We start from the raw sequence: 144179 nt of genomic DNA, 5'->3' as shown, positions 1-144179 counted from the left end.
CTAATCACCACTTTCATATCTAAATTACTTTTAGCACTTTTACAGATTTTTTTCTTCTCTCAAATTAGTTCTCTTAACTAATTTCTTTTCTTTCAATTCTCATGAAAAGGTCTGCTAGATAAATAAATCAGACATTATCCCCACCTTAAAGATAAGGAAATCAGGAGAGGGAAGACGGCAGCTGAGTAGGAGGACCCTGGGCTCATCTCATACCACAAAAACAACTAGGTAAATATCAATCACCCTAAATAACACATAAATTTACCTGAAGACTGACAGAACAAACTCCACAAGTAAAGGGAAAGAAGAGGCAACATCAAAGAAGGAAGAAAGAGCGGAGATGTGGTATAGGGAGAAAGAGATCACAGGTGCTGTGGAGGTGGGGAAGCCCTAGTTGCAGAAAAGGGTGAAAGAAAGAGGAGCACACAGGAGAATGCACAGGAGTTTTCCCCAAAGCCACTGGCTTGGAAAATGAGAAAGGTTCAATTTCATGAATTCTTACAACCAACAGGACTTAAAGCCTGAAGTTATAAAGGTCAGCAGGCTTGGCTGGGATAAAGCCTGAAGGACACTGCCCCGCTCATGGAGAGAAGACAGGCAAACAACCCAGGGACAGACAACATGGACACAGACATCTGAAAAATGCCTGGGGCACACAGAGGGGAGATTATTTGCTCTTCTCAGAGCACACTTTGACAGGCATAATTCATGGAAACACCTCTTGGGGAACAAAGGAGCTGGTTGGTGCCATTTTCCTCCCCTGGCCCTCAATATAAGCACAGAGGAACCTGCAGGAAGCAGCAGATTGCTGACCCTGGCTGTCTACCCTGATTACACCAACCCCCACCCCCACCCCCACCCACCCCATGCCCTTCTCAGTCAAATTTGCCTCTGTCCCAGCATGTCAGGCCCCTCCTTTGGAAGACCAACACAAACCCCTGCCCACACAGTGTCTTCCAACCAGAGAGTTCTGCAGGGAAGTGACGTCAAGTCTCATTTCACAAGCAGACCAGAGCACACCCAGTTAAAACTTGCCACTCAGGCCAGGGACCAAACACTGCCCACTGCAGGCAAGGAGAGCCTCTACAGAACTGGCCTGAAGGATAGGGCAGCCAAAACACAACACCAGAGGGCATGCAGTACCCAATGGAGACAATCCCTGAAGTGCCATGTCTTGGGCATGGCATGACCTCTTCTTTCCTATCAGGAGTAGGAGACATAAGTGGTTTTTCTGACACCCACAAAAAAGTAGAGACTCAAACAAAATGCCAAGATGGAGGAATTTATCCCAATTGAAAGAACAAGATAAGGGCACAGCCAGAGATCTAAGGCAAAAAGATGTAACTAATATGCCTAATGGAGTATTTAAAGCAACAATCATAAGGATACTCACTGGGCTTGAGAAAAGCATGGAAGACGTTGGTGAGATGCTTACTATACAGATAAAAGAGCTAAAAAAGAATGAATGAGAGATGAAGAATGCAATAAACAAGATGGGAAACAGCCTTGAAGCAATGAGGAGTAGACAGGAAGAAGCAGAAGATTAATTAGTGACATAGAAGACAAAATAATGGAAGGCAATGAAGTTAAACAAAAGGGAGAAAGAAGAATTATACAACACAAGAACAGACTTAAGGGACTCACTGATCCATCAAAAGTAATAACATTCTTATTATAGGAGTCCCTGAAGAAGAAGAGAGAGAAAGGGGACAGAGAATTTATTTGAGGAAATCATAGCTGAAAATTTCCCTAATCTGGGGAAGGAAATAGACATCCAGATCCAGGAGATACTGAGAACTCACATCAAAATCAACAAAATCAGGGGTGGAGGGTGCTGGATAGCTCTGTTGGTTAAACAGCTGCCTCTTGATTTTGACTCAGGTCATGATATCAGGGTTGTGAGATCAAGCCCCACATCAAGCTCATGCACTGGGTACACGGCCTGCTTGAGATTCTCTCTCTCTCTCTCTCCCTTTTAAAATAATAGTAATAAAAATAATTAACAAAACCAGGCCAATATAAAGACACATTGTAATTAAATTTGAAAAATATAGTGATAAGAAAAAATATTAAAGTCAGCAAGACCAAAGAAGTCCTTAACTTAGGACAAGACTCATCTCAACAAAAATTTGGCAAGCTAGAAGAGAGTGGCATGATATATTCAACATGCTGAATGGGAAAAATCTACAGCCAAGAATACTCTCTCCAGCAAGGTATCATACAGAAAATAAAAACTAAAGGAGTTCATGACCACTAAAACAGCCCTGCAAGAAATATCAAAGGGGACTCTATGAGTGCAAAGGACAGACCAAAAGTGACAAAGAAAAGAAAAAAAAAGAGTAAAAATCTCCAGAAACAACAACAACAAAAACAAGTAATAAAACGGCACTACATAGATATCAATAATTACATTGAATGTAAATGGACTAAATGCTCCAGTCAAAAGACATAGGGTATAGGAATGGATAAAAATCAAGACCCATCTGTATGCTGCTTACAAGAAAGTGATATTAAACCTAAAGACAACTATAGAGTTAAAGTGAGGGGATGGAGTAATATTTCTCATACAAATGGATGTCAAAAGAAAGGCAGAGTATGAATACTTACATAGGACAATTGAGCCTTTAAAACAAAGACCAAAAAGAGACAAAGAAAGGACCATAAAGGAGGCACTCCAACAAGAAGATATTATAATAATTGTAAACATGTATGCACCAAACATGGGAACACACAAATATATAAAATAATAACAAACATAAAGGAACTAATTGATAATAATCCAATAATAGGAGAGGTCTTTAATACCCTATCAATGGATTAACAATCCATTAACATATATCAATGGATAGATTATTAGGAAAAATTTTTGTAAGATGACAAATACATGAACGTTAAGGAACATCTTACTAAAGAATGAATGGGTTAACCAGGAAATTAAAGAAGAAATTTAAAAAATATATGGAAGCAAATGAAAATGAAAACATGACAGTCCAAAACCTTTCAGATGCAGCAAAGATGATCCTGAGAGGGAAGTATATTGCAATCCAGGCCTATTCCAAGAAGCAAGAAAAGTCTCAAATATACAACGTAACCTTATACCCAAAGGAGATAGAAAAGGAACATCAAATGAAGTCTAAAGCCAGCCAGGGAATTAATAAAGATTAGAGCAGAAATAAACGATATGGAAACAAACAAACGAACAACAACAACAACAACAAAAACCAGTAGAACAGATCAGCAAAACTAAGAGCTGGTTCTTTTAAGGAATTAATAAAATTGATAATCCCCTAGCCACACTTCTCAAAAAGAAGAGAAAGGACCCAAATAAATAAAATCATGAATGAGAGAGGAGAGATCACAACCAGCACTACAGAAAGGCAAAACCCTATAAGAAACTATTATGGAAAATTATATGCCAACAAATTGGACAAAGTAAAAAAAATGGAGAAATTACTAGAAACATATAAACTGTTAAAAAACCAAAACAGGAAGAAATAGAAAAATTTGAGCATACTGATAACCAGCAAAGAAGTTTAATCAGTAATCAAAAATATCTCAACAAATGAAAGTGCAGAGCCAAATGGCTACCCAGAATTATACCAAACATTTAAAGAAGAGTTAATACCAGACGCATGGAAAGATGCTCAACATCACTCATCATCAGGGAAATACAAATCAAAATCACGATGACGTACCAACGCACACCGTTCATAATGGCTAAAATTAACAACACAGGAAACAACAACTGTTGGCAAGGATGCAGAGAATGGGGAACCCCCTTACGCTGTTGGTGGGAATGCAAACTGGTGCAACCACTCTGGAAAACACTACGGAGGTTCTTCAAAAAGTAAAAATACAACTACCCTATGTCCCAGCAATTGCACTACTAGGTATTTACAATAAGGATACAAAAAATACAATAAGAATTCCAAGGGGCACGTGCACCCTGATGTTTACAGCAGCATTATCAACAATAGCCAAATTATGGGGAAAGCCCAAACATCCACCAACTGATGAATAGATAAAGAAGTTGTAGTATATATTTACAATGGACTATTACTCAGCCATCAAAAATAATGAAATCTTGCCCTTTGCAATGACATGAATGGAGCTAGAGTGTATTATGCTAAGCGAAATAAGTCAGTCAGAGAAAGACAAATACCATATGATTTCACTCATGTGGAATTTAAGAAACAAAACAGATGAACATAAGGGAAGGGAGAAAAAAGAGAGGGATGCAAAACATAAGAGTCTCAACTATACAGAACAAACTGAGGGTTGCTAGAAGGGAAGTGTTTGGGGGATGAGCTAAATGGGTGATAGGTATTAAGGAGGGCACTTGTGATGAGCACTGGATGTTATATATAAGTGATAAATCACTAAATTCTACTCCTTAAACCAATATTACACTACATGTTAAGTAACTAGAATTTAAATTAAGACTTCAAAAAATAAAAATAATGAAGAGTTAATACCAATTCTTCTCAAACTATTCCAAACAACAGAAATAGAAGGAAAAAACTTCCAAACTCATTCTATGAAGCTCACATTACCTGGATTCCAAAACCCGACAAAGACCCCACTAAAAAGGAGAATTACAGGCCAATATCCCTGATGAATATGGATGCAAAAAGTCTCAACAAAATACTAGCAATTTGAATCCAACATATGTTAAAAGAATCATTCACCATGATGAAGTGGGATTTATTCCTGGGCTGCAAGGGTAGTTCAATATTCACAAATCAATCAATGTGACACACCACGTTAATAAAAGAAAGGATAAGAACCATATGTCCTCTCAAAAAGAAAAGAGAAAGGACCCAAATAAATAAAATCATGAATGAAAGAGGAGAGATCACAACCAACACCAAAGAAATACAAACAATTATAAGAACATGTTATGAACAACTATATGCCAACAAATTAGGCAATATGGAAGAAATGAATGCATTCCTGGAGATGTATAAACTACCGAAACTGAAACAGAAAGAAATATAAAACCTGAACAGACCCAAGAGGAATAGCAAGATGGCAGAAGAGTAGGGGACCTCCTTTCATCCAGTCCCTTGAATTTAGCTGGATATCTATCAAACCATTCCGAACACCCATGAATTCAGCCTGAGATGTAAGAAAATATATCTGGAACTCTGTAAGTAAGAAAGCGATTGCTTTTTGCAAGGTGAGTGCAGAGTTGTGAATTTGCAGGGAGATAGTGGAAGATGAATGGAGAGGGGGAGGGAGCCTCCATAAGCTGGCCACTGGAAAGTAATATAACACCAGAGCACAAAATCAGAACCCTTAGAAAACTGCTCCAGTGAGAGACATCCCTTTTTGAAAGAGGCTCAGGGGATGAAAAGGGCAGAATTCTAGGTGAGTCATTGGGTCTCAGGATCCCAGGAGACACAGAAAGAATGATACACCTGAACTGATACAGTGCCCAAGCAGTGGAGAGGTGAAACTGGTTATGGTCATTGAGCCCAGGGGGATGCTCAGCTTGGGCTGCCATAAACCAAGAGCCAGGCCAGTTAGGTGTCCACTCTTTGCCTGAGCACCCTGAAAAGGACTGGAAAACGCAGGCCGTTTACCATCCTCTGAGAGGGGTGAAACGGCTGTGCCCACAACAAGACAACAGCTCTCGGGGTGGCAGCAGCCCCAGAAAGGACAGTACGGGGGCATCCATCCATGGCCTACGAGCAGCAGAGCAGGGTGCACACAGGAGCCTGCAATCACTCACAGTCCCAGGATGCACAAAGGGCAATGACACTGGCGATTCTCTGGGACTTCCCCCAGGAGAACTGCATTGGGTGCGCACTGCAGGAGTTGGTGGAGTTTGGCACACACAAAAGTGAAAATGGTTTGTCCCAGAGGGTTTATTGAAGAGGGGGAACCATGATCTCTCAGCTCTTAGCTGGAGATCTGGGCTCAGTCATTTTTGCTCTGATCTTCTGAGGAGGTGCAGAAAGCCTCCAGGGAACAAAAGCCACACAGAGGTCCAACTTCCACTGAGCCCATCTCCCTAACAAGTGTTGGGGCAACTCTGCCCAGGCAAAGACACCTGAGAAGCAGCACAGCAGACCTCTCCCCCAGAAGACAGACTGGAAGAACATGGTTTAGAACTTTATGGATCCCATAAGACTGTAAAACTCCAGCACCAGGAGAAAATAGTATATTGAGCTACAGATGTTTTCTCACAACTCATTTATCTTTCAGTCTAAAATATTCCATTTCTTTTTTTTTTTACCTTTTTCCCATTTCAACTAGATTCTTATTTTACTAAATCATGTTTCTAAGACGCTTTTTAACTTATTTTTTACATCTACATTTTATAGATGTAGGCTTCATTCTAGTCCTTTTTTCACTCTATTCAATAAGCAAATAAGTTTTGCTTTCTTTACAATTTGGGGATGTAGTGTCTTCTAACACAGAGACCAAAATTCAATCAGGAACAAGTGGATCACCCTGCTTTGTGAGATTAAAGTCTCTCTCCCCCCCACCTTTTTTATTGTTTTGTTTCATTTTGGTTTTGTTTGCTTTTCTGTTGGGGCTTCTGACCACTTCAGGTTTTTCTAGGGTGTATTTTGCTTGGGTCATGGATGATATTTTGGACTCTGCTCATTCACTCACCCATCTTTCTCTGGGCAAAATGATTAGAAAGAGGAATTCACAACAAAAGAAAGAACCAGAGGCAATGTTCTCTGCCACAGAGCTAATCAATATGGATATAAGTAAGATGTCAGAGATGGAATTCAGGATAACAATTATAAAGTTAATAGATAGGCTGGAAAAAAGCATAAGTGACAGTACACAATCTCTAAGGGTGGAAATGAGATCTAACCAGGTCGAACTTAAAAATGCTTTGAATGAGATGTGGTCTAATTTGGATGCTCTAACAGCTAGGGTCAATGGGGCAGAAGAGAATAAGTGATCTAGAGGACAGTACAGGCTGATGGAAAGGAAGGGAGTTGAGGAAAAGAGAGAAAGACAACCAATAGCCCAAGAAGAAAGGCTTCAAGAATTTAATGATGTCTTCAAGCAAACCAATGTCAGAATTTCGGGATCCCCGAGGGGGTGGAGAAAGAGAGAAAGGGCTGGAAGGTATATTTGAGCAAATTATAGCTGAGCATTTTCCTAATCTGGGGAAGGAAATAAGCGTTCATTTCAAAAAGGCAGAGAAAACCCCTCCCAAAATCAATAAAAATAGATCAGCACCCCGACTTATAATAGTGAAGCTTGCAAATCTTAGAGAAAAAGAAGCTATCCTGAGAACATCTAGGGAGAGGAGGTTCCTTATGTACAGAGGGAGGAACATCAGAATAACATGAGACCTAGCCACAGAAACCTTGCAGTCCAGAGAGCAGTGACAAGATATATTCAGGGTACTAAATGAGAAAAACATGCAGCCAAGAATACTTTATCCAGCAAGGCTGTCATTCAGAATGGAAGCAGAGATTAAGAGTTTCCAGGACAGACAGAAACTGAAAGAATATGTGACCACCAAGCCAGGCCTGAAAAAAATATTAAGGGGGATACTGTAAGCAATGAGAGACCCCAAGAGTAACATAGACCAGGAAGTAACAGAGTCAATGTACAAAAACAGGGACTTCACAGGCAATACAATAGCACTAAATTCATATCTTCCAATAGTTACTCTCAATGTAAATGAGCTAAATGCTCCAACCAAAAGACACAGGGTATCAGATTGGATTAAAAAAAAAAAAGCAAGAGCCATCCATATGCTGTCTACAAGAGACTCATTTGAGACCTAAAGATACCTCCAGACTGAAAGTGAGGGGGTGGAGAACCACTTACCATGTTAACGGACCTCAAAATAAAGCTGGGGTAGCTATCCTCGTATTAGACAAATTAGATTTTAAACCAAAGAATGTAGTAAGAGATGTAGAAGGACACTATATCATACTTAAAGGGTCTATCCAACAAAATCTAACAATTGTAAAAATTTATGCACCCAACGTGGGAGCAGCCAATTATATAAACTAATTAATAAACAAAGTAGAGAAACATATTGATAAAAATACATTAATAGTAGGGGACTTCAACACTGCACTCACAGCAATGGACAGATCATCTAAGCAGAAGATCAACCAAAAAAACAAGGGCTTTGAATGACACGCTGGACCAGATGGACTTCACAGATATATACAGAACATTCCATCCCAAAATAACAGAATACCCATTCTTCTCAAGTGCACATGGAACTTTCTCCAGATAGATCACATACTGGGTCACAATTCAGGTCTCAACCAATAACAAAAGATTGAGATTATTCCCTGCATATTTTCAGACCACAATTCTTTGAAACTGGAACTCAATCACAAAAGGAAATTCAGAAGGAACTCAATACTTGGAGGTTAAAAAGCATTCTCCTAAAGAATGAGTGGTCAACCAGGAAATTAAAGAAGAGCTTAAAAAATTCATGGAAACCAGGACACCTGCATGGCTCAATTGGTTAAGAGTCTGCCTTCAACTCAGGTCATGATCCCAGGTCCTGGGATCAAGTCCCACATCAGTCTCCTTGCTCAGAAGGGAGCCTGCTTCTCCCTCTGCTTACCACTCGCCCTGCTTGTGCTCAGCCAATCTCTCTCCCCCCCCATAAAATCTTTTTTTAAATTCATGGAAACTATTGAGAATGAAAACACATTGGTTCAAAACCTCTGGGATACAGCAAAGGTGGTCCTAATAGGGAAGTAGATAACAATACAAGCCTCTCTCAAAAAATTAGAAAAATCCTAAATACACGATCTAACCATACACCTAAAGGACCTGGGGAAACAACAGCAAATAAAGCCTAAACCAAGCAGAAGAAGAGAAATAATAAAGATTAGAGCAGAGATCAATGAATTAGAAATGAGAAATACAGTAGAGCAGATCAATGAAACTAGAAGCTGGTTCTTTGAAAGAATTAAAAAGATCGATAAGCCTCTGGCCAGACTTATCCAAAAGAAAAGAGAAAGGACCCAAATTAATAAAATCATGAATGGAAGGGGAGAGATAATAATCAACACCAAGGAAATACAGATAATTTTAAGAACATATTATGCCAACAAATAAGGCAATCTGGAAGAAATGGATGCATTCTTGGAAACTTATAAACTACCAAAACTAAAATAGAAGAAGATAGAAAAGAAGAGATAGAAAATCTGAACAGACCTATAACCAGTAAGGAAATTGAAGCAGTAACAAAAAATTGCCCAAAAAACAAGAGTCCCGGGCCAGATGGCTTCCCAGGGATATTCTACGAAACATTTAAAGACGAAATAATACCTATTCCACTGAGGTTGTTTTAAAAAATAGAAATGGAAGGAAAACTTCCAAACTCATTGTATGAGGCTAGCATTACCCTGATCCCAAAACCAGAGAAAGACCCCATCAAAAAGGAGAATTACAGACCAATATCCTTGATGAACATGGATGCCAAAGTACTCACCAAGTTACCAGCCATTAGAATCCAACAGTACATTAAAAGGATTACTCACCACGACCAGGTGGGACTTATTCCTGGGATGCAAGGGTGGTTTGACAATCGCAAATCAATCAACATGATAGATCACATTAACAAAAGAAAAGACAAGAACCGTATGATCCTCTCAATTGATGCAGAAAAAGCATTTGACAAAGTACAGCATCCTTTCTTGATTAAAACTCTTCACATTGTAGGGATAGAGGGAACATACCTCAATATCATAAAAGCCATCTATGAAAAGCCCACAGTGAACATCATTCTCAATGGGGAAAAATTGAGAGCTTCTCCCCTAAGGTCAGGAACATGGCAGGGTTGTCCACTCTCACCACTCTTGTTCAACATAGTACTAGAAGTCCTAGCCTCAGCAATCAGACAACAAAAAGAAATAATATGCATTCCAATTGGCAAAGAAGAAGTCAAGCACTCTCTCTTCACAGATGACATGATACTGTATGTGGAAAATCCAAAAGACTCTACTGCAAAATTGCTAGAACTCATACAGCGATTCAGCAACGTGGCAGGATACAAAATCAATGCACAGAAATCAGTTGCATATCTATACAATGTGGCTGAAGAAAGAAATTAGGAGTTGATTCCATTTACAATTGCACCAAATGCCATAAGAAACCTAGGAATAAACCTAACCAAAGAGGTAAAGGATCTGTACTCTGAAAACTATAGAGCACTTATGAAAGAAATTGAGGAAGACACAAAGAAATGGAAAAATATTCCATGCTCATGGATTGGAAGAACAAATATTGATATTCTCAATTGATGCAGAAAAAGCATTTGACAAAGTACACTATGCATTATTGACGAAAAGCCCTCAACAAAGTAGAAATAGAGGGAACATACCTCAACATCATAAAGGCCATATAGAAAGACCCACAGCTAATAATCATCCTCAATGGGGAAAACCTGAGAGCTTTTCCTTTACGATCACGAACAAGGTAGGGATGTCCATTCTCATCATTATTATTTAACATACTACTAGAAGTCCTACTCTCAGCAATCAGACCAAAAAAAGTCATCCAAATCAGCCAGGAAGAAGTCAAACTTTCACTATTCACACATGACATGATACTCCATGTAGAAACCCAAAAGACTCCACCAAAGTATGGTTAGAACTAACACACAAATCCAGTAAAGTTGCATGGTACAAAACCAATGTACAGAAATCTTTGGCATTTCTACAAACAATTAATGAAGCAGCAGAAAGAGAAATCAAAGAATCAATCCCATTAACAATTACACCAAAAACCATAAGATACATAGGAATAAACCTAGCCAAGGAGGTAAAAGATTGGTACTCTGAAAATTATAGAACACTTATGAAATAAATTGAAGATCACACAAAGTAATGGAAAAACTTTCCATCTTTGACCATTCAGGATCTTTTGAGGTTCCACATAAATTTCAGAATTGTTTGTTCTAGCTCTGTGAAAAATGCTGGTGGTTTTTTGATAGAGATTGCATTGAATGTGTAGATTGCTTTGGGTTGTATAGACATTTTAACAGTATTTGTTCTTCTAATCCATAGCATGGAATGTTCATCATGGATTGGCAGAATAAATATTGTTAAATTGTCTATAATACCCAAAGCAATCTACACTGTAATGCAATCCCTATCAAAATACCACCAGCATTTATCACAGAACTAGAACAAACAATTCTAAAATTTGTATAGAATGACAAAAGAACCCAAATAGCCAAAGCAATATGGAAGAAGAAAAGGAAAGCTGGAAGCATCACAATTCTGGACTTGAGGCTATGTTACAAAGCTGTAGTCATCAAAGCAGTATGATACTGGCACAAAAACAGACACATAGACCAATGGACAGAATAAAAACCTGAGAAATGGACCCACAACAATATGATCACCTAATCGTCAACAAAGCAGAAAGAATATCTACTTCTTTCTTCAACAGTCTCTTCAACAAATGTTGTTGGGAAAACTGGACAGCAATATACAGAAGAATGAAACCGGACTGCTTTCTTACATCATACACAAAAATAAATTCAAAATGAATGAAAGACCTAAATGTGAGACAGGAAACCATCAAAGTTCTAGAGAGGAGAATGCAGGTAGCAAACTCTTTGACATGGGCTGTAGCAACTTCATCAACACATCTCCTGAGGAAAGAGAAACAAAAGCAAAAATAAACTGTTGGGACTTCATCTAGATAAAACCTACACAGAAAAGGAAACAATCAACAGAACAGCCTACAGAATGGGAGAAGATATTTGCAAATGACATATCTGAGAAAGGGTTAATGTCCAAAATCAATAAAGAATTCATTAAACTCAACACACACACACACACACACACACACACACACACACACACACACACAAATAATCCAGTTAAGAATTGGAAAGAAGACATGAGTAGATATTTCTCCAAAGAAGACATCCAGATGGCCAATAGACACATGAAAAGATGTTCAACATTACTCATCATCAGGGAAATATAAATCAAAACCACAATGACACACCACCTCACCACCTGTCAGAATGGCTAAAATTAACAACACCGAAAACAAGAGGTGTTGGCGAGGATGCAGAGAAAGGGAGCCCTCTTACACTCTTGGTGGGAATGCAAACTGGTGCAGCCACACTGGGATACAGTATGGAGGTTTCTCAAAAAAATAAAAATACAACTACCCTATGACCCAGCAATTGCACTACTAGGTATTTACAATAAGGATACAAAATACCAATCCAAAGGGGCACATGCACCCCAGTGTTTATTGCAGCATTATCAACAATAACCAAATTATGGGAAGAGCCCAAACATCCATCAACTGATGAATGGGTAAAAAAGATGTGGTGTAGGGGCGCCTGGGTGGCTCAGTCATAAAGCGTCTGCCTTTGGCTCAGTCATGATCCCGGCATTCTGGGATCAAGTCCCACATTGGGCTCCCTGCTCAGCAGGAAGCCTGCTTCTCCCTCTCCCACTCCCCCTGCTTGTGTTCCCTCTCTCGCTACCTCTCTCTCTGTCAAATAAATAAATAAAATCTTTTTTTAAAAAAAGATGTGTGTGTGTGTGTGTGTGTGTGTGTGTAATGGAATATTACTCAGCCACCAAAAAGAATGAAATATTGCCATTTGCAATGACATAGCTGGAGCTAGAGTGTCTTATGTTAAGTGAAATAAGTCAGTCAGAGAAAGACAAATACCATATGATTTCACACATATGTATAATTTAAGAAACAAAGAATATGAACATACTGGAAAGAAGGGTAAAAAGGGAGGGAGGCAAACCATGAAAGAGACTCTTAACTATAGAGAACAAACTGAGGGTTGCTGGAGGGAAGGTGGGCAGGGCTATGAGCTAAATGGGTGATGCGTATTAAGGAGGGGACTTGTGGTGAGTACTGGGTGTTATATGTAAGTGATAAATCACTAAATTCTACTCCTGAATCTACTATTACACTATATGTTAACTAACTAGAATTTAAGTAAAAACTTGAAATATAAAAAATATTCTTATGTAGGAAATTTTAAAAAAGAAAGAAAGAAAGAAAAAGTGTTTGCCAAAGTATAACATCCATTCTTAATGAAAAATCTTCAACAAAGTAGGTTTAGAGGGAACATACCTCAACATAATAAAGGCCATATATGGGAAAACCCACAGCTAATATCCTCCTCAATGGGGAAAAGCTCAGAGCTTTTCCTCTATGGTCAAGAACAAGACAAGGATGTCCACATTCACCACTGTTACTTAACATAGTATTGGATGTCCTAGTCACAGCAATTAGACAACCAAAAGAAATAAAAGGAATCCAAGTAGACAAGGAAGACATCAAATTTTCACTATTTGCAGAGGATATAACCCTTTATGTAGAAAACCTGAAAGATTCCACCAAAAAAAAGCTTCCTAGAAATAATAAATAAATTCATTAAGTCATAGAATACACAATCAACTTACAGAAATCTGTTTCATATCTATACACCAATAATGAAGTAGCAGAGAGAAATTAAGAGATCAATCCCATTGACAATTGCAGCAAAAACAATAATATACCTAGGAGTAAACCTAACCAAAGAGGTGAAACAACTGTATTCTGAAAACTGTAAAACACTGATGAAAGAAATTGAAGATAATACAAAGAAATGGAAAGATATTTCATGTTCATGGATTGGAAGAACAAATATTGTTAAGATGTCTATACTACCCAAAGCAGTGTACACATTTAATGCAATCCCTATCAAAACACCAGCAGCATTTTCCACAGAGCTAGAACAAACAATCCTGAATAGCCAAAGCAACCTTGGAAAAGGAAAGAAAAGCTGGAAGCATCACAATTCTGGACGTCAAGTTATATTAAAAAGCTGTATGGTACTGGCACCAAAATAGGCACATAAGTCAAGAGAACAGAACAGAAAATGAAGAAATAAACCCACAACTAGAGGCACTTGGGTGACTCATTCAGTTGAGTGGCCGATTCTTGATTCGGCTCAGATCATGATCTGAGGTTGTGGGATACAGGCTCACACGGGGCTCCATGCTGGGTGTGGAGGCTGCTTGAGAATCCCTCTCTCCCCCTCTCCCTCTCATACTCCCTCCCCCTCTCCCTCATCTCAGTCTCCCTCTCAAAATAAAATAAAATAAAAACACCCACAACTATATGGTGAAATATATATGGTCTCCTTGACAAAGGAGAAAGAATATCCAGTGGGAAAGGGACAGTGTTTTCAACAAGAGGTGTTGAAATAACTGGACTGCAACGTGGAAAAGAATGGAACTGGACTTTCTTACACCACACACCAAAATAAATTCAAAATAGATGAAAGACCTAAATGTGAGACCTGGAACTACAAAAATCCTGGAGGAGAACAAGTCAGTAAGTAACCTCTTTGACTTTGGCCATAACAACTTCTTTCTAGATATGTGCCCTGAAGCAAGGGAAACAAAAGCAGAAATAAACTATTGGGACTTCATCAAAATGAAAGGCTTCTGCACAGTGAGGGAAACAATCAACAAAACTAAAAGATAACCTATGGAATGCGAGAAGATAATTACAAATACCGTATCTGATAAAGGGTTAATATTCAAAATATATAAATAATTTATAAAACTCAACATCCAAAAAAGGAATAATCCAATTAAAAATGGGCAGAAGACATGAATAAACATTTTTCCAAAGAAGACATTCAGATGGCTAACAGACACATGAAAAGATGCTCAGCATCACTCATCATCAGGCAGATACAAATACAAACTACAATGAGCTATCATCTCACACCTCTCAGAACAGCTAAAACCAATAGCACAGGAAATAACGGGTATTGGCGAACACACAGAGAAAGGGGAACCCTCTTGCACTGTTGGTGGGAATGCAAACTAGTGCAGCCACTGTGGAAAACAGCATGGAGGTTCCTCAAAAAGTTAAAATTAGAACTACCCTAATACCTAGCATTTACACTACAAGGTACTTACCCAAGGAATACAAAAATACTAATTCAAAGGGACACATGCACCCCAATGTTTATAGCAGCATTTCTACAATATCCAAATCATGCAAACAGCCCATTGTCCATTGACTGACTAATGGATAAAGAAAATGTGTGTGTGTGTGTGTATACACACACATATATATACATATATAGATATATAATATATATTAATCATAAAAAAGAACAAAACCTTGACATTTGCAATAAGATAGATAGAGCTAGAGAGTATTTTGCTAAATGCAATAAATCAGAGAAAGACAAATAGCATAAGATTTCAATCATATGTGGAATTTAAGAAACTAAACAAATGAGCAAAGCAAAAAAAAAAAATAAAGTGACAAAGAAACAGACATTTGTAGTGCCTGGGTGGCAGTTGGTTAAGTCTCTGGCTCTTGATTTCAGCTCAAGTTTTGATCTCCGGGTCTTGAGTTCAAGCCCTTCATTGGGCTCCACACTGGGCATGGAGCCTATGAGAGGAAGGAAGGAAGGAAGGAAGGAAGGAAGGAAGGAAGGAAGGAAGGAAGAAAGAAAGAAAGAAAGAAAGAAAGAAAGAAAGAAAGAAAGAAAGAAAGAAAGAAAGAAAGAAAGAACTCTTGGGTCAGAGTTAAGATGGCAGAGGAGTAAGGGACCCCTTTTTCAGCCGGACCCCTGAGTTGAGTTGGATAAGTACCAGACCAGCCTGCACATCCACAGAATCAGCCTGAGACACAGGAAGATACATCTGGATCTCTACAAAAGAACATCTCTACCGCTGAGTATTGAGGTACGAAGCAGGGAGCCGTGAAACCGTGCACAGGTATCGGAAGATAAATGGAAGGGGAAGGGAGCCGCTGCGTTTGGGCGCCGGGAAGCGGTACCCACCTGCACTGGGGAGCGGGGTGGACTCGCAGACCGGCACCCACAAGAGAGCAGACTGAGACCGTGAACTGGGGGTCGTGCGCCACCAGACTGAAACGGAGCTCCAGAGCTCCGGTGTGCTCACTGGAACCAGACTGAGACCGGGAGCTCAGGAGCACGCGGGGGCGGCTGGCGGCTGGTGGTGTTAGAAACACAAAGGACAGAGACGCACCGGCCCTGGAAGTGAGGGCTGGGACGCTGGGTGTGGGGCGCACATCCCGGGATGCTACAGGGTTGAGCAGCACCAACAGAAACAGAGTTAAAGTGGCCAGAACATCAGTGGAGAACAGTCCACGATCCCTCTGCTCTGAGACAGAGGCTGAGATTCAGACACTGCTGCTCTGACTCTCAGAAGAGGCACAGCAAACCGCCAGGGAAAACCGCCAGAGAACAAAAGCCTGGAAATACCGGCTCACAGTGTGCCTATCCCCATCCCTCCTCGCAGGGGACATGGAGACTCTACCCAAACAGGGTTGCCTGAGTATCAGTGCGGCAGGCCCCTCCCCCCAGAAGGCAGGCTGAAAAATCAAGAAGCCCACATCCCTAAGGTCCCTATAAAACAAGTGCACACTGCCTGGGTCCTGGTCAATAATTTGGGCTCTGGGCAACCCTGCAACCTCTCCTCATCAGAATGACGAGAAGGAGAAATCCCCCCCAGAAAAGAAAAGACAATGAGTTTGTGGCTTCTGCCACAGAACTCATAGATATGGATATAACTAAATTATCAGAAATGGAATTCAGAGTAATGGTCAAGATGATATGTAGACTTGAAAAAAGTATTAACGAAAATGTTAATGAGAATATAGAATCTCTAAGGGTGGAAATGAGAGTGAATCTGGCAGAAATTAAAAACTCTATGAGCCAAATGCAGTCAAAACTAGAGGCTCTGACGTCCTGGGTGAATGAGGCAGAAGAACGTATCAGCGAATTGGAGGATGGGTTAGTAGAAGAGAACGCTAAAATAGACTCTGGACTCAAAAAAAAATCCATGCTCAAGAATGTAGGTTACAGGAGACTGCCTCAATGAAACGTTCCAATGTCAGACTCATCGGCATCCCCGAGGGGGTAGAGAAAAACAGAGGTCTAGAAGAGATATTTGAACAAATTGTAGCTGAAAACTTCCCTAATCTAGCAAGGGAAACAAACATTCGTGTCCAAGAGGCAGAGAGGACCCCCTCCCAAGCTCAACTACAACAAACCTACGCCACGTCACGTCATAGTGCATTTCACAAATATTAGATCCAAGGATACAGTATTAAAAGTGGCCAGGGCAAAGAAATTTCTCACGTACCAAGGCAAAGTTATCAGAATTACATCAGACCTGTCTACACAGACCTGGAATGAAAGGAAGTGTTGGGGGGGGGGCATTCGTAATGCTCTTTCAGAGAAAAACATGCAGCCAAGGATCCTTTATCCAGCAAGGCTGTCATTCAGAATTGATGGAGAAATAGAGACCTTCCAGAATTTCCAGTCATTGACCAATTTTGTAATCATGAAACCAGCCCTACAGGAGATATTAAGGGGGGTTCTAAAAAAGTAAAAAGGTCCCAAGAGTGATACAGAACAGAAAGTCACAATCTATAGAAACAAAGACTTTACTGGCAACATGGCATCATTAAAATCATATCTCTCTATAATCAGTCTCAATGTAAATGGCCTAAATGCTCCCATAAAACACCACAGGGTTGCAGATTGGATAAAAAGAAATGACCCATCCATTTGCTGTCTACAAGAGACTCATTTTAAACCTAAAGATACATTCAGACTGAGAGTAAGGGGATGGAGTACCATCTTTCATGCCAATGGACCTCAAAAGAAAGCTGGGGTAGCAATTCTCATATCAGAGAGATTGGATTTTAAACTAAAGACTATAGTTAGGGATACAGAGGGCACTGTATTATTCTTAAAGGATGTATCCAACAAGAGGATATGACAATTATAAATATCTATGACCCCAACAGGGGAGCAGCAAGATACACAAGCCAACTCTTAACCAGAATAAAGAGACATAAAGATAAAAATACACTAATAGTATGGGACCTCAACACTTCACTATCAGCAATAGACAGATCACATAAGCAAGAAATTAGCAAAGAAACAAGAGCTTTGAATGCCAACTCGACGAGTTGGACCTCATAGATATATATAGAACACTACACCCCAGAACCAAAGAATACTCATTCTATTCTAATGCCCATGGAACATTCTCAAGAATAGACCATGTTCTGGGTCACAAAACAGGTTTCAACTGATACCAAAAGACTGAAATTATTCCCTGCATATTCTCAGACCACAACACTCTGAAATTGGAACTCAACCACAAGGAAAAATTTGGAAGAAACTTGGAGACTAAGAACCATCCTGCTCAGGAATGATTCGATAAACCAGAAAATCAAACCTCAATTTAAACAATTTATGGAGACCAATGAGAATGAAAACACAATGGTCCAAAACCTATAGGACACTGCAAAGGCAGTCCTAAGGGGAAAATACATAGACATCCAAGCCTCACTCAAAAGAATAGAAAAATCTAAAATGCAGTTCTTATATTCTCACCTCAAGAAGCTGGAACAGCAACAGAGGGACAGGCCTAATCCACGCACGAGAAAACAGTAGACCAAGATTAGAGCAGAAATCAATGAATTAGAAACGAGGAGTACAGTAGCACTGATCAACAGAACTAGAAGCTGGTTCTTTGAGAGAATTAATAAAATTGACAGGCCTCTGGCAAGACTTATTCAAAAGAATAGAGAAAGGACCCAAATTAATAAAATTATGAATGAAAAAGGAGAGGTCACAACCAACACCAATGAAATAGGAAGGATTATTAGAAATTTTATCAACAGCTTTATGCCAATAAATTAAGCAATCTGGAAGATATGGAAGCCTTCCTGGAAACCTATAAACTACCAAGACTGAAACAGGAAGAAATTGATTTTTAAAACAGGCCAATTAAGTATGAAGAGATTGAGTCAGTGATAAACAACCTTCCAAAAAACACTACTCCAGGCCCAGATGGTTTTCCTGGGGGATTCTACCAAACATTCAAAGAAGAAATAATACCTATTCTCCTAAAGCTATTTCAAAAAATAGAAACAGAAGGAAAGCTACCGAACTCATTCTATGATGCCAATATTACCTTGATCCCCAAACCAGGCAAAGACCCCATCAAAAAGGAGAGTTACAGACCATTTCCCTAATGAATATGGACGCCAAAATCCTCAACAAGATCCTGGCTAATAGAATCCAACAGTACATTAAAAGGATTATCCATCATGACCAAGTGGGATTCATCCCTGGGATGCAAGGGTGGTTCAACATTTGCAAATCTATCAGTGTCTTAGATTTTATCCAGAAAGAAAAATTCAAAAATCATATGATTCTCTCAATAGATGCAGAAAAAGCATTTGACAAAATACAGCATCCTTTCCTGATTAAAACCCTTCAGAGTGTAGGGATAGAGGGTACATTCCTCAATCTCATAAAAACCATCTATGAAAAGCCTGCAGCGAATATCATTCTCAATGGGGAAAAGCTGGAAGCCTTTCCCTTAAGATCAGGAACACAACAAGGATGCCCACTCTCACCACTATTATTCAACATAGTACTAGAAGTCCTTGCAACAGCAGTCAGACAACAAAAAGGGATAAAACGTATCCAAATCAGCAAAGAAGAAGTCAAATGGTCTCTCTTCACAGATGACATGATACCCTATACGGAAAACCCAAAAGAATCCACTCCCAAACTATTAGAAGTTATAAAGCAATTCAGTAATGTGGCGGGATACAAAATCAATGCTCAGAAATCAGTTGTATTTCTATACACGAATAATGTGACTGAAGAAAGAGAAATTAGGGAATCCATCCCATTTACAATAGCACCAAAAATCATACATTATCTTGGAATTAACTTAACCAGAGACATAAAGGAACTATATTCTAGAAACTATAAATCACTCTTGAAGGACATTGAGGAAGACACAAAAAGTTGGGAAAATATTCCATGCTCATGGATTGGAAGAATTAACATAGTTAAAATGTTTATGCTACCCAGAGCAATCTACACTTTCAATGCCATCCCAATCAAAATACCAATGACATTTTTCAAAGAACTGGAACAAACAGCCCTTAAATTTATGTGGAACCAGAAAAGGCCCCGAATCGCCAAGGAACTGTTGAAAAGGAAAAACAAAGCTGGGGGCATCACAACGCTGGATTTCGAGCTGTACCACAAAGCTGTGATCACAAAGACAGCATGGTACTGGCACAAAAACAGACACATAGACCAATGGAACAGAATAGAGAACCCAGAAATGGACCCTCGGCTCTTTGGGCAACTAATCTTTGACAAAGCAGGAAAAAACATCCAGTGGAAAAAAGACAGTCTCTTCAATAAATGGTGCTGGGAAAATTGGACAGCTACATGCAAAAGAATGAAACTTGACCACTCTCTCACACCATACACAAAGGTAAACTCCAAATGGATGACAGACCTCGATGTGAGACAGGAATCCATCAAAATCCTAGAGGAGAGCATAGGCAGCAACCTCCAAGACATCGGCCACAGCAACCTTTTTCATGACACATCTCCAAAGGCAAGAGAAACAAAAGCAAAAATGAACTTGTGGGACTTCATCAAGATAAAAACCTTCTGCACAGCCAAGGAAACTGTCAAAAAAACTAAGTGGCAGCCCAAGGAATGGGAGAAGATATTTGCAAATGACACTACAGATAAAAGACTGGTATCCAAGATCTACAAAGAACTTCTCAAACTCAATATGCGAGAAACAAATAAACAAATCATAAAACGGGCAGAAGATATGAACAGACACTTTTCCAATGAAGACATACAAATGGCTAACAGACACATGAAAAAATGTTCAAAATCATTAGCCATCAGGGAAATTCAAATCAAAACCACACTAAGATACCACCTACGCCAGTTAGAATGGCAAAAATTGACAAGGCAAGAAAAAAACAATTGCTGGAGAGGATGTGGAGAAAGGGGATCCCTCCTACATTGTTGGTGGGAATGCAAGTTGGTACAGCCACTCTGGGAAACAGTGTGGAGGTCCCTTAAAAAGTTAAAAATTGAGCTACCCTATGACCCAGCCATTGCACTACTGGGTATTTACCCCAAAGATACAGACGTAGTGAAGAGAAGGGCCATATGCACGCATTGTCCACAATAGCTAAATCATGGAAGGAACCGAGATGCTCTTCAACAGATGACTGGATTAAGAAGATGTGGTCCATATATACAATGGAATATTACGCAGGCATCAGAAAGAATGAGTTCTCAACATTTGCTGCAACATGGACGGCACTGGAGGAGATAATACTAAGTGAAATAAGTCAAGCAGAGAAAGACAATTATCATATGGTTTCTCTCATCTATGGAACATAAGAACTAGGAAGATCAGTAGGGGAAGAAAGGGATAAAGAAAGGGGGGGTAATCAGAAAGGGGAATGAAGCATGAGAGACCATGGACTCTGAGAAACAAACTGAGGGCTTCAGAGGGGAGGGGGTGGGGGAATGGGATAGACTGGTGATGGGTAGTAAGGAGGACACGTATTGCATGGTGCACTGGGTGTTATGCTCAACTAATGAATCATCAAACTTTACATAAAAAACCAGGTGTGTACTGTGTGGTGACTAACATAATATAATAAAAAAACATTAAAATTAAAAAAAAGAATGGAAGGAAGGAAGGAAGAAAGAAAGAAAAAGAAAGAGACTTGTTAACTGTAAAGAATAAACCAATGGTTACCAGAAAGGAGGTGGTGGGGAGGATGGGTTAAATAGGTGATGGGGATTAAGGAGTGCACTTGTGATGAGTGCCAGGCCTTATATGGAAGTGTTGGATCACTATATTGTACACCTGAATCCAATATTACACTTATTTTACCTAACTGGAATTTAAATGAAAACTTAAAAAAAAATAATCAAGATGAGGAAATCAGTCCTGAAGGGAAAAGTGATGTACCCAAGGTCACACACCACAATCATGATCTTCCTAATAATGTTGACCTCACCTTGGTGTACATGTTCTGAATTTCCCGCTCTCAATCCTTGCTTCCTTCCCTATTCTGAAGCTCTGGTTTTTACAAGGCAGAAATATCCTGGTTATCTTTATGACGGAAATTAGAGTTTTATAGCAAGGAGGAACCTTAGAGATCCTCTAGTCCCACTCTCTCATTCTACAAGCAAAAAACCTAAAGATTAGAATGGTGAGGCCACTTTCCCAGGGTCAAAAAGTTATGCAACCCTGGGGCGCCTAGGTGGCTCAGTCAGTTGAACATCCATCTCATGGTTTTGGCTCGGGTCATGATCTATGGGCCGTGATATCAAGCGTCATGTAAGGCTTTGCATTCAGTGCAGAGTCTGCTTGGGATTCTCTCTCTCCCTCTACCCCCCTCCCCCTGCTCACTCTCTCTCTCTCTCTCAAATAAATATATAAATAAAATCTTTAAAAAAAAGGCATCCTTGGATGGCTCAGTTAGTTGAGGGTCCAACTCTTGGTTTTGGCTCAGGTCATTATCTCAGGGTTGTGAGATCAAGCCCTGTGTCAGGCTCCACACTCAGCTCCGAGTCTGCTGGAGATTCTTTCCCCCTTCCTGTCTCTCCTCCTCTGCTCCTTCCCCTGCTTGCCCTCTCTTTTTCTCTCTAAAATAAATAAAAAAGATCTTTTTAAAATTATGCAACCTCTAATTGGTTAGTCAGCTTCTTTGCTCTCCCTTACTTATCTCTATTCACCTAACATCTTTGCAAGCAAATTTCAGAATTGTTTCAGCCTCCTTGGGCTCTAAAATTGACAGATCAGATAGAGGTAAGGCTCATGTTAGTGTTAATTTACCTTTTTTATTTTTAAATTTTTATCTAAATTCTCATTAGTTAACATATAGTGCAATATTGGTTTCAGGAGTAGAATTCAGTGATTCATCACTTATATACAACACCCAGTGCTCATCATTACAAGTGCCCTCCTTAATACCCACCTAGCCCATCCTCCACCCACCACCATCCACCAACCTTTAGTTAGTTCTCTATAGTTAAGAGTTACTTGGGGCACCTGGGTGGCTCAGTATGTTGAGTGTCCAACTCTTGGTTTCAGCTCAGGGCATGATCTCAAGGTCGTGATATGGAGCCCTAAGATGGGCTTCATGCTCAGCGTGAAGCCTGCTTGAGATTCTTTCTCTCCCTCTTCCTCTTCCCCTTCCCCCCTCCCTTCCTCTCAAATAAATAGTCTTAAAAAAAGTTTCTTTTATGGTTTGTCTCCCTCTCCTTTTTTTCCATTCTTTCCCCTATGTTCATCTCTTTTGTTTCTTAAATTACACATGACTGAAATCATATGGTATTTGTCTTTCTCTGACTGACTTATTTCGCTTAGCATAATACACTCTAGCTCCAACCATGTCATTGCAAATGGCAAGATTTCATTCTTTTTGGTGGCTGAGTAATATTCCATTGTATATATACACACCTTCTTTATCCATCAGTTGATGGACGTTTGGCCTCTTTACATAGTTTGGCTATTGTGGATAATTCTGCAATAACCATTGGGGAGCATGTGCCCTTTTGAATCAGCATTTTTGTATCCTTTGGGTAAATACTTAGTAGTGCAGTTGCTGGATTGTAGGGTAGTTATATTTTTAATTTTTTGAGGAATCTCCATACTGTATTCCAGAGTGGCTGCACCAGTTTGCATTCCCACCAATGGTGCAAGAGGGCTCCCTTTCTCTGCATCCTTATATTGTTAATTTTAGCCATTTTGACAAGTGTGAGGTGGTATGTCATCATAGTTTTGATTTGTTCTTCTCTGATGATGAATAGTGTTCAGCATCTTTCCATGTGTCTGTTAGCCATCTGAATGTCTTTGGAAAAATGTGTATTCATGTCTTCTGCCCATTTCTTAACTGGATTATTTGGGTTTTTTGTGTATTGAGTTTGATAAGTCCCTTATAGATTTTGGATGCTAACCCTTTATCAGATATGTCATTTAAAATATCTTCTCCCATTCCACAGGTTGCCTTTTAGTTTTTCTGATTGTTTCCTTCGCTGTGAAGAAGCTTTTTATCTTGAAAAAGTTCCAACAGTTCATTTTTTTTTTTGTTTCCCTTGTCTCCAGCATTCTGATTTGTTTGTTTATCCTGGGCCAGTACACAGCAGAAGCAAGTGAACCTAAAGGGGGAAAAAAGAAAACTGGGAAATTTCTGTGCATTTTCACAGTGTGTACATACTCATAAAATGATATGTCAATTCATACCTATTACTTTATATTACACAGAGATTTTGGATCTTTTTCACACTCTGGCATAGAATCTGGAAACAGAGAGATTATAATGGATTTTCAGAAAGGCTGACTGAGACTGGAAATGCTGAGCCATAAGTGGCAATATTCTGCAGGCCGTTGAGAGGTGAGCTGACTGCTCCCCTACTTTATCTCTGGAGTCTGCTCTGTTCCTAACTTTCAAGTTTTAGAGATCTACAATTTTGCCAACACGGAAAGCAGAGCTACAGAGTTTAGATAATGGAATATTGCATACCAGGTGAGTTGAAGATTTTAATGAAGGTGAGGAAAGTTGAGTGACACATACTGAATAATAGGAAAGGAAGATGGAGCACCACTGAAATAATACACACATTGTTTTCACTCTATCCTCTGCCCTACGATCTGTTCCTAGTGTTTCTTTTAGAAATACTTTTGAACATATTTCGTTTATCTTTATAACTTCTTTTTTTGAGAAAGAGTAAACTCAGAATAACATATAGTGCAATGGTTCTCAACCTCACCTTTTTAGATTTACTTGGTAAATATAATAAACATCAATGCTTAAGGCCACCCCCCCAAAATCAGAATCTTTTGAAAGTAGTGATCAGGCATTTGTATTGTTTCACCTATATTTTAAAAGGAGGTGATTCTGATTCAGAGAAGGTTGATAACCACTGATCTTGTCCAATTTCCTCATTTTGCAGGTAAGAAAACAAGCCCCGAGAGGGTCAGATTTCAAGCCCAAGGTGATGACATTAGTTAATGAAAGAAGTAGTAATAGAGTCCAGGTTTCCTAACATCTAGTCTAGTGGTCTTTCCATGAGACCATGCTAAAGGAAGCAAGGTATTTGAGATCAAGTGACTTAACTACAAGTCCATGAGGCATCCCAAGATATGTTAAACAGTTTGCATCATTTTTTTATTCTTCATGTGCCTCCAGACTTAAAGAGAGAGTAAGGCTGGTAAGGTTGAAGAATGATATCACTTTAGCTACTCTAAAGATCCTTTTCTTTTACCTCATAAGTTCTGGTCCTGAATGTAAAAATTCACATAGTATGATTTGAGAACCATTACAAGGTAGCATTATCCCATATCCCTCTTTCTGATCTGTCACAGTGCCTGAAGTTTATACTACTAACCATTCTTCTAGTTTAAGGTACTTTTGCCAGAAGACCAATTATAATAAATACGGGGATAGAGGGAGGGTGCACTATTAACACACCTTCTGCCACCTGGAAAAGCAACAAATAGAGCCCTGAAAAGCTGATCCTATGGTAAAGACATATTAATGAATGATGAGAGGAAAGGGAAACCTCAGAATATATGGTAAGCTCCCAGTGGAAGCCCCTAGGTAAAGCAGTGCCAAAACCCGGATTTTCCTTTTTCAAAACGGAAGCCAGATACTTGTCATGTATGTATATATAAATATACATGTATATATAAATATAAGCAATATAATGAAAAGCACACTGGGTTAGGAGACAGAAGACCTTCTTTCCCTTCTTTTTCTCATAAGTCAAATGTGCAAATTAAATAAGATGGTATCAAAGATCTTAAGTAGTTCTAAATCTTTGATTCTCATAGTGAATCATTCAATTACCTTGATGTCTAGTGGAGATATGACATAAGCTAATGTTTTTATTCCTCCCTTTTACCACTGTGGCTAGTGGTGAAACATCCAAGAACTTTTTGGCCAAGTAAGAAACCAAGCAGTTGGAGCTGTCATTCTTTAAAGAGAGACACAAAGAAGTCACCTAGGATTAAAGAAAGTCCATCAGAGTAATTTAAAGGTAAGGATCTGGGAGTGACATCAGGAAGATGGCTGAATAAGATGTCCCTCTTTTGTATACCCCCCTCAAAAACAGCAATTTGGCATCCATTTGAGGACAAAAGTACCTTTGTAAGATGTTTGGGATCCAGCACCATATGCCAGATGGCTCAGGAAGAGTTGTGCCCACCCATATGTCAGGTAATAGGCATACAGACCTCAGTCCCAGCTTTGGACCCTAAAATGCACTGTGAACTGGCACAGGCCCTCTAGGCCATGGTTTGCAAACCTCTGGAGAACAGAGTTGTACAATCATCCACAGATGAGAGAGACTTTGTGGAAGTCCAGGAGTCCAGCAGAGAAGTTCTAGCACACTGTTGGAGAAAAAAGAAAAACAGAGATTGGATGCATTGAAGAGGATAAGAGGAATACCTTGACTTTACCTGCATTGACATAGGCAGGCCAGTTCTGAGGACCAAGATGGGGTCTCACAGGACCATTCAAGAGGATCCTTGGATTTGTGCATGACAGAAATCAAACACAAGCCAGGAGGAAAGTGAGAGCAATTTATTGACTAGCATAAGTGATTGAGTATAGCAGACAGAGTGTCTGGGAGACCCAGAAAAGGAAATGTGAGTTTCCCCATCACTTGAGGTTAGGGATTTATATTGGAAAGGGGTCCAGGATATGTGTTCTGTCAGGAATCCAGGGTAAGGTCCAATCAAAGGTGAGTGTCAGGTAAACAATAGGTGTTATTCCATGAATCACCAAAAGTAGTGGGTGTTGATACCAGTTTTGACTATGGTTTGTTCAAAGCTAATGTCCTGGAACATGTTTGGGATCTGGTCCTTCTTAGATATTATCAGGTGTTTGGGGCCCTAGCACAAAATATGGAGAACAATTAATTTTCTTGTCTTCTTTTGGAGTGGTAACACAGATTCTTTGGTTTACTCAGATGCAAAATATAGGACATGAATAAATGAGACATAGCAGAGAAACAGCAGAAATAGAGCCTTTCTAACATGGAGTCCCTTCAGTTTCCCTATCAGCATCATTCTTCACCCAAGGTGGCCCAATTCAATGCCAAGAGTGCCCTCCTTGGCCCATGATTTCTCCTGTAGGTTAAAGTAAGTGTTGGTGAGTGAGTGTCCAGCTTTCACCACTTTGCAGGACACTGCCAAAGAAGCTCATTTCTCTCTCACTCCATCTAGAGTACTGAATTGTGAGCTGGAAAATTGGAGGGTGGTGAGTGGCTAGGAGGACAGCAACCAGGGCTTGGAAAGTATCAAAGGGACAAAGATCCTATTAACCACATCAAGGATTCCATCAGGATGCCCATCAATGTGCCCTTTGTGACTTCCAGTGAGCAGATCCCTTCATGAGCACCCCAGCATTCTATGTGCCACACTCACACAACCCACACTTTGCGGCTGGCACCATTTGGATACTCCAAATGGTAGCAAGAGTGAGTTTTGGCAGATGGCTAGTAAGCAGAAAGCTGACCCAAATCTGCAGGCAGGGGAGAGACCACAAATTTGGGCATTTAGCACCACCCAAAGCAAAAGGGAAGCAACCAGAATTTAGAATGGTGCATTGCAAAATTGAAAGAAGGCATACAAGTTTAAGAATCCTGCCACAAGAGGGAGCAAAAAGGGTGGATGAGGTATATCCATAGAAAGTCTCAGTATCTCTAGCAAGACTGACAGAAGGTATTTCTCTCCAGAAGTCAGTCAATAAAAAATGAAGGAGGTGACCACTACTTCAAATGCAAGGCTAGCAATGTAAGACTTCAAAGAACATGTAAAATCAAAGAAACATAACATCAATAAAGGATCACAATAATCATCCAGTAATTGACCACAATGACATGGAGATCTTCAATTTACCTGAAAAGAATTCAAAATTACTGTTTTAAGGAAACTCAAAGAGCTACAAGAAAATACAGACAGACAATGCAAGAAAATCCAGTAAACAACACATGAACAAAATGAGAATTTAACAAAGAGATAGAAATCACAAAAAATGAACACCAAACAGAAATTCTGAAACTGAAAAATACAGTGAATGAAATGAAAAATGCAATAGAGATGATCAACACTAGAATGGATCAAGTGGAGAAAAAAACTGTAAAGTAGAAGACCATGACTCTGTAGAAGGCCCTTTAGATAACCCAGTCACAGCACAAAGAATAAAACAATGAATAAAATGAAGAGAGCCTACATAAGCAATGGGCTATAATCAAATGAAGCAATGAGCAAATAATTGGAATCCCAGAATGAGAAGAGAGATAGAAAGAGATAGAAAATGTATTTAAAGAAATAATGCCTGAGAACATTTCAAATCTGGGAAGAGGACTGGACATCCAAGTTCATGAAATTCATAAGTCCCCACACAAATACCAGTCAAAAAGATCTTCAGTGTTGTATGAAAGGAGAGGTTAGCACTCCCCTTGACAAGGATGGAAGAGGCCCTACAACACACATATAATTAAGGCATTGCCACCTACTTCATGGCATCTAACTATCGTTTTTTCACCACACTCTGGCTAAGGTCCACACAGTGCCCATTGCAGGCAAGGAGAGCCTCTGCAGACAACTGGCCTGAATGGTTTGGGGAGCCATAACACAGCAGCAGAGTGCATGCAGCACACACCAGAAGCACATCCTGAAGAGCCAGGCCCTAGACACAATATGACCTCTTTCATAAAACTATTACTCTCAGGAGCAGAAAACATAGCAGTCTATTCTAACACAGAGAAGACAGTGATTTAGACAAAATGCCAAGACAAAGGAATTCATCCCAAAAGAAAACACAAGAAAAGGTCATGGCCAGAGATTTAATCAAAACAGATATAAGTAATATGCCTGATGGAGAATTTAAAGCAACAATCATAAGGATATACACTGGGCTTGAGAAAAGCATAGAAGACACCAGGGAGACCCTTACCACAGAGAAAAAATAATTAAAAAACAATCATTCAGAAATTAAAAATACAGTAACTGAGATTCAAAACAGGCTGGACGTAATGACCACAAGCATAGAAGAAGCAGAGGAAAAAATAAGTGATATAAAAGAATAATGGAAGGGTGCCTGGGTGGCTCAGTCCATTAAGCATTTGCCTTCAGTTCAGGTCATGACCCCAGGGTCCTGGAATCGAGTCCTGCATCAGGCTCTCTGCTCAGCAGGGAGCCTGCTTCTCCCTCTCCCTCTGCCTGCCAGTCTGCTCACTTGTGCTCTCTCTTTTTATGTCAAATAAAGAAATAAAATCTTTTTCTAAAAAAAGGACAGAAATAATGAAGCTGAACAAAAGAAGAATTATGGATCATGAGACTAGACTTACAGAAGTCAGTGACTACATCAAATGTAATGACATTCATATCACAGGAGTCCCAAAAGAAGGGAGAGAAAAGGGGGGCAGAAACTTTATGTGAGGAAATAATAGCTGAAAACTTCCCTAATCTAGGGAAGTTTACAGACATCCAAATCAAGGAAGCACAGAGAAATCCCATCAAAATCAACAAAAGCAGGCCAACAAAAAGACATATTGTAGTTAAATTTGCAAAATATAGTGATAAAGACAAAGTCCTAAAAGCAGCAAGACAAAAGAAGTCCCTACCTTACAAGGGAAGACCCATAAGGTTAGCTGCAGATCTCTCCACAGAAACTTGGCAAGTCAGAATAGAGTGACATGATATATTCACATGCTAAATGGGAAAAATCTACAGCCAAGAATACTCTATCCACAAGGCTATCATTCAAAATAGGAGAAATAGAGTTTCCCAGACATAAAAAACAAAGTAAAGGAGTTCATGAATACTAAGCCAGTCCTGCAAGAAATATGAAAGGGGACTCTTTGAGTGGAAAAGAAAGACTAAAAGTGACAAAGACTAGAAAGGAACAGAGAAAATCTCCAAAAACAACAAGAAAACAAGTAATAAAATGGCATTGAATACTTTCTGCATCTATTGAGAGGACTGTGTGGTTCTTATCCTTTCTTTTTTTTTTTTAATGTGGTATATCACACTGAGTGATTTGTAAATATTGAACCATCCCTGCAGCCCAGGAATAAATCCCACTTGATCGTGGTGAATAATTCTTTTAATGTACCATTGTATTCTATATGCTAGTATCTTGTTGAGAATTTTTGCATCCATGTTCATCAGGGATATTGGCCTTTGACTCTCCTTTTTAATGGGGTCTTTGTCCGGTTTTGAAAATAAGGTCATGGTGGCCCCATAGAATGAGTTGGGAAGAGATACGTTCCTTAGATTACTCCTTTCTGCCCGTGGATGCTGCTGAATAAACATTGTTAAAGTCTCCCCTCCCACCACTGTCATGTCTAAGTCAGAGTCTCCCAGAGAACCTGAACAGCTGCAGAAGCTCTTCATCAGAGGTTTGAGCTTTGAAACAACCAATGAGAGCCTGGGGGGCGCCTGGGTGGTGCAGTCGTTAGCCTTTGGCTCAGGGCGTGATCCTGGCATTATGGGATCGAGCCCCACATCAAGTTCCTCCGCTGTGAGCCTACTTCTTCCTCTCCCACTCCCCCTGCTTGTGTTCCCTCTCTCGCTGGCTGCCTCTATCTCTGTCAAATAAATAAATAAAATCTTTTTAAAAAATGAGAGTCTGGGGAGCCATTTTGAGCAATGGGGAATGCTTACAGACTGTGTGGTAATGAGGGATCCAAACACCAAGCGCTCCAGAGGCTTTGGGTTTGTCACATATACCACTGTGGAGGAGGTGGATGAAGCCATGAATGTAAGGCCACACAAGGTGGACGGAAGAGCTGTGGAACCAAAGAGAGCTGTCTCAAGAGAAGATTCTCAAAGACCTGGTGCCCACTTAAGTGAAAGATTTTTGTTGGTGCCATTAAATAAGACACTGAAGAATATCATCTAAGAGATTGTTTTGAACAGTATGGGAAAATTGAAGTGATTGAGATCATGACTGACTGAGGCAGTGGCAAAAAGAGAGGTTTTGCTTTTGTAACATTTGATGACCATGCCTCTGTAGACAAGACTGTCATTCAAAAATACCATCTGTGAATGGTCGTAACTGTGAAGTAAGGAAAGCCCTATCTAAGAGAGAAATGGTTAGTACTTTATCCAACCAAAGAGGTCAAAGTGGTTCTGGAAACTTTGGTGGTGATCGTGGAGGTGGTTTTGCTGGGAATTGATGAGGTTGTGGAATATATGTGAGGTTCAGTGGGGTGGAGTCCGGATCCGACGACCAAGAAAGAATTCTTGAGGCATCTTTGGTGCAAAATTGGTTGTTTATTAAAGCTCGGGGACAGGACCCATGGGCAGAAAGAGCTGCTGTCCCAGATTGTGAGAGGTGGCTGATTATATACCATGGGGTTGGGGGAGGTGAGGAAAAAGGGGGGTTTCAAGAGAGTACTTTCATATGTTAAAGACGCACAGGTACCAGAGGCATTGCCATTGTCAAGTTAAGGTTGTTTTTCCCTCTAGCAAGGCATTAACATTAAGATGGTTGGGAACTTCCTGAAGGCTGCAGATTATAAGGGCGTTTAATTGTATCTACATTTCCTTCTGGAAGCTAGGTTATTGATAGAAATGCTTTGTTCTTGTAAACTGCTAAGACATTTGCAAACTGAGGGAGACTTAAGTCTTGCAAGATTGTGGTATCTATAGGTTAACTGTTTCTTTGTTCTTTAGGGCAGCCAGGAGTGCCTGAGGAATGCTGCATACATCCAGGGGGAGGGGTTGCGGGGTGTCAGTTTCTGCTTTGTCCTCAACTTGCCTTCTGTTCCCTCATCAGGAATGACAACTTTGGTCATGGAGGGAACTTCAGTGGGTGAGGTGGCTTTGGTGGCAGTCGAGGTGTGTGGTGGATATGGTGGCAGTGGAGATGGCTATAACAGATTTGGTAATGATGGAAGCAAATTTGGAGGTGGCAGAAGCTATAATGATTTTGGCAATTACAACAATCAATCCTCAAATTTTGGACCCATGAAAGGAGGAAATTTTGGAGGCAGAAGCTCTGACCCCTATGGTGGTAGAGGCCAATACTCTGCCAAACCACGAAACCAAGGTGGCTATGATGGTTCCAGCAGCAGCAGTAGCTAGGGCAGTGGCAGAAAGTTTTAATTACTGCCAGGAAACAAAGCTTAGCAGGGGAGAAGAGCCAGAGAAGTGACAGGGAAGCTACAGGTTACAACAGATTTGTAAACTCAGCCAAGCACAGTAGTGGCAGGGCCTAGCTGCTACAAAGAAACTGTGTTTTAGACAATACTCATGTGTATAGGCAAAAAACTGGAGGACTATATCTGTGACTAATTGTATAACAGGTTATTTTAGTTTCTGTTCTGTGGAAAGTGTAAAGCATTCCAACAAACGGTTTTAATGTAATTTTTTTGCACCCATGCTGATGATTACTAAATGTAATAGTCTAATCATGACGCTAATAAAGGTGTCTTAAAAAAAAAAAGAATGAGTTGGGAGTGTTCCTTCCATTTCTACTTTTTGGGACAGTTTGAGAATAGGTATTAATTCTTCTTTAAATTCCTGGTAGAATTCCCCTGGGAATCATCTGGCCCTGGACTTTGGTTTGTTGGGAGATTGTTGATTATTGATGCAATTTCTTTGCTGGTAATTGTTCTGTTCAAATTTTCTATTTCTTCCTGTTTCAGATTTGGTAGTTTGTATATTTCTAGGAATTTATCCATTTCTTCCAGATTGCCCAGTTTGTTGGCATATAATTTTTCATAATATTCTCTTATTAAAATAATTGCTTATATTTCAAATAATCCAATTTAGAAATGGGCAGAAGACATGAACAGACATTTCTCCAAAAGAAGACATACAGATGGCCAATAGACACATGAAAAGGTGCTCAACATCACTTATCATCAGGGAAATGCAAATCAAAACCAAAAAGAGATATCACCACACACCTGTCAGAATGGCTATAATCAAAAACACAAGAAACTAGTGCTGGTGAGGATGTGGAGAAAAATGAACCCTCATGCACTGTTGGTGGGAATGCAAACTGATACAGTCACTGTGGAAGCCAGGTTCCTCTAAAAATTAAAATGAGGGACGCCTATGTGGCTCAGTTGGTTAAACATCTGCCTTTGGCTCAGGTCACGATCCCAGGGTCCTGGGATTGAGTCCCTCATCAGGTTCCTTGCTCAGAAGGGAGCCTGCTTCCCCCTCTGCCTGCTGCTCCCCCTGCTTGTGCTCTCTCTCTCTCTGACAAATAAATAAATAAAAGTTTTTAAAAATTAAAATTAAAATGAGAACTACCATGTGATCCAATAATCACACTACTGGGTATTTACCCAAAGAATACAAGAACAATAGTTTGAAAAGATATATGTACCCCTATACTTATTGAAGCATCATATACAATAGCCAATTTATGGAAAGAGCCCAAATGTCCACTGATACATGAATAGATAAAGAAGATGCAGTGAATATGCATACCATGGAATATTACTCAGCCGTAAAAAAGGATGAAATCTTGCCATTTTCAACAACATGGATGGAGCTAGAGAGTACAATCCTAAGCAAATAAGTCAGTCAGATAAAGACAAATGCCATATGATTTTACTCATATGTGGAATTTAAGAAACAAAACAAACAAAGGGAAGAAAAAGAGACAAACCAAAAAAACTATTGAGAATAAACATGGTTACAAGAGGGGAAGTGGGTGGGGGGATTGGTGAAATAGGTGAAAGGGATTAAGAGTACACTTACCTTGTTGAGCACTGAGTAATATGTATGGAATTGCTGAATCATTATATCATACACTTGAAACTAATATGACACTGTATGTTAACTACACTGGAATTAAAATTTTAATCATTAAAAAAAAGAAGAGCTACAAAAGGCCTTTAAGTCTATGAAACAATGCTTGCCATTATTAGTTATTCATTAGGAAAATGAAAATTAAATGGGAAAAAATGGCATACCATTTCATACCCACTAGGATGACTATAAATAAAAAGACATATAATAACAAGAGTTGGTGACTTGTAAAGAAATTGAAACTATTTTATCCCACTGGTTGGAATACAAAATGTGGTACAGCCACTGAGGAAAGTAGTTCAGCAATTTTTCAAAAAGATGGGCATTAAGTAGGGCATGTGATGTGATGAGCACTGGGTGTTATACACAATTGATGAATCATTGAAGACTACATCTGAAACATAATGATATGTTGGCTAATTGAATTTAAATTAAAAAAAGATAAACATAAAGTTACCATAATAGACTCAGTAATACTACTTCTGGGTATATACCCTAGAGAACTGAAAACAAATGTTCATACAAAAAGCAGCACACTAATGCTCATAACAGCATTAATAATAGCTACAAAGTAGAAAAGCCCAATGTCTATCCATTAAACACAAAAGGTGGTATATCAATGCAGAGAAATGGAATGTTATTTGGCAATATAGGAAATGAAGTACTGCAACAGAAATGAACCTCATAAACGTTATGCTAAATGAAAGAAGACAGTCACAAAAGACCACGTATTATATTATTCCATTTATATGGAATAGGCAAATCCATAAAGACAGAAAGTAGATTCATGGTTGGTTAGGGATTGGGAAATTGGGACAAAATGGGGAGTCACCACTAATGGGTATGCGGTTTCTTTTTAGAGTTATGAAACTCTTCTAAAATTGATTGCAGTGATGCTCCTGTCAAACTGAAAACAAGAAACCAGTTCAAGAAACAAAGCATTTGTTTGGGATCAAAGAATTACAATTTGAGTTAAACAGATGTACGTAAGGAGCCGAGATGCCCTTCAACAGACGAATGGATAAAGAAGATGTGGTCCATGTATACAATGGAATATTAGTCATCAGAAAGAACAACTACCCAACATTTGCAGCAATATGGATAGGACTGGAGGAGATTATGCTAAGTGAAATAAGTCAAGCAGAGAAAGACAATTATCATATGGTTTCACTCATTTATGGAGCAAATGGAATAGCAGGAAGATCGGTAGGAGAAGGAAGGGAAGAATGAAGGGGGGGTAAATAGAAGGGGGAATGAATCACGAGAGACTGGACTTTGGGAAACAAACTGAGGGTTTCAGAAGGGAGGAGGGTGGGGGATTGGGATAGGCCAGTGATGGGTATTAAGGAGGGCACGTATTGCATGGAGCACTGGGTGTTATATGCAAACAATGAATCATGGAACACTACATCAAAAACTAATGATGTACTGTATGGTGACTAACATAACATAATAAAAAATTTTTTAAAAAATCCAAACAGTACCCCAATTACAGGAAGTGGACTCAGTTTTTATGGGGGGAAAAGTAAGACTGGATAAGTTTGTTTTTTCAAGTTTTTATTTAAATTATGATTAGTTAACTTTATGTTACAATACATCAGAGAGGTGTTGAACTGCACAGTTATTAAGTGTGGATTTGTGTATATCTCCTCCTATTTCTGCCTTTTTTTTTTTTTTTGCACCATACAGCTCTGTTGTTTGGTACATACATATTTAACATTGTGATGGATTCTTGGTGGATTGGCTTGCTTATCCTTATGTATTGGCCCTGTCTGGCAATTTTCTTTGCTCTGAAGTCTACCTTATATGATTTTAACATAGCCACTCCTTTCTTTTGATTACTATTTCCATGGTATGACTTTTCAATTCTTTAACTTTCAACCCACGTATAATGTTATATTTGAAGTGAGTTTCTTGTAGAGAGCATATAATTAGGTCACACTTTTACCCATTCTGCCCATCTCTATATTTATAAATGATATATTAAAATCAGTTATGTTTAAATTAATTATTGATGTGCTTGGATTTAAGTCTACCATTTCATTAATTTTTTATTCCTGTTCTGTTATTCATTTCTGATTTCTTTTTTTCCTACCTTTCTGTAGATTGTTTGAATATTCTTAGGAATCTCATTTTGATTTAAGTGTAGTTGTTTGAGTTCTTCTATATATTTTTTTCCTGGATGCTTCAGGTTTTACAGTGTACAAGATTAACTTATTAAAGTCTAGACATGTGCACATTTTTTCAATTTAATGTGATTGAAGTGTAGAAACCTTACACTCCTATGAATCCTTCTAAATTCTTTGTTTTCAATTACATTAAATATTTCTTCTACATGAATTTAGGACCGCATTGACAGTGGTACAATTTTTGCATCAGCTGTCAAACATGACCTAGGAAACTCAAGCGGACATAGAAAGTCAATTGCATTTTCCCTTTTTATCTTCCTTTATGTTTCAAGATTCATTCTCTTTATTTCAAGAATCCCGTTTCCATTGCTGCAATGCTTTTTTCTGGCCCTAAAGAATTTTGAAGAGACATCCACTGTCATTCAAATTGTTTTTCTCCTGTAACTGTCTTGCATGTTGCATTTTTTTCTTTTCTTTCCTTTTCTTATCTTTTTGTAGTTAGTTTTCAGAAGTTTGACTATGATGTATTTCAGCTGGATTTTTTTTTTCAGTTTATCCTGTTTGGGCTTTACCTGGCTTTTTGAATCTCTACTTTGATGTCTTTTGCTAAATTAAAAAAAATTAACCAGTATTTCCTCAAATACTTATTTAGCTGTACATACATTCCCTTTTTTATTTTATTCCTCCTGGCTTTATTTTTTTAATTTTTTTAATAAAATATTTTTTATTATATTATGTTAGTCACCATAGTGTACATCCCTGGTTTTTGATGTAAAGTTCGATGATTCATTAGTTGTGTATAACACCCAGTGCATCATGCAATACATGCCCTCTTTACTACCCATCACCAGCCTATCCCATTCCCCTACCCCCCTCCCCTCTGAGGACCTCAGTTTGTTTCTCAGAGACCATAGTCTCTCAGGCTTCATTCCCCCTTCTGATTACCCCCCTTTCTTTATCCCTTTCTTCTCCTACCGATCTTCCTAGTTCTTATGTTCCATAAATGAGTGAAGCCATATGATAATTGTCTTTCTCTGCTTGACTTATTTCACTTAGCATAATCTCCTGTCCTGTCCATGTTGCTGCAAAGGTTATGCAATTGTTCTTTCTGATGGCTGAGTAATATTCCACTGTACATATGTATAACATCTTCTTAATCCAGCCATCTGTTGAAGGGCAGCTCGGCTCCTTCCACAATTCAGCTATTGTGGACAATGCTGCTAAGAACACTGGGGTGCATATGGCCCTTCTCTTCACTACATGTGTATCTTTGGGGTAAATACCCAGTAGTTCAATTCCTGGGTCATAGGGTAGCTCAATTTTTAACTTTTTAAGGGACCTCCACACTGTTTTCCAGAGTGGCTGTACCAACTTGACTTCCCACCAACAATGTAGGAGGGATCCCCTTGCTCCACATCCTCTCCAACATTTGTTGTTTCCTGCCTTGTCAATTTTTGCCATTCTAACTGGTGTAAGGTGGTTTCTCAAGGTGGTTTTGATTTGAATTTCCCTGATGGCTAATGATTTTGAACATTTTTTCATGTGTCTATTAGCCATTTGTATGTCTTCATTGCAAAAATGTGTCTGTTCATATCTTCTGCCTATTTTTTGATTTGATTATTTGTTTCCTGTGTATTGAGTTTGAGAAGTTCTTTGTAGATCTTGGATACCAGTCTTTTATCTGTAGTGTCATTTGCAAATATCTTCTCCCATTCCGCGGGCTGCCTCTTAGTTTTTTTGACCGTTTCCTTGGCTGTGCAGAAGCTTTTTATCTTGATGAAGTCCCAGAAGTTCATTTTTTCTTTTGTATCTCTTGCCTTTGGAGATGTGTCATGAAAAAATTTGCTGTGGACGATGTCAAAGAGGCTGCTGCCTATGTTCTCCTCTAGGATTTGATGGATTGTCTCACATCAATGTCTTTCAACCATTTGGAATTTATCTTTGTGTATAGTGTGAGAGAGTGGTCAAACTTCATTCTTTTGCATGTAGCTGTCCAATTTTCCCAGCACCATTTATTAAAGAGACTGTCTTTTTTCCACTGGATATTTTATCCTGCTTTGTCAAAGATTAGGTGCCCAAAGAGCCAAGGGTCCATTTCTGGGTTCTCTATTCTCTTCCATTGGTCTATGTGTCTGTTTTTGTGCCAGTACCATGCCGTATTTTTTATCAGAGCTTTGTAGTATAGCTTAAAATCCAGCAATGTGATGCCCCCAGCTTTGATTTTCCTTTTCAACAATTCCTTGGCAATTTGGGGCCTTTTCTGGTTCCACATAAATTTAAAGGCTGTTCCAGTTCTTTGAAAAATGTCATTGGTATTTTGATTGGGATGGCATTGAAAGTATAGATTGCTCTGGAGAGCATAAACATTTTAGCTATGTTTATACTTCCAATCCATGAGCATGGAATGTTTTTCCATCTTTTTGTGTCTTCTTCAATGTCTTTCAAGAGTGATTTGTAGTTTCTAGAATATAGTTCCTTTACGTCTCTGGTTAAGTTAATTCCAAGATAATGTATGATTTTTGGTGCTTTGTAAATGGACTGGATTCCCTAATTTCTCTTTCTTCACTCTCATTGTTCGTGTATAGAAATGCAACTGATTTCTGAGCACTGATTTTGTATCTGCCAAATTACTAAATTGCTCTATAAGTTCTAGTAGTTTGGCGGTGCAGTCTTGGGTTTTCCATGTAGAGTATCATGTCATCTGCAAAGAGAGACAGTTTGACTTCTTTTTTGCCAATTTGAATACCTTTTATCCCTTTTTGTTCTCTGATTGCTGTTTCAAGGACTTCTAGTACTATGTTGAATAATAATGGCGAGAGTTGGCACCCTTGTTGTGTTCCTGATCTTAAGGGAAAGGCTTCCAGCTTTTCCCCATTGAGAATTATCTTTGCTGCAGGCTTTTCAAAGGTGGTATTTATGAAATTGAGGAATGTACCCTCTATTCATACACTCTGAAGGGTTTTAATCAGGAAAGGATGCTGTATTTTGTCAAATGCTATTTCTGCATCGATTTTGAGGATCACATGGTTCTTGACTCTTTTCTTGTTGATATGATCTATCTGATCAATTTGCAAATGTTGAACCACCCTTGCATCCCAGTGTTGAATCCCACTTGGTCATGATGGATAATCCTTTTAATGTACTGTTGGATTCTATTAGCTAGAATCTTGTTGAGAATTTTGGTGTCCACATTCATCAGGGAAATCAGTCTGTAATTATCCTTTTTGATGGGGTCTTTGCCTGGTTTGGGGATCAAGGTAATACTGGCCTCATAGAATGAGTTTGGTAGTTTTCCTTCTGTTTCTATTTTTTGAAACAGCTTCAGGAGAATAGGTATTATTTCTTCTTTGAATGGTTGGAAGAATTCCCTGGGGAATCTCTCAGGCCCTGGACTCTTGTTGTGGGGGAGGTTTTTTATCACTGCTTCAATCTCTTCATAATTAACTGGTCTGTTTAAATAATCAGCTTCTTCCTGTTTCAGTCTTGGTAGCTTATAGCTTTCCAGGAAGGCATTTATTTCTTCCAGGTTGTTTAATTGATTAGCATAAAGCTGTTGATAAAAGTTTCTAATGATCCTTCCTATTTCATTGGTGTTGGTTGTGATCTCTCCCCTTTCATTCATAATTTTATTAAGTTGGGTCCTTTCTCTATTCTTTTGAATAAGTCTGGCCAGTGGCTTATCGATCTTATTTATTCTTTCAACGAACTAGCTTCTAGTTCTGTTGATCTGCTCTACTGTGCTCCTGGTTTCTAATTCATTGATCTCTGCTCTAATCTTGATTAACTGCCTTCTCGTGCATGGGTTAAGCCGGTTCTTCTGTTCCAGCTCCAGCATCTTAAGGTGAGAATATAAAAACTGCATTTTAGATTTTTCTATTCTTTTGAGTGAGGCTTGGATGGCTTCGTATTTTCCCCTTAGGACCACCTTTGCAGTGTCCCATAAGTTTTGGACCAATATGTTTTCATTCTCATTGGCCTCCAGAAATTGTTTAAATTGATTTTTAATTTCCTGGCTTTCCCAATCATTCTTGAGCAGGATGGTTCCAGTTTCCAAGTGTTTGAGTTTCTTCCAAATTTTTCCTTGTGATTGAGTTCCAATTTCAAAGCATTGTGGTCTGAGAATATGCAGGGAATAATTTCAGTCTTTTGGTATCGGTTGAGACCTGTTTTGTGACCCAGTATATGGTCTATTCTGGAGAAAGTTCCATGTGCATTTGAAAAGAAAGAGTATTCTGTTGTTCTCGGGTGTCGTGTTCTGTATATATCTATGAGGTCCCTCTGGTCCAGTATGTCATTCCAAGCTCTTGTTTCTTTGTTGATTTTCTGCTTAGGTGATCTGTCTATTGCTGATAGTGGAGTGTTGAGGTCCCCTACTATTAACGTATTATTATCTATATGTCTCTTTATTCTGGTTAAGAGTTGCTTTCTGTATCTAGCTGCTCCCCTGTTGGAGGAGTAGATATTAATAATTGTCATATCCACTTGCTGGATATACCCTTTAAGAATAATATAGTGTTCTTCTGTATCTCTAACTACAGTCTTTCATTTAAAATCTTATCTGTCTGATATGAGAATTGCTAGCCCAGCTTTCTTTTGAGGTCCGTCGGCATGAAAAATGGTTCTCCATCCCTTCACTTTCAGTCTGGATGTATCTTGAGGTTCAAAATGAGCCTCTTGTAGACAGCAAATGGATGGGTCATGTCTTTTTATCCAATCTGCAACCCTGTGGTGTTTTATGGGAACATTTAGGCCATTCGCATTGAGAGTGATTATTGGAGATATGATTTTAATGCTGTCATGTTGCCTGTGAAGTCTTTGTTTCTATAGATTTTAAGTTTCTGTTCTGTATCACTCTTGGGACCTTTTTACTTTTATAGAACCCCCTTAATATCTCTTGTAGGGTTGGCGTGGTGGTCACAAATTCCTTCAGTTTCTGCTGGTCTTGAAAGGTCCTTATCTCTCCATCAATTCTGAATGACAGCCTTGCTGGATAAAGGATCCTTGGCTGCATGTTCTTCTCAGATAGAGCTTTGAAAATACACTACCAACCCTTCCTCTCTTGCCAAGTCTCTGTAGAGAGGCCTACATTATTCTGACATTTTTCCCTCTGTACGTTAGGATTTTCTTCCCCCGGCTGCTTTCAATACTGTATCCTTGGATCTAATATTTGCGAAATGCACTATGACGTGACGTGGTGTAGGTCTGTTCTCATTGACCTTGGGAGGGGTCTTCTCTGCTTCTTGGACACGAATGCTTGTTTCCTTTGTCAGATTAGGGAAGTTTTCAGCTACATTTTTGTTCAAATATCTCTTCTAGACCTCTGTTTTTCTCCACCCCCTCGGGGATGATGATGATTCTGTCATTGCAATGTTTCATTGAGTCAGTAATCTCCCGTAATCTACATTCTTGAGATTGGATTTTTTTGAGCCAAGTTTCTGTTTTAACTTTCTCTTCTACCATCCCATCTTCCAATTCACTAATTCGTTCTTCTGCCTCATTTACCCTGGCCATCAGAGCATCTAGTTTAGACCATTTGATTCATAACATGTTTAATTTCTGCCAGATTCACTCTCATTTCTGCCCTTAGAGAATCTATATTCTCGTTAATATTTTCATTAATATTTTTTGAAGTCTACACATCATCTTGACCATTGTTACTCTGAACTCCATCTCTGACAATTTGGTTATATCTATATCCATCAGTTCTGTGGCAGAGGCCACAGACTCATTATCTTTTCTTGCTGGGAGGAATTTCTCCTCGTCATTCTGATGAGGAGAGGTTGTGGGGATGCACAGAGCCCAAATTATTGACCAGGACCCAGGCAGTGTGCACTTGTTTTATAGGGACCTTAGGGATGTTGGCTCCTTGATTTTTCAGCCTGCCTTCTGGGGGAGGGGCCTGCCATGCCGATATTCAGGCAACTCTGTTTGGGTAGAGTTGCCCTGTCCCCTGCAAGGGGGATGGGGATGGGCACAATGTGAGCCGGTATTTCCGGGCTTTTGTTCTCTGGCGGCTTTCCCTGGCGGTTTTCTGTGACTCTCCTGAGAATCAGAGCAGCAGTGGCCGTATCCCAGCCTCTGTCTCAGAACAGAGAGATCACAGTCTGCTCTCCACTGAGCTCTCCTGGCCACTTAAACTCTGTTTCTGTTGGTGCTGCCAAAAACCCTGCAGCGTCCTGGGATGTGCTCCCCACAGCCGGTGTCCCAGCCCTCACTTCCAGGGCTGGCATATCTCTGTCCTTTGTGCTTCTAACACTGCCAGCTGCCCACGGTTTCCGTGCGTGCTCCCAAGCTCCCTGTTTCAGTGTGGTTCACGTGTGCTCCCGAGGTCTGGTTTTCAGTCAGGTCATGCATGTGCTCCCGAGCTCTCAGTTTCAGTCTAGTTCAAGTGTGTGCTCTGGAGCTCCAGTGTTCAGTCTGGTCATGTGCATTCCCAGGCTCATAGTCTCAGTCTGCTGTCTCGTGTGTGCTGGTCCACGAGTACGGCCCGCTCCCCAGTTCAGGTGGCCACTGCTTCCTGGCACCCGAGTGCAGCTCTTCCCTCCCCTTTCCGTTTATCTTCTGATATCTGTGTGCGGTTTCATGGTTCCCCACTTCATACCTCAAAACTCAATGCTGGAGATGTTCATTTGTAGAGTTCCAGATGTATCTTCCTGCATCTCAGGCTGATTCCGTGGGTATTCAGGATGGTCTGGTAGATATCCAGCTTTACTCAGGGGACCAGCTGAGAAGGGGGTCCCCTAATCCTCTGCCATCTTTTCTCCTCCTTGCAGAAAGTGGTCGCTTTTCTGTTCATAGAGTTTCTGCTACTTTTTTCTTCATTCTCCAGTTGCGTTCATAGGTATTCAGAATGGTTTGGTAGCTCTCTAGCTGAATTCCTAGGACCAGACGAACTTTAGGTCTCCTGCTCCTCTGCCATCTTCACATTTCAATCATTTTAACGTCAACAAATTAGTGGTTTTTAGAACATTCAAGTTGTTGTAGAATTATCACCACACTCCCCAAATGTAATTTAAGATCATTTTCACCACACTCCCCAAAAATCCTCATACCTCTAAACAGTCACTCCCTATTTCCCCTTCCCCCCAGCCCCTGACAACCACTAATGTGTTTTCTGTGTTTATTGATTTGAAGTATTCTGAACATTCAGTGTATAAATGGAATCATATATGGCCTTTGGTGTCTGTATTCATTCACTTACCATAAAGTATTTGAGGTTCATCCTTCTTGTACCATATATCAATAGTTTATTCTTTTCATGGTTAAAAAACATTCCATTGTATGGATTTACATTCTGTTTACCCATTCATCAGTGGATGGACATATGGATTGTTTTCATTTTTTTGCTGATGTGAAGAGAGCTACTATGAACTTCCATGTATAACTATTTCTTTGAACATCAGTTTTCAATTCTGGTTATATATGTAGGAGTGGAATCACTGGGTCATATGTTTATGTTTAACTTTTTGAGGAAGAGTTGAAAGACTTTCCACAGTGTTTACAGCATTTTACATACCCACCAACAATATATTGGGGTATCAATTACTCCATATTTATGCCAAAACTTCTTTTCTTCTGTCTCCTTAATTATATAGCCATCCAAATGTGTGTGAAGTGGTATCTCATTGTGGTTTTGATTTGCATTTCCCTAATGTCTAATGATGTTTAGCATGTTTTCATGTGCTTATTGGCGATTTGTATACCTTCTTTAGAGAAATGTGTATTCAATTTCTTTGCACATTTTTAATTGGGTTGTCTTTTATTTTTTGAGTTGTAAGACTATTATATATACTAAATACTAAACCTTTGTCAAACCCAGGATTTGCAAATATTTTTACCCATTATTTGGCTTTTGTTTTCTTCACAGTGTCCTTTAATGGACAAATGTTCTTAATTTTATTGAATTTCAGTTTATCTATTTTTTTCCTTTGTTGCTTGTCTTTTTGGTGTCATGTCTAAAAATTCATTGCCAAATCCAAGCTCATTAGGATTTACACAGAAGTCTTCTAAATTTTTTATACTTTTAGCTCTTATATTTAGGTCTTTGATCCATTTTAAGCTAATTTTGAAATGGGTGTGAGATAAGAGTCCAATTTTATTATTTTCAAGGGTATATCCAATTATCTCAGCACCATTTCTTGGTTATTTAATGGTCTTGCCACCTTGCCAAAAATGGGTTTGATTCTGTATTCTCAGTTCTATTCCATTAATCTATACATCTATTCTTATGTCTATATTACAAAAATTTGATTACTGTAGCTTTGTAGTAAGTTTTAAAATCAAGAATTATGGGTCTTCTAATTATGAGCATTGCTTTGGCTCTTTGAGGTCACTAATAATTTCATACAAATTTTAGAATCAGCTAGTCCATTTTGTAAAAATGGTAGTAGAGATTTTGATACAGATCGCACTGAATCTGTAGATCAGTTTGGGAGTATTGCCATTTAACAACATTCATTTTTACAATACATAATCATTGAATATCCTTCCATTCACTTAGATTTTACTTAATTTCTTTTGATGTTCTGTAGTATTCAATGTACAAGTCTTGCATCTTCTTGGTTAACATTAATCCTAAGTATTTTCCTTTTTTTTAAGATTTATTTATTTATTCTACAGAGAGAGAGAGAGCACAAAGGGGAGGGGCAGTAGGAGATGGAGAGAGAGTCTCAAGCAGACTCTGTACTGAGTGTGGAGCCCAATGGCGGACTCAGTCTCACAATCCCAAGATCACAACATGAGCCAAAACCAAGAGTCAGTCACCCAACCAACTATGCCACCCAGGTGCCACAGTATTTTATTTCTTCTTAATGCTATTATTAATGAAGCACATTCCATAATTCATTTTCGGATGATTCATTTCTAGCATACAGAAATACAACTGATTGGGGGGCTTGGATGCTCAGTCAGTTAAGTGTCTACCTTTGGCTCAGGTCATGATCCCGGGGTCCTAGGATTGAGCCCCACATCTGGCTCCCTAATCAGCAGGGAGCCTGCTTCTCCCTCCCCCTCTGTTGATCCCCCTGCTTTTGCTCTCTCTCTCTCTGTCAAATAAATAAATAAAATATTTTTTAAAAAAGAATTACAACTGATTTTTGTGTATAGATCTTGTATCCTGCAACATTGATGAATATGTTTATAATCTGAATATGTTTTGGATTTTTTGTAGTCATCTATGTATAAGAACATGGCATCTGTGAACTAAAATAGTTTAACTTTTTCCTTTCAAATTTCAAAGCCTTTTCTTTCTTTCTTTGGCTAATTTCTCCAGCTATATCTTATTAGTACAGTGTTGAATAGAGGTGGTAAGAGTAAACATCCTCATCTCATTTCTGATCTTAGCGAATTAAGCTATTAGTTTTTTACCATTGAGTATGTTAGCTGTGGGTTTTTCAGAGATGCGTTTTATCAGGTTTTGCAAGTTCCTTTCTGTTATGAGCTGAATTGTGTACCCCCCAAATTCATATGCTGAAGTACTAACTTCCAGTACATCCGAATATAACTGTAATTGGTGACAAGGTCTTTAAAAGAGGGTGTTAAATTAAAATTAGGCCATTAGGGTGAGCTCTAATCCAATCTGACTGGTGTCTTTACAAGAAGAGGAAATTTGGACACAAAGACATAGCAGCAGTGTACACCCACAAGACCATGTGTGGACAGAGTGAGAAGGCAACCATCTGAAAAGCAAGGAAAGAACTCAGAAAAAAAGAAACCTCCTGAGCTCTTGAATTTGGACTTCTAGACTCCAAAACTGAGAATATAAATTTCTGTTCTTTAAGCCATTCTGTCTGTGACATTTTGTTGTGACAACCCTGGTTAACTTTAGCACACTTCTATTCCTTGCTTATCAAGTGACTTTTATCATGAAATGCTGTTTCTGCATCAATAAAAATGACCATGTGAATTTTTTTCTTCATTCTGTTAATGTGCACTTATTGATTTTTCTATATTTGAACTACTCTTGCATTCCTAGGATAAAAGTCCTACTTGGTCATGATGGACGATCCTTTTAATATACTGTGGGATTCTGTTTGCTAGAATTTCATTGAGGATTTTTTCATCTATAATCATAAAGGATATGGGTCTATAGTTTTCTTTTCTTGTGATGTCATTGTCCAGCTTTGGTATCAGGTAAATACAATCTTCAGAAAATGTGTTAGAGAGTGTTCCAATTACTTCTGTTTTTTAAAGTGTTTGAGAAAGATTGAAATTTCTTTATTAAACAATTAATAAGCTACTACTGGGGTGCCTGGGTGGCCTAGTCGGTTAAGCCTCTGCCTTTGGCTCAGGTCATGATCCCAGAGTCCTGGGATCGAGCCCTATGCTGGGCTCCCTGCTCAGCGGGGAGCCTGCTTCTCCTCTCCCTCTGCCTGCTGCTCTGCCTGCTTGAGCTCTCTCTCTGTCAAATAAATAAATAAAATCTTTTTTTAAAAATAAGCCAATATCGATTTCCATCTTCTTTGATTTCTTACATCCAAGTTTTATAGTTTTTTTCACACAAATATTTCACATATTTTCTTAGATTTATACCTAAGTTCTTCATTTGGTTTTTGCTAATATAAATGACATTGTATTTATATTTTAAAATCTCAGTTGTTCATAACTGGTCTATAAGAAAGCAGTTGACATTTGTATATTAACTTTGTACCAGGAGATATTTTGCTGATTCTTTGAGGTTTTCTATATAGACAATCATAGAATGTGAAAAAAATATATTGCTTCTTTCCCAAATATGTATGTATATTTCTTTTTCTTGTATTATTGCATTAACTAGGAATTCCAGTATAATGTTAAATAGGAGTGGTAAAAGCAGACATCCTTACAGCTCTAAGATTTATCATCTTTTATTCTGTTTATATTGGAATTACTTTGCTCTTCTTTTTCCAGTTTCCTGAAATGGAAGCTTAGGTTGTTTTTAGATCATTTTTCTTTTCTGACATATGCATTTAATGCTATAATTTTTCTTCTAACCACTAGTTTTGCTGCATCATACAAAGTTTGATGACTTGTATTTTTTTCATTTAGTTCAAAATGTTTATTGTGGTGAGAACACTTAAGAAGAGATCTAAAGTCTTACATGTTTAAGTACACATTATCATTAATGATAAGCACAATCTAGAGATACCAAATCTCTAGAAATTTTTCATCTTGCATGACTGAATTTGTTATACTCTTTGGTTTTTTCCTTTTTTTAAATTTAAAATTCGATTAGCCAACATATATTACACCTTTACTTTCAGATGTAGAGTTCAATAATTCATCAGTTGCACACAATACCCAGTGTTCATCACATCACGTGCCCTCTTTAAAGCTCATCACCCAATTACCCCATCTCCCCACCCACATCCCCCCAACAACCCTCAATTTGTTCCCTGTAGTTAAGAGTCTCCCATGGTTTGTCTCCCTGTCTGATTTCTTTCCATTCAGTTTTCCCGACCTTCTCCTATGATCCTCTGCACCGTTTCTTATATTCCACATACAAGTGAAACCATATGATAATTGTCTTTCTCTAATTGACTTATTTCGCTCAACATAATACCCTCCAGTTCCATTCACGTCAATGTAAATGGTAAATATTCATCCTTTCTGATGGCTGAGTAATATTCCACTGTGTATATATACCGCATCTTCATATATATATATATCACATAATATACCACATATTCTTTATCCATTCATCTGTTGAAGGGCATCTTGGCTCCTTCCATAGTTTGGCTACCATGGACATTGCTGCTATGAACATTGGGGTGCATATGCCCCTTCTTTTCAGTACATCTGCATCTTTGTGGTAAATACCTAGTAGTGCAATTGCTGGGTCATAGGGTAGCTCTATTTTTAACTACTTGAGGAATCTACATACTGTTTTCGAGAGTGGCTGTACCAGCTTGCATTCCCACCAACAGTGTAAGAAGGTTCCCCTTTCTCCGCATCCTCACACCAATCAGAATGGCTAAAATTAACAAGTCAGAAAACAACAAATGAAGTTTTATACCCCTTTAATAGCAACTCCCTATTTTCTCTTCCCCTTAGCTTCTAATGTTTCTGCTTGTGACTGTCTTAGATACCTCATTGCAATGGAATCATGCAGTATTTATCCTTCTGTGACTGGTGCATTTCACTTAAAAGATCCTCCAGGTTCATCCATGTCAAATATGGCAGTATTTCTTTCAATTTTAGGGCTAAATAATGTGCTGTTGTGATTTATATATCATGTTTTCTTTATCCATTTGTCTGTTGATAGACATTTAGGTTGTTTCCATATCTAGGCATTGTGACTAATGCTGTAATAAACGTGGAAATGCAATGTATCTCTTGGAGATCCTTCTTTACATTTTCTTGGATATATACCCAGAAGTGGAATTGCTGGATCATACAGTAATATTTTTTTATTATTCGATGAAAGCTTACACTGTTTTCCATAGAAACTGTACCATTTTATATTCTCGCCAACTGTGTACAGCAGTTCCAACTTCTCCACATCGTCACAAACTCATATTGTCTTTTGCTTTTTCATAAGTATTATTATAGCCATCCTCAGGGGTGTAAGGTTGTATTTCGTTGTGTCTTTGATTTGCATTGCCTGGGTGATTACTGATATTGAGTATCTTTTCATCCACCTGTTGGCAATTTGCATGTTTTCTTTGGAGAAATGTGTATTTACATCCTTTATCCATTTTTTAATCAGGTAAGTTGTTTTTTTGATATTGAGTTGCAAGAGTTCTTACATATTTTGAATACTAATCCCCTTTCAGACAAATTGTTTCCAAATATTTTCTCCATTCCATAAGTTGCCTCTCATGCTCTTAAATGTTTCCTTTCCTGTGCAGAAGCTTTTGAGTTTGATGTATTTCCACTGGTCTATTTTTGCTTTTGCTTCTTGTGCTTTTGGTGCCAGAGCCAAGAAATCATTGCCAAGCTCAATATCATGAAATTTTTCTCATATGTTTTCTTCTAGGAATTTTAGTTTCAGGCCTTATGGTAAAATGTTAACCCATTTTGAGTTGATTTGTGTTTGTAGGGTAATACATGGGCCCAGTTTCATAGTTTTGATCTGGCTGTCCAGTTTTCCCAGCACCATTTGTTGAGGAGACTGTCCTTTCCCCATTGTATATTCTTGACACTCTTCTAGAATATGCAGCCTTGACATATATGCATTTTTCTGGGCCCTCTATTCTATTCCTTTGATCTGTATGTCTGTTTTTATGCTAGTATACTATTTAAATTACTATAACTTTGTAATAATTTTGAAATCGGGAAGTGTGGTGTCTCCAGCTTTAATGCCGGCCTCATGAAATGAGTTTTGAAGTGTTTCTTTCTCTGCAATTATTTGGAAAAGTTTCAAAAGGATTGATGTTAATCTTTAAGTGTTTGCTATAGTTCCCTAGTAAAGGCCTTTATTTATTAGGAGTCTTTTTATTACTGGTTCAATCCTGGACTTTTAACAGGGGGAGGTGGGCAGGGGTGACTGACTACTATTTCAATTTCCTCCCTAGTTAGATGTTTATTCAGATTTTCTATTTTTCATGATTCAGTCTTGATAGGTTATATGTTTATGAATTTATCCACTTTGTCTAGATTACCAATTTTTTAGTGTATAATTGTTCACTCTAGTCACTTTTGACACTATATATTACTTTGGCATAAGTTGTAATGTTTCCTCTTTCAGAACTTTCCGATTTTATTTCAAAATTTTAAAATCTCCCTTGAAACTTCTGTGATCAATGTGTTATTTAGAAGCATGTAATCTAGTTTCCAAGTATTTAGGGTATTCCAGGTGTCTTTCACTTAGTGCTATTTAATTCAATTCCATTGTGGTTTCAGAGCATACTTTTTTATTTTAAAAATACTTTTGTTATCATTTAAGTATAGTGGACATACAGTATTATGCTAGTTGCAGGTGCACAACATAGTGACTAAACACTTGCATACATTATGCAGTGCTCACCACAATAACTGTAGTTATCACCTGTCACCATACAAAGTTATTAAAATATTATTGACTATATTCTCTATGTTATATTTATCATACCCAATACTGATGTATTTTATATTTTTATTTCATTTTTATTCCTCTCCCTCTCATTCTTTTTTTTTTTAATTCCAGACAGTTAACATAGAGTGTTGTATTAGTTTCAGGCATATAATTTAGTGATTCAAAAATTCCACACATCATACGGGGCTCATCACAAGGGCACTCTTTAATCACCATTTTGTTTAGCATTATACTCTTCAGCTCCATCCATGTCATTACAAATACCAAGATTTCATTCCTTTCTATGGCTGAGTAATATTCCATTGTATGTATATACCACATCTTTATCCATTCTATAGGTTTCCTTTTAGCCTTGTTGATTGTTTTCTTCACTTGGCAGAAGCTTTTTATTTTGATGAAATCCCAATAGCTTATTTTTCCTTTCGTTTCCCTTGCCTCAGGGTACGTATCTAGAAAAATGTTGCTACAGCTAATGTCAGCTAATATCCTGCCTGTGCTCCCTCCTAGGATTTTTATGGTTTCTGGTCTCAATTTGGTCTTTCATCCATTTTTAATTTATTTTTGTGTGTGGTATAAGAAAGTGATCCAGTTTCATTATTTTGCATGTTGCTTTCCAGTTTTCCCAACACCATTTGTTGAAGAGACTGTCTTTTTCCCATTGGATATTTCTTTCCTGCTTTGTCAAAGATTAACTGACCATATAGCTGTGGGTTCATTTTTGGATTTTTCTATTCTGTTCTATTAATCTATGTGTCTATTTTTATGTCAGTACCATACTGTCTTTTCACTAAAGCTTTGTAATACAACTTGAAGTCTAGAATTGTGATACCTCCAATTTTGTTCTTCTTTCTCAAGATTGCTTTGGCTATTTGGGATCTTTTGTGGTTCCATACAAACTTTAGGATTGTTTGTTCTAAGGCTATGAAAAATGCTGTTGGAATTTTGATAAGGATTGCATTAAATATGTAGATTGCTTTGGGTAGTATAGACATTTTAACAATATTTGTTCTTCCAATCCATGAACATAGAATATCTTTCCATTCGTTGGTGTCATCTCCAATTTCTTCCATCCATGTTTTATAATTTTCAGAGCACAGTTCTTTCACCTCGTTGGTTAGGTTTCTTCGTAAGTATCTGATTATTTTCTGTGAAATTGTAAATGGGATTGTTTTTTTAATTTCTCTTTCTGTTGTTTCATTATTGGTGTATAGAAATGCAGTAGATTTCTATATATTTATTTTCTATCCTGTTCTATCCTGCAACTTTACTGAATTCATTTACCAGTTCTACTAATTTTAGGGGGAGTCTTTCAGGTGTTCTATATAAAGTGTCATGTCTTCTGCAAATAGTAAAAATTTTACTTCTTCCTTAACAATTTGCCTGTGTTTTATTTTTATTATCTGATTGCTGTGGCTAGTACTTCCAGTACTATGCTAAATAAAAGTGGTGACACTTTTCAGTGTCCACTATTCAGTGGACATCTTGTCTTGTTCCTGACCTTAGGGAAAAAGCTGTTTTCCCCATTCAGGATGATATTCAGTGTGGGTTTTTCATATATGGCCTTTATTATGTTGAGGTAGGTTTCCTCTAAAACTACTTTGTTGAGGGTTTTTATCATGAATGGATATTGTACTTTGTCAAATACTTTTTCTGCATCTATTGAAGTGAACCATTTCTTCATTGTTGATTTTGCTTAGATAATTTGTCCATTGATATAAGTGAGGTACTAAAGTCTCCTACTAGTGTTGTATTATTATTAATTAGTTCCTTTATGTCTGTTATTAACTGTTTTATGCATTTGGGTGTTCCCATGTTGGGTGCATAATTTTAATTGTTATATCTTTTTGTTTGATTGTCCCCTTTATGATTATATAGTGCCCTTCCTTGTCTCTTATTAGTCTTTTTTTTTTTTTAAGTCTAGTTTGTCTGATTTAAGTATTGCTACTCTGGTTTTCTTTTGACATCCATTTGTATGATATCTGCTTCTCCACCCCCTCACTTTCAATCTGTAGGTTTCTTTAGGTCTGAAATGAGTCTTTTATAGGTAGCATATAGATTGGTCTTGTTTTTTATGCATTGTCACCATATATATTTTGATTATAGTGATTAGTCCATTTAAATTCAAAGCAATTATTGATAGATATATATTTGTTGCCAGTTTGTTACTTTTTTGTAGTTGTTTCTGAAGATTTTCTCTGATCTCTTCTTGTCTTTCCCTCTTTCCTGGTTTGCTGGAACCTTAGTGATTAATTTGAATTTACTTTGCTTTATACTTTGCATATTTATTAGTGGTTTTTGATTTGTGGTTATCATTAGGTTTGTATATAACATCATCTGCATATAGCAGTCTGTATTATGTTGATAATCGTTTAAATTTCAACCCATTATCTACTCTTCTCCCTATGTTTTAGGCATATGGTATCATATTTTACATCCTTTTATTTTGTGAGTTCCTTCACCGATTTTTTTAACAGAAATATTCAATATTTTTTTACTGTTTCTGTGTTTTTACCTTGATATTGTCTTTGGTCTTTCCTTTCCACTCAATGAGTCCCCATTAATATTTCTTGCAGGGTTGGTTTTGTGGTCACATACTCCTTTAGTTTTTATTTGTCTCTGAAACTTTATCTTTCTGTACTGAGTGATAGCCTTGCTGCATACAGTATTCTTGGTGGCAGGTGTTTCCCTTTCAGCATTTTGAATATATCATGCCACTTTTTTCTGGCCTGGAATGTTTCTGCTGAAAAATCCACTGATAGCCCTCTGTGGCTTCCGTTGTATGTAACTGTCTTCGTTGGTCTTGCTGCTTTTAATATTTTTTCTTTATCACTACATTTTGCCATTTTATTTTTTTAACTTTTTTTAATTTAAATTCAATTAATTAACATGTAGTGTATTATTAGTTTCAGAGATAAAAGTCAGTGATTCATCAGTCCATTTTACCATTTTAATTACAGTATGTTTTGGTGTGCTCTGGAGTGCAAGCGCTGTTAGTCTTTGAAGCCAGAGGTTTTTAAGGCTCCTCTCTCAGCCCATTCTAGACAACTGGGAAGCAAAGTTCTTTTGAGGTACCCGTGTGTTGAAAAGATATCAGGATGCTCGCTCTGTTTGTCTGGTATTTTATGGCACACTCAAACAGTGTTTTCCAAAAATAATGAATCCATAGGTGCAAGGATGAACTGGGAAGATATTTGGGTGAAGAAATAAGACACTACATGGCTCTGCTTTTTAGTGCATGGATCAGAGACACATCTATGAACAACTGCTTACACAAGTTGATTACTGGGCAATATAATTTCTCAGTTTTTCTGAGTAAATGAGTGCTTCTTGCCATGGACCTAGCTTGTGCATCAATTTAGGGTCTCGCTAATCAGGAGGAAAAAGAAGGCGGAGGAGTAGGGGACCCCTTTTTCAGCTGGTCCCCTGAGTCGAGCTGGATATGTACTAGACTATCCTGAAACCCACGGAATCAGCCTGAGACTCAGGAAGATACATCTGGATCTCTACAAAAGAACATCTCCAGCGCTGAGTACTGAGATATGAAGCAGGGAGCCGTGAAACCGCACACAGATAATGGAAGATAAACGAAAGGGGGAGGGAGCTGCTGTGCTCTGGCACCGGGAAGCAGTAGCCACCTGCACTGGGGAGTGGGCCAGACTCGAGGAATGGCACCCATGAGAGAGCAGACTGAGACCGTGAGCCTGGAACGCACGCGACCAGAATGAAAGCTGGAGTTCTGGAGGACTCACTGGAACTGGTCTAAAACCAGGAGCTTGAGAGTGGGCAAGCATCCAGACTAACAACCAGAGCTCCGGAGCGCACAGTCGAACTATACTGAAACCGAGAGCTTGGAAGCGCATGCAAGCAGACTGAAAACCGGCGCTCCAGAGTGTGCCCGAACCACACTGAAACAGGGAGCTCAGGAGTGATTGCGGGAATTGGGGGCAGTTGGCGGAGTTAGAAGCACAAAGGACACAGACCTGCTGGCCCTGGAAGTGAGGGCTGGGACACCGGCTGTAGGCCACACAACCCGGGATGCTACAGGGATTTTGGCAGCACCAACAGAAACAGAGCTAAAGTGGCCAAGAGAGCTCAGTGGAGAGTGGACTGCAATCGCTGTTCTGAGACAGAGACTAAGATACAGCCACTGCTGCTCTGACTCTCAGAAGAGTCATAAAAAAACACCAGGGAAAGCCGCCAGAGAACAAAAGCCTGGAAATACCAGTTCACATTGTGCCCATCCCCATCCCCTCTCACAGGGGACAGGGCGACTCTACCCAAACAGGGTTGCCTGAATATCAGTGCGGCAGGCCCCTCCCCCAAAAAGCAGGCTGAAAAATCAGGAAGCCCAAATCCCTAAGGTCCCTATGAAACAAGTGCACACAGCCTGGGTCCTGGTCAATAATTTGGACTCTGGGCAACCCCGCAACCTCTTCTCATCAGAATGACGAGGAGGAGAAATCCCACCCAGCAAAAAAAAAAAAAAAAGATAATGAATGTGGCCTCTGCCACAGAACTGATGGATATGGATATAACCAAATTGTCAGAGATGGAGTTCAGAGTAACAATGGTCAACATGATGTGTAGACTTGAAAAAAATATTAACGAAAATATTAATGAGAATATAGAATCTCTAAGGGCAGAAATGAGAGTGAATCTGGCAGAAATTAAAAAGACTATGAATCAAATGCAGTCAAAACTAGACAATTTGATGGCCAGGGTAATTGAGGCAGAAGAACGAATTAGTGAATTGGAGGATGGGATGGTAGAAGAGAACGTTAAAACAGAAACTTGGCTCAAAAAAAAAAATCCAATCTCAAGAATGTAGATTATGGGAGATTATTGACTCAATAAAACATTCCAATGTCAGAATCATCGTCATCCCCACGGGGGTGGAGAAAGAGAGAGGTCTAGAAGAGATAGTTGAACAAATTGTAGCTGAAAACTTCCCTAATCTGACAAAGGAAGCAAGGATTCATGTCCAAGAGGCAGAGAGGACCCCTCCCAAGGTCAAACAAGGCAAACCTACACCACGTCACGTCATAGTGCATTTTGCAAATATTAGATCCAAGGATACAGTATTGAAAGCGGCCAGGGCAAAAAGATTTCTCATGTACAGAGGTAAAAATATCAGAATAACGTCAGACCTGTTTACAAAGACTTGGCAAGAGAGGAAGGGTTGGCAGGGTATTATTAAAGCTCTATCCGAGAAGAACATGCAGCAAAGGATCCCTTATCCAGCAAAGCTGTCATTCAGACTGGATGGAGAGATAGGACCTTCCAGGATTGGCAGAAACTGAAGGAATTCGTAACCACCAAACCAGCCCTACAGGAGATATTAAGGGGGGTTCTATAAAAGTACAAAGGCCCCAAGAGTGATACAGAACAGAAATTTACAATCTATAGAAACAAAGACTTCACAGGAAACATGACATCATTAAAATCATATCTCTCAATAATCACTCTCAATGTGAATGGCCTAAATGCTCCCATAAAACACCACAGGGTTGCAGATTGGATAAAAAGACATGACCCATCCATTTGCTGTCTACAAGAGACTCATCTTGAACCTAACGATACATCCAGACTGAAAGTTAGGGGATGGAAAACCATTTTTCATGCCGACGGACCTCAAAAGAAAGCTGGGGTAGCAATTCTCATATCAGACAGATAAGATTTTAAATGAAAGACTGTAGTTAGAGGTACAGAAGGACACTATATTATTCTCAAAGGTTGTATCCAACTAGTCAATATGACAATTATAAATATCTACTCCTCCAACAGGGGAGCAGCTAGATACAGAAAGCAACTCTTAACCAGAATAAAGAGACATATAGATAATAATACGTTAATAGTAGGGGACCTCAACACTCCACTATCAGCAATAGACAGATCACCTAAGCAGAAAATCAACAAAGAAACAAGAGCTTGGAATGACATACTGGACCAGAGGGACCTCATAGATATATACAGAACACGACACCCGAGAACAACAGAATACTCTTTCTTTTCAAATGCACATGGAACTTTCTCCAGAACAGACCATATACTGGGTCACAAAACAGGTCTCAACCGATACCAAAAAACTGAAATTATTCCCTGCATATTCTCAGACCACAGTGCTTTGAAATTGGAACTCAATCACAAGGAAAAATTTGGAAGAAACTCAAACACTTGGAAACTGGAACCATCCTGCTCAAGAATGATTGGGAAAGCCAGGAAATTAAAAATCAATTTAAACAATTTCTGGAGGCCAATGAGAATGAAAACATATCGGTCCAAAACTTATGGGACACTGCAAAGGCGGTCCTAAGGGGAAAATACGAAGCCATCCAAGCCTCACTCAAAAGAATAGAAAAATCTAAAATGCAGTTTTTATATTCTCACCTTAAGATGCTGGAGCTGGAACAGAAGAACCGGCTTAACCCATGCACGAGAAGGCAGTTAATCAAGATTAGAGCAGAGATCAATGAATTAGAAACCAGGAGCACAGTAGAGCAGATCAACAGAACTAGAAGCTGGTTCGTTGAAAGAATAAATAAGATCGATAAGCCACTGGCCAGACTTATTCAAAAGAATAGAGAAAGGACCCAACTTAATAAAATTATGAATGAAAGGGGAGAGATCACAACCAACACCAATGAAATAGGAAGGATCATTAGAAACTTTTATCAACAGCTTTATGCTAATCAATTAAACAACCTGGAAGAAATAAATGCCTTCCTGGAAAGCTATAAGCTACCAAGACTGAAACAGGAAGAAGCTGATTATTTAAACAGACCGATTAATTATGAAGAGATTGAAGCAGTGATCAAAAACCTCCCCAAAAACGAGAGTCCAGGGCCTGATGGATTCCCCGGGGAATTCTACCAACCATTCAAAGAAGAAATAATACCTATTCTCCTGAAGCTGTTTCAAAAAATAGAAACAGAAGGAAAACCACCAAACTCATCCTATGAGGCCAATATTACCTTGATACCCAAACCAGGCAAAGACCCCATCAAAAAGAATTACAGACCAATATCCGTGATGAATATGGATGCCAAAATTCTCAACAAGATCCTAGCTAATAGGATCCAACAGTACATTAAAAGGATTATCCATCCTGACCAAGTGGGATTCATCCCTGGGATGCAAGGGTGGTTCAACATTTGCAAATTGATCAGTGTGATAGATCATATCAACAAGAAAAGAGTCAAGAACCATATGATCCTCTGAATTGATGCAGAAAAAGCATTTTACAAAATACAGCATCCTTTCCTGATTAAAACACTTCAGAGTGCAGTGATACAGGGTACATTCCTCAATTTCATAAAAACCGTCTATGAGAAGCCTACAGCGAATATCATTCTCAATGGGGAAAAGCTGGAAGACTTTCCCTTAATATCAGGAACATGAGGAGGATGCCCACTCTCACCATTATTATTCAACAGAGTACTAGAAGTCCTTGAAACAGCAATCAGAGAACAAAAAGGATAAAAGGTATTCAAATTGGCAAAGAAGAAGTCAAACTGTCTCTCTTCACAGATGACATGATACCCTATATGGAAAACCCTAAAGACCCCACCCCCAAGCTACTAGAAGTTATAGTGCAATTCAGTAATGTGGTGGGATACAAAATCAATGCTCAGAAATCAGTTACATTTCTATACACGAACAATGAGAGTGAAGAAAGAGAAATTAGGGAATCCATTCCAATTACAATAGCACCAAAAATCATACGTTATCTCGGAATTAACTTAACCAGAGATGTGAAGGATCTATATTCTAGAAACTACAAATCTCTCTTGAAAGACATTGAAGAAGACACAAAAAGATGGAAAAATATTCCATGCTCATGGATCGGACGAATAAACATAATTAAAATGTCTATGCTACCCAAAGCAGTGTATACTTTCAATGGCATCCTGATCAAAATACCAATGACATTTTTCAAAGAACTGGAACAAACAGCCCTTAAATTTGTGTGGAACCAGAAATGGCCCCAAATCGCCAAGGAATTGTTGAATAGGAAACACAGAGCTGGGGGCATCACGTTGCTGGATTTCAAGCTATACTACAAGGCTGTGATCACAAAGACGGCATGGTACTGGCACAAAAACAGACACATAGACCAATGGAACAGAATAGAGAACCCAGAAATGGACCCTCGGCTCTTTGGGCAACTAATCTTTGATAAAGCAGGAAAAAACATCCGGTGGAAAAAAGACAGTCTCTTCAATAAATGGTGCTGGGATAATTGGACAGCTACATGCAAAAGAATGAAACTTGACCACTCTCTCACACCATACACAAAGGTAAACTCCAAATGGATGACAGACCTCGATGTGAGACAGGAATCCATCAAAATCCTAGAGGAGAGCATAGGCAGCAACCTCCAAGACATTGGCCACAGCAACCTTTTTCATGACACATCTCCAAAGGCAAGAGAAAAAAAAAAAAGCAAAAATGAACTTGTGGGACTTCATCAAGATAAAAACCTTCTGCACAGCCAAGGAAACTGTCAAAAAAACTAAGTGGCAGCCCACGGAATGGGAGAAGATATTTGCAAATGACACTACAGGTAAAAGACTGGTATCCAAGATCTACAAAGAACTTCTCAAACTCAATACGCGAGAAACAAATAAACAAATCATGAAACGGGCAGAAGATATGAACAGACACTTTTCCAATGAAGCCATACAAATGGCTAACAGACACATGAAAAAATGTTCAAAATCATTAGCCATCAGGGGAATTCAAGTCAAAACCACCTTGAGATACCACCTTATGCAAAAATTGACAAGGCAGAAAACAACAAATGTTGGAGAGGATGTGGAGAACTGTTGGTGGGAATGCAAGTGGTACAGCCACTTTGGAAAACAGTGTGGAGGTCCCTTCAAAAGTTAAAAATTGAGCTACCCTATGATCCAGCAATTGCACTACTAGATATTACCCCAATGATACAGACGTATGGAAGAGAAGGGCCATATGCACCCCAATGTTCATAGCAACATTGTCCACAATAGCTACATCGTGGAAGGAGCTGAGATGCCCTTCAACAGATGACTGGATTAAGAAGATGTGGTCCATATATACAATGGAATATTACTCAGCCATCAAAAGGAATGATTTCACAACATTTGCAGCAACTTGAACGGGACTGGAGGAGGTTATGCTAAGAGAAATAAGTCAAGCAGAGAAAGACAATTATCATATGGTTTCACTCATTTTTGGAACATAAGAAGTAGGAAGATCAGTAGGAGAAGAAAGGGAAGCAGGAAGGGGTGGTAAACAGAAGGGGGAATGAACCATGAGAGACTATGGACTCTGGGAAACAAACTGAGGGCAGTGGGGGAATGGGATAGGCCGGTGATGGGTATTAAGGAGGGCACGTATTGCATGGTGCACTGGGTGTTATACACAAGTAATGAATCATGGAACTTTACATCAAGAACTTGGGATGTACTGTATGGTCACTAACATAACATAATAAAAAATTATTTTAAAAAAATAGGGTCTCATTAAAAATTCGCAGTACCATTAGCACAATAAAAGTAATGGTGTTTCTTTAATACATCAAATAGTTTTAAAATTCTTCCTGTTTAATAAAGTTTTGTAACTCTTTGGAAAAAAAATAATTACAGTATGTCTCGGTGTGGATCTGTTTTGCTGATTTTTGGGGGGGTTCTCTGTGCCTCCTGGCTCTGGATATCTGTTTCCTTCCCCAGATTAGGGAAATTTTCAGCTATTATTTCTTCAAATAAATTCTCTGTACACTTATCTCTTTTCTTCCGGGACTCCTGTAATCAAATGTTATTACATTTGATGGAGTCACTGAGTTCCCAAAATCTATTCAGGTTCTGCATAATTCTTTTTTCTCTCTTTTGTTCAGCTTGATAACTTTCCATTACTCTGTCTTCTAGGTCATTAATTTGTTGCTCTGCTTCTTCTAGCCTGCTTATTCCATCAAGTGTCTTTCTTATTTTGTCTATTTGAGCTCTTTATCTCTGCTATATTATCCTTTATTTCTGTGTTAAGAGTCTCACTGATGCCTTCCACTCTTCTCAAGTCCAATGAGTATCCTTATGAACATTGCTTTGAATTCTTCAGCAGGTGTATTACTTATATTGTTTTCACTTAGATCTCTGACTGTGGCCTTGTGCTGTTCTTTTGGGGAAAATTTCTCCTTCTCATTTTGTCTAACTTCTGTGCCTATTTCTATGTGTAAGGAAAGTCAGCTACTTCCGTTCTTCAGGGTAATAGCTTTATGAAGAAGAGGTCCTATAGTGCCCTGCAGTGTAGTGTCCCCTGTTCCCCAGGGCCTGGTGTTGCTGGGAGTATCTCCAATGTATGTTGTGTGTGCTCTGCTATTGTGTCCTGGCCACTTTGTCCTTTAGGCCAGTCTTCTACAGAGGCTCTCTTTGCCTGTCATGGGCAGTTTTTGGTCCCTTGCCTGAATATGGCGAGTTTTATCTAGGTGTGCTCTGGTCTTCTTGTGAAATAAGACCTGTCACCACTGCTACTTGAATTGAGGCTCTGCAACACTCCTGGCTCAGGAGACTTGGTATTGGCAGTGGTTTGGGTTGGTCTTCTTGGGGGAGGATGCCCACCATGCTGGAACTGAGGCAAGCATGACTAGGAAGGACAGTTCTCCCGGAGCACAGTGGGAGACATGACTTGGTGTAAGTAAGTTAGGTAGCAAGTGTTGGCACTGCACTGGTTTCTGCAGGTGGCTTCTGTGTTTATGCTGAGGGGTGGGGAGGAAAATGGCACCTACTAGTTCCTTTGTTCCTGGAGGGGTCTCTCTGAATGTTGCCTCTCTGGGACATGCTCCGAGATGAGCAACTAACCTCCCCACTGTGTGCCCCAGGTGCTCTTCAGATAGCTGTTTCCATGGTGTATGTCTCAAGCTGTTTGCCCTGCCTTTTCTCTAAGAGCAGTCCCAATGTCCTCCAGCTCTCTAAGAGACGAGCATGCTGACCTTTGAAACTCCAAGCTTTAAGCCCTGGTGGTTGCCAGAGCTCATGAAATTTACCCTCTCTCACTTTTCAAGCCCACTGCTATGGGGATTCATTTTCCCTATGCACTCTCATTGTGTGATAATCTGTCTCTTGCCCTTCTCTGCAACCATGACTCCCTCCCCACCACAGTGGCAACAATCCATTTCTCTCCCAAGCTATAGTCTCCACATTTCCTACCTTCTTCTCTACCTTTAGTTGTGGAATTTGTTCTGCTACTCTTCAGATTGAGTTCTGGGATATCTTGGATGATTTGATAGTTATTTAGCTGTATTCTTGGGATGAGGCAAATCTAGTGTTCTCCTTCCACCACCATCTTCCCCTCTGTATCTTCCTTTCTTGAAGGTGGCTATTTGATGATTCTGACCTTTTCCAAAATTTTTTTAAAGATTTTATTTATTTATTTATTTGACACAGAGAGAGAGAGAGCACAAGCAGGGGGAGTGGCAGGCAGAGGGAGAGGGAGAAGCAGGCTCCCCGCTGAATAAGGAGCCCAATGTGAGGCTCAATCCCAGGACCCTGGGATCATGACCGGAGCCGAAGGCAGACACCCAACTTTCTGAACCACCCAGGTGCCCCCTTTTCCAATTTTCTATATCCTATGTGGAGCTAGAAATTCTTACGTTTCTATCTTATTTGTTTAGGGTTTTTTTTCCTAGTTATAGTGGGATTAGTGGTCTTTTACTATTTCTACACCACGATTTAAAATCAAATGTCAGAATGATCTTACTAAAATATAAATTGGATCATGACATTCCTTTGCTTCTTATGTTTCAGTGGTTTCCCATTGTACAGCAAATTTTTAAAAATAGTAAAATACAAACTAATTTTCTGTCTGTCTCTCTCTCTCCTTTTTTCTCTCTCTCTCTAAGGTCCTGCATGATTTTATCCTGTCCTACCTTTTCAACTTCATCACATGACATTATTCTTACTTTCTAGCCCAATGATTGGCAAACATTTTTTTGTAAAACACCAGATAGTAATTATTTTAAACTTTTGGGTCATATGATTTCTGTTACAACTATCCAACTATGCTGTTATAACATCAAGCAGCTATGTACAATAAATAAATTAGCTTGGCTGTACTCCAAAACAAGCATATATGGACACTGATACTTGGATTTCATATAGTTTATGTATGACATGAAATATTTTTTTTCTTCAGGATTTTTTTCCTTCTAATGATAAAAAATATACAAACCACTCTCTGGATGCCAGCCATACAAAAAAAGATGCAGCAGGTCAGCCCATGAGCTATAGTTTGTTGACTTCTATCTAGCCAGAATAATTTACCTACACTGCATAGCAAGTACAACCCATTCCCTTTGTGGCTGATTTCTTTCTCCTTAGGTTTGGCTTTAAATGTGATCTTTTCACAGATTCCTTCTTCAGCCACCCTTTCTAAAGTAACTATGTCCCTCTCCCTTCTTTTACATTACATCCAATTTCCTTTTCCCTTTATTATTCTTATCACAATGTATAATTATATGCTTATGTTTTCTTTTTTTTAAGATTTTATTTATTTATTCGACAGAGATAGAGACAGACAGCAAGAGAGGGAACACAAGCAGGGGGAGCGGGAGAGGAAGAAGCAGGCTCATAGTGGAGGAGCCTGATGTGGGGCTCGATCCCATAACGCCGGGGTCACGCCCTGAGCCGAAGGCAGACGCTTAACCGCTGTGCCACCCAGGCGCCCCTATGCTTATGTTTTCTTGGTATTGTCTGTCTCTTCTAACAGATTTTAAGTTATATTTGATCAGGGACAATGTCTGTTGAGATTTTATTCACCAGTGCTTAACACTTACTATTATTTAGTAAGTATTCAATAAATATTTGCTAAATGTACTAGTCAGGCTCTTTCTGCCCTTTTGGGCTTTGATTGCTTACTTGAAGGGGTTGATGCAACTGTTTTAATTGTGGGTTTACTGAAGACACCCGGAAAGCGTATTGTGCTAAGCAGTGCCAAGTCGATGGCTCCATGAACCTAGTCCATCCTCTCCCCCTGTCACACTGTGGACAATTTGATGTCTCTGAGTTGTAAAACAGTTAGTGTTTTCTTGTAACTGAAATTCTTGATCTACAAAGCGCAGACTTCTCCCTTGCAGACACTGGCTTTGGCATGCCTAAAACAGTAAGATAGCCTTTTTTACTTCACTCTACAGATATTTAGTATATGTTAGTTAGTACAATATAAATAAGGCCATCTATTGAAATCTAGATGTAATTATACTCTACAAAAGGTCTATTTAAAAAAAAATACCAGCTTCTATTTGACTGCTAAAAAAGACAATTTCACATATATGTCCACTACATACTAAAATAGTACTTAAAGCAAATAGTAAAAATACTAATGATTGGTATTCAAAGCAAATAGTAAAAATGTCCTCATTTTGTACAGTTCTAGAATGCATAGATTCCAGTTACCATGCTTTAGTTAAATAATACCAGTACCCCAACAACACACAGTTCAAATTTCATTTACCATGGTACACTGTCAGTAATTGAATAAAGTACAAACTTTACTGTTAGCTCTTCAGCGCCTAAATTACTATGCACATAACAGATGTACATGGTGGTTAATGACCAATCACATCATTTTTTTTTCAGTCTTTTGCTCATGGTCACTGAGCATGTATTTAGATGTATGCAGTGAACAAAGCATGTGTTTATGTTGCCTCTTCATTTCTCACTGATAAACCCACATGACATTTAACAAAAATGTATAATGAAAGAGTGAATTATCCAATAAAGATGAAAGTTCAAAAAAGAAACTAAAAGTGATTTTTAAAAAATAATGTATATATTTTTAACTCAATAATAATTTACATAATGTTATACTAGTTTCATGTATACAATATAATGTGAAATAAGTCAGTCAGAGTAAGACAAATACCATATGATTTCACCCATAAGTGGAATTTAAAAACAAATGAACGAGCAAAGAAAAAGACAGACTGAGAAAAGAAAGAACCAGACTCTTAAGTACAGAGAACAAACTGGTGGTTGCCAGAGGGAGGTGAGGGGATGGGTGAAATAGATAAAAGAGATTAACAGTACACTTACCTTGATGAGCACTGAGTAATGTATAGAATTATTGAATCATTATATTGTACACCCAAAATTAACAATGCTGTATGTTAATTATACTTCAATTTAAAAAAAAGAAAAAGAAAGAGAGAGAGAAAGAAAAGGGAACAGCTGCTGAGAAGAGACACTGCTGGCAAAGACAAACCTGCCAAAGAAATGCATGAAACTGTTGCAGAGTTTACCAAGAGGACCATCTTGAAAAATCACAATGACTGGGGAGGAGTTAAGATGGCAGAGCAGTAGGAGGACCCTATATGCTTGTCTCGTCCTTTGAACCCAACTACATAAATATCAAATCATTCTGAACACCCAAGAAATCGATCTAAATGCTGAGAGACCAAACTGCAGAGCTAAAGGGAGACAAGAAGCCACATCATGGAAGGTAGGAGGTGGGGAGACACGATTTGGGGTAGAAAAGAATCGTGGATGCTGCAGAGGGGAGGGAGCCTTGATCTTGGAGAGAGAGGAAAGAGAGAGAGAGAGAAACAGAAAAAGCAGCACACAGGGAATTGCACAAGAGAAACACATCCCCAAAAACATTAGCTGGAAAAACTAGAGCCGTTGATTATCGCGTTGTTACAAGCAGCGGAGCTCTAAGTCTGAGGTTTTAGACGTCCGTGCCACCGCTGAGTGAAGACTGACTGGCATAGCGGTACTCCTGTGGGGAAGAAGGGCAGACACCGGGGAGTGGGCAGCATGGTTTGAGGATTCCCCTGGGTTGCAATGGGAGAGAAAGTTCACCTTCTTGGAGTGCACTTGGGAGAGGTGGCAAAGACCCTCTGGGGACAAAAGAGCTGGTGAGCACCGAAGTGCTGACCTGGTCATTAGTATAGGAACAGAGACACCTGCTTGGTGCTAGCTTTTTGCTGTGTTTTACCATAAACTCCAAGCCCAAGCATGGTAGTGCGACTGCTTTTCTGAGACTAACTGGTACCAGCTACAGCATGAGAAGACCCTCCCCCAGAGAATCAGCGCAGGTCCACGCACCACAGGATCCCTAAAATTTGGAGTTTTGAAACTGCTGTGTGCCTGAGATAAAACACAGAAGTACTGTGCCACCTGGCAGGCAGTCAGCTAGGACACAGCCAGGGTAAAGGCAGGGATCTGACAGAATCCAGGAACACAAAAAAGGAGATTGTTCATTCTTCTGTGAGGGTTTCCTGAAGAGTGGTAGGTGTGAATTCCCCACTCCGGGGACATGAGAGGGGGACGTTGCCATTTCCCCCATGCCCAATAGCACTGACAGACTTCAGTGAGAAACACAGCACCCTCAATGGAAGATGGAGCCACTTACACCAAGCCCCACCCAGCTGCAGCCTGCAAGTGAATCTTTACTAGGGCAAGTTGGCCTAAGAACCAGGGCAGCAGTCCCTTCCCAGAAGACCATATGATTTCACTCATAATGTGGAAATTAAGAACAAAAATAGATGAACATGGCAGAAGGGGGGAAAAAGAGAGGGAAGCAAACCATAAGAGACTCTTAACTATGGGGAACAAACTGAGGGTTGATGGAGGGAGGTGGTCAGGGGTAGGCGAAATGGGTGATAGGTGTTAAGAAGGGCACTTATGATGAGCACCGAGTATTATATGTAAGTGATGAATCACTAAATTCTACACCTGAAACCAATTTTACCATATATGTTAACTAACTAGAATTAAATAAAAACTTGAAATCAAATAAATAAATAAGAAAATCCCAATGACTGAAATGATAATCTTCAAAAGCCTGAGATTTAGAGAAAGGAATCTTTTGTTCAGGACTCGGTTCTGCTTTGGGAGAAGTGTGAGAGTCTCAAAGACGCAGCCCTTTCAGACATCATTTATACTTAATTTCATCAGCACCAGAAAGTTTGGGATATTTTTCAGATGAGTAAAGGACCAGGTGAAGACACTGACCTTTTTGATATGGAAAAATTCAAAAGTTCATTTAAAAAAATTCTTCAGAGAACATTTAAAAATGTGAGTCAGGGGCGCCTGGGTGGCTCAGTCCTTAGGCATCTGCCTTTGGCTCAGGGCGTGATCCCAGTGTTTTGGGATCGAGCCTTGCATCAGGCTCCCTGCTCTGCTGGGAGCCTGCTACTTCCTCTCCCACTCCCCCTGCTTGTGTTCCCTCTCTCGCTGGCTGTCTCTCCCTCTGTCAAATAAATAAATAAAATCTTAAAAAAAAAATGTGAGTCAGCCTCAGAGACGCTAAGGAAATGCAGTATGGATTCAAGTTGGGGTACAGTATAGAAAGCCAAACCAGTACAAACCTGCTTATGTGGTGTATTATTCCCAGACTCCTTATGCCTTCACTTCTTCTTGCCAGCTGAAGAGCAATGTACCCCTTCTGGGTCAGGCACTGATAGTTGCTAGCAATCACAGTAAAATTGTGAATATGGACCTCAGTAGCCAGCACCTGGGTTCTCTTAAGTCTATTGTTTTTAAAAAGTATAATCAGACCATTGAAACTCACAGCTCTACTAGACTTCTACAAGAAAGAACACTTGAGCTGGATATACACATGGATTCAATGATCATTCATGAAAAGAGAATAGAGAAAGAGAGAGTCCAGAGAGTGCCTCAAGAAACTTTTAGAGACAATCCTCAACCAAGACTAGAATTTTCACAAAATAAGCTTGAAACAAAATTCAAAAATGACTTAAATGGAGACATCTTGGCTGAGAGAAAAGAACCCCTCTAGTGCCTAAAAATGTTCTCTAGCTCACATCTTCTGGAAGTGTTGAAATGCTAAGCACCAGCTGGTATTGCAAATGCACCACTTCCTCCATTGCTAACTTGCATATCCAATAAGGGAATGTATTATTTTAAAATTAGATATTTCTAATAAGAGGTGTGTGGTTTTGTAAGCACAGTATTCCCTTGACTAGACTGCACATGCATTTCAGTTAACAGCTGGCTGGATGGCTTCTGTTTATAAACTTGTGTTTTAGAAATTAACTCTTGATATTGACAAGTTTAGAAATGTTCACATGATTGTTGGGACTAATTCTTTCTTCCTCCACTGTAAACTCCTCTCCCCCATACCCCGCAAAGCATAGCAATTGTGGACCTTTAAAAAGTGACAAGATGCCCTTTTTCTCACTCCTATCTCTCCTCGATCCTGGAGACATCATGTTATAATTGCTTGTTTCCAAGGATTTTATCTTAAGCCTTGAATCATGGAAAGCAGCAGCAAGAAACTATACTCAACTCAAAACTTTCTAGGAAAAATCATAAAACTGGTCCATTCAGAGGGTAGAGTTATGTCCATTAAGTTATTGTTGGAGGTAGTGTATCAGATGATTCAATTATATGAAATAATAGTTTCATTGTGAATATGATACTTTTCGTAATCTGTTTTACAATACATATGACATTCAAAAGCAATAATACTATACTGATTTGTGAATAAAGATCTTTAGGGGCGCCTGGGTAGTGCAGTCGTTGGGCGTCTGCCTTCGGCTCAGGGCGTGATCCCGGCGATCTGGGATCAAGCCCCACATCAGGCTCCTCCGCTGGGAGCCTGCTTCTTCCTCTCCCACTCCCCCTGCTTGTGTTCCCTCTCTCGCTGGCTGGCTGTCTGTCACATAAATAAATAAAATCTTTAAAAAAAAAAAAGATCTTTAGAAACTAGTAAAAAAAATTGAAAGGAAAAAAGTAAAAGGTAAGTGGGGTCATAGAAGAAATAGTCGACCTTGGACCTGGTGACACTGCCACTGGTTGGAGAGGTTTGATGTATGAAGACAGCACATAAATTAGGAATCTGGTAGTGATGACCAACCACTGTTTAAGGTTGATGGCTTGCATCTACATTAGGGACTGTCAGCAATCCAGAATAGTGAGTGTTAAAACTGTTTAAATTATAACACATCCCCATGTTGACTTTTAGTTTCTGAGGTTATCGGTGACTGTGATTACTGCTTTTAGTACTAAATATCACCGCAAATAGTGAAACGATCTGTGGATATAAAGTATAAAATTTACATTCATCTTTATCCACATTTCCCAGTGGAGCCCCTGGCCCTGAGAATGTTTAACATTTCCTACTTTCCATTTTCATGGATACAAAGTACATGGTGATGTGGCTTCAACTGTTTCCTAGCTAAATTCTACAACAGAACAAAGTGATCCTCAAATTATTGTCACCCTGGATAATATCCTCTCTGGAGTACTGTGAAAACTAAACACAGAGGTACTAAACAAAACAAACAGTATACTCCACTCATTTTAAGCCCATTATCTTGTTTCCATGAGGTTTCCCCATAGGTTATGTATATCTGGTACTGCAGTGCATGAACTAATGCCAATTATTATTTTCCAATGTTGTTTAAAAATTAACATGGCAGAATATTAGAACTCACTTTGACTTTCTTGCGAGACACATCTATTCTTTCTTTCTGAGCTGGGGCTACATGATACTTCTGGGTTTTTGGTTTGTTTCGTTTATTTCATTTGCTATGTTCTTTCTCCTTAGCATTGCCATCAAAGTGGTCTATTTCAAGTAAGACATTCTCTTTTCCCCCTGACCACTTGGCTAAAACTGAAGGCCTTGTTTGTCAGAGCACATCTTTCCAACTTATACTGTGAACCAGAGAAGGCCTAAGAGGTTTTAAAGGTAAGGTTGGTATTGTTCCAGTTTCTCCTAATCCCTTTTCCTGTCCTCTCAGAGACAAAAGGCCTTCTGTTCTCCAGCTTCTCCACCATCTTCTTTCAAAATATGATCTGCTCTTAAAATTTTATCCTTTAGTGTTAGGATGGTAAATAAATTTTATCTTGCATGCCAACTTTAAATTATTAATAGTAGCTACCTGAAATGCTATGTAAAGGATTATGGGGCTGCATCCAGTTGTTTTGAGTTATGGGAAGAAGAGCGGGCTATTGTAAGGATGAAAAGCAACAATTTAATGGCTTAAACAAATATTATCTTTCCTACATGACACTCCCAATGTAGAAAATTCAGGTTAGAGGGGCAACTCTATTTTTTAGTCACTCAGGGACTTGCTTTCTCACCAAGTAATAGTACTTCCATCTCACAGGGAATGATTGTCATCTGTATGCTTGAAGGTAGGTATCTATTATGTCTATGTTGCAGGTGGTGGGAAGAAGTGAGAGAGTGGAGAGGTAATAATACACTAAGTCTTAAGATCCAGGCCCAGAAATGGCACACATTACTTCCACTCACATTTCAGGGGTTGTAACAATCATCTGCATACATGTAAGCGCAAAGGAGGCTGGGAAATGTAGTCTAGCTAGGCAGCCACATTTCAAGCAAGAAGGGACGATTGTATATTTGTGGGCAGTCTCTAGGGACTAAGCTTAGCAGGAATAAGTGCCAAAATTGTTTAATACTATCTTTATGGGTTGGGAGAAAGAAACTGTGATGTATTTATTATACACTGAGCTTGCCTTATGTATGAAAATGTTTTCTCTCCTAGTGTATTCTGAAGTTTAGGTCAAATTCAACAGATATTTGTTGAGCATCACCTATGCACAAGACACTGTTGTTAGATTGTATGCAGGTACAAAAACAAAATAAACATAGTCCTTGTTTTGTCACATATTAAAGAATCAAAGACTCATCTGTAAATAATGGGATTTCAGACATCAGCTACCAAGAAGGGGAAATATAGGCTTGAGAAATGAGGCCTTCTTGTACCTTGAAGTCACACCACATAGGCACTATATATCTCTATCTGTACGCAAGGCTAGCTCTATAAAAGTGAGATTATGGTGTTCCAGAGATATTAGGAAATGAACAGGCAGAACTTGGCAAGGTAAATCTGTAAATACTAAGGTGAGAAAGGATCAGAATATAAGCAAGGGTTATAGAGGCAACTAAATGGCATTGGTATCTGGTTAATCAGCCTATCAGATAACTGTGCACTCTCCTCCCCCACCAAATTAAAATGTTTTGGGCTTCTAGAATATGGGAGTCCTTGCTTGATAACAGGGTCCTTCTGTGGCTTGCTATCCTAAAGCCTGCTGTCACTTCTGTAACTCCCTTTACAGGCTTATTTCCTCTAACACTGGCCATTCCTCCAGCATGCCTTATTCCAAAGATGGGAAGGTAAAGACAAAAAACAAAAACGATCAATCAAAAAGTAACCTGATGGAGGAAAAAATACTCAGGGATTGGCATTCAAAAGAAGGAACTGAGCACTGTTTTTCTGGCTCAATTAAGAATGGCATAAAATGGGACAAGTGCCTGACTTAGCATGATCATGATATTGACTGGAAACATAATCATGATATTGGCTATTCTATTTCTTATTTCCACATGGTGTATTTATTCACTGCTTAATCTAGGGTCTATTTATAGATCATCCAGACTTTCTTCTGGCCATTATCCTCTCCTTGGCAATGCAGGGAAAGGACAAGAAATAGAAGGGAAGAAATAAAGGGACCTCTGATTCCAGATTAGATATGGAAGGGAAATCATGGTTAGAACTTTGCTTTGACTTCTTCTTAGTCTTTTCAGAATAGCTAATGTTATGACTATTGTACCTTTGGATGCTGGTAATCAATCGAGTGCCTAATGGGGTTGTTGTTACTAGAGCTATTTTCTGTCAACATTGTAGAATTCCAGCACACTCTCTTTTGCTAAAAATGGCAGGATTTACTATTTATCCTGAGTTTTCTCCAAAGCCAACTTGCCATCTATCATAATCAGTGGTAATTTCTATTTGGCAATAGTTCAATTAAGTCCCTTATCTCATGTCTTGTTTCTCAACCCTTAGGTGCCCATGGCCAGAGCCCTTGTCCTTATGGGTGTTTTGGGTTCTAACTCAAAAATAATGTCAGTTGCTGTATCAAGAAATAGGTAGTACCTTTTAAAGAAGGTCTCCTCCATCATAGTGTGGTTCAGGCAATATTAGTCAGTGGCAGCTATATTCTTTATTCTCTTCCCTTTGAAGGCAATAGCTTAGTTTAGTTTAGACAAGATAGCTAAAACCACTTCTATACCTTTCACCACATCTTGGAGTTCCAGAATAACTTAATTCTCAAACTTAACCAGAGAGGTAAAGGATCTATACTCTAGAAACTACAGAGCACTGATGAAAGACATTGAAGAAGACACAAAAAGATGGAAAAACATTCCATGCCCAAGGATTGGAAGAATAAAAATAGTTAAAATGTCTATGCTACCCAGAGCAATCTACACTTTCAACGCCATCCCAATCAAAATACCAATGACATTTTTCAAAGAGCTGAAACAAACAATCCTAAAATTTGTGTGGAACCAGAAAAGACCCTGACTCACCAAGGAATTGTTGAAAAAGAAAAACAAAGCTGGGGGCATCACGTTGCCGGATTTCAAGCTACATTACAAAGCTGTGATCACCAGGATAGCATGGTACTGGCACAAAAACAGACACATAGACCAATGGAACAGAATACAGACTCCAGAAATGGACCCTCGACTCTATGGTCAACTAATCTTTGACAAAGCAGGAAAACACATCCAGTGGAAAAAAAGACAGTCTTTTCAATAAAGGGTGTGGGAAAATTGGACAGCTACATGCAAAAGAATGAAACTTGACCACTCTCTCACATCATACACAAAGATAAACTCCAAATGGATGAAAGACCTCAATGTGAGACAGGAATCCATCAAAATCATAGAGGAGAACATAGGCTGCAACCTCTTTGACATCGGCCACAGCAACTCTTTTCATGACACATCTCCAAAGGCAAGAGAAAAAAAAAAGCAAAAATGAACTTGTGGGACTTCATCAAGATAAAAAGTTTCTGCTCAGCCAAGGAAACAGTCAGAAAAACTAAGAGGCAGCCCACGGAATGGAAGAATATATTTGCAAATGACACTACAGATAAAGGACTGGTATCCAAGATCTACAAAGAACTTCTCAAACGCAATACACGAGAAACAAATAAACAAATCATAAAATGGGCAGAAGATATGAACAGACACTTTTCCAATGAAGCCATACAAATGGCTAACAGACACATGAAAAAATGTTCAAAATCATTAGCCATCAGGGAAATTCAAGTCAAAACCACCTTGAGATACCACCTTATGCAAAAATTGACAAGGCAGGAAACAACAAATGTTGGAGAGGATGTGGAGAAAGGGGATCCCTCTTACACTGTTGGTGGGAATACAAGTTGGTACAGCCACTTTGGAAAACAGCGTGGAGGTCCCTTCAAAAGTTAAAAATTGAGTTTCAAATCCTGTCCTTTACAGAAACACATTTCTCACAATTCTCTTAGTATCTGTCCCCTTGGAACAATGTTTTTACACACAGTAAAAAATGGCAAGCTCTTCCTCACAGGTCCAAGATGACCATGTGCATAAAAATAGCTAAGATCATGGGCAAACTGTGGTTTCTTGAAGGCTTTTTGGCCCATTCTTTGGAAAATCCTCGGCATGTCTTTCAACCCCCAATCCCAATAAGAATTCACTTATAATGAATCCTTGTGAATTATCAAAAAGTGGTCATACCCACTTCAACCATTTAGTTAAATTATTATTATACTTAGCATTTGTTTGCTTACTATGTGACAAACACTGCTGTACTTACATGCATTTTCGAATTTAAAACTGACTACATTCTATGAGATAGGTACTGTCATCATCTCAATCTTATTGAGGAAACAAAAGCAGAGATTTAATGATATCATAGTACGCGGCAACAGCAAAATATAAACTCAGGCAATGATTCCCAAGAATGATGTACAATTACTATAATCCTGCCTTTAGGTAGTGTGTAAGACTTTCTCCATGAACATAATGACATGAAGTACTCTGCTGAAGGTTAGTTATAATTAGGGAGAGCTATTCCCAACTATTCACAATCCAAACTCTTCTCATAAAAAATGTTTCCCTTCTCATAAAAGAGGCTATAGGGAATATAGGTGAGAAAAGGACTAATTTAGACATCAAGTGATCTTAGATCTGGGTTGGTTCACATCAGCTATGTTTATGACATTGAGCAAGTCATGTTCTCTGGGCTTCAGGTGCCTCATCTTTATTATGTGCATTTATATACACAATGCTGATTACTCTGAGAATTACATGGCTAACACCCTCCTGCACAAAATCCAAAGGAATTTAATTGGAGTGAGGGAATAAAACCACCACACTATGAAAATGATTCTAACTGCAGTCATAAAACAGCAGTTTCTTAACCTCCAGCATTATTGCCAAATGTCCCATGGGAATGGGAGGGCACAATAGCTCACCATCATAAATGGATTCCACATCTCTTCCTCTATTCTCAAAACGTGGATGGCATCCCCAGGGATATTTTCTGAATCACTGACTGTTTAAAGACTCTAAAAGGAAAAGGGGATGGGATTTATTCCAGGTCTGGGGAGATAGATCCAATTGTTTCTTGTATAATTAAAAAGTGAGGCCCTCAAAATCCATCCTACCTTTAACATTCCTCTTCCATTTATTTTTCTTCCAGAGAAATAAGGTTTTTTCATTCTATCTGCAAATTTGCTTCCTCATCACTGAGTTCCCCACAGAAATTACAGGTTCTAATTAAGTAATTAGCTATCTGCAAGTCTGCCTAAATTCAACTTCTTCCTACCCTATTCTATATTCCCCTATTCCTTTGATCTTTCCTTGTGCATTCAAGTGATGAAAACTTTCATCACTCTGGCACTCTAGAGAAGTTATGATTTTGATCTAGAGTACAAGTGGAAAAGAAATCAGAGTGGGTAAATGGAACATCACCATTAGGAATGCTGGTACTGGGAGAAAAACTGTAGCAAACCCAAGAACTGGTGGCAATAAAACCCCTTAAAAATTATCTTTATTATTAAAAGGCAACCTACAGAATAGGAGAAGATACTTACAAATGTCTTATCAGATAAATGGCTAGTATCCAAAACCTTAAAGAACTTACCAAGCTCAACACCCCAAAAAACAAAAGAAACAAACAACAACAAACAGTCAAGTAATGGGCAGAAGACTTTCATGTCTCCAAAGACATACAAATAGCCAACAGACACATTAAAAAAATGCTGAACATCACTCATCAGCAGAGAAATACAAATCAAATCCACGGTAAGATAACACCTCAGCATGGCTAACATTAAAAACCCAGGAAACAACAGATGTTGGCTAGGGTGTGGAGAAAGGGGAATCCTCTTACACTATTGGTGGGAATGCAAACAGGTGCAGCCACTCTGGAAAACAGTATGGAAGTTCCTCAAAAAGTTAAAAATAGAACTACTCTATGACCCAGCAATTGTACTACTAGGTATTTATCCAAAGGACACAGTGATTCAAAGGGGCACATTCACCCCAATGTTTATAGCAGCAATGTCCACAATAGCCAAAATATGGAAAGAGCCCAGATGTCCATCGATAGATGGATTATACACACACACACACACACACACACACACACACAATGAAGTTTTAGTCAGCCATCAAAAACAATGAAATCTTGCCATTTGCAACGATGTGGATGGAACTGGAGGGTATTATGCTGAGTGAAGTAAGTCAATCAGAGAAAGACAATTATCATATGGTTTCATTCATATGTGTAATTTAACAAACAAAACAGATGAACATAGGGGAAGGGAAGGAAAATTAAGATGAAAACAGAGGGGAGGGATATCACAAGACAATAGGAAACAAACTGAGGGTTGCTGGAGGGGAGGTGGTGGGTGGGGTAATGGGGCAATTGGGTGATGGGCATTAAGGAGGGCACATGAAGTAATGAGCACTGGGTGTTGTATGCAACTGATGAATCACTAAATTCTACCTCTGAAACTAGTAATACAGTGTATGCTAATTAAATTGAATTTAAATAAAATTTTTAAAATTACCTTTATCCAAGATATGGAAGCAACCCAAGTACCCATCAATAGACAAATGGGTAAGGAAGATGTGGCATACGTATACAATGGAATATTGAGCAGCAATAAAAATGATGAGATCTTGCTATTTGTGACAACACGGATGGACCTAGAGGGTATTATCCAAGTGAATTAAGTCAAGCAGAGAAAGACAAATACCATATGGATTCAGTCATGTGGAATCTAAAAAAACAAAACAAAACAAAACACAAATGAATAAACAAAAAGCAGGACCAGACCTACAGAGAACAAAGTGATGGTGGCCATAGGGTGGGGGGTAGGAGGTTGGGCAAAACAGGTTAAAGGAAGTGGGAGATACAGGGTTCATTATGGAAGTAGATCAGAGGAGTAAGGAAGTTAATAGTATTGTTAATGACATTGTATGGTGTTAGATGGTAGTTACACTTGTGATGATCATAACATAATGTATAGAGAAGTTGAATCACTATGTTGTACACCAGGAACTAATGTAACATTGTGGGTCAACTATACTCGTATTATTTTTTTAACATTTTATTTACTTATTTGAGACAGAGATAGGGCACAAACAGTAAGGAGGGGGAGAAGCAGACTCCCTGCTGAGGAGGGAGCCCGATGCGGGGCTTGATCCCAGGACTGTGCGATCACAACCTGAGCCAAAGGCAGACGCCCAACTGAGCTGCCCAGGCACCCCACTCATATTATTCTTTTAAAAAGAGATCACCTTTATCAAGTCAAGGGAAGCAATATAGTTAAGAGATTAAAGATATGGGACCTGGGGCGCCCGGGTGGTGCAGTCGTTGAGCATCTGCCTTCGGCTCAAGGCGTGACCCCAGCGTTATGGGATCGAGCCCCACATCGGGCTTCTCCTCTGGGAGCCTGCTTCTTCCTCTCCCACTCCCTCTGCTTGTGTTCCCTCTCTCGCTGGCTGTCTCTGTCACATAAATAAATAAAAATCTTTTTAAAAAAATAAAAATAAAAAATAAAGATATGGGACCTGTTCATAGGTTTCCCCATTTACCATATAACTGTCATGATGCTCCATCATTTGGCATAATCCCTAGGAATGGTCTCAAGATCCTTCAGTTGCTATTCCTGGCCCCCCTTCATGTTTTTTTTTTTATAAAAGTTGCACCTATTAACTAGCAATTGTTATGCCTAATCATTGTGAACAGAACGGCTGGCTCAATTTTAGACCCAACTTAAATTATAAAATTCTCTATTTGAAATGGTAGGTTACCGATGCCTACTAGTCCCAGTAACATTACCTTTTCCAAAGAAATGACTGAAGAAAACTTCTCATAACCAAGGGTAAGAGTAACCGGACAGGAGGCACAAATTAATCTGTGGTGTGGCTTTGGCCTAGAACAAAACGTGACGAGGAGCACACAGTGACCACCTCATCCTTATTCCATAGAATATACAAAAGCTGGAAAATACTACAATATGTTTTCATATTTTCTAAATATTCCTGCTGCCCCTTTAAAACTGCCATATCCAACCCTTCCTCATTAAAGCAGAGGACATGGTGCTTTTCACTTCCTCTCCATCAGAGGACTGTAACTGAGAATTTTGAGCACCAGTGATACCACAAACCCAGGAGTAAGCAGAACAAAATGACAAGGAGACTGGTAAATCAGCCCATGAGGGAATCAGAGCTGCCAACGGAGACAGAGCCTCATTAGACAGCCAAGAATAACCTCAGCAAGAACTGTTTGGTACCCTCTCCACTTTTCCCCCCACCAAATTTTCCCTGTCCCACGCAACATAGTGTTGCAGAGAAATGAAAATAAACAGTAAGGGCTACTTAGTTCCATTCCCTTTCAAAAGCAACACACCATGATATGGGTCAATTTTATCACCTGACACCCTACCCTTTATTAACAAGGTTATTATGAGTTCCCCAAGCATCAGTATTATAAGTACATGTCCTGAAGTCACATAGCCCATAATGACTTAAGACTTTCTTCAAAGACACTGTTGGTTTAATTGTCAAAAAAGGAGTAGAAACTCCTCCCTATAAGCACTGCAAGGAGTCATATACCCATGAAGTCACCAATCTAGTATTCAGGTATTTAACCATTCAGAATTCTAGAACACCAAAGATCCATTCACCTAGTCAGGATTTTTTAATTACAGTGATTTCCTGCCTGAATACATTCTACTTCCCACCTCCTTACAAAAACTTTTGTTATGTCTTACTCCTATACCACCCCCATACCTCAATAGTTTTTTGCTTCTCACTTTTTTCTATTGGGTTTGTACTTCTCAGTATCCCTGGCCAAAACAACTGAAGGAATAAAGAAATGAGACCTCAAACCATTTATCCAAGGTGGGTGAAGGCAGTAAAAAAAAAAAAAAAAAGAGAGAGAGAGAGAGAGAGAAAGATTAATAGTGTACCTAGGAACACTGAGGTAGAACTTGTCACATCAAAATACAAAACTTTCAAAACAGTACATTTTATTTGACATTAGACAACATTCCCCAAATTGTCTCAGTTGTGACATGTAGATGGCTTTAGACTGTTTTTGTGGTCATCCATGCTGAGCAAGATTTTTCAATCTTCGAAATACTCAAAGCTCAAAAATTCTGCATTTCACATCAGTTCACAAGTCCAAATATATCTTCCCATTTATCAAGTATTTGGCAGAGATTCCCCTTTAGGTAGAAAGGTAGAGATGAAGCCATTTTCTTTAAGAATGGATTTGTTCACAATTTCACTTATGCCATAAAAATCAGATGACAGCATGTTCTTATTCTTATCAGTAGCGGTTGTCTTAGGATGCCAGAAACTGTGAAAGGAAGGCTTTTAGTTACTTTCTCCTTTCCAATTTCCAATAAGGTACTCCCCGACCCCAATCTGAAAACAGGAGTGTTACAGAATCCAGCTGATACCACATATTAAAAGCCAAACGTTAGTATTTAGTTGACATTTAGTCCAAAATTTTTTTCAAAAACGTATAGAAGAGAGTGGAGACAAACTACTGTGTCTTCATCTCAACAATGACCAGTTATTGGAATTGCATTAAACTAAAAAAAGCAATCCCTTAGTTAGATTTGGAGGTAGTAATGCTCTTAAAACCAATCCAAAACACAAGCAGGCTGCCCTTAGAAACTGGTTTGACCTTCTCTTTCACTCTTCCTCCTAATCCCACCCTCTGTGAGTGATTTAAAAATAGAAAAGGTCAAACCCAGTTGGGCCCTGGATTGAGGATTTTTTTTTATTGTTTACCTCCAGTTTTTGCCAATTACTTCCAATTTCTATTATTTTTAAAATTTAAACATGGTAAAATTAAGCTATTTTTAGTCACTGACATAATTCCACTATAAGAGATCCTTTCTTGACATGTTTTGATGGTGAGATTTTTAAAGGTTAAGTTGAAAAGCTGTTGCAAGAGAAATCATGTCTCTCCCATTATGTTATGTACCATCTGAAGATTGTTCTTCAAAGAGATCTATTTAGGCAGTGTATATTCATCAGAATGTAAAATAAAGAATTAAAAGCAGATAAAACTGATAAATGCGTTTCAAAACCAACTGTGGCTTGAGTAGGAGTGTTTCCCCAAGGCTGGTGCCAATGAGACTGGGGTTTGGAAATTAGTTGTCATCCCTCCTTCTGCCCAGCAGTGGTCACAGCCATTTTTCCTGAGAGATGGGCCGGGAAAAATAAATTGTCTGCTCTAAGGAAACTTCCTCACACTTAAAGAGCTAGCTCAGTAGAAAACCCTGCTTATTGTAGTGGCCAGAGTGGTAAAAGAACAGGAATTAAAACCCACAACATTATTAAGGGACTAAGCCATGCCCCTAATCAGAAAACAAGCCAAAAGGAAAGTTTTAGAAGTTCTCTAGGAAAGCATTCACTTTCCATGTCTCTGGGGCAAACTGGGAACATAGCAAAAAGCCTTATGCAATAGGCACTAAAATGTACTTGTAGAATGCGTAAGTCAAGAAATGAACAGCAGGGGCGCCTGGGTGGCACAGCAGTTAAGCGTCTGCCTTCGGCTCAGGGCGTGATCCCGGCGTTACGGGATCGAGCCCCACATCAGGCTCCTCCACTATGAGCCTGCTTCTTTCTCTCCCACTCCCCCTGCTTGTGTTCCCTCTCTCACTGGCTGTCTCTATCTCTGTCAAATAAATAAATAAAATCTTTAAAAAAAAAAAAAGAAATGAACAGTAACTTCTTATATTCTAGTCTCCAAGCTAATAAAAAAGCAAGTTTCTTTCAGTCATGATCTTTTTTTGTTTTCTGTCTAGCAATTAGCAGAATACCTTGATACAGACACTTCCATTTAAGGTAGAATTTCATTCCATTTTTTTGTTTTGTTTTATTGCATCTCCAAGGTAAACTAAGTGCATTTTACACCAGATCTGTTCCAATTTAACATCATCTTCAATGTTAGTACGAATGAATAGAAAGCCTTCTCTTATTCCCACTCTACGAAACATGCTGAAGAGAAGATGGTCACTTGTTCTCAGTGTCTTAATATCACAGCTGCTCAATAATGTTTTTTCAACTAATAAAAGAACGCTTATTAAATTTGTTCTTGTGTTTCCACCATAAACTAGAGAGATTAAATTACATTTTGCTCTAGGACTTTTAAATTCTCAGCATTTGAGAACAGTACTTTATTCAGGGTAAATAAATTTTTATAAATTTTTACAAAATACGGAAAACAGAAAAAAAATCTGTTGCTCAAGTGGCTTCCTGACTCTAAGCCAGGACAATGAGCAAGTATTTTTAAAACCAGTTATTTCATCTCATCTTAAATCATTCATCTATAATAAAAACAGAGTATTAAAGTAATGAATTAAAGGACAAGCCCTAAGCGCCCTTGTATCAGGCTTCAAACTAGTCAATGAGCAAGTGACACTGGGACTTTCTAGAACCAGGAATAATGTCTTCATTTAATATTAAAAGAACCATGCCTTTTCTATTTTTTTAATCTCCAAGGCATGTAAATGTGCGTTTTCTGGACCAGACCCACTCAACTAATTTATCTAGCATAATACCTTCCAGAGAATGGGCACTCAAATATTTGCTCAAAACTCAATGGTATTTTCTTATCTTCATCTATAATCTGTATTCTAATGCCCTTTAGACATGGCCCATTTCACTTCTCTTAGGACCTAGAATGATGTATTCCACATAAAAGATGTTCTATTTATCAAATGAATCTAAAAGCAAACAAGAGCCATTTATTTTTACTCTTTTAATGACTCAAGCCAGGCCAGGGTGGATCAAATTCACCTCCACCTTCAGCATTCAGCATTTTAAAGACTGATAGAGAACTCTAACACCTTGATTCTTAAAAATATTTGCCATCTCTTCAGCCAGGCCAGGGAGCAAGTACACCTCTGATTCGGATTTTATATTTCCACAGAGGTCAGCATTTAGCATACTGCCTGGCAGAATTTCATTTTCCCCCACGTTTTTATTAAATAAGCTTTGCAGTGCTTAAGTAACTTTTAGTCTGGATCTTCCTTATTTCCTTCAATGAACACCGCATAAGGATAAAATCATTTTCATATCCTAGGGCATGCACAGTTCAGAGCCTCATAGAAAGTAGCCAGTAATCATTCATTAAGCCAAGTTATTTCCTTAAATTTGCACAGACTTCTGATAATGAATTTTTGCATCCCCACTTGCTATCTCTGGGGATAAAAGAGCGTAAATAATCAATGTTCGCTCAGCAGATATTGTTTTTACATGTATGGCAGCGTAAAACTTATAAACTGATTTTATACATTATCTGCTGTTACCCAGGACACAATAAAGATGGTTTATCTTCACATCCCCAATGCCTAGCAAGGAGATTGGCATATAAGAGACAATTATTATCCAGTTTTACATTTATCAGATATTTAATCCTTTATATATTATATTCAGAGTGTTCAACAGTGATATAATTTGATATAATGATATAATATAATGACTGTGATATAATTTTATAAGCCTGGTACTCAGCAGCAAATTAGAAAATAAGTAGTTACATTTACATGGTGCTTTAGAGTTCCCAAAATACTACACATGTATTGCCTTATTCTCAGCTATAAGCACAATGAAATGATAAGTCTGTGTATCTCTTTAGTGCCTATAATAGTGAGTTTACCTAGTGAGCAACTGATGATATTCATTCATTCAACAAGTATTTAAACCCTCAGTTTGTATAACTATTTATACTACCTTCACCATAGTGGATGTCAAGCACACAATGAGAATGTTGTAGAGAAAATGCCTACCTCACAGAAAGTTTTATTCACACAGAAAACAGCTAATATATTTATATAGCACTTTAGAAAGTGCAAGGGCAATCTCAATCATTACATTTTCCTGTCACCTGGGAAAATATACTGGTGATCATCTAATTTGACATGACCAGTAAAGTCTTGATTAAAACAAGCAATAGCTAATTCCTTACATCTAAATAGTTTAGGACATAATCCTCCCTCTTATTACATGGGAGAATTATCTTAGATTTCACAGTACCCAAACAGTACATGGCCCATAAAAGGCAATTAATATTCATCCATTCATAAACATGTAACCCCCTGGTATCTATATAGTACTCTAGTTTATAAGGCACTTTAATACGCACCTTATCATCTGAAATTTTTAATTCCATAACGAGAACATGTCTTTTCCCATTGACATTTGTAGCACCTAGTATGGTATCCGGCACATTTTAAGTGCTCACAATAGCTTAATCCCCTGTGTTTGCAGTATATTTTATGGTTTCAAAGCAGTTTCCATGTGTTTGCTTCTCTGCTACCTGGAATACTGTATTTTTACTTAAAATTACCAGAGCAGCAGAAACACGATAGCCACAAATACAGGAGTTATTCATTTATCAAACAATTGTTAATATCTGCATAATATTAAATACTTTTGACAATGTACTTTATTCAGGCTCCTTTTCATCTTTGTATCTACAGTGTCTAGTACAGCAGAATGTAGATAATATGTAATCAATATTCATTCATCAACTCTGAAACTCATAAACCTTTAAGTGCTTTATAGTTTACAAAGCACATTCACTTATTTTTCTTCAAGTCACCTGGATGTGATCATAAATAAATACTGCATCCTTAGTGCACAGGGACAGGTACGCAGAAATAATATAATTCAGCACACAGTCCCTGGTATTTACATCAGGGGTGATAACTATGGCCCCCAGACCAAATTTACTCAGTTCACAAGCTAAGAATAGTTTTTCCTTTTTAAAGGGTTGTAAAAGAAAAAAATATGTCAGAGACCACACGGCCCACAAAACCTAAAATATTTACCATCTGACCCTTTATGGAAAGGGCGTGATGACTCCTAAGTTACATAATTCCTCACTATTGACAGTGCACTTTAAATGTTAGCTGTGCATGGCTGCCAATATACTATTAATGAGAATGCCTTGTTTTTTCTGTGCTTTACAGTGCTTTCACATATATTCTGTTATTTAAATTATCTTCCCACGTGGTAAGGGGGAAAAATCAAGGAAAGGATTAATCCTGCTAAATATTCCCAAGTTTTCTCACCTTTAAGCCTAGAGGTGGGTATTAAACCCAGGAGCAGTGTTGTCACAATCTACCAAATTATTAGGCCACTACTATAAGCAGGGAGTTCAAACTGTCTCCTTGGGGCCTCACTCCATCCCAGGCCCAATCATTTCATTGTAACCATCACTAGGAATCCCAAACCCCAAGAATCCTGCTCACCCAAGCTCAAAGAAGAAGGTGTTGCAGGCTGGTGCTTCTCAACAGGCTGGTACATCTGGGTATTTCTTGTCTAATTCTTCTCACTGGCCTGGAACATCTCTTCACATTTCCTCTAGATAGCCTGGCACTTTTTCCCCCCAACAGCCTGATGCTTGCCTTTGCTCATCAGGCTAGAGCTTCTAAAGAAAAGGGAGGACTGATATATAATGTTACCTATATGTGTCTCTCAAGGAGTGGAGGTGAAGAGAAATGGAAATTTAAAAAATAAACACTTAATAAATGGATTAAAACCGTGATAAAAATTGGCTTAAGACTGGCCCAAGCATAATACTGTCAACCTAAAGATACGTTTCTTAAAGTAATAGCAACATCAAAAAGGGCTCCTCAAAAGAAGTGGGCTTAAATAAAAACATAAGAAGTGGAAAGGGAGAACTGAACATATCCAAGGGTAGGGAGGATGGCAAGAGAAAAAAGCTGGGGTTTAGTGTTCTCATCTTTGGTCTTGGGGCTTCTATCCTTCCTGGATTCTGTGTCATGGGCTTCCAGCTTCCCATCTAATTTAGTCTTAAGACACCTTTCTCTCTTCAGCCTTCCGTCCACCTAGACAGGCAGGAGTCCTGGGTCTTTATGCGTGTCTGGGGCCTTCCATCCTTGGATCTTAGATGCCTACAGTCTCCCACTGTGGGTCTTTGGACTTCTATCTAACTCAAGATTTCAACTTTCCATCCAACTCAGTCAGGTCTTCTATCCAACAGGGGCCACCTTTTTATATCATAGCTGTCACGGCTTTGATGGTCTCAAGCCTGAGGATTCCATCTATCTTGAAACACAGGTTTTCCATGTTTGCCTTCAGGTCTCAAGTCTCAAATCATCTGTCTTTTACTTTGGGCCCTCTATTCATTATGGGCCTTCCACCTTCTGTCCATCATAGGTCTTGGATCATCTCACAGGGTGTCCTGGCATAATGAACAGCTCTGCAATGCTTATTTTGATAGCTGGCGCTCTGTACCTATTGGGAAGGGGTTAAGAAACCCCTCTGTCACAAACACACACACATGACCACACAGATGCACAAAAATATGCAAGGAGAGAGGACTGCAGAAAGTCAAAGAGGGGGAACACAGACACATAAAAAAGCTGAAATACTCAAAGGTAAGCAGAAGGGGAAAAGCAGAGAAGAAACAAGAGAACAGAGATGAATGCTGAAAATGGAAGATCACAAAGAACAGAGGTGAATGTTGAGACAGAAAACCACAACGAACAAAGAGACACTTAGCAGGAAAAAAAGAGAGAGAAAACGGCCCAACAGAGGCAGAAAAAACATATAGAAAAGAGAAATGTGAGATATTGAGTAGAAAAAGCAGAAGGGAATCCAGAATGAGAAAAAAGTGAAATGTCAAACCAACAAGAAGGGGAAGGGAAGACGAACAATCAGAGTTCACACAACAGTAAAAGAAGAGAGGTATAGGCAGAACAAGAAATGAACAAAAAGCACACAGCATGTGACACAGAGACACAAAGGGAAGAACACTGAAAGAAGAGCCAGATCTAGGAGAGCAAAGAGAATCAGTAACAAAATGAAGAAAAAACTAGAAAGACATCTAAGACAAGGCACAGACCACTCTTAGGAACAAAAAGCAAAATGAGACAAAGATACACAGAGAAGAAACTAGCAAGAGAATCATGGATGGCTAAGACACACTTTAGATAGAGAAAGACAATCAAAGAGATTCAAGAAAGAAATAGACAAGCAAAGAAATACACACTTATGAGTGAAAGAGACAAGCAAAGGCAGACATTCAGAGGAAGAGGGTAAGAAGTAAAGACAAGATACAGTAATGGGCACAAAAGGCATATGAGAAGCGTCACAAAAAAGGACAACAAAAGAAAACCAAAAAGTGCATTAATAATTACAATAAGTTATTATTAGTACCAATACTATTTATATTACTAACAATAATAATTATTGTAACAACAACCACCAACAACATAGAGGTTTTCTATTAATAAACTTTTACCTTACAAATTTCTTACATAGAACCAAAACATGCCAATTCTGCCTGCCACTAGATGGTATTAGTGGTCACCTGTATTGTGTCAAATGAGCTTATAAAACTTCTTGGGTTACCTTTTACTTACCACGGGCCAAACACTGTACTAAACACTTACATGATTTCATTTAACCGTCACCTACAAGTCTAACCAAAAACTCGAGACTGACAAAGGCCATACACCTAATGGGTGGCAGAAGATTTAAACACAGAATGTGTACTCTTTAATATTCTGCTTCAACTGTTTACAAGGATTTCCAATAGAGCCAAACAAGATGCCACAGATGTATGAATATTATAATAAAGGGCCCTTACAGAGCACCTAGTCAATCCCCTCAGTTTATATCTTTACTTTTTCCCATTCCTTAAAAAATTTCATTTTCACATGCTTCACAACTATAATGGCAGCTTCATGGACTGGGCTTCCTTTAACACTAAATCTTAACTGCAGACTGATTCTTTCACAAGAGAAGGTGAGAAAGAGCCACCCTTTCAGCAAAACAAAAACAAAAACAAAAAACCCAAACAACTCTTTTTGTTTTAGGCTTCTACAGTTTAGGCCTCTACGAGTGGCAAAGCATTTATACAGTGAAGATAAAGAAGAGACAAGGTGAGACTCAATTACTGGGACACAATTGGTATGCAGACTGTAAAATCTTTGAATTGCTTCAGTGAACCCAGCTGGTAATACAGGTTACTGGTTATCCTCAGATCTCACACTGGGTACCCCCTCCATGTTAGACCATCATGCCTCATCCTACACAAACCTACAACAAACAGCTATGAGCTCTAAAGTGACCCTCACAGGATTACACCAACAACAACTTACTGCATTCCGCTGTTCTAAAATGCTAGCATGCCAGGCATGTTGATCTTCCTTTGTTATGTATGTTCCACTTTCTTGTGCTCTGCACTGCTTTTAGGAGACAGTGATTTGGCAGATAAGAAGGGAACAATCAGGAGCTATAAAAAATGAGAGAAAACCATGTAAATGCCATATAGAAGTATTAACTGAGTACTGTGCAAGAGTTATAGGAAGATTCAAATTAATGAGCTATAGAAACTATCTGTACAAAGCTTAGAAACATATAAAGTTGAAGTTTTTAAGTCCTTAGAGATAAAACTAATACAAGTTCTTTGTTCAGAAGAATAGGAAACTATGGCAAACACAGGAAAATGTCTTGCCTAATAACACTCAGTGAGTCACTGGAAACACCATCCATCACACTCAGTCTTTTGGTGAAATAATCTCTACAAAATCTGTATAATCGGGGTTTACTACTCACTAAATGGTTACCTCCATCTCCCAACCTGCATCCCCCTAATCAGCTTCTCTTATCACCAACCTAGAATATACAAGGTCCTGGTTCTTTAGATCTTACCTGACAACAGAAACTTTGTGCTATTTCTGGTCAGGTTCCATTAATCAGCAAGGACAGCATTAAAAGATACAACTCCTATTTATCTTCTCAAACAGCTGTTTTGTGTTTTATCCCAAAGACATCCTAAGCCATCTTGAAGTATGGAAATGATTGTCAAAATTCCCCAACAAGGCCTCAAGACTGACTTTGGGGACCAGAGGGTCCAAAATGATGATCTGCCCATGATCAATGTCACAGATGTGGCAGTTGTTGCCCATGTTCTCCTAAAAGAAAGAACAATTTAACTGTGAGTCTCTACCACACACTAGTCCCACCCTAAACATCCTAACTCATGCAGACTGCTACTCTCTTCACATCATTTTCACCCATTTCACACCCAGTTACTTCCCAGGTTAGTTAGGAAGCTATTTTTACCAAAGCAGACACGGTTGATAATGATGGAAACAATCTCAGTGGAAAGTTATGTGCAACATAAAACAAGATCAAAATTAATAGCTATTAATTATGCTTTTAGAGACAACTTACACACCTCTGATGGGTGGTGGTTGTTTTGAGACTTCATCTTCCTCCCTGGGCCCAGGGAAGAATCTTGATAGAACTCCTGGCCTAGGGTTGTTGCCCAGTGGTAGTGAGCTTTTCCCCTGGAGGATCCTCATGCCCCATCTCCACCTAGGGATCGTCAAAGGGAACGGGTCACTAACACCGCAGAGCAACAAGCCTATTCCTCTGAGGAAGATCTGGAAAAGAGATCAAAGAAAAATAAGTTACTGAAATGCAGAACACTGGGAAAGTCTGTCCCAAATTAGCAACTAGTAGTTAAATTAAACCATATCTACCCTTTTCTTCAGATGGATTGAGGGGTGAAGATTGAGGGGTAAAGATTTAGTGCTCTATATCCTAGCTATGAGGCTAGCAACATGCAAATTCTTTTCATTCCAGCTCCATTCCTTGCACCTCTCCTCATCTCCAAGAGCAATTTAGAGCTGAATCATTACCAAAATTCCCATACTCTGCTTTATTCTTCAGTCTCCACTGATGAGCATTTCTCTAGAGTGTATTATTAATATCCTGGTATTTTCATCATAAAATATAGTGGGGTTCAAGAAATCAAGGAGTTGAAAATAGTAGAAATACAGTTCTCTCAACCAAGTTAGCCATCAAGTTACTTAGAAAAGCTCCCATGTGATCTGACCCTATGGGTTAAGAATTCTTCATGTATTGCATGGTGCACTGGGTGTTATACGCAAGTAATGAATCATGGAACTTTACATCAAAAACTTGGGATATACTGTATGGTGACTAACATAACATAAAAAAATTATTATTAAAAAAAGAATTCTTCACATTGCCTCAGGCTTCTTTTATAAAGCACATTTTAAGAACTGAGTGACCTACCTCAATCAGAGTGCCTCTCATTCTAGTTTTATAGCATACCCCTCTTTTAACTTGTATGTCAAGCAGTAAGTTGCCAGAGCATTGCCAAGGTAAACAAAACTGTTTTCTATTCAATCCACATGGTATTTCTTGAACAGCTTATATAAATGGGGCACCACCAGAGTCTCAGGATATTCAGAGAAATCAAGAATGGTTACAGGCATATAAAACACCAGTTACTACAACAGCTAAGCAAATCTACGCAAAAGGAAAAATGAGACACAGAAAGCTAGGAAACCAGTAAATTGCTTACGCAGACCCATGGGTCTCTGTTTTTCTACCTTTCAACAAATTTATGATTCTTCAAATTAAAAAACCCTCAACTTTATTTTTTTTTAAGAGAGAGAGAGTGCACAAACAGGGGGAGGGGGGCGGGGCGGGAAGGGACAGAGGGAGAGGAGAGAGACAATCTTCAGCAAACTCCACGCCCAGTGTGGAGCCCAATGCAGGGCTCGATCATTCTCACGACCCTGAGATCATGATCTGAACCAAAACCAAGAGTCGGAGGCTTAAGCAACTGAGCCACCCATGTGCCTCAACCCTCAACTTTTTAAAACAAGGAAATGACAGTGACAATAGAATTGGGCCTGCCAAAACAGGGCTATGACACATACTGAGTTGGTACTATGCATCAACGAATCTTCAACACTTAACTACCAGTCTGCCGAAGGAAGGTGGAAATAATTTCAAGGGCGGCTTATCAGAAGGTATAGGTTTGTTCAATCTTTCCTGCTAAGTATCTTTGAGATGTGAACGGAAGTAACTTATTGTCTTGTGTCTCTCATTCTTTATGAAATGAGGATTAAATATGCTTGCCCTTACAGACCTCACTGGAGCCTAACTCTGAGGGATAAATGAAATAATAGGCCAAACTCATCTGTAATGTTAAAATATATATGTATATGCAAAAAAAAAAAAAAAAACACCACTGTAGGAATTGATAAAAACTGGCTCATGTTCTTTTTTAAAAAGTAGAGGTGCAGGAAGTTAAAGTCCATAAAGTTAAAGACAGAATTCCCACAATGATGAGCTCCCCAAACTACCTTTTTTTTTTCCAGGTGGCCTGAAAGCCATCATTTTAAAGATTATTTGGAGCTTATCCATATTCTCAAAAAGAAAGATATGCTGAATGTGAAGCTGCTTACAGCTACTTGCAGTCCTCAGGTTTCACATACTCTGAATGTCCTTGAGAAGAAAGACAGGGCTCATGAGGATAACAGAACTGCTGAGAAATCCTCAACAACAAAAAACTAGGAAGCATTAACCTGAAGAATGAGATATAGGCATCTCCTATCCCTCCTCTTTAGCTTATCTGGTCCCCCTAAGGTCTTATAAGAGCAAGCACTAGCAGTATCACAGAAGGATTAGGCAAGTGCAGAAAAATGAAACGAAAATATGGGTCAAACCAATACCCACCTTAAGGGCTAAACAAATCTGTGGCCTAAAGGTCATCCTTTTGCTGAAAATACAAGATGCAAGGTAGCAGACCAACTACTACTACTACCTTAAAGTACAACTGCCTTGACCTTTTTTTACTAATTTGCTAGTCAACTTTACCATAGGACAGCGGCTTACTGAAGCAGGTCTAAGCCAGGGTTGCAATCCTGAAAGCACTTTGTACAGTATGGAAAGCACCAGGTATGGTTTCCAGATTCCTAATCAGGAATTCCCGTATTATAAGGACCTTTATATCAATATCAAACAAGTTCTAACAGTAGTATATGAAAAATCACTTATTCAACTCTACTCTCTAGACAAGATGTCCAGTGAAACCAAACCAGTGTTCTATGATGTTCTCAATATGAGTAGAACAGGCTTCAAAATCTCTTAACAACATCCTTCACCACTGCTATCTAATTTAAGATTAGATACTTTATCCCCAAATATGGGCTTCCAAGTTAAATATGGCAGTTCACACATATTTATACATATTTATTCTGCCCCTTCCTCAAACCCCATTAATGACAGTAAACGGACACTCCATGTACAAGCAAATTTACCCAAAGAATTTTTAAATTAATGGATTGAAGTACAAATTCATTTATACACACCCTAGTTAAGATACCTAAAAGGAAATGACTATTCCAGTCTCCCCAGATCTTTGAGCCACTCTGAACCATATTTACTGAGTATGGCTGCTTTAGATCAAACCCTTCTAGTTTTGTGTGTTGCTATAGTGATGAAATACTCAAGAAGATTCCCTTTCCCTTAAAGGGAATCTAAGGCCAGAGAAAGTGGTCACATTTTGGAACTGGTACAGAACCATATATAAGGGTTCCATATTCACTGACAAGAATTTTGAGACTCCTGATCTGTCATCTCATAGTTCAACAAAATGTCAACATACTTTAGACATAAAAACCAAGTGGCATAGCTGGCCAGCCAGTTCAAGTACTCCAACACTAGCCAAGTCACAGAAGCATCACAGCTAAAAAAAAAAAAAAAGGGTATTAATGATCATGGAATCAGACATTTTCATTCTCTACGTAAGGAAACTGGGAGCCCTGAAGATGAGACTCCATCAACATTATACAACTAGTAAGTAGGTGGCCAAGTGGTACTTAAACACATGCCGTCTCTCAATTCAGGTTTTTTGCCTCTGGGATATGGGCAAGGACACTCAGGGGTATAGGAAGTTTCTATAAAATTTTTTACCATATTTATATTTCACCATAAAAACCAGTCTAGATCATCTAGAGGACTACCTTATAATGGAGAATTCCAGTGCCAGATTGGCAGCAAGTGGTACGACTTTTGTTGCCTGGAGCTCAAAGAACAGAGGAAAACAATATATAAATGCGGTTTGTACCAAATGAAAAAAAAATAGCATTGGTATGTGCTATAACAAGATCTTGCAGCAGCTTGAAAAAAGTAATTTGGGTAAGGGCATTAACAAAGCACATGAGAGAGGAGACATGCCATGCTGCAAAGAAGCAATATGATAACAGTACCATTTACCCATTTTAGTAGCCATTTATTTACTATGATTCTGTACATTTGCTGTGTTTTACAGTTTTATTGTAGATGTAAGCAGAAAGACTTTATTTTTATTTTGTTCGTACCCTTGGCTTAAAAATTATTTCCATGAACTCGAAGGGACATAAGAATTTTTTTAAGGAAAAGTTTAATCAAAATTACAAAAAAAAGTTTAATCAAATTGAGGCAAAATGGTAATTGTAGAATCTAAGAGGTGAGCATGCTGGTGTTCACCGAACACATTTTTCATCTTTTCTGAAGATGTTCATAATAAATTTTGGAGGGCAAAAAGGAAAAATTTGAGATGACAGCTCCCTACCGTCAAACTTGTTACACAGACTTCAGAAAGTATCTCAAATATTTAAAATAAAATATTAAAATTGTGCCCAACACAAATTTATAGTATTTGGTTACCACTCTATATGCAATACTTGCAACATTAATCAGAACACTTTAAAATTAGCGTACATTAGCCTGAATAAAATCAAATAAAATTAAAATGTTAACAATCACATTTGGATTACATATTGCCAAGAAATAAATCTACTCTTTGAGTCTTATATAGGTACTTCGGACAACTAGCTGGAGATCACTAAATGGATTTTCCCCACCTCACATAGAACAGGTCTTTCTCCTTCCGCCCCCCACCACCAGTGTTCTCAAGGTATTGTAACTATCAGAAAAAAAAAAAAAACCTGAGAAAATAAATGCATAACCAAGGAACAGACTACCTAACTGTATCAGAGTTATTTAATCTGACAATGAGGTGCAAAATGTGGAAATTGGGATAGATCCTAGTTCTTAACAAAGGCTTGTTTCTGATAAGTTTTAAAACTAAGAGAAACATTTAGCATTTTTAGTTTTTAGTTTCAGGAACTTCTAGTCATTTTTAGTTTCAGGAACTTTTAATCAACCTATAGCTAAACTCTCCCTAAACTCAACCATAGAGACAACTGTCAATGTTCTCACCTACCCTAACATGAACATAAAAAAATCTCCCAACCAAGCCAGGTTGTTGGGAGTGGGAAGTAACAGATAAGCAGAGGAGACTATAATGATTCACGGGTAATAGATCAGAGTTGGAAACATCTGTACAAATCCATGTTTAGCTTAAAATAGATATAGATTATTACATATACAAATATAAATAAATACATGCATGTGAGTCAATATGCATGTGTATATCTCCTCATTCTGATCAACTCAGAATGTGCTGCAGCAATGATAGCCCAGTAGCAATGAGCACACAGAACACCCACATCTTGATTTCTAATACTGTTCTCCAACAGAAAGAATCAGGACTCCTTGAAGAAATGGTAGATCCTACGAATAGGATAAGAAACATACAAATGAGCCCAGAGCATCCTGGTAGTGCCAGAAAGTAAGAAAGTGGTCAAACAAAAAACCGAAACCCACAAGGATGGGGTTATGTCCAACAAGCTAACTGAAAGAACTCCCAAAGGCCAAAGTTAGAACAACCTGAACAAAAATTAGTAGTAATATATTCTTATGTAGACACTCAACCATCAAAAAGGTGGAACATAACTCCCCATTCTTTTTTTTTTAAAGATTTTATTTATTTATTTGACAGAGAGAGAGAGAGAGACAGCGAGAGAGGGAACACAAGCAGGGGGAGTGGGAGAGAAAGAAGCAGGCTCCCAGCGGAGCAGGGAGCCCGATATGGGGCTGGATGCCAGGACTCTGGGATCACGCCCTGAGCCAAAGGCAGACACTTAACTACTGAGCCACCCAGGCGGCCCAATAACTCCCCATTCTTTAAGTACATAGTAGCTGCCCTTCAAAAACAGTACGGGAAGGGAAAAAAATAATTTTTTAAAAAGATTTTATTTATTTATTTGACAGAGAGGACAGCCAGCGAGAGAGGGAACACAAGCAGGGGGAGTGGGAGAGGAAGAAGCAGGCTCCTAGCAGAGGAGCCTGATGTGGGGCTCGATCCCAGAACGCTGGGATCACGCCCTGAGCCGAAGGCAGACGCTTAACGACTGCGCCACCCAGGCGCCCTGGGAAAAAAATAATTTTAAATGTTATGTGGAGAAACTTGGCAAACAGTACCTTAGCCAAGTGATAACAGTCAACATCATAAGTGATATGTCACGTTGATAGTATGTACTCGAGAAAGAAGAATGGCAGTATACTGCTATGGTCTTCTTCCCAAAAACTCAAGCGTGGTCTAGTCATGAGAAGAACATCAGACAAATCCCAATAGAGGGACATTCTAAGGAATACTTGACCATTAGTCCTCAAAATTGTCAAGGCCATCAAAAACAAGGAAAGTCTGAGAAACTATCATAAGTAGGAAGAGCCTAAGGAAGACATGACTACTAGACACAAGGTGGTATCTTGGATGGGGTCTTGGAACATAAGAAGAGCATTAGAGAAAAACTGAGGAAATGTAAATAAAGTATGGACTTTAGTTATTAAGAATGCATCAGTGTTAGTTCACTAATTGTGACAAATGTATCATAGTACTATAAAATGTTAATAATAAGGTAAAATGGGTATGGGGTATACAGGAACTCTCTCTGTACTATTTTCAAAACCATTCTGTAATACTCCAAAATAAGAAAGGTTTTTTTTCTTTTAAATTTGCCAACTAGATGCTGAAGGCTTAAAAATTGCAGGGTTTTTTTTAAAGCAAACAAAATGGAACCCGAGAACTGGTAATTCTGTTTTCCAGATTTTACTACAGTAGGTACGATCACTGTTGGCAAATCGGGCCTAAAGACCTGCCTTTTCTTTTCGGTTTATAGGGATTTAATTATAGTCAGTTTTAAAGTTGAAACATATGAGGCCCAAATATCATGAACCCATAATATCAAAAAGCTATTAAAATTAGCAGCTTAAACTCTTGTTCTTGTTCATCAACAGATCATATGGAAGGATCTACTCAATCCATTATATAAAATGAAGGCAGTAGTTATTGCAGTTTTCAGTCAAGGGAGACATGTAAGGCTAGAAAACTCTAATGATCATAAGAAACTGCATACCAATTACATTATAAAATGGCAAGCACACTACCAAATATAAAATATAGTATGCCAAAAGTTTTCAAAGCTATGGATTAAAGCAACCTAGATATTTTATGAGACCCAGTAACATAAAAACACAGTATGCCAAAGGTTTTCAAAGCTATAGATAAGGTAACCTTTATAATGAAACCCGGTAATGTACACTGATCTCCCAGCCATGTCCCTATTTTGAAACTGTTAACAAGCATTCAATTACATATTTTATGCATAAGAAGGTACTGGGTCTGCTGCATAGCTTCTAATATTTCTGTGGAAACTAGAAGAATAGCATTCTAGTTGGTCAAACAAAATAATTCTTTAAGTCTACTCATCATCTAAGAAATCTAGCATGGATAAAATTTAAATTTTGTGTCAATCTCTCACCCTAACATGAAGAAATCAAAAGCTCATTTCCAATTTAGTCATCAAAATAGTAAAGGAAAGAGTTCTTCATCAAATTCATTTGTACAGGGTGCACAAGGAGCCTAACATTCCATGACTCAGTGCTCTAATTTGGAGAGGTCAAGGAAGATCAAGGAAAGCCTAAATCGCCAATAAAAATAGCCAACTCAATGCCATCAATACAATGACATGTAACTGTGCACGGCCATTTAAGTTTAACTTGTTAAATTCAGTGGATCAGCTAAGTCTCAAACAAATACTTGAGATCCAACCTGAGTTGGATTTTGAGGGATACAAGTGTTGACTGCTATTTGTCTATAGCCAAAACTATGGAAGTGAGAAAATCAAGTTTTCATCCAATCCAATCTGTAAGACTTCACACAGAAAAAGGCATTAGCTCTGTTTAATCACACAAATCGTAGTCTTCACCATCCAAACTTATAAGGTTTGGGGGACCAGTTAGCTCAGTTCAGGTATCAGTTTTCTTCTTTCTTTAAGCTGGTAATAAATTCTCCCAGGATGCTTTCACAAATAAGAATATTTCAGGAGCCACCACAGATCAACTTTTAAAATTCTTCACTTAAGTCAAAAACTCCCATGCAGGTATACATTTGCTAACCAGGGCCCAGATATCCTGAAAAATTATGAATGCTTAATCATAGCAGCCCTAGGTTTTATGATTTTCCACAATTTAGGGAGGTGGTTAGAGAAATGTATAGATAAGTTACAGAAAGACAGGTAGAAAAACTAAAGGGGGATATGGGAAAAGATGCACAAAACCAGGGTCAGAAAACTTCCTCCAATCCTGTATATCAAGGTTCTATAAGGAAGAAAGTCAGAAATGAACACACAATAACCACTTAGAGAAATGCCAAAAAAACCAAAAACAAAACGAAACAAAACAAAAAACAAAACTTAAGTGCCTTCAATTTTCCAAATGACAAAATGTCATTTTCAGGGATTGAGATATTCAGTTCAAGTCTCTGTCTTAATCCATCAGCCATCCCTAGACACTGAAGTTCAGATGGATGGTGATTTGACCCAAGGTTAGAGTCAGAACCAAAGGTTAGGTGTTCTTATTGCCAGTTCAGAACTTTTTCCTAATTTTGCCAGCATCTCATTCCTTCTGCCCCCAAACCCGTGAAAAAAACAGTGATTCACTCTAGGGGTTCCTGGGTGGCACAGTCAGGTTAAGCATCTGACTCTTGGTTTCAGCTCAGGTGGTGATCTCATGGTGGTGGGATAGAGCCCCACACTCTATGCTCAGAGTGGAGTCGGCTTGAGTTTCTCTCTCCTTCTCCCTTTGCCCCTCCCTCCTCACATTCTCTCTCTCTCCGCCCCTCCCCTTTCTCTCTGGAATAAGTAAATCTTTTTTAAAAAGTGATTCACTCTAGAAAATATGTGCTTCATTAAAATGCATTTACAAAAAGTAAGAAATACTGGCGTACTGTCTGTAAACCCTCACCTTACATATCCCCTGAGTAAACTGACCAAGGTGTTCCCTAGTCACACTTTTCATTTCCCCCTTGCAATCACTTTGCTTAGTAGGTATGTTTCCACCACTCTTCTTCCTCTGTGCCCCACAGAACTTCCCAATATTTTTTATGGTACACATCAAATTGCCCAACACCATAATGATTTGTTCATTTTGGCAGCCTCCTTAACAAGAATCATGTCTTCGGTTTCATTATTTATTCCAGTGTGTGACCCAATAAAGTTTGCTGAGTTAACACAAGGATTATCTCAATTTTGAAGATGCCCACATTTCCAGGGTATCCCATTTTACAAATTCTAGAGACTTTATTTCAAGCAATTAATTGAAATACAACTCTAAGATTCACCTTTGGATGTTGTCTAATGCAGGCTTCAATCCACTTAAAGTTGATCCATCCTTCCTCTTGACTGGGGGTACAGAACCAGCTCAGAATTCATCCCTTTAAAACAAATTTCAATAAAGTTATACTTGTATATTAATACAGAATAATTTGATTAGTAACAATAAAAGATCTCATAAGCATAGACCAGTGTTTCTCAAATTGGGGTGATAAGAACCCTGGGGGTTTGTGGATATATCTTCATGGATCCTTAAATCCTACATAAATTATATAAAACATTGTATATCTTTAATAAAGATATCTTAAAACTGGAAAACATGTTTACATTTCAAATAACTTTAAGTCAGTGTTCCTCAAAACATATTCTTTAGGATCTCAAAAAATTTTGTTCCTTTAAAAGGCATTTTATCCTGACAAATTACTTAAGTCTGAGAAACAATGGCATAGACCACATTTCCAAGAAGGCTCAGGACCATTTATATACTACCCCCAATCAGTTAGACTGGGGGACGTCTTCAGGCATTGGTGGGAAACGAGCCATGAGGAAATATGGATGTGAATTAAAATGGGCAGTAAGCGATGCCCACTCAACGTGGTTCTTCTTGCTCCTGCCAGGATGCATGGATGGGCACAAAAAAAGTCTCAAATTTGATATTAATATATTTTTCAGCTGGACCTCTGTGTTTTACATCAGGGAGACTAAGCTTTTTGGCTTACCAATGTATCTGCTGAAAAAGGTGAAGGGGAAAGGACACAATTATCTTCATAAAGTGGGCAATGTCATAGTTTTCTTATAAAACTTACACTTCTCCATTGCCTTCTTGCCAAACAGGTTCCACAAATATCTCAAACTAAAAAGGCATCACTACTTTCATGTTTCGTGGCAGAGATAGAATAAAAAGGTACGAAACGCCAACATATCATATTTAGATCCCCAATCCCTGAACCTTGAAAAGCTCAAGCTTATAATGAGATTTAACAATGAACTTCCCAGCCTTGGCATATAGCCAAACACAACAGCTAGGCCTTATATCTTTAATCACTTTTCATACTTCCAAAAGAAGTAAAAACCAAATTACATTAAAATAAACCAACTGGACTACACATATGGCTGCAATATTAATCATATCCTGGACCAAAGAGAAAAAGTAAACCCACCTCCAAGTTTATCCAACTAACTTCAAACCCTAGTGGGCTCCCTTTTTAAAACTCCGTAATTTATAATTCACACAATGCAGCACTTGATTATCATTTCCTAAAGGTATTTCAAGTGTGCTTATTATTAGCTCCTCGGCAATACATCAGAGGAATGAGGTTATATAGGACCACATCATTTCTACCCCTCACTTCAGGGTAACCTAGCATAGGGCAGGGTATACAATATTTCTGTTGGTTAACTCATATAGTGATAAATATATATGCATATATAAATGCAGATGAGGTAGGAACACGGAAAGAGACTTACAGGACCCTCTGACTTTTCTACAGGTAGCATTTAAGAGAAAGAAAAAGAACAGGGAAAAGATTACTTAACAGCTACAAAGTAGTACTTACAGTATTCTAAAGAGCCAGAGACTCTTCTTACAGCTGTCCAAGGAACTAGTAGTGCATACTGCACCCTGAGCTGGGCCGTTCTTTTGACATCCTTGTCAGAGGAATAGTATCCTTTTTCAGTGATTACAAAGAACTGCTGCTGTGATGCCTAGTTATTTGCTCCAGCAGTTCCATGTTAGACACTTCTCTGCCACACCCTGCACACTAGAGGCTAGGATATTATTCATTTTACCAGGAAGCTATCTCACTGATGAAATTTATGTCCAGAAGAATGATTAGATCTTGGCTTATTTTTCCTTTAATATAAAACGGGGAAATTGGTCCCATCATTTCCCATCATTTCCGTGTAGTGCTTCAGGCTACTTTAAATTAGCAGAATTAAACAGGGTGCATTTCGTTTATGGAAGAGATTAATCAAGTAAGGTGAACTATGGTTTTCAAAAGTGCCTCAGCATATGTTCTCTCAGTTCATTCGTTTACAGCAATCTTCTTGAAATAAGTAGGGGGTAGTTGATGATCCAAGATGAAGAAATTTAAGGATTAGAAAGTTTAGGTAGTTTTTCTAAAAGTGAATGGTGGTAAAGCCCGAATAAAGAATGGTCTTAAAATGGTGGTAGAGCCCAAAGATATCTGTCTTAGAATTCCACTCTAGAACTCTTGGGAATACTAAAATAGCAAGATTCACAGTGGTCTATCCACAGACCCACCACCCATAGTAAAATGAGAGACACTGGTCATCAGGTACATGGTATAAACGGGTTTTGGGATTTCAAAAATTAATTGACCAGGTTTACAATTCCATCTTGCAAACAGCATTTTTTTTTTATTGTATCCTGGCAACCGGCACTGTACAAAGCAATAAAGAGGGAAGAGAGATTCTTGGCCAGGCAATCTGCTCTGGAAGGAAGAATGCACAGATGGTGCTAACCTTTCTTCCTGGGGAGACAATTTTCAACTGATACTTATATTGAAAATCCATAATAAAGGGTGGCAATCCAGCTTTCTAAGACTGACTTGCCTTGAGCATTTTGCTCAGTAAAGCAGTAACAGAGGTGGGCAGGGATGGTTCCTGTCCCAGAATGTGACAACTGGAACTGGATCATTAACAAATGCGGAAAAAGGAGTGAAGGCCCATCCAGCTAATTCAGGTCTGCTTTTGGTAGTCAACACTGCACACAACATCAAAGTGGTAGGAAAATTTGGGGCTGATGAGCTGAAAAATGGGACAATCAGTACTGTGTTAATAACACAGAAGGGACTCTGGGTGTCAGCAATGCAATGCAAGGAAGTGGAGGGGTCCATGTCTGATGGGTGGAACTAAGAAAAGTGCAACTGAGGCATTATAGCCGTATAAAGTGGGCAAGGCAATGACATCAGGGATTGTTAATGTTTTAAGCCCAAGAGAAAGGGCCTTGCCCAGTCAACATTCCTCAGCAATAATGCAAAAGGGGCGGGGGGTGGGGCAACCTTATTTAATGGCTGAATACATGAACACCTGAAACTGTGACAAAGGTCCACAGGAAGGGTCAGAGGGTGAGCACAGGGTGGGAAGAGGGAGGATAAGGCGAAGACCATGACTACATGGAATTTTATACATAGGAGCAATACAAAAGGAGAGGGAGTATGGGTTGCTATTGGATGGACAAGTTCACAGCATACTGCAATGTTTATATTTAATTATGTCATGCAAAATTGGGGCGGGATTATTTGCCTAACAAGGCTGGGAGTGTTTGCCTAACAAGGCCAGGGAGGAAAAACTCATTGCTAATTGCCATTGTGCCCAATTAACAGTCCCAGGAGAAGTTTTGTGTGGTCAGCAACCCCTATAGTAATGCAAAGGAGATTTAAGGGAATGTTATCCTAAATCTAACAGAAGGGAACATAGATAATTGCTCATTGACAGTCCAAGAAAGGGGCCTTAGTCCGTACCCCTGATGTATACAAATGGGGTACACAGGTCCCATCATTGCCAGTGGTGCACATTAATTGTCCAAGAGCTGAGGTCATGATAGCAGTCCTCAGCAGCAATCCAAAGGCAGTGGTAGGGGCATAGAGCATCCTTTCACACTGCACAGATCCACAAACAAATGCAAGTATGTATATTAATAATCTCGAGAAGAGCTCATTTATGGTTAAAATGCCCCTGGTGCACAAAGAGGGTTTGAGGGGATGCAGTCCTAGTCCAACAGAACAGATGGACAACTGCAATTATACACATTAAAGTCCAAAAGAAAGGGCATTAGGTAAATAGCATCTCCCTACTCCAAAGCGAAGAGGGTGCAGGGGTTCTAGTATAAGGCATGCTTAGCAAACTGCATTTTACACATGAACTTTCCAAGTCAAAGAGTCTTAAATAGTGGACCCTACCTGCTAAACATGCTTAGGAAGTAGGAGGGGTCCTTACAGTACACAAAACAGGAAAAAATGCAATTGCACATATAACAGTCCAAAAGAGGGCCTTAGTTCATCAGCACACTCTGCTGTATTGCAAGGGAAGGTGATGGTGTAGGACTTTAGTCTACTGAGGACAACAGACAATTTCAATTATGAATGTTAGCGGTTTGCCAGAAGGGAATTTGGGAGAAAAGAGTATCCCCTGCAGCAGTGCAAAGGAGGTACAATAGTTCTGGAAGTGACAGGGTTGTAGAAAACTACAATTCTGCACATTAACCATCCAAATGTAAGTGTCTTAGCAGTGGGCACCACCTACTGGAAGGCTTAGAAGTAGGGGTGGTGGTGTCTCCTCAGCTAGTGCATAAGAACCCGGACAAATGCAATTATGCACATTAACAGGACAAGTCAGGGGTCAGCAACCCTGGTATACTGCAATGACATACAACAGGGTAGGATGAACTAAGCTGCAATTATGTACTTTAATGCCCAAGGGATATGGTATGGTTAATTAAAACCATGTACCTTGTACAAATATAAGGATCTTTAAGTAATGGGCACTCCCTGCTAAAAGGTTAAGGGAGTGGAGAGAGGGGTGTCTTTATTTAGTGTACAGGAACATGTACAAATGCAATTACGCATAATCACAAGCCATAAAAAAAAGGCCTTAGTGATCAGTACCCCCGCGGTACTACAAAAGAGGTCTGAGAGGGTAGTACCTTATTCAAATGGGATGAGCCATGTGCAGTTATGCACATTAGTATCCATGGTGCATGGCTGTGGTCAATTACAATTGTGTTCCTTGACTACTCAAGTGTAACAACCTTGTAGAGGGGGCACTCCCTGCATAATAAACAACAGACAGAGGGAGTGGGAAGAGGTGTTCTTCTCTATTTCACAGGAACCCAGACAAATACAATCATGCCTCTTAACAGGCCAAGAAATGGGACCTTATGGGTCAGAATTCCCTGTAGTACTTCAAAGGCAGTGTAAAAAGGAAGAATCCTAATTTGTCATTATGCACATTAACAGTTCGAGAAAGGGGCCTTTAATTGACAGTATCCCATACAGTAAGGCTTAGAGGTTCTGAAAAGAGTCAGGGAGACCCAGGTTAACTCAAAGGACAGTGGACAACTGAAACTACACACATCCACAGTCCCAAGAGAAAGGCTTTAATGTGGTCAGTCACCTCTGTTTCGGTTAAGTGCAAAGTCCTGAACTAAAAGGCACAGTTGTGGACAACTGAGTGTGTACAAAACAATGAAGGTTGTGCGTATTAACTGCATTAGTGAGTAAAATCTTGAGTAATAGGCACCTTCTGCTGGATATAAATAATATGGGGAGGATCCTTACCTGGTGTACAGGTATAAGAGCAAATGTTAAGTATGCACATTAACAGTCCAAGAGAGTGTATTTTGGCTAGTCAGAAGCCCCTGCAATAATGTATATGGGGCAAGGAAATGAGATCTTATACGACCATAAGGGAGCACGGACTGCTATAATTATGCACATTTAAACCACACAGGAGAAGCAGTCATAGTTGGTCAGCACCCCTGACACAGAGAAGGTGTGATGGGGATGGGATCCTAGTGCAATTTGGCACATTAACCGTCCAACAGAAAGACTGTAGGTGGTCAGTACCCCCTAGTATAATACTAAGAAGTAAGGATATTAGCTTATCAACAGGACACATGTACATTAAAAGTCCCAAGAAAAGAACTTTGAGATACAAGCATCCCCTGGTGTAATACAAAGAAGGTGGGAAATTAAAGAGAAGGACCATAAACATAGAATTCTGCACACAAATAGTCCCAGAAAAAAAGTAACTGAGGTAATTATTCAAAGAGAGCACAGGGGACTTAAATGAAAGACAGTGCGGTCAATTACCATAGTTCACTTTATCCTAATACAAAAGTCTTAAATAAAGTGCATCCACTGCTGAATACACGGGAAATTAGTGAAATCTTATCTACTACAGAGAAAAAGGAACAAATACAATTATGCACATTAACAATGCAAAAAAAGGGGGGCCTTAGTTTTCAGCAACCCCCTACTATAACGCTAACAGGGTGTGAGTGAATGGGATACACCTTAATAGTCCCAAGTACTTTCTGAGGCAATGTAAAAGGAGTGAGAGGGCATGGGATCCTAGACTAACAAAAGGGACCACGACTGCATTTAAGCACATTCACAGTCGCAAGTACCCTCCGCTATAATGCAAAGATAGCAGGAGGGCATGGAAAAATATACTAACAAAGGGAACCACTGCTAAAATTAAGCACTGTATCCTTCCCAAATACACTCCCAGATAATGTAAAGGGAGTAGGTGGGCATGGGAGCCTATAAATCAGAAGGTACCACAGCTGCGAGCATGTGACAGGCCCAAGTACTCTCTGCCGTAATGCAAAGAGAGTTGGAGGTGTAGGATCCTAAACGAACAGAAGGGAACACAGCTGCAATTAAGCACCTTTCAGTAACAAATCTGCTCCCAGGTAAGATAAAGGGAGGAGGTGGTCATGAGCCAGCAAAATGGACCACACCTGTACTTAACTTAAGCACATTTACAGTCCCAAATACCACCTGCCGTAATGCAGCAAAGGGAGTTAGAGGGCATCGGATCCTAGACTAACAGAGGGCATCACAGGCACAAATGAGCACTTTAATGGTCCCCCAAATCCTCCCAGGTAATGTAAAGGGAGTGAAAGGGGATGGGATCCTAAACCAACAAAAGTGACTACACCAGCAATTAAGTATTTTAACAGCCCCAAGTACCCACTGCTATAATGCAAAAGAGTAGGAGGGAATGGGAAACTAGACACACGAAAGGGACCACAGCTCCAACTGAGCATTTAAACAGTTCCAAATACATCCCAAGGTAGTGCCAAGTGAGCTGGAGGACATGGGATCCCAGGTTAACAAAAGGGACCAGGGCTGCAATTAAGCCCATTAAAAGTCCCAAATATTCTCTGCTGTTAATGGACGGAGAGTTAGAGGGCATGGGATGCTAGACTAACAGAAGGGACACAGCTGCAGCACATTACAGTCCCAAATCTGTTCCTAGGTAATGCAAGGGGAGTTGGAAGGGACTGGAAACTAGACTAAGAGAAGGGACTACAACTGTAATTAAGCATGTTAACATTCCCAAATCTGCTCCCAGTAATGTAAAGGGAGAAGGGAATGAGATCCTAGACTAACAGATGGGACCACACCTGCAATTAAGTACTTAACAGTCCCAAGTACCATCTGTTGTAATGCAAAGAGAATAGGAGGGCATGGGAAACTATACTAACAAAAATTGGTCAATTTAGTTGTGTGGTGCCTTCTAACAGTCCCAAAAATCCTCCCAGATAATGTAAACAGAGTAGGAGAAGATGGGATCCCAGGAATTAGAGAAAGTACAACAGCAGCAATTAACAATCCCAAGGACCCTCTTGTTGTAATGTAAATTGCATAGAAGGACATGGAAAACTATACTAATAGAAGAGACAACAGCTGCAATTAAGCAATTTAACGATCCCAAATACACTCCCAGGTAACACAAAGGCAGTTGGAGGGCTTATACTATAGTAACAGAAGGAACCACCGCTACAGTTAAGCCTTTTTTATTATTATTATTATGTTAGGTTAGTCACCATACAGTACATCATTAGTTTTTGATGTGGTGTCCCATGAGTCATTGTTTGCTTATAACACCCAGTGCTCCATGCAATACGGCCCTCCTTAGTACCCATGACTGGGTACAGTTAAGCCTGTTAACAGGCCAATGCCCTATGCTGTAATACAAAGAGAGTTGGAGAACACTGGGATCCTATAACAACAGAAGGGACCACAGGTGCAATTAAGTACTTTTTAGTCCCAAATACTACCAGGTAATACAAAGGTGTAGGAGGAGATGGGATCCTAGACTACTGGAAGGGACCACAGCTAAAATTAAACATATTAATAGTCCCAAGTAGTCTCTGCTGTGTGCAGGAGTTGGAACACATGAGACCCCAGACTAACAAAAGGGACCACAGTGGCAAATGAGCACATTAATAGTCCCAAATCCACTTCCAGGTAATACAAAGTGAGTAGGAAGGGATAGGGATCCTAGACTAAGAAAAGGGAGCACAGCTGCAACTAAGCACTTTCACAGTCCCAAAGACAATCCCAGCGAATACAAAGGAAGTTAAAGGATGTGAGATCCTAGACTAACAGAAGGGACCATAGCTGCAATCAAACACCTTAAAGGTCTCAAGTACCCTCTGCTGTGATGCAAAGTAGGAGGGCATGGGAAGCTAGATTAATGGAAGGGACTGTAACTGCAATTAAGCACATGAACAGTCCCAAATGCCCCGCCATGTAATGTAAAGGGAGTAGAAGGGGAATGGGATCCTAGACTGACAGAAGGCACCACAGCTACTTTTAAGGACCTTTAGGTGCCAACTACCCTCTGCTGTAATGCATAGGAATCCTACAGTAACATAAGGGACAAAGCTTCATTTAAGCATATAAGAGACTCATATACAATATGTATGATGCAAAAGGAGTTAGGTGGGGATAGGATTCTACCTTAACATAAGGGACCATAGCTGCATTTAAGCACAATTAACAGTCTCATGTAAACTCTGTAATGCAATGGATGGGATCCTAGACAAACTAAAGGGACTCTGGTGGCAATTAACAGTCCCAAGTACCCTCTGCAGTACTGCAAAGGAAGTAGGAGGGGATGGGATCCTAGACTAACAGAAGGCACCACAGCTGCCTTTGAGGACCTTGAAGATCCCAACTACCCTCTGCCATAATGCATAGAGTTGAAGCGGATTCATTTAAGCACATTAACAGTCCCACATACGCTCCATGATAATGCAAAGGGAGTAGGTAGGGATGGGATCCTAGTCTAAAAGAAGGGACCATAGCTGCATTAGAGCACATTAACAGTCCCTCACACCCTCAATGGTAATGCAAACCCTGTAAGAGGGGATGGGATCCTAGACAAACAGAAGGGACTATAGCAGCAATCAAGCACATTAACAGTCCCAAGTATCCTCTGCGGTAATGCAAAATAGGAGAGGATGGAAACATAAACAGAAGGCTACACAGCTGCCTTTAAGCACCTTAAAGGTCTCAAGTACCCTCTATGTAATGCAAAGGAAGTTAGGTGGGAATGGGATCCTAGACTAACAGAAGGCACCATAGCTGCCTTTGAGGACCTTGAAGATCCCAACCACCCTCTGCTGTAATACACAGGGAGTTAGAGAGGATGAAATCCCTACACTAACATATGGGCTGTAGCTGCATTTAAGCAACATTAACAGTCCCATGTACCCTCCATGATAATGCAAAGAGAATAGGTGGGGATGGAATCCTAGTCTAACAGAAGGGACCATAAGTACATTTAAGCACATTAACAGTTCCTCGCACCACTGGTGTTTAATGCAAACCCTGTAGGAAGGGATGGGATCCTGGACAAACAGGACTACAGTGGCAAGTAGGCACATTAACAGTCCCAAGTATCCTCTGCAGTGATGCAAAGGGAGTCAGGTGGGGATGGGATCTTAGACTCTCAGAAGGCGCAACAGCTGTGTTTAAGAACCTTAAAGGTCCCAACTACCCTCTGCTGTAATGCATAGAAATTAGAGAGAATGGAATCTTATATTAACATAAGAGATCATAGCTGCATTTAAGCACATTAACAGTCCCAAGTACCCTCTGCAATTATGCAAATGGCATTAGGTGGGGATGGAATCCTAGGTTAACAGAAGAGACCTTAGCTGCCTTTAAGCACATTAACAGTCCCTTGTACTTTTTGTGATATTGCAAACCCTGTAGAGGGGACAGGATCCCAGAAAAACAGAAGGGACCATAGCGGCAGTTAGGCACATTAATGGTCCCTTGTACTTACTGTGGCAATGGAAACCCAGTAAGAGGAAAGGATCCTAGATTAACAGAAGAGACAGTAGCTGCATTTCAACACTTAATTGTCCTTTTCACCTTCTGTAGCAATGCAAACGGTTTGGGGGGGGTGGGATTACAGACAAACAGAAGGGACTATAGCAGCAATTAGGCACAGTAACAGTCCCAAGCATCCTCTGCAGTAATGCAAAATAGGAGAGGACGGAAACATAAACAGAAGGGTACACAGCTGCTTTTAAGCGCCTTGAAGGTCTCAAGTACCCTCTTTGTAATGCAAAGGAAGTTAGGTGGGAATGGGATCCTAGACTAACAGAAGGCACCATAGCTGCCTTTGAGGACCTTGAAGATCCCAACTACCCTCTGCCATAATGCATAGAGTTGAAGGGGATTCATTTAAGCACATTAACAGTCCCATACACGCTCCATGATAATGCAAAGGGAGCAGGTAGGGATGGGATCCTAGTCTAAAAGGGACCATAGCTGCATTAGAGCACATTAACAGTCCCTCACACCCTCAATGGTAATGCAAACCCTGTAAGAGGGGATGGAATCCTAGACAAACAGAAGGGACTATAGCAGCAATTAGGCACATTAACAGTCCCAAGTATCCTCTGCAGAAATGCAAAAGAAGTAGGAGGGGATGGGATCCTAGACTAACAGAAGGCACCATAACTGCCTCTGAGGACCTTAAAGATCCCAATTACCCTCTGCTGTGATGCACAGGGAGCTGAAGAGGATGGAATCCTACCCTAACTTAAGGGACCATGGCTTCATTTAAGCACATTAACAGTTTCATGTATGCTCCATGATAATGCAAAGGGAGCAGGTAGGGATGGGATCCTAGTCTAACAGAAGTGACCACAGTTGCATTAAAGCACATTAACAGTCCCAAGTACCCTCTGCAATAATGCAAACAGAGTTAGGTGGGGACCAGGTCTTAGGTTAACAGAAGAGATCTTAGCTGCATTTAAGCACATTTACAATCCCTTGTACCCTCTGTGGTAATGTAAACGGTGTGGAATGGGATGCAATCCTAGACTAACAGAAGGGATTGTGGCAGCAATTAGGCATGCTAACAGTCCCAAGCATCCTCTGCAGTAATGCAAAGTAGGAGAGGATAGGAACATAAACTAACAGAAAGGGCCACAGCTGCATTTAAGCACCTTGAAGGTCAAAACTACCCTCTGCTGTAATGCCTGGGGAGCTGGCCAGGATGGCATCCTACACTAACATAAGGGTCTGTGGGTGCATTTAAGCACATTAACAGTCCCATATACCCTCCATGATAATGTAAAGGGAGTATGTGGGAATGGGTCTAATAGAAGGCACCACTGCTACAATAAGTTCATTGGCGGTCTCAAGTACCCTCTGCAATAATGCAAAGAGAATTAGGTGGGGATGGGAACTTAAGTTACAGAAAAGACAGCTCCATTTAAGCACCCTAACAGTCCCTTGTACTCTCTTTGGTAATGCAAACTATGCAGGAGAGGATAAGAATCTAAACAAACAAAAGGGACTATAGTGGCAACTAGGCACATTAACAGTCCCATGTAGCCTCTGCAGTAATACAAAGGAAGTAGGAGGGGATGGGAACAGAAATAGAAGAGGCCATATCTGCACTTAAGCACCTTAAAGGTCTCAAGTACTCTCTGCTGAAATGAAAGAAAGTAGGAGTGCATGGGAAACTAGATTAACAGAAGGGACCATAGCTGCAATTAACCTCATTAACAGTCCCAAATACCATTTTGGGACTCTAATGCAAAGGAAGTGGGAGGGCATGGGATCCTAGACTAACACAAGGGACTGTAACTGCAGTTAAGCACATGAACAGTCCCAAATGCCCTGCCAATGTAATGTAAAGGGAGTAGAAGGGGAATGGGATCCTAGACTGACAGAAGGCACCACGGCTACATTCAAGCACCTTAAAGGTGTCAAGTACCCTCTTCTATAATGCACAGAGGGTTGGGGAGGATGGAATCCGACATTAACATAAGGGACAGAGCTGCATTTAAGAACATTAACAGTCCCGTGTACACTGTGTGCTAATGCAAAGGGAATAGAGAAGGTGGAGGGAATCCTAGACTACTGGAAGGGACCACAGCTAAAATTAAACATATTAATAGTCCCAAGTAGTCCCTGCTGTGTGCAGGAGTTGGAACACATGGGACCCCAGACTAACAAAAGGGACCACAGTGGCAAATGAGCACATTAATAGTCCCAAATCCACTTCCAGGTAATACAAAGTGAGTAGGAAGGGATAGGGATCCTAGACTAAGAAAAGGGAGCACAGCTGCAACTAAGCACTTTCACAGTCCCAAAGACAATCCCAGCGAATACAAAGGAAGTTAAAGGATGTGAGATCCTAGACTAACAGAAGGGACCATAGCTGCAATCAAACACCTTAAAGGTCTCAAGTACCCTCTGCTGTGATGCAAAGTAGGAGGGCATGGGAAGCTAGATTAATGGAAGGGACTGTAACTGCAATTAAGCACATGAACAGTCCCAAATGCCCCGCCATGTAATGTAAAGGGAGTAGAAGGGGAATGGGATCCTAGACTGACAGAAGGCACCACAGCTACATTTAATGACCTTTAGGTGCCAAGTGCCCTCTGCTATAATGCATAGGGAGTTCGAGAGGATGGAATCCTACATTAACATAAGGGACAGAGCTGCATTTAAGCATATTAACAGTCCCATACACACTGTTGTGCTAATGCAAAATGAATAGAAGGGTATGGAATCCTAAACTTACATGAGGGGTTGTAACTGCAATTAAGCACATTTACAGTCCCAAGTAGCCTCTGCAGCAATGCAAAGGAAACAGGAGGGGATAGGAACATAAACTAACAGAAAGGGCCATAGCTGCACTTAAGCATCTTAAAGGGCCCAAGTACACTGTACAGTAATGCATAGGGAGTTACAGAGAATGGAATGTTACAGTGATGTAAGGAACCACAGCTGCCTTAGAGGACATTAACAGTCCCAAATACCCTTGGCAATAATGCAAAGGAAGTTAGAGGAGGACTGGATCCCAGATTAAGAGAAGAAACCATAGCTGCCTTTAAGCACATTAATAGTTCCTTGTACCTTCTGTGGTAATGCAAATGCTGTAGGAGGGGATGGGATCCCAGACAAACATTAGGGACTATAGTGGCAAGTAGGCACACTAATAGTCCCAAGTATCCTCTGCAGTAATGCAAAGTAAGAGGGGATGGGAACATAAACAGAAGGGGCCATAGGTGCATTTAAACACCTTAAAGGTCCCATTGTACCCTTCATGATAATGCAAAGGGAGTAGGTGAGGATAGGATCCAACCGAAGGGACCATAACTGCAATTATGCACATCAACAGTCCCAAGCACCATCTGCAATAATGCAAAGGAATTTAGATAGGGAAGGGATCCTAGGTTAGCAGAGGAGACCATAGCTGCCATTTAAGCACATTAGCAGTCCCTTGTTCTCTGTGTAATGCAAACTCAGTAAGAGGGAGGGGACTGGGATCCTAGACAAACTGAAAGGACGCGGGCAGCAATTATCCACGTTACAGTCCCAAGTATCCTCTGCAGAAATGCAAAGGAAGTGGGAGGGGATGGGATCCTAGACTAACATAAGGCACCATAGCTGCCTCTGAGGACCTTAAAGTCCCAACTACCCTCTGCTGTAATGCACAGGGAGTTGAAGAGGATGGAATCCCACACTACCATAAGGGACAGAGCTGCATTTAAGCACATTAACAGTCCCATGTACACTTTGTGCTAATGCAAAATGAGTAGGAAGGGATAGGATCCTAGACTAACAGAAGGGATGATAGCTGCAATTAAGAACATTAACATTTCCAAGTATTCAGTGCAGTAATGCAAAGGAAGTAGGAGGGGATGGGAACATAGACTAACAGAAGGGACCATAACTGCCTTAAACCCCTTAAAGGGCCCAAGTAGCCTCTGCAGTAATGCAAAGGGAGTTAGGTGGAATTGGGATTCTAGGTTAACCACAGGAGACACTGGGGATCGCAATTTTGCACATGAACAATTTTACGAGAAGAGCCTTAGCACCTTTTAGATGTAAAGATGGTGCAGAGTTCCTAATACAAAAGGCTCAGTCTAATCAATTAATATTGTACACATAAAGTGTCCTAAGTGTATAGTTCTTGAGTAGTAAAGGTCCCCTGCTAGAATACAAAGGGAGTGGGTGTGTCTAGTTCACAGGACGCGTGTCAATGCAATTATGAAAATTATCAATTCAAGAGGATGCTTGAGTGATCAGCCCACATTATAGCATGCAAATGGGATACAGTGGCCCTTTCAAATGGACAAGACTCTGCACAACTGTAACTGTGCAAATTAACTGTCCAAGAACTGAGTTCTTGGATAATCTGCACTCCCTAGCAACATCCCACAGAGGTCAAGATGGGGTGGGATTTCATTTTTTATCGCACAGCACCATGGATATATGCAATTATGCACATCAACTGTTTAAGAGAAGTGACATTGGGTAATCAGAACTCCTCATAAGCAATGGCATAAAGATAAGGTTATATCCTAGACTAACTGGTGGAGCCATGGGCAATGAGGATTTTACATATTACATACTACCTAGGAGTAATGAAGAGCATGGGTGGGTGTTATCTTTTAGGCAGGACCATGAACAATAATGATTGTACTCATTAATATCCCAAAGTAAAGGACTTTACGGATGAGCACCTCTGCTATAATGCAAAGAAGTTGCAAAGGACTTGTGTAATGAACACGGGTGTGGACAATTGGGATTATACTCATTAATCATTCAAGGAACATGGTTGCAGGTAGTCAACACTACCTAGCAGCAATGCAAAGGGGATGGAGGGTCATTGATTACTGGGCAAGACAAAGTAAAATTATGATTTGGTACTTTAATACCAGAAGCAGGACAAAAATGGTAGTGTGCCTTTGTTTAATGAACAAGGCTGATACAACTGGGACTGAGTATGTTAACTGTTTAAAGACTCATGTTTTCTGCACCCACTCCTGAATTCAGCAAAAGGGTTTTGGACTGGGATCTAATCCAATGGGCAGGATTACGGACAATTAAAACTTCACTCAGTGTAGAGTTCAGGTGATCGGCACAATTTAGGAACACTGCCCGGAAAACTGGGACTGTGACTACTGCAGCAATGACAGAGGAATGGTTTCTCCTTCCTCAAGGGCAGGGGAGAGAGGATAAATAACCAAAATTATGAATAGGTGTCTGATATGAAGCTCTCAACTAACATTTTCTAACATTAACACAAAGGTACATGGATTGTTTGTTCTAACATGGGACAGCGGACAAATGGGATTATGTACATTAATTGAAAATGAGGACTCAGGTAGTCAACTCAGAAAATCAGCAATGCTAGAAGCCGACAGGGTATTCCAGTCTTATGGACTAGCAATGGACAACTTACTTCTAGCACCAAATCAATGCAAATTGGGAGTGACTTTAGGGGTGATGGCTGGAGCTGGAGCTGGGGCTGGGCCTGGGGCTGGGGCGGGGGCGGGGGCGGGGGCGGGGGCGGGGGCGGGGGCCAGGGCCGGGGCTGGACCTGGGGCTGGGGCTGGACCTGGGGCTGGGGCTGGACCTGGGGCTGGGGCTGGGGCTGGGGTTGGGGCTGGGGCTGGGGTTGGGGCTGGGCAGCTGGGGCTAAGGCTGGGGCTGGGGCAGGGCTGGACAAAGGGCAGGGGAAGGGCTGGTGCTAGATTGAGGGGGGTGGGCATTGCTGGGAGCAGGGCTAGGGAGGATCTGGGGGCTGTGGAGACAAGGCACCACAGAAAATTGAAACTGTGGGCATTAACACTCAATAATGTTTGACTGGAGGAACAAGTCCACAGCAAGTCAAGTTTCCTGATAGGTAAGTTATTAATTAGTGCAGCATTCTGGATGGGAACAAAGCAAGGCCTGGACTGGAGTGGACCTTCAAATATTCCTTATTACGTTTAATCATAGAGTTAAAATTCTAATTATTTCTGTGTTATGACTCTTCAAAAATCCAAAAGGAAGTAGTTTATTAAGTCAACTTCAAAGTATAAAAGTAGCAAAAAGTTTGTAAATGCCGATTTGACTTTGAATATCTAAAGCCAAAAAAATAGTTTGAGCAATTTGTAAGTAAGAAATTGAAAACTTTAAGGAATTTTAAGGAACCCAAAAATGAAAACTCATTTAATATAATTGAATTCTACAAATAAGCTCCTAAACATATTCCCAGAACAGTCACTTAAAGCTTAAAACTAAAACTAGCAAACCATATAATCAAACTATATAAGACTGACATCCAAGAAATAAATATAAATCAAAATCCGACCCCAGCATTAGCCACGGGGTAGGTGTTCCTCTTGAGGAAGGCAGGGATTCCTCTTCTGCCACCTGTTGGCCAACGATCATCTGTGATCCATTCTGGTTCTCGCCAGGACTCACCACCATGTTCACACCTGGCAGGCATGGAGCACTGCCCCTGGCCACATTGCAGAAGAGCAAAGGCCCGGGGGGAGGGGGAGTAGACTAGCCATAGGCCATGGCACCAATGCAGAGAAATGGGGGTTAGGTTCAGCCCAGAGCCAAATATCCAACACTGCAAGAGGCAATGCTGGAGGGGAGGGAGCAAATTAGAGGGGAGGGAGCAAGTGAGAGGGGAGGGAAGTGGTAAAGGCAAGTGTCCTTGGAAAGACCTTGGGTACCACCCACTGGGAGAAGACGTACAAACATGGCTCCTCTGCTTCCTCCTGACTGGCTGAATAAAGACGGCAGTGAGGTGCTATGCTAACTCACACAGTCTAATTCCATCCTCCAGTAATTGGCTATGCCCAATTCTACCACCCTTTCTGATTGGGTGGGTCATGAGGCAATCCAACATTGTCCATCCCACCTTTCTCTCACTTTTCGCGGCAAACACGACAACGCCCGCCATCTTTAACAATGCGGCAGGCCCACCTGGTACAAAGCCCGCCAAGAATGTACCGGGCAAAAATCCCCGCCATGACGTCCACGTGACAAACTGCCATGATATCCAAATGACAAGGTCTGCCATATTGTCCCTGCGGCAAAACCTGTCAGGAAATGCACACGGCAGACAAAAGCCCGCCATGTTTTACACTGCGGCAAGTGCTCCAGCCGCCATCTTTTACTATGTAACAGAATATTTGCACCGCCATGCTGTGCACTAGAACAAAGACACCACCATGATGTGGCCTTCCCGCCACATGAACACTGCGGTAAAATTGGTCCGCCATTTTGGACACTCTAACAAAGCAGAGAGCCATGCTGAGCAATGCCGCAAACCCAAAATCGCCATTTTGAACCCTGTGCCTAAGTCTTCTCCCTATCATTTTCGACCAGCCTCTTGTAACATGACACAAGACCATGTTTTTCTACCTCATGATACCACAATTCATGCAAAGCTCCTAAGAAGCCCCAAATCAGCTCATTCAAAACATGTAGCTAATGCAACGCATATAACTGCCTCTGCCTGTCCCGCTATCCATCTTAGCTCCCTAATTTATAGTTGGCACAAACAACCAGCCCCCAGCCGACCGGCTAAAGTGGCCGCCATCTTTCCTCCCCAGCCTAACTAACCCCTTAGCCTAACTGCAAAGTCATCTCCCAGCCAAAGCCGTAGGTCCACTCACACAACACCAAACGATTAGCAGCATAAATTTGTAGACATTCCAGATAGCACAACCAACACTTCCATCCATAAAAGGCCCCGATGGGCAATGAGAAAAAAAAAATCTAAACAGGTATCCACAGCCCCGATGGGCAAGGAAAAAAAAAAAATTAAAGCAGGTATCCGAGGCCCCGATGGGCAAGGGGAAAAAAAAAAAAAAAAGCAGGTATCCGAGGCCCCGATGGGCCAAAAAGTAAAATTTTTTTTTAAGCAGGTATCCATTGCCCCGATGGGCCAGGGGGTTGGGGAGAGAGAGGGGGACACAGCAGGTATCCGAGGCCCCGATGGGCTAAGGGGAAAAAAAAAATAAAAGCAGGTATCCGCGGCCCCGATGGGCAAATTTAAAAAAGAAGAAGAAAAGAAAAGAAAAGAAAAGAATTAAAAGGCAGGTATCCACAGCCCCGTTGGGCAAAAATAATGATACTACTACTAATAGTGAAACCCGGTATCCGCAGCCCCGATGGGCAAAATATAGAATATAGAAGGAAAAAGAAAACTAAACCACGTAAAAAGAGGCATCAACCAAAAATCATTCCAATGAAAAATTCCTTTAAATTTGAAAATTGCCTAAAAATATCCCAAATATCTGAAAAATAGGGAGGAGGTGTCAAGAAAATACTCGAAGAAAGTTTAGAATTATTAAAATATTTTATGGAATTTTGGTGAATTTTCTTAAAGAAATACGCCATAAGAGGTGGTTGGGGCTGGAAAATGTTCCAGAAAGAACCACACGGGCAAAGATATCCACGGTTAGCAAGCTTCCACCCCGGGAAAGGAAGAAATATGGCGGCAGCAGCAAATTGCAGTGCTTTAAGAAGTGAGGGGGAGGGGACCTGAGGGGGAGGGAGTAGAAGAGGAGTGGCCTAGAAGATTGAAAGCCAGACATCTTTGTGGTTTAACTGGTTCAAAATTTAACCAGTAACAAGAAAAAGGGACATTTTAAGTAAACAGCAACATGTTAGAAAGAACACTAGACAAGAAGTAGGCTTCATTTCTTGACCACAAATTCAATGGGTTTTCAATGGGTTCTTATCTATAAAATAGGGACGTTGAGTAAATCAAATTAGGTAACTGATGCTAAAATTCTCCACAAACAGCATAGCAAATGAAAGCGTTTTAGTTTAGTTTGGTTTTGAAATGGGAAGAAGAGGGAGGTAAAGCTTTGATATGTTGATAAAGAATCCCAATACCTCTTTCAGCCAGAATGTATAACTCCCGCACCAAACGTTTGAATCGAGGAAGCTAGGAAGGGCACTACATTAAGGTTAGAACCCTCTCCAAGGGACTTTCCCTTCCATTATCTAATGAGATAGTGCCCGTTTATTCCTATGTTTTATAGATAACGAAGCTGTTACGTGATATGCATGAGGTCACACACCATAATTTTGAGTCAGTGTATGTTCTACTCCAGCACTCACTCTACCTTCGTATGGCCCCTGGTCATAGAGATTAGAAGTGCTTTTAAGTCGAATGGTGAGCAAGAGAAAGGAAGAAACAGAAGGTAATTCACAGAATGTCATTTTGGCCCCTAAGTAATCAAGAAGATGCACTGTTTGTGACCTGTTTTTAATTTTTAAACCGTATTTAAAGATTAAATACTTAATCTTTAGTATTTTCCTGTTTCCTCTATGAATCTGGTGACCCCCAACAACTGAACCAATCATTAGGCACAGCAGTGAAGTTTACTCACTGGCAGTAACTGATAGGCAAAAGCTCATATAAAAGCCAAAGTTGCCCCCCAGAAACCTGGCTATTTCAGTGAGAAGCATTTAATCTCATAAACTATCCTATATTGTTTATCAAGGAAACAATGGAGAACCAGAGGGAGACAATGAAAACTAAGTATCACACAATGACTCCTAGAAAGTCAGAGGATACATTGCCCTCCCACCGGCTGAACTAGAAAGTGTAACTATTAAGCCAAATACTATCAGGTAAGCATGCCCTCCAGTCTCCAGAAAATAATAAAGTATGTAACATTTTCTTCCTTAAAGGATACACTCCATCTTCTAAGTGCTCTTGGTTCAGACACAAAGAAAGTATCTGAATTGTCCCTGCAAATGAGGGAAATTGTGTTGTACAAGTGGTAGCCTTAAGAAGACAATACTTAATACAAAGAGAGTCTAGTAACAGAATTTCAGTCTGAAAGATAATTTTCCACAGGAGCCTTCCTGAACACCCGAAAATTAACTATAGAGCAAAAGCCTACAAACAAGACCTGCTATGCTTCCCAGATTTGGGGCAAGAAATGGGATTATAATTCTGAATGTCTTTAGGATTTCACCCTAATTTAAGTTTTCACAAGTTTCTAGTGAAAGAAATAGGGGAAAAGGAGTCTTATTGTATAGGTTGGTAAGTTGAGATTGAGGGATATTGATTTCTTTGCATTTAGTTTAAATGCTAGACAGCATGAGGATCTGAGTAGAGGTCCTTGGACTCATAGTTTTGGTTGCACTTTAGTGAAATAATTCTGTTGAGAAGATTGCCTTGTGTGTTAGATCTCTCTAATGAGAATTGTGGAATTTATGTGGAGTTCTAAATCACTGTAGTGATCATGGTGTATTTCAAAAATAACAACCATACCTGTAAAAGTCAGTCTCTACAACTACTTTGATATCACTCAGTTATCATTGAAAAACAACGATTATTTGAGTACTATTCCCTTAACACCTGGGCTTTCAGCCTGGACTCACCAGTAGGACTTAAAAAGCAAGCCAACTACCATCAGCAGCAACACTATCAGGTCACCTGACCAATCTTACTTCTCTATAGGCCATGAACTAATAGTATCACCAAGAATCTGACCCCCCCCCCATAGAATTTAATGTGTTTTGGCTTATTGTGTCTTTAGCATAGGTTACCAATCGTTAGGGTAACTAGGCCTGCCTAATAAGCCTCTGTCCAATAGAATTTCTACAATTGTGGTAATGTTCTATACTTCTTAGACCTTGGGTTAAAGAAATTTTTCTTAAACAAGACTCAGATCATCAACTTCAAAAGATTGATAAATTTGACTTTTTGAAATTAAAATGTTTTGTCTCACAAAAACACCTTAAAAAGTAACAGACAAGCTATAAACTGGTTGTCCTGGAGTTCTGCAGCCAGGCTCTGGTTCCTGGAGAGCAGCCAAGCTAGCAGATTACTCCTATTGGCTCTCATAGTAATTTCTTTCATGGGATTGGGTAAGATTAGGCCACCAAAATGGTGACGATGTGCTGATTCTGGATGACTCTCACTCACATCACACACGGGACATTTTCAGTCTCTAGGCTGCTAAGATCCACAGCCAACACAGGCTAAAAGAACTGCAGAGGCAAGAAATCTATAATCTTCTGATACAAAAGGTTCCAAAGAGTCATTGCATTAGAAATTATAACAGTGTTGCTACCTTTTCTCATAATAGGAAGTATAAAATCAGCCAGGTATGGTGCATTTGACAATAAAGAACTTGAAGAAATGGTTTCTGGACCTGAAAAGGAAGAGGTGACACATGGCCATTATGAAGAATTTTCATACGAACTGATGAATAAAAAAATCTGTAACTACCTCTTTCTACCTATTATTCTAAATCTTCATTGCTTAATTACTACACTTCACATGGGCCCGTGAATTTTATAATATATTTTAATTGAATCACATAGAAAGGTCTCCTCAAATTTTTGCCTAAGATCATGAATGCCTTGGAGAAGCCCTGCTCTCTCCTGTCATTTATCACCTTTGGGCTTTAATTATTCCCCCACCCCCACCCCCCACCCTCAGACTTCAGTCCTTTACTTCACATTCTTCCCTTTGCCTTTACTACTACTTGGCTTTTTTCTGTGGCTATACCCTAGCTGTGTCCACATCCTCTACTTTGGGATCCCAAATGCATGGAATACAACAGGAGTTGTATGGGGGGGGGGGGAAGAATCAAGACCGCTTTCTAAAAGACTCCAATTATTCTACTACCAGGCTTGTCATTTTGTTAACCTGTGCTTTCTCTCCCCTGCTCAACTAGTTCAAAAAAAGGCAAAAACTACCTGATTTAGCCAGCAGATGGCAGCATGAAATTATCAAAGAAACACTGAGCCAGCCTGCAGAAAAGGAGCCAAGATCTTACACAAACCCCAACTGAGTCTGAGTTGAAGGGGGAAACTTCTTATTCATACAAGTTCAGTAGCAGAAGAAAGAGTGAAAGAAAAATACTCACATCCCTCTAATTCGAACAGTCCTCCTGAGTGGGAGTTTGTCCTTGGCCTCAATGCAGTGCCACTTAAAGAGGACTTTCATAAAACATTCAGAGTCAAATTAGCAGACTGGTGGGGGCCCTGAAAGCCATAATTAGTGAAAAACAGTTAAAGAAACTAAGACAAGGGAATACTTGGGGAAGGGCTCTTTACAATTCATAAGGACCGTCTACAGTGGGAGAAAAATGATGAGTTTTGTTGTGTGTAGCTTTATATAAATAAGGATGTCTGAATACTCTGAGCTGTCCAAAGATGGAACAAACTACCTCCAAAACTGGTGAGATGCCAATCTCTGAAGGTAGGAAAGCCAATGATGGATTTTGTGGGTATGCGAGGAGAATCATCAGGTAGAAAAGTTGGGCCCCGTGCCCTGTAAGGATCTTCTAACTAGCTCAAGATCCTATATATGGGATCTTACCTTTTTTATTTTTGTAAGGTTGTAATAAGTGATTGCTATTATCACATAATAAGTGATCACTATGATTACATAGTAGTAAGCGATTCTTATGATCAATCGAAGGCCAAAAATTTAGATAACCCAGATGAAATGGGCAAATTCCAAGAAGCACACAAATTACCAAATTTGCCTCAAGAAGAAATAATAAATCTAAACAAACCTATACCAAGTAAGGAGGTTGAATCAGTAACGAAAAACCTCCCAACAAAGAAAAATCCAGGACCGGAGGGCTTCACTGGGAAATCTACTAAAAGTTTGAGGAAAAGTTAACACCAATCATTCTCAAACTTTTCAAAAAACAAGAGTAGAAAACACCTCCCAACACATTCTATGACAGCAGAGCCAGATGAAGATACCACAAAAAAGGAAAGCTACAGACCAATATTCTTTATGTACACAGATGTAGAAATTCTCAGCAAAATATTGGCAAATCAAATGCAGCACCATAAAATGTTTATACACCATAACCAACTGAAATTTATCTCAGGAATGCAAGAGTATTTCAACATCTGAATATCATGGTCATCTTTTTTAAATTATATTTTTAGATTTTATTTATTTATTTGTCAGAGAGAGCCTGCACAAGCAGGGGAGTGGCAGGCAGAGGTTCGAGAAGCAGGCTCCTTGGATGCAGGACTCGATCCCAGGACCCTGGGATCATGACCTGAGCCAAAGGCAGATGCTTAACCAACTGAGCCACCCAGGTGCCCCTGAATAGCATGATCATTTTAATTGATATAGAAAAAGCATTTGATAAAATCCAACATTTTGTATCATAAAAACAGTCACAAGCTATAAATAGAAGGAAACTTCCTAAACATGGTATAGGGCTTTTTTTTTTAATTAAAAAAAAACACAGCTAATATCACACTCGGTGGTAAAATTCTGAAAGTTTTCCTCCTAAAACCAAGAACAAGCAAGAATGCCCACTTTGACCACTGCTTTCAACATTGTCCTAGAAGATCTAACCCAAGCAATTAGCCAAGAAAAAGATATAAAAGACATCCAAATTGGGAAAGAAGTAAATCTATTTCTATTCCTAGATGACATGATGGTATACATATGTATAATCTTAAAGCAATAAAAAATACTATTAGTGTTAATAAATGAATTCAGCAATGGTACAGGATACCAAATCAGTTGTATTTCTATATATTAGCAATGAGCAATTTGAAAAGGAAATTAAGAATATTATGCATGGTAGTCAAAAGATGGAAACAACCTAAATGTAAATGTCCACCAACCGATGAATGGGTAAACAAAATGTGGTATAGCCATTAAATGGAATATTATTGAACAATAAAAAGAACAAAGTACTGAGATATGCTACAAGGTAGATGAACCTCAAAAACATGCTAATTCAAAGAAGCCACACACAAAAAGGCCACATATTGCAAGATTCTATTTCTATGAAATATCCAGACAATGCAAGTCCATGGAGTCCGAAAGGAGATTCATGGTTTCCAGGGGCTGAAGGGAGTGAGAGGAATGGGGAGCCGCTTAATGGAAGAGGTTTCCTTTTAAAGTCATGAAAACGTTCTGGAACTAGATATTGGACATGATTGCACAACATTCAAATGTACTAAATGTCACTGAATTGTACACTTTAAAATGGTTCAAATGGTAAATTTTATGGTTTATGTATTTTATAACAATTTAAAAAATAAAATGTTGACAAAAATGGGGGAGGTCATAGACATATTGGGGCCCTGACCTAACATTTGAATATTTTGATTACCCTGATAGAGAGAAGTCCAGCAGCTTCCAGCCATTCCAGCTACCCCAGCTAAGGCAACAAACTAGTGACCAAAACTATCTTGGACTTTCCAGCCCTAGTCAAGCTCCTGGTTGAAAGAAGCTGCATAAGTGACTCCAGACAATGCCACATTAATCAGAACTGTCCAGTTGAGCCTAGCCAATCCACAGAATCATGAGAAATAATGAATTGTAGATATTTAAGCCAAAAAAAAAAAAGAAACATAATGTAGTCCCAAGTGATTTGACAGCACATCAAAGTTTACTCCTCCAGAAAGGACGAGATAGGAAGAGACTGTAGCTCACCTCTTAAAAAGGAACTCAACAAATAAGCATAAACTTGAATAAAATAATCCACCAGAAGTTGACCTGGTCCCAATTCTGAGTAGCATAGGCAATCAGTAGTGAAAGAAGAATGGTCATACTTGCCACTCAGAGCCATATACATTTTCTTATCACCTCTCAGATTAATTCTATTCAAATTGGGATATTTGACTGTTTCACATTGTTTTGTTGTTGTTGTTGATACCTACCAATCTAGTATGCTAATAGACTAGGTCAGTGGTTCTCAAAGAGTGGGTAGGTCCAGCAAACCAGCAGCATCAGAATTATTTCAAGTTGTTTGCATTGGGTTACTTTCTCTGCAATGATAATAACTGCCATCATATGTTGAACACATATCCCATGCAAAAGCTTTAAATATATTATTCCACTTGATGCTTACAAAAGGCATTACAAGTAGTCTTCATCATACAGATGCAGAAATCAATCTCAGAGATGTGAAGTGATCTGCCCAGGACCACACAAACTGGAAACGGAAAGTACTGACATTTGAGCCTGATCTGTCTTAATGTCAGAGTCCATGATATAAGCACTACTTCTTATCGTCTCTAAAGACTTATCCTATCCCATGGGTGCCAACCACACCAAACTGCCACATAAGGCCCTACTGTGGATTCTTAAAGTCAGGAAGTAAAAAAAAGACAAAGTAAGATCTTAAAATCAGAGCTCCCAACTCCATCTTTTTAAAACATAATTCTATCTTGCCTTGTCTAAGAATGCTTCCTTGGAGATCCAAACCAAAATTAATTTTTGATTTTCCCATACTTTTACAAAGTTTGTAACATGTGACACAATCATCCTAGCTTAACCCCCTAGCCTTTTGCGATTTAATGCTGTATGCTCTGTATGCCAGCTCGGTGTAACAGAAAACAAGTGTTACATAAAGTTTTTTCAAAAATGGCTTTCACTGGAGTGCCTGGGAGGCTCAGTTGGTTGATAGGCTGATTTGATTTCAGCTCAGGTCATGATCTCAGGGTCCTGGAATTGAGCCCGGTGTCAAGCTCCAGGTTCAGTGGGGAGTCCGCTTGAGGATTCTCTCTCCCTCTCCTTCTGCCCCTCCCCCAGCTCGTTTCCCCCCCCAATAAATAAATAAATAAATAAATAAATAAATAAATCTTTAAAAAATGACTTTCATCTTCAACAAATGGTATTGGGAAAACTGGACAATTGCATGCAAAGGAATAAAACTGGACCACTTTCTTACACCATACACAAAAATAAACTCATGAAGGATTAAGACCTAAATGTGAGACCTGAAAGCATAAAAATCCTGGACCAAGGGTGCCTGGGTGGCTCAGTCAGTTAAGCGTTTGGCTCAGGTCATGATCTCTGGGTAGTGAGATTGAGCCCTGCATCAGGCTCTGTGTTGGACGTGGAGCCTGCTTAAGATTCTCTCTCTCTCTCCCTCTGCCCCTCCCCACCCCCCACTCATGCACGTGCTCATGCTCTTTCTCTAAAAAAATAAAATAAAAAATAAAAATATTTTTTAATTTAAAAAATAAAAATATTTTTGGGGCGCCTGGGTGGCACAGCAGTTGGGCGTCTGCCTTCGGCTCAGGGCGTGATCCCGGCGTTCTGGGATCGAGCCCCACATTGGGCTCCTCCGCTATGAGCCTGCTTCTTCCTCTCCCACTCCCCCTGCTTGTGTTCCCTCTCTCGCTGGCTGTCTCTATCTCTGTCAAATAAATAAATAAAATCTTTTAAAAAAATAAAAATATTTTTTAATTTAAAAAATAAAATAAACAATTTTTTTAAAAATCCTAGAGGACAGCACCTCTTTGACATTGGCCATAGCAACATTTTTCTATATATGTCTCCTGGGGCAAGGGAAATAAAAGCAAAAATAAACTTTTGGGACTACATCAAAATAAAAAGTTTCTGCACAGTGAAGGAATCAATCAACAAAACTGAAGGGAAGCCTATTGAGTGGGAGAAAATATTTGCAAATAACATATCTGATAAGGGGTTAGTATCCAAAATATGTCAAAAACTGATAAAACTCAACACCTCCCTAAAAAATGGAACTCTTGCACACTGTTGGTGGTAACGTAAATTGGTACAGCCATATGAAAAACAGTATGGACAGTCCTTTAAAGATTAAAAATAGAGGGGCGCCTGGGTGGCACAGCGGTTGGGCGTCTGCCTTCGGCTCAGGGTGTGATCCTGGCGTGGTGGGATCGAGCCCCACATCAGGCTCTTTTGCTGTGAGCCTGCTTCTTCCTCTCCCGCTCCCCCTGCTTGTGTTCCCTCTCTCGCTGGCTGTCTCTCTGTCAAATAAATAAATAAAATCTTTAAAAAATAAAAATAAAATAAAAAAAAATAAAGATTAAAAATAGAGGGGCGCCTGGATGGCGCATTCAGTTAAGCATCTTCCTTCAACTCGGGTTATGATCCCGGGGTCCTGGGATCAAACCCTGAGCCAGGCTCCCTGCTCAGTGGAGAGTCTGCTTCTCCCTCTCCCTCCACCACTCCCCCCTGCTCATGCTCTCCCTCTCTCTCTCTCTCTCAAATAAAGAAATAAAATATTTTTTAAAATTAAAAATAGAATTACTATACAATCCTGCAATCACACTTCTGGATATATATATACAAAGGAAATAAAATATGCTTCTTAAAGAGATATCTGCACTCCCATGTTCACTGTAGCATTATTACACAATAGATAAAGAAAATGTGATTGTATATATCTGTGAACACACACAACACATACATTATTCAGCCATAAAAAAGAAGGAAATCCTACCATATGCAACAACATGGATGAACCTATAGAGCATTACACTATTTGGAATAAGTCAGACAGAGAAAGACTAATACTGTATGGTATCACTTACACGTAGAATCCAAAAAAAGTCAGATTCTTTGAAATGGAGAGTAGAATGGCAGTTGCCAGGGGCTGGGGTAGGAGAAATGGGGAGATGCTGGTCTAAGGATACAAACTTTCAGTTATAAGATGGGTATGTTCCAAGGATCTAATGTACAGCATGGTGATTATGTCACTATAGTGGACTGGAGCTCCTCTCTCCTGCCTCCTAGGACTCCAGATTTTGGAGTTTCCTATCCATTTCAAATTCTGTCTTTAGACAAACATATTTCTAGCATTGGCCTCCTAGTCACAGTATACTCCAAGTCCCTGAACGCTAGCTCAGGTCTAGACCTAGTAGGCAAACCCAAAGAACACTTTAATGAAGTTTCACTTAAGTCTTCTTGTACTGCAAAAGGGTTTTTTCTAATTAGTCAAGTGGCTTTAAGCATAAATTCCCTGGAAACGTGATAAACTTATGCTCTCACACGCAGAAATCCTTTTCCATTTTCTTTTTTTAAAGATTTATTTATTTATTTATTTATTTATTTATTTATTTATTTATTTATTTGAGAGAGGAGGTGAGGGGCAAAGGGAGAGAATCTTCAAGCAGACTCCCAGCTGAACACAGAGCCTGATGCGGGACTCCATCTCACGACTCATGAGATCATGACTTGAGCCGAAAGCAAGAGTCGGAGGCTTAACCAACTGAGCCACCCAGGCGACCCTCCATTTTCAAAATAAGCAAAACCAAAACCATTTGCAAGCCTTAAAAACACCTTTCCTTGACAACTTACTTCCTGCTCCACCTTTTTTGATGCTCTTTAGCATCATTCATTAAACATATCATTAGTTGCAAGAGTAGCCCTTCTGCTTAGAATTGAGTGGAAATAAGAGTTAAATGAGTTTCAGGTGGCTGGGTGGCTCAGTCAGTTGAATGTCCGACTCTTAGTTTTGGCTCAGGTTGTGATCTCAGGGTTGTGGTCTCAGGGTCATGAGGTCAAGCGCCAGTTCAGGCTCTGCACAGGGTGGAGTCTGCTTGGGATTCTCTCTCTCCCTCTCCTTGACCGCTCCCCCTGCTCCCGTTTTCTCTCTCCCTCTCTCTCAAATAAATAAATATGTTTTTAAAAAGAGTTAAATGAGTTTCTCATGTCAAATTTTTTGAGATTATTATAGATTAATTGGCATGAGGTTGTGAGACATAATACAGAGAGACCATGTGCCATTTACTAAGTTTCACCCAATGGTAATATCTTGCAAAACTTGGTAAAATATTACAACCAGAAAAAGATGCTGACATAGTCAAAATACAAAATATTTCCATCTCCTGAAGAATGGCTCCTGTTGTCCATTTCTATCCATAGCCACCTTCTTGCCCTACCCCCTCCACACACATCCTGAGCTCTGGCAACCACTAATCTGTTTTCCATTTCTATAATTTTGTCATTTCAATAATGTTATATAAATGGAACCATACAGTATGTAACTTTTGGGGATTGGGTCTTTTGCTCAGCATAATTCAGTGGAAAGTCATCTAAGTTGTCATATCTATTAATAGTTCATTCTTTTTTGTTTTAAGTCATTCTTTTTCTTTTTAAGATTTTATTTATTTATTTGACAGAGATAGAGACAGCCAGCGAGAGAGGGAACACAAGCAGGGGGAGTAGGAGAGGAAGAAGCAGGCTCATAGCGGAAGAGCCCGATGTGGGGCTCGATCCCATAACGCTGGGATCACGCCCTGAGCCGAAGGCAGACGCTTAACCGCTGTGCCACCCAGGCGCCCCTCAATAGTTCATTCTTATTACTGCTTAATAGCATTCCATGTTATGGATGTGTCACAGTTTGTTTAGCCATTCACCTGCGGAAATAGACCTGAATTGTTTAAAGTTTTTGGCTATTAAGAATAAGGATGTTATGAACGTTCATTTATAGGGTTTTATGTAACCAGAGTTTTCATTTCTCTGGGATAAATGACCAAGAATTAATTTGCTAGGTCATATGGTAGTGCATGCTTAGTCTATAAGCTGCCGAAGTGTTTTCCAGAGAGATTTACTATTTTACATTCCAACTGCAATATATAAGTGATCCAATTTCCCTGAGCCTTCACAAGCATCTAGATACTAGTTCTTTGTGAGATATGTAGTTTGCAAATATTTTCTCCTGATCTGTAGCTTATCTTCTTTATAGGGCCTTTTGCTGAGCAAAAGTTTTAAAATTTGATGCTGTGTAACTTATCAGTATTTCCTTTTATGGTTCATACTATTGGTGTCAAATACATGAACTCTTTGCTTCATCCTAGAAGTCCAAAGGTTTTCCCCTATGTTTTTCTAAAAGTCATATAGTTTTGCATTTTACAATTAATTTTGTGATCCATTTTGAGTTAAGTTTTATAAAAGATATGAGACTCAGGCAAGGGTTCATTTTGCTTATTTATGTCCAATTGTTCCACCTTGGGGCGCCTGGGTGTCACAGTTGGATGACTCTTGGTTTCAGCTCAGGTCATGATCTCAGGGTCTTGACATCAAGGCCCACATCGGGCTCCACCACGCTCAGCGTGGAGTTGGCTTGAGATTCTCTCTTGCTCTCCCTCTGCCCTCCCACTTGTGCTCTCTCTCTCTCTCTCTCAAATAAATAAAGAAATCTTTAAAAAAATTTTTTTTATAAAGTTTATCCTCACTCCATTGAATTGCTTTTGCAACTTCAACAAAAACCAATTGTACATATTTGTGGGTGTCTATTTCTGAGTTCTCTATTCTCTTCCACTGGCTATCTCTCTGCCCATACCATGTTGTTCTGATTACTCTAGATAGATAGTAGGCATGTATCAGGTAGAAAAATTACTCGTAGTCTATTTTAGATATTCTAGTCTTCTGTGAAACATGTGGTTTGCTTCTGTCCTTCCATATGAATTTTAGAATCATCTTTCTATGTCTACAAAATGTGCTGTGATGTTAATAGGAATGTTATTAAACCCATAGATCAGTTAGAGAAACTTGACATATTTACTATGTTGAATTTTCTAGTTCATGGGCATGGTAAGTCTTTCCAATTATTTAGGTCTTCTCTGCTTTTTTTCATCAATACTTTGTAATATTCAGCATACAGATTCAGTACGTGTTTAATTAAGTTTATACCTAAATATTATTTATTTTCTTTGGGGTGCTTATAAATGCTAGAGTGTTTTAAATTTAGTTTCTACATATTTATTGTCAGTATATAGAAATTCAGTTGATACTTGTATGTTGACTCTGTGGTCTGATGCATTGTTGAACTCATTAATTCTATGAGTTTTTTTTGTAGATTCCTCGGGATTTTCACATAGACGATCATGTCCTCTGGAAAAAGAGACACTTTTACTTCTTTCTTTCCAATTAGAAAGCCTTTTATTTCTTTTTCTGGCCCTACTGCAATGGCTTGAACTTCCAGTAATATATAAAATAGGAGTGATAAGAGCAAACAACATTTCCTTTCTCCCATTCTTAGGGGAAAATCTTTCACTATTAAGTATGTCATCTATAGGTGCTTTTGTAGATGCTTTTTTTTTTTTATCACATTGAGAAAGTTCCCCTCTATTCTTCATTTTCTGAAAACTTTTATTGGAACTTGGTGATGGACTTTATTCTGAAGGCGTCAGAAAAGTATAGAACAGGTTTTTTTTTTTAAAGATTTTATTTATTTATTTATTTGACTGAGATAGAGACAGCCAGCGAGAGAGGGAACACAAGCAGGGGGAGTGGGAGAGGAAGAAGCAGGCTCATAGCAGAGGAGCCTGATGTGGGGCTCGATCCCAGAACGCCGGGATCACGCCCTGAGCCAAAGGCAGACGCTTAACCGCTGTGCCACCCAGGCGCCCCAAGAGGTTTTTTTTTATCAACAGATTTCAGTGCTTGGGGTGAATAATCTGGCATTTCTGCCAAGATGGACTGATTATATCCAATAATGGGTCAATATCCAAAATATGTAAAGAACTTATACAACTCAAAACCAAAAAAACCCAAATAATCCAATTAAGAATGGGAAGAACACATGAATAGACATTCCTGCAAAGAAGACATACAGATGACCAACAGACACGAAAGGATGCTCACATCACTCACCATCAGGGACATGCAAATCAAAACCACAATGCAATATGACCTCACACCTGTCAGAACAGCTAAAATCAAAAATACAAGAAACAACAACTGTTGGAAGGATGTGGAGAAAAAGGAACCCTCACACACTGTTGGTGGGAATGCAAACTGGTGCAGCCACTGTGAAAAACAGTGTGGAGGTTTCTCAAAAAAATTAAAAATAGAATTATCATATGATCCAGCAATTCCACTACTGTGTATTTACCCAAAGAAAACAAAAACACTAATTTGAAAAGATATATGCACCCCTATGTTTATTGCAGAATTATTTACAATAGTCAATTTATGGAAGCAACTCAAGTGTCTATTGATAAACGAATGGGAAAAGAAGATGTGGTAAGCACACACGCATGCACACACGCACGTGCACACACACAGAGGATTATTACTTAGCCATGAAAAATAAATGAATTTACAGAAACATGGTTGTACCTAGAGGGTATAATGCTAAGTGAAATAAGTCAGTCGGAGAAAGACAAATGCCACAGGATTTCACCCATATGTGGAATTTAAGAAACAAAACAAATGGACAAAGAAAAAAGAGACAAACATAAAAACATAAAAACAGACTTAAATATAGAGAACAAACTAGTGGTTGCCAGAGGAAAAGTGGGTGGGGGACAGTGAGTGAAATAGGTGAAAGGGATTAACAGTACTATCATGATGAGCACTGAATAATGTATGGAATTTTTAAATCATTATATTGTACACTTGAATATAACACTATTAATTATCCAGAATTTTTTATTTAAATTCAATTAGCTAACATATAGTACACCGTTAGTTTCAGATGTAGTGTTCAATAATTCGATAGTTGCATGTAACACCCTATACTGGAATTTTAAAAATAAGTAAATATATATGTATATATTTTTAAAATATGGACTGATTGGAAGTAAACAAGGTAGGAAGCTGCTAACTTTTCTTGTGGTCATCCTCTCCTTTCTAGTACTACTCTTAATGTCTTTATTAAGACCATAGATTAATGAGGAGGGCTCAGGAAGTTAAAATCTGACAGAGAGGAGAAGGTAATAAGCACCCTTAGAAAGGGAAGTAGCCATTTTTAAGCCGCCTACAAGGTAAAGTACAAGCTTCTTTGCCCATGAAAGGCATTCATGACTGGATCTTAGAAGCTCATCTCCTATTTCAGTAGCAGCAAATTGAGATAACAGATTAGACACTTGGTGGAAATAGCCATGAGAATACTAGAACCTCAAGTTACTCACAGCTCAGCTGGTAAGACAGTCTACAAAATTAACTATAATATTATGCAAAAAAGAAATAAATGCTTCCCTTTTTTTAGGGGGGAAACCCTCCCTTCCCTCATGCCATTTTGCGCTCTGGCACACTATCCAACCCAGCCAATGTCTCATGTTCCAGAACCTTTCAGACATTTCTTCAGCCCCAACTCCTCTATTAAATTGTATCCACCCTTTCTCCACGATTTCCTCCAGCCAAATCAGAGAATTTGAATAGAGCTAAGATTTTGATGACTAATCATGAGTTAATAAGTTTGTCTACCACTCTCAGATAAAATATTTGCATTTTGTAACTTTTTTAAAATTAAGCTCTACACCTAATGTGGGGCTTGAACTCATGACCCCGAGATCAAGAGTCGCATACTCTACTGACTGAGCCAGGCAGGTGCCCCCAAAATATTTGCATTTTGGCAAAACCTGATTGAGGTGGAATTCCAAGTATAGGCACTGTATATGTGGCTGCCTATTCTTCCCATATATAGGGCTAACCGTGTAATACAGGATGGTATGCCACAACCACCTGGCTCTGGGAATCATGTTGAAGTCAGGTAACTCTCCATCAGCTTGCTATAACCAGTAGAGGGATTGATTGGATCACAGAAAGGACCAAAGCTAGACTGTTAACTTGATGTTTGACTTAAGTGCACAGACACTTTCATTTCTGGGCTTCTCTGTGGTGCTCCCTGCCCATTGAGCCACACAGGCAGCAATGTTCTGGACTTATCCCTGTCTGCAGAGTTTCAGGAAAGATTTTTCTGACATTATCTTTATACGATAATGGAATGGAAGGCTTTGTCTTCTACAAAATGGATTTCAGGTAGGCACCAGGGCTTTCTGGGCTGCTCTGTGTCACTCCTATACTCCCATCACAGACAGGCTCAGCCTCCATCACAACTCTGGTAGCCAACTACCCAACATACAATGTCAAAACTGGAAAGTATTTTAATGGTTACTGAATACACTTTTTCCTTTCACAGACGGGGAAACTGAAGCCAAGACAAGAGCAATGGCCTTCCCAGGGTCATGCAGCAAATTCTATCAAAGCTGGAACAGTGGTTTTCCTATTTCCCCTTATACTATCTTCTTTGCTGCTTGCATTTCTGTGTGGTACTGAGAAAGTTCATGTTTCTTTTGTCTCTAACCCCCTGCCTTCATTCTAGTTTTCAAGACCCTAGGCTCCAATGCATTTATTAACTAGCCCCAGATCAGATGCCGTCTTCTATGCAAATACTCTTCTTCCTTACTCTCTGCTTACTCTTATATATTCCACTTACTCAGCTCGTGCCAAAGACCACAGTTTTTTGTCACCTATCTGAGCTGGACAAAGTTTTATGGTAATGACCCTAGGAGCTTTAGAGCCTGTCCAATCAAGGACCAAAACCATGAATAAGACAGGCCTTGGGGCTCTGAGTTTCCAGCTTATGCTCTTTCTGTCTTTTTCACTTATCACCGACTTTTCACATATATGTGCTTTCTACTTCAGCCAAACCTTGCATTTTCCTAGTTCTATGCTTTTACATGAAATGTGCTCATTTCAATATAAAGTCCAATTCAAGTCTTACTTCTCCTTGAGCATTCTCTGATGATCACATCATGAGTAATTGTTTCCTTCTCTTGACTCTTCTAGCATTTTAAAAATTATTCCTAGTTGGGGCACCTGGGTGGCTCAGTCACTTGAGCAGCCAACTCTTGATTTCGGTTCAGGTCATGATCTCAGGGTCCTGGTATCAAGCCCTGCCTTGGGCTCTGTGCTCAGCAGGGAGTCTGCTTCAGGATTCTCTCTCTCCCTCTGCCTCTGTCCCCTCTCAAATAAATAAATAAATCTTTAAAAATTTTTAAATAGCATTATTTCTAGGATGCTTACAGTGCTGTATCTTTGAAAGCAGGAGCCATGGTTTATTCATATTTGAATGTATCCTTGGCTCCAGTCCCGGTGGCTGGCACAAAGCAGGAACTCTTTAGTGAAGAAATGGTTCCCAATCTTGGGCTCCTGTGGCCACTGTCTGCAGTCATTCTGCGTGGTCTTTTCTGTATTGACACCGCTGCTGCTGAGGGGCCTGATAGGCCAGCCTAGAGGCTCCTGGTACTGTGTGCCTAGATCCATTCCAAGCCACCACGGGAGGTGCTCAAGACCATGGATGTTGCCATTGGGCTCACTTCCTGCTTCCTGTGTTTCCTCCTGCCATTGGGCTGGGTCCTGTCACATCTGGAGAGCTACAAGAAGTGGGAGTGAAGGGAGCTGTCCTGTCCCCCACCCTGCGACCTGACCACCCCTGGCCTGTCCTGATCATGTCTGCTGCATTCTTGACCAGTCCTCTCTGGATCATGTCCTTCAATTACAGTGACCTCTTCTGCAATCATGACCTCTTGATTTCTCCATGGTGACATCCTGGGACTACATATATCAGTTTATAAGGCCCTCCTGGTAAGGTCCTCCTTGTAACAATAAAGTCTATTAAACCTTGGGAAAAAATAAACAAATGGACCTTATTCAACATCTTTCCCTTGTTATTTCTTACCAGTAATGAAAATTACTTTTCCATAAAAATAGCATTTCAGTCAAACTGACAGCCTTACTAAGATAGTGGTAAAGCTATAATGTATTTTATGGAAAAACAAGATACAATTGCCATTTAATGGCTCCTCTTTTTCCATCCACTTATTTGGGAAAATATCAAAATTTAAGAGCCAAATACTACCCTTCATAAATGCACACATATACACACATTTACAGAAACTTAGCTGTTACCAGGCTAAAGAATGATAGCAATATTCTGCCTTGCATATCCCAGAGAATTTAAACTGGGAGGAGTGGTAGGCAGGGGAAAAACAGCTAAGAAACAGAAGCAAGACAATGCAACAGGGGTTTGGGGGAATGGGGAAAAGATGACTTCAGAACCACTAGCCCATGATGCTGAGTTGTTTACCAGTTTTGGAAAGGAGTCCCTTGGGATCGTCTTGAGGAAAAGAAGAGATGAACTCAAATGAAATCTCAGAAGTAAGGTCATACCTTTGGCTTTAGAAATAAATGAATAATTTGGAAAAGAGAAAAGAAGACCTAAAAAGCAACCACAAGTGGGGTGTTCCCTAAAGTACTGAGCAATAGCGACAATTTCAGGGGACCTAATTCTACCCTTTCCAAGCTAAGGGAAGATGTAGTCTGATGGAAAGGCATCAGAATGTATGAAGGGATGGATCCTCTCAGAGGGTTTCTGCTTCCATAAGAAACAACCAATAAGAGCAGAAAACCACAATCTTGGAAAGTTTAGTAATAGAGGAAGAGAAAGAAAAATGCTCAAATTCTCAGCTCACCATTTCTGACTTTTCAGATATGGATAATAAATGCCCTGCTCTTAGAGGTCAGGGCCTTTGTGTATGTTGGTGAACTTGGTGTGAGAAATGAGCCTCCTCCTGTGTTTTTCCCCCATCGCCTCCATTGTTGCGTTTCACACTGTTAGTGCTGCCACCTCCCACTGACCCAAGCGTTGTTGTTGGCCCTGTCAACCAGGCTAAATATGCCTGTGGTGCACCTCCTGACATAGCTCCTGGGAAGTATCAAACATACTCTCTGCCAGAGAGCTTGGAGTAAATACCATCCAGGTCACTGGGAAGCTACATAATCCCTTCTGGGATTCCACAGCATGTCACCCCTGTTGGCTACCAGCACCACAGGGATGTTGGGGCTCAGTTGATCGAGTGGCTATTCTGGAACAAGGGTACATGAGGTCATAGCTGTCATAGTCAGTGACAGAGTAAACACAGACAAAGCCATCAGCCCAGGAGAAGGAACAATTGATTTGTTCAGGGAAGATGACAACATTACTGTTCTCTTGCATATAAAAAGAACGTGAGGGAGAGAAGTAAAATGAAATATGGTTGGGCTCCAGAGAGATGCCCCTGGAGGAGCATGATTCTGGCCTGGAGTTCTTATAGGCAAAGTTGTCCAGATACCTGAGTTGGAATATTAGAACTGAAGGTAGGGGCATCCTGGATAGGAATAGTAGGAGGAAGAAAATCTAAGACAAAGCCAAGTTTATCCTTACTGCTTTAAAGAAGAGAAATACCTGACAGGTCCATATTACATGTTCTTACCTACTCTCCACCTCTAAATTCCTTGGCTGAGGGGGTTTAGAGGTTGTTGCTGGTCTGAACAAACACTAAACAAATTCTTCTCTGGAAAGTTATGGCTACATTTACAAATGGAATATTTTCCACCACTAATTCTCTGATAAGGTTTATAACATTTTGGAAGCTTTTGAGACAAATCCGAAGTAGAAATCTCTACAAAAAACTGCAGACTCCGGGCAGCTGGGTGGCTCACTTGGTTGGGTGTCTGGCTCTTGGTTTCAGCTAGGGTCATGATCTCAGGGTCATGGGTTTGGGCCCTGCGTCAGACTCTGCGCTCAGCGAGGAGTCTGCATGAGATTCTCTCTCTCCCTTTGCTCCTACCCCCACTCGCACACACTCTCTCTCTCTCTAAAATAAACAAATCTTTAAAAAAAATCCTGCAGACTCATCTAACTCATTTTCTCTTGTTTCACTTCTTGAGAAAATGTCTGAATAGAGATTCATTCCTGAGTGTGCCAGTGGGCACCTCTGAATTCTGGGATGCCAGCCTTTAAACTCTTTCTGTCTCTGTCTCTGTCTGTCTGGTCTGTCTTCTCTCTCTGTCTCTCTGTCTCTGTCTCTCTCTCTCTCACACACACACACGAACACACATACTTCTGAGCTACAGTGGCTCAAATGTACAGCACTTGCTCTGGGACCAAAACTTTAGAGCTCCTTCCTCAACACTTCTCCCTCCTTGCTCTGCATCTCCCCTCCTACTCTTGGACATTTACTTCAGCACTTCTCCTATCATTCTACCCTACTAACTTCCCACACCTGCACCCACACCCACTTACTCCTTACTTTCACTCACTCCTCTTCTCTTCCTTATCTTTTCTATCCCTTACTTTCCCCCATTTCAAAATCCCAAATCTCTAGCCCTATGTGGGAGCTGACTTGAATAACAACTTTTCTCTTCATCAGGAAAAGATTAATCTGAGAAGAAAAACAAACATATTCCAAACTCATTCTCCTCTTCTTCTATTTTCTCTCCTCCCCATTCCTTCTTCAGGTTTCATTTAGAAATGGCATTATTTGCAGGGCACCTGGGTGGCTCAGTTGGTTAAGCATCTGCCTTCAGCTCAGGTTGTGATCCTAGAGTCCTGGGATTGAGCCCCTCACTGCTCAGTGGGGACCCTGCCTCTCCCTCACCCTCTGCCCTTCCCCCTCTCATGCTTACTCTTACTCTCACTCTCTCTCTCAAATAAATACATAAAATCTTAAAAAGAAAAAGAAGTGGCATTATTTGCTAAAATCAGCATTGTGGCATCAAACACTGAGGATCAATCAAGTCTTTTGGTGAAAAATGTGACCTACCCACTCAAGCTAAATGAAGAAATAGCTGAAGAAACAGAAATCAAGGACAGTTGAACACTCAGACATGCATCTCAACTTTTTTGATTAATGAGTAATGGGTAAAGCCTTTAATGGGTAAATTAGGAGGTAAGCCTGGAGAAAAGTATGAAGTGAATTGGGATTCAATAGGAATTGTAATTTCTTTATATGTCTGTGAACAATATACTGAAAGTCTTGGAGCTTATTTTGTCTTTTGTAAAGTGAAGTGCACCATTTTTATATTTTGCGGGGCAGGCATAAGGGATAAGCAATGCCAAGAAGGTTTCAAACAGGAAATATCTCCTGCTATCCATCTGGAATCTCTGGTCTTCCTGTGCAGTTCTCAACCTTAATATTGAGGTATCTTGGCCTCCATAGGTGGCTTTCAACTCACTGTTATACTTACTGTAGTTTCAGAACTTGTTCTTCCAAGGGCATGTCCACTAAATCCCTTGGGAATCAAGCCATAGGAAGAGTTATATAGGGCAGAGTCACCCTCCCAGGTTGTGACAAGAAAGCCTCTCTCCTTCTTCATACTGGGCACTTGGGGCCTTGACAGGCAAATGAGTCTTGCTGGCACCAGTGTGACATACACACAGGTTAAAAAAAAAAAAAGAATAAGGGGACTGGTGAAAACAGCTCTTACATTGAAAGGCATAAATGGGGTATCCTGAACCTCGAGATAGATCTGTTCTCCCCCATGGAAAGCCAATGGAAATATAAGGCACCTAATCAACAGAGCAGAGGTCAAGATTCACTGTCATTGTAGTAGAAAACATAGATCAAGGAATCAAGAGACATTTGCAGTTCTAAAACTTGCTGTGTAACTTTGGACAAATCATGTCCATAATCTGGAACTCAGTTTCTTAGATCAGAATTGGGGGAACTGGACACATAATCTCTAAGAGTTTTAGATATGAAATAGCTAAGTGGAAAAATGGCTCATAGTCCATTCATTAATAGCCAGGAAATGGGTCAGGTTTTAGATGTCAAGTAAATAAATCAGGGTTGGGGTAGACCAGGTGCCTGAGAGAGATGCATGTCTCAGGAAAGGAGAGATGCAAGGATTCAGCTTCACCTGCTTTCTAATTTTTCTGAAGACTCACTTCTCCTTTCCTACCCAGTGCCACCAGCACCCTGCTTTTGGTCTAGTCTTCGGGGTGGACACCTGGCTATCCCTTAAGATGTAAGGTCAGGCTGATACTTTTCAAAATGTATCCAGATAATTGGGATCCCCATGGACCTGTCACAGAAAATTCAGTGGATCTTGGTGCTGTAATCAGCCCAGAGTCAAGGTCCAAGGGAGGAAAATTTCATAAGCGAGAGGGCTGGCTGAGCCTGGCTGCAGTGAGTCTACTGCTCACTGCCCTTGGGAATTCAAGTACAGCACCTCTCTTGTCTCTTGGCAACACTTCTTCTACCAGCTTCTGGCAGCTTGCTATGGTACCAACCTAGAAAACCTGAGAAAAATAACTCTTGGAGCCAATGTAATCACTTCCTAGAAAAATGACTGACATAACCCATAGAGTTCCAAGAAAGCAATGCTATGTATAACTTAATTTAAGATTCTTTTCCCCATAACCACATACACTATACTTTTAATACACATGTATATACATATTAGACACATATTTACATACAGCAGATAAAGACACAAATAGAGGAGGGAAGTGTGTGTGTGTGTGTGTGTGTGTGTGTGTGTGTGTGTTCTGTCTTTCCTAGATAGCCCTTTCTTTTTTTAAAATAATTTTTATTTTGTTATATTAGTCACCACATAATACATCCCCAGTTTTTGATGCAATGTTCCATGATTCATTATTTGCGTATAACACCCAGTGCACCATGCAATATGTGCCCTCCTTAATACCCATCACCAACCTATCCCATTCCCCCACCCCCTCCCCTCTGAAGCCCTCAGTTTGTTTCCCAGAGTCCACAGTCTCTCATGGTTCATTCTCCCTTCTGTTTACCCCCCCCATTCTTCCCTTCCTTCTCCTACCAATCTTCCTGCTATTTCTTATGTTCCATAAATGAGTGAAACCATATGATAATTGTCTTTCTCTGCTTGACTTATTTCATTTAGCATAATCTCCTCCAGTCCGGTCCATGTTGCTGCAAATGTTGTGTAATCGTTCTTTCTGATGGCTGAGTAATATTCCATTGTATATATGGACCACATCTTCTTAATCCAGTCATCTGTTGAAGGGCATCTCAGCTCCTTCCACGATTTAGATATTGTGGACAATGCTGCTATGAACATTGGGGTGCTTATGGCCCTTCTCTTCACTACGTCTGTATCTTTGGGGTAAATACCCAGTAGTGCAATTGCTGGATCATAGGGTAGCTCATTTTTTAACTTTTTAAGCAACCTCCACACTGCTTTCCAAAGTGGCTATACCAACTTGCATTCTCACCAACAATGTAGGAGGGATCCCCTTTCTCCACATCCTCTCCAACATTTGTTGTTTCCTGCCTTGTCAATTTTTGCCATTTTAACTGGTGTAAGATGGTATCTTAAAGTGGTTTTGATTTGAATTTCCCTGATGGCTAATGATTTTGAACATTTTTTCATGTGTCTGTTAGCCATTTGTATGTCTTCATTGGAAAAGTGTCCGCTCATATCTTCTGCCCATTTTATGATTTGTTTATTTGTTTCCTGTGTATTGAGTTTGAGAAGTTCTTTGTAGATCTTGGATACCAGTCTTTTATCTGTAGTGTCATTTGCTAATATCTTCTCCCATTCCGTGGGCTGCCTCTTAGTTTGTTTGACTGTTTCCTTGGCTGTGCAGAAACTTTTTATCTTGATGAAGTCCCACAAGTTCATATTTTCTTTTGTTTCTCTTGCCTTTGGAGATGTGTCATGAAAAAATTTGCTGTGGCTGATGTCAAAGAGGTTGCAGCCTATATTCTCCTCTAGGATTTTGATGGATTCCTGTCTCACATTGAGGTCTTTCATCCATTTGGAGTTTATCTTTGTGTATGGTGTGAGAGAGTGGTCAAGTTTCATTCTTTTGCATATAGCTGTCCAATTTTCCCAGCACCATTTATTGAAGAGACTGTCTTTTTTCCACCAGATGTTTTTTCCTGCTTTATCAAAGATTAGTTGCCCAAAGAGCCGAGGGCCCATTTCTGGGTTCTCTATTCTGTTCCATTGGTCTATGTGTCTGTTTTTGTGCCAGTACCATGCTTAGACAGCCCTTTCTGACTAAAAATAAAAAAAAGTATACTTTTGCCTTACCTCATTCTTACTCTTTCAGGCGATTTTCTCCTCTAACTTCACATCATTGGATGGATTTTCTAGGGAGGGAGACCCATGGAGATCTGGGGAGATTGCCCCTCCATTAGAAGATATAGACTTGAATGCCTCACCTCTTTTGATGGTTTGGCTTCATGTGAAGTATAGACACAAAGGCTAGAGAGAAAGAAGAGGAATAAAGTAGAGGAATTTCAGGATGGGAAGGGGAAGAGGGTAGAAGAGGAACTAAAGGAAGTTTATAAAAACTTCTCCACAAGGCATCTGTTCCCTGTTTTTTGAGGAGGGTAGCAGTGAAAAAAGCCTCAGGAGCTACACTCATCAGTATTGGCCTCATATTCTCCAATAAAATGATCAGTGAGAAAACAGCACCAGAGCTGTACAACAAGGTAAAGACAACTCTTTATGCTACCCTGCCCTCCTCTTGACTTCCCTCTTTAGGAGCCCTTGCAGAGAAGTCAGTTTCTGGCATTGATGGATTGCCTTGTCTGATGCTGAATAGATCTTTGTTCAATCTAAAGACAGGCAAATTTTGGAGAATGGTGATTATCCTAATAAGTTCTTAGCCAAGCTCCAGGATAGAACAGAATCAGTAGGGAAAGCTATACATCTCTCCTCCATGGAGAACCGATGCTTGGAGTTGGAGAGCATTACTGAGTTGGAGCCTTGTTTGCCCCAGGCAGCTGAACTACCTGTAGAGTTTGGAAGGGAGGCGCTGCTATTTAATCTTTCAGATCTACTGCCCCCTGGACCAGGCTCAACTACTTACACTCCCCCTTTCAGCCCCAACCCCCCCACCTGTGAGTTTCCTGCACAAATAACCTACCCACAGGCTCTGGGACCTCACCACCAACTTCAACCTGATTGGTGCCATCCTTCTCAGTAAAATTCTTTTGCCTTCTCCCCAGAGCCCTTCCCCCCCCAGCAGCCAGGCCTTTTAGTTGTTCATTGTGTGGTGAGGAGATGTGACCCTTGGATTCCATTGCCCTTTGTCCCCCTACCCCAAATACACATATTCATAGGGCAATCCCTACCTAGCTTCCCCCTGGCACCACAATCTTCATGCTTTTTTTGGGTGGGGTAACCAGGATGGGATACTCTGCAATAGGCACTAGGTGAAAGTTGGTAGAAAACTAAGAAATGGCTGAGGGCCCCATGACTGCAGAGCAAAGGGGTCAAGGGGCGAAGATCTCTTAGAGATCCTCCGTACTGCCACGGCCATTTCCTTCCTCAAGTGTCACTTCTTCACTTTCATCTTCTATATCAAATCCCTCTCCCCTGTTTGCAGCAGCAGGGGATCAAGGAGGTATCAATTGGTCTTCTGCAACAGTCGTCCTCTTCTCTGACTGATGGCAAAGTTGCAAGGAAAAAGTATTTTTATCCAGTGAAAGCTGTCTCTTCTAAGTCTGAGCCAATCCAAAGTTAAGTTAGGTTGTTCCCAAGACCAGGGAAAGGAGGGAATACTGGCATGAGTAACAAAAAAATAAACTGTCAGTACTCTACCTTCCTCACCCTAAGTTTAAATATAGAATGTCTCAGTTGAAGGGCAATTAGGGATCCAAATCTAAATCCTTTATTTCTATAGTTAAGGAAACTGAGACTCAAAGACATACTCTCACTTGCTGGGCAGAATATTCAGGATGGGGTATTTGGAAATAGACATGAGGTACTGGGGAATAGGCATGTGGAAAGTCAGGGTCAGAGCTGGGGCTAAAATTCAGGTTTCCAGTTTTCTTATCCAGTATGGTCCTCATTGCCACTGCTGGACTCCACTTTCTTTAAGTGAAAAATTTGCAGAGTTGGAAAGGGATTAGGCTGTGTGGGTGCCAATTGGTCAAGAAAGAAACAGAAGAGCAACAAAGTAACTTTCTAGGGTGAACTTTTGGGTAAGTCTTTTGACTTCTGAGGTTTAGTGTTCAGGTTTACTGTTGCCCCGATTTTTAAATAAAAATGTCATCATATGGAGCATACATTCTCTAGTTGTCCATAGTCTCTACAACTCCCTACTGTCTTCTCTCTGCTAACTTAATTTATTTATGTTACTTCCCTGGCCCCTGGAAAGTATTTGATTGGCCAACTAGAGTTATTTGAGGGCAGGGACTAGGTCAAATTCAATATCTCTTTATCACCAAATAGGAAATGGTAGGGAGAAGGCATTAGGAATTCCCATCCAGATACCTCAAGGTATATCTTTTTGTGACTACCTGTCACAACTCTTAAAGACTACCCTTCACCTTCATTTAAAAAATTTTTTTAAAAAAGATTTTATTTATTTATTTATTTATTTATTTATTTGACAAAGAGACTGCCAGCGAGAGAGGGAACACAGCAGGGGAGTGGGAGAGGAAGAAGCAGGCTCCCAGCGGAGGAGCCCAATGTGGGACTTGTTCCTGGAATGCCGGGATCACGCCCTGAGCCAAGGGCAGACGCTTAACGACTGCGCCACCCAGGCGCCCCTAAAAATTTTTTTCATCTGGATACAAATTGTGTGTGTGGAGAGAGGCTGACAGAAAAGGGAATGGAGGAGACAAGGAGTGATTTGTTTATTAAGAGCCCTCCTTTCTCATGAACCTAGAAGACATTATGCTAAGTGAAAGAAGCCAGACACAGAAGGACAAACATTACATAATACGATTTATATGAGGAATCTAAAATAGTCAAACTCATAGAAGCAGAGAGTAGAATGGAAGGTGCCAGGGGTTGAAGGGAGGGGGAAATGGGCACAAAGTCTTAGTTATGCAAGATGAATAAGTCCTAGAGATTTACTGTGCAGCATAGTGCACGATACAATAGTTAACAATACTGTATTGTATTTGCTAAGATGGTAGATCTTATATTACCTTATCACAAAAAAATAATAAATAAGAGGATGGGAAGAAAGTTTTAGAGGTGATGGATATGTTTATGGCATAGACTGTGGTGATGGCTTCATGGGTGTATACTTATCTACAAACTTATCATGTTGTATATATTAAATATATACAGCTTTTTGTGTGTCAATCATACCTCAAAAAATAGTTTTTAAAAAATGGTGAATAAGGTGGGGGGGAGGCAACTGACCTCTTTCCTCCTGAAATTCCTACCTGGGTTTCTTGTTGTGGTGATGGTACAGTCAAAGGCCATACCTATAATCTGAGCCACACTGCTTAGCACAATAACAATATTCTAACTATGTGGTACTTTAGTTTGGCATTTTACCCTTTTTCACATGTGTAAATACTCTCACTTATCTGGACTACTATGTAACCCTGTGAGTTAGATGGAACAAGGAGGAGGAAACATGTTCAGAGAGGTTATTTGTCCAAGGTCATGAATACGTGAATAGTCAATAGGCCCCCAGTTCTACTCCTGACTTCTCATCTGATCCTTTCTTCTATACTAAGCTGATATTTTTCTGGAAGGGTTTCATTTGTGAGTATGCCTTATCTTCACAATGAGTCTATGAATTTTTGGAAGGCGCGGATCATGTATTACTTATATCTGTATGCCTTGAAGCATCAATCACAGAGTCTTGCATGAGGCACTCAATACTTTTTTTGTGGTTAATTGATTAGCCAGTATATCCACTCTGTCCTTCTCCCAATACTGGATATCATTTATCTGTAACTTCTAAGTGTCCATGTTTAACCTTTCATTTTAATAAGCCTTTGCTAGGTGTGAAAATACATTTGCAGGGGGGCACCTGGGTGCCTCAGTGGTTAAGCGTCTGCCTTCAGCTCAGGTTATGACCCCAGGGTCTTGGGATCGAGCCCCACATCAGGCTCCCTGCTCTGCTGGGAGCCCGCTTCTTCCTCTCCCACTCCCCCTGCTTGTGTTCCCTCTCTCGCTGGCTGTCTCTCTCTCTCTCTGTCAAATAAATAAATAAATAAAATCTTTAAAAAGAAAAAAGAAAGAAAATACATTTGCAGGGCACTGTGCTAGGCCCTACTCTGGAAATTAAAGCTGGAAGTAAGATAGGGTCTCTGTACTCAATTAACTTAAAGTTTTGTCAGGGGTGACTAAAGGCAAGAGAAATAGAGGGATAGAAATGAGGGAAAGGTCCTGGGACCCTGTCTACTCTCTTTCATTCCAAACATCAGGTTGGGCCCATTTGTGCAAGTTACTATGATAACAGGACAAGTTTTAAGTTTCTATTAAAATTATTGTCTTTCTAGAAATGAACTTTTTTAGATCTAGGCTTTGTCTTTCCTGGGGAACGGAAGCGGGGGATTAAGAGAAGACATGGCCTCAAGTTAGCGGTATAGTTTCCTCAGGACAACCTGGCCAAATTTACTATAGAGATAGATTTATTCTTCTGAGAGAAAAATTTGACCCTGTTGTAGTTATTCTATCTAAAATAGCTACCTAGGGGTGCCTGGGTGGCTCAGTTGGTTAAGTTTCCCACTCTTGATTTTGGCTCAGGTCATGATCTCAGGGTCCTGAGATTAAGCCCTGCATTAGGCTCCATGCTCAGTGGGGAGTCTACTTGAGATTCTCTCTCTCCCTCTCCCTCTGCCTCCCCTGCACATGCTTGCTCACTCTCTCTTTCTCTAAAAATAAATAAATAAATAAATAAATAAATAAATAAATAAATAAATCTTTAAAAAATTAATTGAAATAGCTACCTAGATGGGGTGCTTCATAAGCAGTGGATACATTCTTCTCTAAGACGCCTCAGTGTCCTTTACAAAGTAATTTAGCACCACTTTCACTCCCCTCTCCTGACTCTGATCAATGGATTAACCAAGTCTTAGCTGAGCACTGAGCCAGGCATATTATAGCAAAGAGAGATTTAAAAATTTAGACTCTTAAGCCCTTGGTGATCTAGAGGAAGGAAAGACTAAAGTGAATAAAAAACAGGTTTCACCCAAAGCAGCTGTATTCAAAGAACAAAATGAGGAGTACTGATAGTTAATATTATAGTTCAGAGAAGGGAAAGATTGCTGTGGTCACAAAAGTTTTCAAGACTTAAGTCTTAAAAGATGGGTAAAATTTAGAGTGGTGAAGAAGGGAGGTGGGCAAGGGCAGCCCAGGCAAAAATAAAGATACACAGAATGAGTATGATGCGATACTATGTAAAACTGGTTTTAGGTGAAGTAGAGAGAGGTTAGTAAGAAATGAGGCTGGACCAGACATAGGTACAAAGGAATAGTTTGATCTAGCTGAAGAGCTTGGACTTTAATCAGGAAGCAATGGCAGCAGTTTGGTATTTACAGCCTCGATTGCACTGTCACTTCTGTATGTTCCAGCTCCTCTACCGGATTCTAAGCTACTTCAAGATGAGAATGGTATCCTATATCCTAATACCTCTAGGGCGCTTAGTAGTGAAAATGAAAGGACCAGAGAAAGGAAGGAGGATTTCGCAGTTTGTTTATTAACTGAATTCATTTTGCTTGTGGCCAAACGTTAAATTAGGTATGAGAGACAGAAAGAGGTCCCACTATCCACTTGAAAATTCAGGATAAGTGAAAAAAAAACTGAAAATTTGAGTTGAATGTGAGGGAGAGAGAGCGAGACAGAGAGGTCCTCTGCCTTTGTATGAAATCAAGGCCTCTTGAGGGAATGACGTGTCCTTGAGGAATTCAAGCTTTGCTCTCTAAGTAAAGGTGATAAGAGAGGTCTTATGACTTGTTCTCCTTGGGCATTTGTAAACTGTTATGCAAAGTTATTTGTAGGGCAAATAGCCTTTGTCAAACCTCTAAAATTATATTTTGTACAGTCTCTAACTTAAAAATGATTGGTTCACAAATGACAGTTTCATACAGGCATCTACCATCATCTCTGCTCTTCCCCTTCCTTACTTACCTCCCTCTTCTCCAAGGCCCCTGAGGCAACTGGCAGTTGAGCCATTGAGAAACAAATAAAGTGAATTTTCAGAAAATCTGTGAGAGGAAGGGACAAAGATGAACTTAGGGGACATAAAGAAGGTAGGAGTAGGCTCCCAAATAGGTCTTGACCTCTGCCCCCAAATATTTTTCATCAGATGGCCTGAATTATTCTCATAAATTGGTTACAGTGCCTGAAAACAAACTATATGAAGTCATGTTTAGATTAATAAGCACCTTCTTTCTATGTATACAAACATCTCTAGGAGAGTTATAGCAGCTCCTAGACTTTTATTTATTAGTATAGCTGTGTCAAATAATGGTCCATTTCCTACAGGCTAATAATTAGCTTACTTTGCCCCATGACACATGAATATTAGGATATCTGGGACTGGGAGTTTGGGTTCTGGTAGAGAGGGTTAGTCACTTTGTGAGGCCCAGCAAACTTTAGTGGTATGATAGGCAGAAATTTAAGATGGCCTCCTAAGAAACCTGGGTTCCTCATGTACACACACCTTTTATCAGTTATTTGATCAAACACTAATCTAGTGCTGCTGTGAATAGATTTTGCAAACGAAATTAAAGTCCTAAATCACTTGACCATGAAATAGAGAGATTTTGTGGGTAGGCCTGATCTAATCAAGGAGATCTTTCTTTAAAAGTAGAGTTTTCTCCAACTAGTGGCAAAACAGGAAGTCAGAGATTTGAAGTACTAGTGGGATTTGATGCATAAGAAGTTTTTTGTTGTTGGTTTGAAAATGGAGGAGGATAAATGGAAAGGAATGTGAACAGCTTCTTGGAGCTGAGAGTAGCCCCTGATTGACAGCTTGCAAGAAAATGGGGACCTCAGTTCTGCGTATGCAAGGTACTGAATTTTGTTAACTTGATTGAGGTTGGAAGAAGACCCTGAGGTCCAGATGAAAACTGCAGCCCTGGGCAATACCTTTATTTTAACCTCGTGAGACCTGAGCAGAGGACTCAGCTAAGCTACACCAGACCTCAAACCCATGGGAACTTGCAAGCTAATAAATGGCTGTTATTTTAAGCCACTAGGTTTGTGTTATTTTGTTATGTTAGCAATAGAAACTAGTACCTAGGTAATCTCCTACGATGAGCCTGAGGGGTTTTTTGGCACTCAAGGGTCTGGAAAGAGGAGCCCTATAAACCAAGGGTTACAAAAAGCAAATTTACTTATTTGAATATTTTGTTAATGGACTGGCTCTCTGCTCAAGAAAGGGAAGGTAACTCCCTTCCATCCCTCTCCCTATACTCCATCTCATGAACAGGACCTTCTTCTTCTAAGACCCAAGGTTCAGATCAGTCCTGTTATTGCTATGGTTCAGTTCTACAAAAGTTAAATAGATTTCAACAGTCTGGCCTGAGAACTTAATTACTATGCATAATGTTGTTTCTATGGGAAAATTCATTCTGAGTTCCCAAGAACTTAACCAAGTTTTTGGAACAAAATCCATTCATTCTAAAAATTGACTGTACTCATTTTAATGGAATATAAAGCCATAAGCCAAGGGGATATGTATATACATATCTATATGTACATATACATATATATTGTTCAAGGCACCTGAGCGCTGTTATTTGGGAGGGTGAAGGGGAGAGGAGGAACCAGTCTTTTAGCAAGGCTGTATATAGTGAAGCATATCACGAATCTAGATCCTAGTTGCCTGTGTTTCTTTTTATTTTAATTTTTAAAAATATTTTATTTATTT

General features: G+C 39.6%; 1 long non-coding RNA gene and 4 pseudogenes across 4 annotated transcripts; 4 read left to right on the top strand and 1 right to left on the bottom strand.

Moving 5' to 3' along the window:
- Positions 1-28295: 28295 nt before the first annotated feature.
- On the top strand, positions 28296-28410 carry LOC123786255 (U6atac minor spliceosomal RNA; annotated as a pseudogene).
- Positions 28411-30213: 1803 nt separating this feature from the next.
- On the top strand, positions 30214-32078 carry LOC123786254 (heterogeneous nuclear ribonucleoprotein A1-like; annotated as a pseudogene).
- Positions 32079-65133: 33055 nt separating this feature from the next.
- Positions 65134-66680, top strand: LOC123786248 (centromere protein N-like; annotated as a pseudogene).
- A 10410-nt stretch (positions 66681-77090) lies between these two features.
- LOC123786251 (uncharacterized) lies at positions 77091-113755 on the bottom strand. 4 transcript variants are annotated; one of them, XR_006777923.2, is made up of 8 exons: positions 97018-113755; positions 95470-95562; positions 89569-89649; positions 86317-86524; positions 85788-86050; positions 85235-85368; positions 82355-84119; positions 77091-77439 (listed from the first exon to the last, which is right to left on the bottom strand). It is a non-coding gene; the product is annotated as an uncharacterized LOC123786251 (long non-coding RNA). The 4 variants fall into 4 exon arrangements; XR_006777921.2 differs by having other exon boundaries at positions 77091-84119; XR_006777924.2 differs by having other exon boundaries at positions 77091-84119; positions 111620-113755.
- A 16108-nt stretch (positions 113756-129863) lies between these two features.
- Positions 129864-130196, top strand: LOC123786249 (cytochrome c oxidase subunit 8A, mitochondrial pseudogene; annotated as a pseudogene).
- The last annotated feature ends 13983 nt before the right edge of the window (positions 130197-144179 follow it).

Source organism: Ursus americanus, chromosome X (genome assembly GCF_024610735.1).
Source record: "Ursus americanus isolate L20-20 chromosome X, mUrsAme1.1.p, whole genome shotgun sequence".
Taxonomy (NCBI): domain Eukaryota; kingdom Metazoa; phylum Chordata; class Mammalia; order Carnivora; family Ursidae; genus Ursus; species Ursus americanus.
Note: the sequence above shows the minus strand (reverse complement) of the source record. Positions and strands in the feature narration are given on the sequence as shown.